A 141,766-nucleotide genomic window follows, 5' to 3' on the forward strand; every position below is an offset into this window, starting at 1 on the left:
CTGTCTCCCCAGAGAAAGGCCCGGAGCCAGGGCAGAGCCAGGAGGTGTGCGGCAGCCTGAAGCAGGCCGCCCCGGCCATCCAGGCCTGTGTGGAAGCCTGCAACCTGATTGCCCTCGCCCGGCACCAGCAGAATCACTTTGAGAGCGTAAGGGGGACTGAGTGCCCAGGGAGGGACTTGGACCCGAGACGGGGGCAAGATGGGCAGGGTGGCCACGGTAGGGCGATGGGATGGAAAAAAGTGGAACTGGGACATCGGGGCCAGGGCACGACGGCAGAAGCCAGGCTAAGGCCTGGAAGTAGGTGTGAAGGGCCCAAGGCCATGGAGGACAGAGGCCTGCTGGATGGCCACGGATAGCACAGTGATCCAGGGCAGGCTTGGTGTCACTGCTGGTCATCCCACACCCTGCCTCCCACCCCCAGGGGAGTGAGGAGTGGTTCTTGGTGGGCCGCGTGCTGGACCGTGTCTGCTTCTTGGCCATGCTCTCGCTTTTTGTCTGCGGCACTGCTGGCATCTTCCTCATGGCCCACTACAACCAGGTGCCTGCCCTGCCATTCCCCGGAGACCCCCGCTCCTACCTGCCCCCACCTGATTGAGCCAACCACCCACCGACTGCTGCTAGACACGTGGAGTCTTATCGGCTGTGTTCTTCAGTGGCTGAGGTCGTGATGTGCTCTTTGGGAAGTGCCCCTCAGGGCCGTATGAGCCAATGGCCCGGAGAAGAGCATGGGAAATAAAGAGACGGAGCTGGAGTCCCGGAGTGGTTGAGAATGGCTGTGGGCAGGGTGTGCTGTTGGGGTCAGCATCCACGTGGCACTGGCTAGCTAGTTCCAGCAATCCCCTCATTTCAGCAAAGCATTAGCAACTCCCATCATTTCTTTTTTTTTTAAGGTTTTATTTATTCATTTGAGAGACAGAGAGAGAGAGAGCATGAGCGGAGGGGAAAGGAAGAGGGAGAAGCAGAGCAGGGAGCCCGACTCAGGGCTCAATCCCAGGACCCAGCGGAGATCATGACCTGAGCCAAAGGCAGATAGATGCTTAACTGAGCCACCCAGGCACCCCTTACTCCCCTCATTTCTGAAGCCCTAAGGACTCTGTCTTGTATAATGTCCCCAACTAGGCAAGGTCCCATCCCTCCAGGCCTGGGCCTCCTTTCTTTTTTACAAGATCCCCACAGGCTCCTAAAGGAGGGAGGTCAAGAGAGACGTGGAGAGTAGCAGGCAATGTTCTCTCGAAAGAATGGCAGCAGCCCACCCCAGCTGGTATCTCCCTCCCCCGCCTTCTGGGCGCTATAGGCACCCAACACTCATGGGCACCAGTGACCTTTGCATTCATATGCATTTTTTGTCATTGATCATAAAAGATTCCATGAGTTAAGAGCTCCTCACGTCATCATGGACAAGCAAGAGTCACTATTCCCCCACGTTTCAGATGGGCAAATTGGGGCCCAGATTAAGAAGGGCTTCCCAGAACATTGGTGGCTAAATAAAGTTTGGAGTCCAGAATTCCCAACCCAATTTTAGACACTCTAAGAAAGGTTCTATGGCCTGGAAAACAGACCCCTCTTCCTTCTCTTCTCAAAGGCCAGAGCATTTGCGCTGGTCCCAAAGGATGCTTAAGACAAGGAAGAGCTAAGCAGAGAGGCTGGGAGGTAACTGGGAACTGCTGGGCTTTGCCTTCTGAGAGGACACCCTGACCAGCCTCCTTTGGCCCCATTTAGGAAACAAGATGGCCAGCTGAGGTCTTCCTGGGAGAGAGGCAAGGCCCTGCTTTGAGTACAGCTGGGGCCTGAGTTCTGTTGGTGACAAGACAACTTGAGCAAGTCATTTGTGCAACAACCGCCCCCCCCACCCCACCCCCGGCTTCCAGCCTCTGTTTCTTCATCTGTAAATAGGGGTACAGATTTCAGTTCCTATCTACCCTCATCAAAGGATCAAAGGTGCAGGTGAAAGTGATTCAAAAGTGTGAAAGTGCTACATAAGACCCGACAACAGGACATTGTTGGGGGGAGGAGAGAGGACCCCGGAAATAACCCCCTCCCCCAAGTACAGGGTTGCTGGCTTTGAGGCTCAATCACCAGCAGGTTCACTTCATTAACTCCAGTTTATGTGCGCGCTGCCCCGTGTATTTGGAGCAAGACACGTAGATCCGTGAGGCACTTTGATGATTGTGGGCCCATCTGTGGTTCCTGCAAGTTTCTCACTAGCTTTGTCACCCGCGGTGAGTCTCTCAACTTCTCTGCCTCAAAGGGCCGAGATGAGCTCTTTAGCTCCAGGCGCAAGTAAGCAAAAATTTACAATACTAATTTCGGGCGACTGTCTAGCGCCTGACACTGATGATCCCGTTCGATCCACACCGCAACCCGAAGAGGCAGGTACTGTCATATACAGTATGGCCAGTACCCAAGAGGAAACAGCCTCGGGGAGGTTAAAACAGAGTCCAGGATCTTGCAGCCCGCTCTGGGGGTGGAATCGGGACTGGTACCGAGCAGTGTCCAGGGCCCGCACGGTCAGCGACGCGGCTCGGCCTCTTTCTCCGAACCGCCGCGGGAGGGGGTCGGGGCGCCCCCTCCGACACGGGACAGGAACCCGGGCGGCGCGAAGACGGCGACCCGCACGTCCGCCGAGCCCCGCGCCTCCGCGCAGCCGCCCGGAGCGGGCGTCCGGGGATACCCGCCCGACACGGGGGTAGGGCGCAGAAGTTCCGCTGCGCCATGCGCAGCCGGAAGTAGCCGGGCCCTAAGCTGGGGGGAGACCCGGAGGAGCGGAAGTCACTCCGTGAGGCAGTGGCGACGGCGGCGGTGAGAGGATGAACAACAAGTTCGACGCGTGAGTGGCGCGTGGCCGCCCTACGGGGCCCCTTCCCCCAACCGTTCCCCGCGCCCGCCCCCAGCGGGGCTGGCGGCGGCGAAACTCCCCGGCGCCGTCCTCCCTCCCGGGCTTGGGCTGCGGGCCTCGCGGGCCCAGGCGGCCCGCGGGGAAGAAGAGGGGGCTGGGGAGGCGTGATGCAGGGGTCTCGGAGACGCCGGGACGTGCGAAGCGCGGGGTCCCGGGGAGGAGAAGGCCGTGACGCCCGGAAGGAGATTTTTGGACGCCCCGCCCCGGTGGGTGCGGGTGGCCAGCGGCGTGGAGGGGCGGAGACCGCGGCGGTTTGGGTGTTTCCGCAGCCTGGCTGCCCTGCCTCTGAATCCGGCTTTCCACACTCTCTAGCCTGGGCAGGTCACCTCGCCTCTCTGAGTCAGTGTTCCCTTCTGCAGAGTGGGGATGGGAACAGCCCGGGTCGGAGAGTTGGGAAGATGCAGTGAGGTAATGTGGCTCTTGGGCCTAGGGGCTGCTCAGTTACGGAATGCTCCTCGTCTTCCTCAGGCTTCTTCCTACTTCCTTTCTTCTCCCTCTTTTCCCTTCCAACACACTCACCGGGAGCTGCTCTGTTTTCTTGCCCAACGCGCACACTTGACGTTGCCCCCGTCTCCACTTTGTGTCTACACTATCTGGTTCCTAGTTCCAGCATTAGTTGGAAGTGCAGAAAAGAAATGCAGAGTATTTTTGCATGTTTCCCTGTAGCGATTGTATTTTGAGGTAGATTATGTTCTTCTCTCTCTTCTAATAGTCTAGTAAATCTGTCTGATCTTCAGAGAGCTAGATTTCCAGGCCCAGACTCACCAGTTTGCCAGTTATTTGACAGTAGAAGAGTTGCCCAGCCATTGTTATCTAAACCACGTTAGTGGTTAGTGCCCTGCTGCTGCACGGGTGTGTTGTGATAAGGATCAAATCACATGCAACAGTGCTTAAAGGTACTTTGTAAATTGCTCATAGTGAGGAATAAATGTAAAGTGGCATCACTGTTTATTTAGGTTGTGACCCACTGCTGATGGGAAATTGGGGTTTTTCCAATACAGTGAGTGCTGATTGGCAAATTGAGGAGTCCTGGATTCCAGCGCTCTAGGCAGCTCCTCAGGAATGTTTCCTGGTTGCTCAGAAGTCTCCGGGACTTGGATAAAGTCTGGCGGAACGTTTCCCCAGCCTGCTGCTGAGCTGAGCCCATCTCAATACAAACAGCCACTCCCTCCCTCCCCGCCCCATTTGTACTCCTCATCTTAAGTCTCTGCAGCACCAAATTCCAGATCTAAGTCCTCCCTCAGTGGAGCTTTCTGCAAACCCTATACCCCTTCCTCCACTAAATTGAGCAGATCAAAATTTCATCTTAGGAAGACACTTTATGGTTTATCTAGCCCAGTCCTGCCAAAATCATTTGGGGATCTGCAGGAAGCTAATTTAAGAATGGTAGTAATGAAAAAAAAAAAAAGAATGGTAGTAATGGCTTCTGTAGGTATCTTGGCTTGATACTTTTCACATATTATTTCTACTCCTAACAACACTGCAAAGGGGATTATGTTACCTCCTTCCACAGATAGGAAAATGAGGCCCTCTGAGGTTAAGTAACTTGCCCACAAAAACAGGAAGGCCCATGTGGCGGAATTCAAATCCAGGTTTGTTTAACCTTGGTCCAAGTACCTCTTGACAAAAATTAACCTGGATCAATTTTTTTTTGAAGATTTTTTTTATTTGACAGAGACACAGCGAGAGAGGGAACATAAGCAGGGGGAGTGGGAGAGGGAGAAGCAGGCTTCCCGCTGAGCGGGGAGCCCGATGTGGGGCTCGATGTGGGGCTCGATCCCAGGACCCCGGGACCATGACCTGAGCCGAAGGCAGACGCTTAACGACTGAGCCACCCAGGCGCCCCTAACCTGGATCATTTTTAGTTAGTTCTAATTATTAAGTATTCATTATAGTGAGTCAATTTTTAAAGATTTTTTAAAATTTATTTGACAGAGATACAGCGAGAGAGGGAACACAAGCAGGGGGAGTGGGAGAGGGAGAAGCAGGCTTCCTGCTGAGCAGGGAGCTCGACATGGGGCTCGATCCCACATGACCTGAGCCAAAGGCAGACACTTAACAACTGAGCCACCCAGGCGCCCCTGAGTCAGAATTTTTTACCATCTCCTATCAATGCAGGAAAAAAACCAAAGCTTTCCTTTATTTGAAATTAGCAATTAGAGACCACGCTCCTGCCCCTGGTTTTGAAGTTTATTTGTTTAAGTGATCACTACACCCAAATGGGACTCGAACCCACAACCCCGAGACCAAGAGCTCCTCTGACTGAGCCAGCCCGGCGCCCCAAAAATCTGCAGTTTTTAGACTGTTGTTACGTGTTGGCTTGCAATTTCTTCACATCGTTCCTAAGGACTGGTGCCAGTTTGCCAGCATCCTAAAAGTCCAGTTCCTGGAGCTAGGTACTGTAGTCTAGTCTGATAAGCTCAGGTTAAAGAACTCTAACCTCCTCTAGTGTGTGGGCTCAACTTCTGTGAGTGTAACCTAGGACTGTAATTGCACCCCACCCCCCCACATCTGTCAATTCAGTTAGCTACCACTGTCATTGATCCTGTTGATATGTAAAACCCTAAGATGCTTTCACTGTTCTGCAGTCCCAGACTGATTAGTTTTCAGATTTAGATGCCATACTTGATTTTGTCATTCTTCTCTCTTTGCTAGCTTTTGGCCCTTTCTTAAAGTATTGTCTGAGCCACCTGTTTGGCGCTCATCCTATTCTGCCTTGTATGGCTTTGATTTGATTTGATTTTTAAGTTTTTATTTATTTGAGAGAGAGAAAGTGCGCACAAGCGGGGGGGCGGGGGCAGAGGGGAGAGGAAGAAGCCAACTCCCCTCTGAGCAGGGAGCCCAGTGTGGGGCTAGATCCCAGGACCCTGAGATCATGACCTGAGCTGAAGGCAGACACTTAACCGACTGAGCCACCCAGTCACCCCTATTGCTTTGATTTTAGAAGCACATTCATTAAACATGTTTATTGTCTGCCTCTGTCTGATGCTGGACATGTAAAGATGAATTAGACCAAGTTCCTATCCACAAGGAATTGGTCTAGTTAGAGAGTATGAGGACAAACCTGGGCAGAAGTTTGATGAGCTGACTTAGGGCCACTCAGTCTGGATAGCGCTAGAGATGGTAATTGCCCTCCTGATTGTATCATGACTCAAATCCAGCTTCAAGCTGAGAAGAGTAGCCTCTGGATGATAGGATGCAAGTGATTTGCCTTAAGTATAGGCTTAGAGGGCAGGGTAGTTGGCTAGCTCCACTCTCAAGAAATAACACAAGATGAAGGTCCATTAGGATTTCCTTTTACCATCTCTGAGGGGAATCGGGAAGTGTGGTCCAGGGATCTCAGTAGCACTGTTTCTTCTCAGATATAATTACTTCTGCTATTCTTTTTCTGTTTCCTAGTCGTGATTAGCAGCAAAGAAAGGAACTTATGTTTTTCTTGGGGCTAGTAAAATGAGAGATGTGGGGTGACTACCCCTCTTTAAGATTTAAAGGGAAGGGACCCCAGAGGATATAGTGGAGGCTGGGAGGTAAGAAGAAAGGGAAATGGTTTGAGTCCTGAGGTGTGCCCTTAAGACGAGAATTAGGAGCTGTCTTGGGCCTATTCAGTATAAAAAACCATGAGATATTTTTGATTGGGAGCCAGAAAATTAGCCATGACATTACAGCTGAGACAAGTACAAACATTTATATGGTGAGGTTCAGAAGAGGGGAGCCTGATCCAGCCTAGGGAGAGATTAGGAAATTTTTTTTTTTTTTTAAGATTTTATTTATTTAGGGGCGCCTGGGTGGCTCAGTCGTTAAGCGTCTGCCTTCGGCTCAGGTCGTGATCCCAGGGTCCTGGGATCGAGCCCCGCATCGGGCTGGCTCCCTGCTCCGCGGAAGCCTGCTTCTCCCTCTCCCACTCCCCCTGCTTGTGTTCCCTCTCTCGCTGTGTCTCTCTCTGTCATATAAATAAATAAAATCTTTTTTCTTTTTTTAAAGAGAGAGGGAACACAAGCAGGGGGAGTGGGAGAGGGAGAAGCAGGCTTCCGCGGAGCAGGGAGCCAGCCCGATGCGGGGCTCGATCCCAGGACCCTGGGATCACGACCTGAGCCGAAGGCAGACGCTTAACGACTGAGCCACCCAGGCGCCCCAGGAAATATTTCTAAGAGAAAGTGGCCCTCAGCCCGAGTCCTAAAGGTCAAGTTAAGTAGGGGAGGAGGGGCTCTCCAAGAAGAGACCACAGGATGAGCATAACAGAGGGGTGAGATCAGGGAAACTGTAAGTAGGTTGATAACACGAGAGCGGAAGGAGTTTGTTGGGACCAAGCAGGAGGTGATACTGGCCCATACAGAGCAGGACCTTTGTAGCAAACTGAGGCCTGAGTATGTGTACCTCATCCCCTCAATCAGGTCCTTGGGGACAGGCACTCTAGCATCTGATACACACAGTAAGTGGCTTGGTAAATGTGGGACTTGGTGCTCTACAGGCTCCTTTAGAAAAGTAAACCAACTCAAGTTTAATAAAGGGGAAGGATATCCTAAGCACAGATAATGTTCTCCCAGAAGTCTGGGGAGGTCAAACTAAGTCAGTGAGATGGCAGCATCACAAACAAAACCACTTTTCTATCTACTTTCTCTGCTCCGTTCCCTTTCTCCCTACTGGCTTTCTTTGCTCTTGTTCATTGTCTTTCCCTCATGGCTTTTCTCATAGGGGACCCATATGATTGCCCCAGCTCCTCAATCTGTGTGATCTTTCATCTCCTGGATAAAAAGCCAAGGAAGGAATCTACTCATAATTTTGAGCAAGACCATGGGGCATCAGTTATTGCCCAGGCTGGAATGCCCTTTGTTCAGGTACCCTTCATAGTCATGCCTTGACCAGAGTGGGGATGGGGTCATTTATGGCATGGTGCACCTGAATATATCCTACAGCTACGGCTGTGAAATGAGCAGAAGAGGCACCTAAACACATGGTTAGTGCATTCTAATATTTATTGAGTGCTTTTTATGTGCTAGGCACTGAAAATTCACGGGCAAAAGAAAATGCAAACTGCTTTGCAACATGTTTCTGTAGGTATGTAAGGTAATATCTGTGTTATCATTTGAGCATTTCTAGTACCTTTCTTGAGGATTACCTAATTCCATTTGACTAGATAGTCATTAGAGCCAAAGGTGATTTTGGAGAAGATCCATGATAAGCCAATGGTCCAGCTCTAAATTAAATGACATTCTTATTATCTTTGTGAATTCACCTTCTGTTTATCTTTTTGTATGAATCCAGTGAGCTTTAGATGTACCTGAAAGTCTTAGGGTAGTTTCACTGCTTCTAGAAGGATAGTACCTACTGTACATTTGACCAGTCTTACCAGGCAAGAAGACATTCATTCCTTCTTTCAGTCATTTCTTTTCTTTTCATTTAACATTGATTCATCATCTTGTGCAACATGTTCGGGCAACATCTTCTTGTCCTCGGTGCTGGAGATACAAAGATTAATAAGACTGTTCTAAGACATCCCTCCACTTAATAGGGAAAAGCAGACACGGGAAGAATGGCACCTTAGGCTAAGGGGCAGTGTTTGCAGACAGCACAGCTGCGGAACTATAGTTTGCTTTGGGAGATGGGGAGGGAAAGAGGGTATCTGTAGGCAGGAACCAGATTCTAGAGGATCTTAAATTTCATTGTACTTTATCCTGCAGGGTGGGCATCAAAAGGCAAGGGACAGTTGGTGGTTTTAAGAATGGAAGTTAAATGATTAGGTTTGTGTTTATTTTTTTAAGATTTATTTTAGAGAGAAAGAGCGAGCGCACGCACACGACTGCCAAGGGGAGGGGCGGAGGGAGAGACAGTCTCAAGCAGACTCTGCACTAAGCGTGAAGCTGGACGTGGGGCTCAACACAGGGTTCAACCTCACGACCCTGAGATCAGGACCCTGAGATCACTGCCTGAGCTGAAACCAAGAGTCCGATGCTTAACTGCCTGTGCAACCCAGCCGCCCCTCAGATTTTCATTTAGAAAGATGCTGGTGGCTATGTGGAGGATGGATAGAGAGTGGAGATGATTTGTATCAGACCATTTAGGAATTTATTGTGATAACTGAGATGACAGAGAAGTGGGCCTGAGCTAAAGCAGTGGCAGTGGGGAAGGATAGGAGAGATGGTTAGAAGAAGTGTCGAGAAAGATAAGTAAGTTTTTAAACTTCATTTGAAATGCTAAAGCATTTATATAATCCAGAAACTCTTACTATTGATTCATTATTTTTGGCAAAAAAAACCCCCACAATCCCTTAAACTGTTTGCCTCTTGCTTCTTTGCCTGTCAAAAAACTGGAAGACAGTGTTTTTTTGGAATTCCTCCTAACTGCCTTTCTACACTCCCTTGCTCTTCCCTCATCTTTTGTACATCTCTTTGCCTGTATTTTGAGTAGGGTTGGTTATATGGTTGTTCATTTGACCTGGTGGCTTTGTTAGGTAAGCAAGAATCAGCTCAGTCATGGCCTAACATTGTTTTGCCTTCCCATTCAGATTGAAAGACGATGACAGTGGGGACCATGATCAGAATGAAGAAAACAGCACACAGAAAGATGGTGAGAAGGAAAAAACAGAACGAGACAAAAGTCAGGGCAGCAGTAAGAGGAAGGTGAGTTTTGTGCTGTATAGATAGAATTGTCTTTGGACTTGGGACTTGGTTATCTTGTGGATTTTGTTACGTTAAAGATACCGGATTAACTTGATGGCACCCTATTTTGGAATATCTGCTTTTTTTTTTTTTTTTAAGGGTTTACTTACTTATTAGAAAGAGAGAGAATGCATGTGCACATGTGCTGAAGCAGGGGGAGGAGCAGAGGGAGAAGGGCAAACAGGCTCCACGCTGAGCATGGAGCCCGATGTGGGACTCGATCCCAGGACGCTGGGATCATGACCTGAGCCGAAATCAAGTCAGACGCATAACTGACTGAGCCACCCAGGTGCCCCTGGAATATCTGCTTTTGTTCTCAAAAAAAGATTGTTGAGGGCGCCTGGGTGGCTCAGTTGGTTAAGCGACTGCCTTCGGCTCAGGTCATGATCCTGGAGCCCCGGGATCGAGTCCCGCATCGGGCTCCCTGCTCGGCAGGGAGCCTGCTTCTCCCTCTGACCCTGCTCTCTCTCATTCTCTCTCTTTCAAATAAATAAATAAGATCTTTAAAAAAAAAAAAGATTGTTGAATCACTGGCATTCATGTTGGGAGTTAGAAATTTTCCCTTGCCACGGGATCTTGAGATGTTGCCTTGCTTTCCAGCATTCTCCCAGCACGAGAGATGAACCCTGGAGTTTAACAGGGCTATTTTTTGCTTCATAAGCTGCTGCTGAATATTTAATCCTACACATCCCTTGAAATTTTAGACTCTTTAGTCAGTATTAATCTAAGCTGAAAGTTACTTGGAAAGGAGAAAGTTTAGAGAATGAGAGATTGATGGATCAATTTCTTTCTTTCTTTTTTTAAGGTTTTATTTATTTGTCAGGGAGAGAGAGTGCACGCAAGCAGGGGGAATGGCAGGCAGAGGGAGAAGCAGGCTCCCTACTGAGCAAGGAGCCTGATGTGGGACTCAGGCCCAGGACCCTGGGATCATGACTTGAGCCGAAGGCAGATGCTTAACTGACTGAGCCACCCGGGTATCCCGGATCAATTTCTTTTTTGAAATATCAGAACAATTGTTTCTCTCATGAGGTTGAGGACTATCCAGATACAAGCATTGTAGGTGCTAAGAGAACACAAAAGTGAATGAGACTATGGATCAAGGGGCTTACATTTAATAGTAGCAGTAATAATGGTAGCTGACACCGAACACTTACTATGTGCCGGGCACTGTGCTAAGCACTTTTCATCTATTAATTTATTTGATCCTCTCAGCAACCCTATGATATGGTTATTATTATTATTTCCTTCATTTTGCAGATAAGCAACAGAGGCAGAAACTGGTGAGGCAGCTTGCCCAGGTTACTAGCCAGTAAGTGATAAAGTGTCATAGAGGAGGCCAGTACTTGGCCTGGGAGTACTTGGCTGAGATAAGATATAAACATAAATACCTAAGATAGGAAACAGAAAGTTACAAACACCATAAGAACACAGATGAAATGTTACAGGAACTTAGAGTCAGTTAACCACTAAAGAGTTAGTTAACCACTAAGTGGAATCTTGGGCATATTGCAGGTAATTGAAGATGTGTCCTTTTTGTGGAGGTGGTAATGGGTGACACTGTAAAATGTTTTCTGTGTCTCAGATCATGTGAAAAATGCCCCGGATTAACACACCTTGTTTAATTCACAGGCTGTTGTCCCTGGACCAGCAGAGCATCCCCTGCAGTACAACTATACTTTCTGGTACTCCAGAAGGACTCCCGGCCGTCCCACCAGCTCACAGAGCTATGAACAGAATATCAAACAGATTGGCACCTTTGCCTCTGTGAGTACTTACTGGTTTAATGTAGTGAGCCTTGGTAGCACGTTCATGCCTATACTTACCTCATTGTGTTTATTTATTTTCCTGGTGACCTGTTTAGGATTCTGGTTTCTTTATCTGACTGACCTGAGTCCCTGAGGTCAGGTTTGCTCATTCTTAGATTTCTCATTAGACATCCATAAGTAGCATACATAGGTATCACAAAGTATGTGAATTGACAAGTTGACCGTAAGGGGACAATACAAAAATACAGGTTTGTTTAAGTAGATATGTATTGAGTCCTTATTGCGTGCAAAGTGTCATGGAGGATAAAAAATTTTATAATACGTTGTATCTATTTTTATGAAGCTTGACAGTAAAGTCAAGAGTAAAATTCAAAAGTTTCTCTTGTATTAAGAACCTCCTATTAACAGGGCACCTGGCTGGTAGAGCATGGGACTCTTAATCTTGGGGGCATAGAGCTTACTTTAAAAAAAAAGAAAAAAGGGGCGTAGTTAAGCGTCTGCCTTCGGCTCAGGTCATGATCCCAGGGTCCTGGGATCAAGCCCCGCATCGGGTTCCCTGCTCTGTGGGAAGCCTGCTTCTCCCTCTCCCACTCCCCCTGCTTGTGTCCCCTCTCTCGCTGTGTCTCTCTCTGTCAAATAAATAAATAAAATCTTTAAAAAGAAAAGAAAAGAAAAAAGAACCTCCCATTAGGGTTTAGGATATGTTAGTAACTGTGCATAAAGTAGCATCTTCTTCCTGTGTTCAGAAAGAAAATGAAATCCTAATAATTGTTTTTGTAAGTACTGTCAGGGTCAGAAATAGCCACAGCTCTGTCTGTCTCCGTCACAGGTGGCTAGGTTTGTGTACCCTGAAAGCTGTCTGCAACTAACACCAGTCTTGTTCAACAAAAATTTTTATGTACTTCCTACGTGCTGTACATTTGATTTCTGGGCAGAATCAAATGCAGGATTTGTTATTTTCTTGAAATTGCGGAGGTTTTTTTCCCATTTAAAATGCAGACACTGGAAAAGGAAACTGTAACAGACAGTAAACATTACAATAAATTGGTAAAGAAGAAAGACCCAGTAATAGGCACTTGATGTAATTTCCTTTGATCATTATAATAACCCTATGAGATCAGTGATATTATCCGTATTTTACAAACAAGGAAAGTGAGACTTGGGTTAAGTATCTGATCAAAGTGTCAAGTCAGTCATAATCTACTTAAAGTGGAGGAGCCAGGATTGAAACTCAGGTTGGGTAGGCTGTAAAAGCTACATTCCAGAGCCCATACATACATACCCTTTCATTTCCTCTTCCATTACACCAAAGTGCAAGTCGCGTGTCTCTAATATTTTTAATGTTATTTCTAGACAAACTATCCATTTATTACTAATCAGTTATATATTTGTGTGTATATATACATATCTGGTAAGCAGATTATCTGATTACTCTGCTGAGTTGATATAATTTCAGCCCAAAGCAAGGATTTTAGTTAGCCTGTGCTTCTTTCTTTCTTTTTTTAAGTAGGCTCCATGCCCATCATGGGGCTCAACTCATGACCCTGAGATTAAGAGCTGCATGCTCCACCAGCTGAGCCAGCCAGGTGCCTGCCTGTGCTCCCTTGTTACTGGTAGATGTAGGCTTTTTTATAATACTAAAAATAGCTTGTGCACTGTGTGCATATTTGGTTCAAGAAATGTTTGTTGAATGAATTCACTAACAGTTCTAAAATGAATTAAGACCTTGCCCTTAAAGAAGTAAGTCATTCCCAGGGATTTTAATACAGGGAGATAGTGAGAAGTGCTATAGGGAAGGCATGGCTAAAGTGCTCTTGAAGTTCAGAGGAAAGAAGGAATTAATTCCAACTTGGGGAAAGCCTCTTTGGAGGAGATGGGCTTAAAATTAAACTTAACGAGTCCTAGCTGGCTCATTCAGAAGAACATGTGACTCTTGATGTCCTGGTTGTGAGTTCAAGCCCCACATTGGGTGTAGAGATAACCAAAAAAAATAAATAAACTTAAATATATGTGTATAATATAATATATATAATAAACATATAATATATATATAATTGAACTTAAAAATTTGAACAGGAGATACGAAAAGAACGGAATTGTTGGTAAAGGGAATAATAGAAATAAACTTTTGAAAATATCAGTGCGTTCCTAACATTCCTGAATCTATCACAAAAATGTTGATGACCTGCCATGTGAGAAAGTTAGACATTACAGGGAAGGTGGCAGCCCATTGTGTTCTGAACAACTGGATGAGCACCTGGAGGGTCAGAGAAGATTGAACTTAGGGTGGGGATGGGAAGTTTTCATTCAGGATTCTGTTCAGTTATTTGGGGGTAATTGTGAATATTTCTAGCATTTTTTTTTCCTTTTAAGAAAGGCATATATAAATTTACTCAGCTTGTTCACAAAGGGTTTTCTTTTCTTTTTTTAAGATTTTATTTTATTAGCGCACACACAAGTTGGGGGGAGAGGGGTAGAGGGAGAGGCAGATTCCCTACTGAGCAGGGAGCCCAACATGGGGCTCCATATGTGGGGCTCGATCCCAGGACCCCAAGATCACAACCCGAGCCAAAGGTGGACACTTAACAGACTGAGCCACCCCAGCACCTCTCTTTTCTTTTGGCATAAATGTTGAGTTGACTAGAGCAACATCATCAGCATCATCTGGGGTGTCATTCTTCCAGACTCAATGGCTGTGTGACCATGGTGTTTAAAGTTGGCTATCATGTAAGTCAAGGCATTAGGAAGTGTCTCACAATATTAGGTTCCTCACAGAGAAATAATCACACTGTGGAACCTTTTATCAAATCTAAAGCAGTATTTCTCAATGCTCCTTAATCCTAATATTTGACCATATTTAAAAGTTCTTGAAGTCAGGGTGACTAAGAAGGCAGTGTCTTAAAATGGGAGAGCAGTGGACTTGGGGATCACAGGCTCATCTGCTCTGGTGCTGGACTCAGGGCAAGGCCAGTTCTGAAACCATTTTCTCAACTATAAAATGAGGAAGGTAGTTGAGATTATTTCTTTTTTCAAAGATTTTTTTGGAGAGAGAGTGTGTGTGCTAGTGAGGGGAGGGGCAGATGGAGAGGGAGGGAAGAAGCATACTCCCCGCTGAGCACAGAGCCCAATATAGAGCTCGATGTAGGGCTCCAGGACCCCAAGACCATGACCCGAGCCAAAACCAAGAGTCAGATGCTCAACCAACTGAGCCACCCCGGTGCCCCAAGATTATTTCTGAAGTCTTTTTTTGTGCAGCTCACATTCTGAGTCTGAACATTTATTTTTTTGTTTCAGTGAGGAGTTTCAGAAACCAAAATTGCCTAAAGAGAAGGAAGAATAAATCTTTTAAAGCCTAATAGTATTTCTCAAGTTGTTTACTTCATCTCTCTTGTGATTTGGATATAAGATTATGACTATGAGATTCTATAGTCTGGCTATAAAATTGGAAGAGACCAAACTGCTAATAAAGCAATGCTTGATCGGGGAATTGGGGGTGGCTGGTATACTTTCTTCCTAACCACCCCTACCCCCAATTCCTAATTCACAGTGAGCCACAGGTTCTAGTGGGTGTATTTTGTTTCTTCCCGCTGTGTCAGAGTGGGAAAAGATGATTGCTCATTTAATACATATGGCCTCTTACTGCCCCCAGTTGCTGTATACAGTTAAACATAGTGGTTGTTGAGATGAGACACTGCTTCAAAATCCTATGAATGGCATTTGTTCCTGACTTCTTTGTAACATGAGACAGTTCCCGTGTTCCTGTTCTCTAGAGGAACTGGAGGAACAGCCACTTCATAGAGTGTAAGGTCTCTTTCTCCTTAGTTGCTATCCACATCTAGAAGTATGACCTGAATCTCTGTCTACTCAATACCCATTTTCAGCTACACATTATGATGTCTTGCTGGGCGTTTGTTGAGAGCCTCCTCACTGGTGTATTGGCAAATACCAACTGACTTCACACTATTCCACGTTTTTTCTTTCTTCCTAAAGTGTGCCTCTTCACTAGCCAGTACTTTGTGGGTGTCCCCTATGAGTTACAAAGGACGAGGGAAGTAAGGTCTCCTTATCATGGCACTACTGAGAGAAACGGGAACAGCTCAATGAGTAGAAATAAGCATGTATCTGATAGACAAATAATGTCGTTTTCTAACAGGATTATGAAAGAGGGGCAAGGATTATGAAGGAGGGACAAGGAGAAACATAAATTTTCTAGCTAAGAAGAGGGACTTAAAGCCCAAATATGAGACGCTGAGTTCTGTTGGTTTTGGCTATGGTTTAGAGTAGTGCGTGTGGTTGATCCCATCACTTATGCTCAATAACCAAACAGAAGTAAAATGTATTCATTGTAGTTAATGCTGTATCTGCCAATAAACCAGTCTTTGAGAAGTGATCAAACTTCATGGGGATGTGATGTACAGCATGATGACTGTAGTTAATAATAATGTATTTTTTAAAAAGTGATTTGGTTCTAAAAAAAAATACATTCAGGCTGAGGTTATGTGGCACTTCATATACCTCAAGACTAAAAGGATTCCACTCTGTTGGGACACCTGGCTGGCTCAGCTGGTAGAGTGTGACACTGTAAGATTTTATTTGCTCACTTGACAGAGCCGAAGTAGGGGGAGCAGCAGAGGGAGAGGGAGAAGCAGGCCCCCGGCTGAGCAGGGAGCCTGATGCGGGGCTCAATCCCAGGATCCTGGGATCACGACCCGAGCCGAAGGCAGATGCTTAACCGACTGAGCCACCCAGGCGCCCCGAGTATGAGACTCTTAATCTCAGGGTCATGAGTTCAAGCCCCACATTGAGCTTAGAGCCTACTTAAGAAAAAGAAAGAAACTAAAAGGATTCCACTGTGTAGAACAGGGTCCTCTTACAGCATGTGATGCTTATCCTGGGGCTTCCACAACTAGGGCTCCTGGCTGAGGCATTTTCCACCTAAAGAGTTTTTTCTTGTATCAACAATATTGTATCTTTATACTTCCCATGCAACCTGCCTGCCTTCCCACACACTTCCCCAAATGAGAATGTGTCCTCCAAAAAGTAGAGTCTGTAGCAGAGTGTCTTCCGTGTTTATGTTCTTCGCCTAAATCTCATACTCATTTAAAGAAAAAGGAAAGACACATCTTTTGTGCTCTGGGGCCTTCTCTCTCCAGGTGGAGCAGTTCTGGAGGTTTTATAGCCACATGGTACGTCCCGGGGACCTGACAGGCCACAGTGACTTCCATCTCTTCAAAGAAGGAATTAAACCCATGTGGGAGGTAAGCCTGGAGGACCTCAGACCACTGTTCTGAATGTTTGGGTTTTTTTTTTTAGCCTTGCTAAGGTTAAAAGTATTTGAAGTCTCCTCTCAGAGCTGCATCACTATTTGGTACATCCTTGGAGCCAGGACCTCTGGGAAAAGGCACTGACGTCATTGCTTGTCAGTGTGTTCACAAAGATTTTTTTTATCACTAAAATGGTATTATAACAACATTAAAGGACTTTTTTTTTTTAATTACCCTTATTCCCATCAAACTGGTTGTTTGTGTGTGTGTGTGTGTGTGTGTGATATACTACTGTAGTGTATGTGTGATTGAAATGGGTAAAAGGTAAACTTACTGACAGGCAGTAGCTGGAGACCCAGAGCTGAGCTCTGTGATCTCTTTGCTGTAATCCATCGTGTGTTCTGATGCCAGGGCATTTTTTTAGAAGACAAATGTGAACACACACACACACCCAACTATAGGCCCTATGCAGCTCTGCATTGCTCACATGATCTTGCACTCACTCACCCTCCAGGCCTCATCTCCCAGCATGCCTAGGCCTTCCCTTCAGTGCAGGCAGCCTTCCTCTTTGCATATCTCCCTGACACACAGTCCCACTTTGTACAAGGCCATGTTTTTCTCGATGCCTACAGACCCTTCACCTGCTTTACCTGCCTAACTCTGTGTCCCTCAAGACCTAGCTTAATGTTTCCTCTTCTTGAGTGTTTCTGTCTTGTTCTTCTTTAACTTAGTGTATCTCTGTTACAGCAACACTTGTCAGACTCTACTGCTGTGATTAGTTTTCTTGGCTATCTCCTCCACTTTCTTGTATCAACAGTACCAGACTGGATCTGGTAGAGACTGTGGCTTCACGTGTGTATGCTTGAGACGTAGTGACACTTGGTAAATTTTCAGTGAAGTGAGGAATGATCTCTGTTTGAAATCTGACATCACTTTATTTTGGTTCCTAAAGTAGTTCGAGAAAAAGAGGATTATTTTTAAAGGGTCAGCTTAGCCATTCATTGTTATGGCTTGTACCAAGGATTCCCACCTTGTTCTTTTCTTCCCATTTCTTGTCTCCCTAGTCCTAGCACCATTTTTCCTGTAAAGTTGAATAACTGGAAAGTGACAAGACATCTTAAGTGTTCAAGGGATCCCTGGCTTTTTTCCTGCCTTCATACAAAAGTAAAAGACCTGCGAAACCACATTTTAACTTTAATGCTTTCTCTCTTGTACAGGATGATGCAAATAAAAATGGTGGCAAGTGGATTATTCGGCTGCGGAAGGGCTTGGCATCCCGTTGCTGGGAGAATCTTATCCTGGCCATGTTGGGGGAACAGTTCATGGTTGGGGAGGAGATCTGTGGGGCTGTGGTCTCTGTCCGGTTTCAGGTAAGCCACCCCATAGGCAGGTCTGGTTTCTTGTGTTGCCTTTGCTCTCCTCACTGCCTCTGGTTTGCTTTGACGATTCCTTCTGTTCCTCCTATAGGAGGACATTATTTCAATATGGAATAAGACTGCCAGTGACCAAGCAACCACAGCCCGAATCCGAGATACGCTTCGGCGAGTGCTTAACCTACCTCCCAACACCATTATGGAGTACAAAACCCACACCGACAGCATCAAGTACGTGTTGGGGGTGCTTGGGGGGCAGGTCCCTAAGCTTAGGAGAAGTAGGTCCTTAGCTGGGCCCGGAGGAATATGGTCGTACAGGAGCCTGACTTCTGGAGAAGGGACAGACCAGTCTTCCCCTCTAGTGCTTCTGGCCACTTGTAGCAGTTCTTTGCTGGTGAGGCTCCCTGCCCACCTACACTGTGGGGCACTTTGTATCAGAGAGAGCCCTTCTGCAGAATCCCAGTTGCACTGCTTGGGCTTGCTTTATTTACACAGGCTGTCTTGTCTTTTATTCACTAACCACTATCTTAAAATGAAAGACAAAGTGCTCTTCATTTTCTTGCTGTTTTTTAAGATAATTTCACTGAACAATCCAGTCCTCCTCCCTCTCCACCCCTCACCCCACTTTTGCATGTCTTTTTAACCTGTTAGCGTCAGTCTGTTTTCTTTGTCCTGGGAAATTGACTTCTTACTGGGAATGACAACTCTATTTCCTTGTGTGTAGAGCTGAAATTGTAGAGGAAGCAGAATAGTGTGTTTGTGAGAGTAGAATCTAAGGAGGAAGCATGAATGCCAAAGGGGAAGTAAGCTTTGTGATCTGCCTAGTACTCGGGGTACCTAGAGTTGGATGTCCACAAATGAGAATCACTGGTTAGGGTTGCTCCTTCAGTGATCAAAGTCATATTATGAAGAAGTTGTGGGGAGTGGCTGTCAGGTTTTCTCAAAACTGGAGGGAGAGCTTAGCCAACTAGGAGTCGGGACTTTTAGGTTTAACTCTCTCCTTTGACTCCAGTATCAATATGTGCCTTTGGCAAGTCTCTGCCACTCTGCTTCAAGTCTCCCCATCTGTAAAATGGGGGATAATAATACTTTACCTAACAGGGTTGTTGTGAGGCTGATTTAATCTTTGTAATTGAAGGTCCTCAGGTGGAGAATGCTCTTACAGGGTGAAGTATTATTATTGCTATCATCGTCATCATTAGTAATAATATCATCATCATGTTATTCTTATTAAAGACTAGTAATGAGCCCAGTGTTGGTGTTCAGCAGGCAAACTATTTGGGAATCTTTTTCCCATGCATTCACAGAGAATGTTGTGGGTGGAGTTGGCTTAAACCAGCTAAGTGCCAGTTTTTTACTGGGAACACTGCCACAAGAGTTGGTCCATAATGAGATGGCTGGCTGTGACTCATCCATAGCCACCAACAGTTATTAGCCAGCCATGGCCCCAATTGCTTGCCTTAGCAGTCCTGAGTTAGCATTGTTTTTCTCTAGGTAGATTTCCCCATTCTTCGTTCTGGGAGAGAATAGTTTCTGCCCTCCAGCCAGACACAGCCCAGGCTGGAGAGATCCACACCTACTTTTTCTAGGACTCTTACGTTCAAGGTTCCCAAATGCCCTCCACCCCCCTACCCCTCAAAAGCAAGCTTTCACCTGGCTAGGAAAGGGAAAGAGGTATTTTTCAACTCTCCCCTCTCCACTGTTCTCCCTCTCTAATACCCTGAGGCAGTTCTTCCTGACTTTTGTAGAAATATGAACCAAGTCCTTACAGAGTCTAGGAGAGCCCTTGGGCTTTTTGCCTTAGTCTGCTGCTCCGCTGCTTTATCAAGAGATCTGCCTAGCACTCCAGCCCTGCAGCTATAGGGACCAGAAACCCTCCTTGAGTCCCAGATGCTACTTTCCCTCGCGTCTCCCTCTCTTTCCTCTCCCAATGTGCCCACCTTTTGCACTTCCACTAGAATGCCAGGCAGGCTGGGCCCCCAAAGGCTCCTTTTTCAAAACCTCTGGAAGCCGCGGTTGAATGTGCCATGACCCTCTCCCTCTCTGGATGGCACCATCATTGAAGCTGGCATCATCGGAGTCTCTTGTTCTGTTGGCGTGCTACCTGGAAGATCCTTCTGTCCTGGACAAGAGGAATTGGAAGAGCATTTTATGTTTTAAGAACAGGCTGACACGCAGCAGCTACAACAACAGCTGAGATCACTTAATAAATGGTGCTAAACTAGCTTGTCTCATGCTCTCACTCTTTATGGTGCATCAAAGAAGTGGCCTTTCAGACTGACTGTCACCATATTAAGGAATGGCACAGACTTCTCCATGGAGGGCCATCGGGGGAATGCAGCCTCATTTCCATAAGCCCATTGTAGTGTCACATGGTATTTTGTTCCAGTTCTGCTGAGGTCTGACATAATGAGGTGACATCTCGCTCTCAAAATGACACCCCGTTTTCTGGTACTTGAATTTATAGTTCCCATCTGGTCACACTGATGACCAGAGTGATTTCTGATTAGAATTCAGCTTGACAGTCTGTTAAGGTTGGAAAGGGGGATCCTTGGCCTCTGCTTCGCTGACTTTGTTTGCCTTTACCTCAGAGAACTCTCTTGCTTGAAGGGAAAGCCCTGCTTCCGTCTGCGTGTGGCTGTGTGTTTACAGTTGCCTCGCTTTGTGTTAGCAGGGTTTTCTCGCTGCCAGAGCTGCCCAAGCCGCGAGCTCTCTGCCGGCCTTCTCCCTTCTGTTTTCCATTTAGAGCCAAATCCTCTTCCTCTTCGAGGTAGTCCTGCTTGTAAGTTTTCAGGGTTCTAGCCCTTCCCTTTCTCCCGGTCCCCAGGGTTGTTGTGCATCGGGATCTGGGGTGGGGAAATGTCTTCATCCTGTAAGAGTTTGCTCCTTGGGATATCTGACTGTAGCACATACCAGCCCCTCAGATGCTTTGTGGCTTGGCTTGGACATGCTACAACACGGCCTTTAGGCCCCTGACCTGCACGTAGGGTTTCAGCAGGCCTCATACTACTTTTAAGTTTTCTTAGGAGCTCCTACCCAAACCAAAAAGAAACAATTTTTGCAGAACTTTAGGTTAGATTGCCTGATAGCATCTTGAAGGTGGCTGTGGGTGTACTATGGAGTTTTCCAAAGCGGCTCTTCCATTTTGGCAGCAACACCCTGTGCTTCTACCATCCTGATTGACCACCAGGCTGCACGTGGCCTGGGATCTCACAGAACACACAGTGGGACTAGCCTTTAACATTCTGGAGGTGTTTGTGTGATTGGTTCTCTGCTTATTGCATATCCAAAATTGATTGAAGTACCTGGAAAATGGGAGGTTTGTTGGCATATGGAAATGCCTGTTCTCTATGTTTTTAGTATTGTCAAAGAATTACCTTCTATGGCCTTTTCCCTCTTGCCTTCCAATATTATGTTACACATATTGACCTTAATTTCGGCTCTAACTGGTCCAGGAGATGAGCTTGATGTCACCATCCAGAGTAAGAGTTGATCAGAAAGCACCAAACCCACGCGGAGGCCCCTGTGATCCTTGCCAAATGTGAAAGGAAGTCAGAGCTGTTATGCTTTGTTCTAGTCCTTGTGGCTGTCCCACAGGTGTGGCTTTGGTTAAGCCCAGGAGCAGCAGCAAGAACTTGAGAACTCAGAGGAAGTGAAGGAAGAAGGAATGGAACCTTTGTTCTCCCCCAAGTTCTCTGGAGAGTAGGGCTGCTGGAAATAGGGCCATTTTTCTAGGAGTGGCTTCGATTTCTCAGTCACGTTTCTCCACCTTGCTGTGTTTCAGTCCAGTTTTCAATGTCCTTTTTCAACTGTTTGGTTTTTCCAGCCTTTCCCTAGTCACGCTGCTTGTGGCCTCTTCCTGCTGCACTCCTAGGTGAGCTGAGGCCGGCGCTGCTGCATACCGGGCGTGGTGAGCTGCTTTGCTGCCCAGGGGACGCCTGCCTGCTGCCTCCTACCGTTGTTCATTGCCAATAGTTCCACCCGTGAAGGGTGAGCAGGTCCCGTGGACAAATGGGAAACCTGTTAAATTGAGTGTTAGCTCAGGTGCATGGCTCCTCTTAATGAGACCAGTCGTAGTTGAGGTTTCATAGGTTTGGGTCCTTGCAAGCATCAAGTAACTAACTGTATCCTCTCTGAGGAGAAATCTCGTAAGGCAGCCAGACTTGCAACCAGCAGGGATAAAACTTGGCACAGAGCCACATAAAGCAGCAATATCTTTTGTGAGGAAATTCCTCTTTGGAATAGTCTCATTGAGTTCCTTTGTGCATCTGGCCTGGAATGGAAAAGGGGAAGACAGGGCCAGCTTCACTCAGTGGGCCACAGTACTGGGGAGTCTGACCAGACCCCACTGCACAGAAAGTTGAGGGTAGGTGATTTCTCTTTATTACTTTATTCTAGAGGAGAGCTGGGTCAAACATGGGGACTTCGCTTTACCACATCTAGATTTCATTGTATTTAAACATTGAACTTTGTAGGCAAGAACGACCCATCCCTTCTCCTATCTTAGCTAAATTAGAATCATAGCCTGGTGGCACTGAGTCACACCAGCATAATTGCTGGCCTGGCTTTGCATTTATGAAATGTTCCCCATACTGATGTTCAAAGCAAAGAAAGCCCAGACTGGCAGGAGGCTGAGCTCATCCGTGAGTGTATCTCAAGTGCCAGATAAGCGCAAGGCTGTGAAGCAGGCTTTAGGCAGGGTGGGGGCAAATACAGTTACCCAGAAATGAGATCTCTGCTGTCAGAATTTGTTTTCTGGTAAGTGAGCTGGGACAAGAGTGGTCTCTAAAGGACTCTTTGTCACTCTGTCATTTGAATCTGTTCAGAATTCCCTGTAGGCTCTGTTAATCTCAGGGCAATTTTTTTTTTTTTTAACTCCATTCATATGACACTTCTAACATTTAATTTGTTCTTTCTTCACCTTTAAAAGAAGCAAGTTTTAATATTACCTAAAATACCTGGGATGCCAGATGGAGACTAGGTAGAAAATTCATACCTAGCTCTAGGTGGTTGACTTGCCTCTTAACCAAGCATTGGCCTACGAGAGTAAGAATGATTGTTCAATGACTATGACCAACCGTTTGATTTCCACTGAATCCATGTGAGGAAATTTCTTTACCCAGATTCTTCATGTTGAGGTTTAGCATCTGAAGAAGATCCTTCTGAAGAAAATGGGAGGGCAGTTTCATACTGGAATGGATTAGAGGGGAACTCTGAAATATGTATTTCTGCAGGTTCTTGACACAGAACTGCTCTGTTTGGACTAGCGTAGGCCTTTCTGGAAACAAAAGGATAAATGAGATGAAGCTTCAACACAGCCATGTAATTCCTTGTTGACACCTAAATTGCTTAAAATAGAATTGAAATCTCACTGTTAGAAGGAGAGAGGGGTTTTCTAGGCCTCTGCCCAAGCATCGGACTTGCTTTGCCCTTATCTTCGTTTGGAGTGGAGAATGAAATAGCCTTCTGATGTCACTCACGGACTCAGGAAATTCACCGCATCACTGCCTCTCCAGAAAGGGCTGTGGAATGGAACAGATGTCTTGCTGTGGACATTGAGTTTGTGAATTGACAAAGACTGGCACGCTTGTTTGGCGGTCTTACATTTTTCTTCAATTCAGTTAGCATGTATGAGTAGCTTTGGTAATACTCTCTGAAGAAACCATCAACCGCAGATCTACCTCTTGAGGTAGATCATTAACTTATAATTGCTGCCGCTGTTCAAAAGAGGGAAAAACTAATGAAACGTACAAATATTACCCAAAAGAAGGAATTTGTCATACCAGGTCACTGTATTTAATCCCTCCCTATTTAAAAAAAAAAAAAAAGAAAAGCTACCCATAGAAGGCCTAGTAATGAAGTATATTCTTTGGCCATAATATTAAACCTGTAGTGAGTTGTCACCCTGGGTATTGTCATCCCTTTAAACCAAGAATGGAATAATTGCCAATAAGGAATTTTCTATTTAGAAGTACCAGATTACCCATTTTATATATATATAATTTCCCAGGGAACGTACCAGGCACTTTGTCCCCAATGGGGCTAAAAAGTAGGGCAAAAAGGTAGGACATCAGCTCCTCCGAGGAAACTCAAGTTGGTTTAGGGCTCCAGGATGCATGGGGGAATCTGGTTTTCTCCTGCTTTTTGGCCAGCAGTCACCAAGGGCTTGTTCTTCGTGGAGCAGCACCTGGAAAGACTGTGTACCCCTCGATCACAGTTCTTATCCCTTCCTAACCTCAATTACTAAATCGAGTTAATTGGCATGAAAGTTATAAGGAGCACTGATCCCGAGAAATGTTGAACTGTGGCCTACACAGTTTAAGTTAATAGTTACGTGGGTATTTCCAGAAACAGATGGAACCTGATACAGATTTGGGGGTGTGAGTTGAGAGGGGTCAGAAGGTTGGAAATGTGGAAGCAGAGAAAGTGCTAGAGTTGCCTCATTGCACCTTCAGACATCATGATGCCGTTGGTAACTGCCCTTACCCCCAGGGTGGGGCCTGATGAAGAAAAGGAGTTCCTGCCACCCGTCCTCATGCCCCCAAGGCCGGAAGCACCGCTGCCCTTCACCCTAGTGCTGAGAGGGATCGAGGGATCTCTCGGGATGGTCGAACTTAGCTCTGACCTCAGTGCCCCCTCCATCCCCCCCCCCCCCCGGTAGACTTGCAAGCAGCAGGTAGAAGGAGGACTGTGGCAAATGCTTGAGGGAATAGTGAGGGTCAGACTTCACCAGTGGAGCAAGCCGGGAGCAGTGCCAACTGCCCCTGAGGGGGGCTGGCCACCACTGCTGCTGTGAGTGGGAAGTCCAGATGGGAAGCCTTATCGCTGGGCTTCCAGGTACTGGTGGGCGCCACTCGACCTGGAGGTATTGGGAGCGGGATGTGGGGTTATCATGTCTGTGCGCTCTTTGTTAAAAAGCTGTTGACCTGAATGTGCTATTGTGTTTTTTGTCTCTGGTTTGCCAGGGCCTGGGAGGAGTTTCATGGCCTGGTGAACAGCAGCGGCCGCTGATCGGACGCTCCCCTCTGTCTCTCACACTCAGGGTAGGGCCTTGTCTATCTTCTCTGTAACCTTGTGACATACCTCTCAGCCCCAGGCCCCCTCTTCCCAAGGGCATGCGCTCTCCCCACGTACTAGCAGCCATGCCTCTGCCAACGTGGGGCCTGCTCCCACCTCTCCTCTCTGACTGATCGTCACAGTCTCAGAAAAGTCCTGAGTCCAAAGCCACGGAACCATCCTTGCGGGGTCACCTGTCTCCTGGTGAACCTCTGGGAAGATTGTTTAACTTACTATACCCCTATTTTCTCATTTGGAAAAGTGAGGTTCCACGGACTAGAATGTTTCGGATCTCTTGCGATGCCAACATTTCATGTTTATAAATGTGCCACAGATCCTTTGTCTTTTGCCCAGACGTGGCCATTTTTAAGCCATCTGGCAGTGTCCTGTGACTAACAGGCCAATTCCATAGGCTCCGGTGTGAATTAGGTGAGGATGGCTCTTGTTTGCTGGTGGTGTTTGTCAGTTGTGAGCAGACAGTGATAGAACCTGAGGGTTTCACAATGAGAGTGAGCTGGGGTAGACGCAGGCTGTGCTCTCACTAGACCGCCACACGCTTACTGGCAGGGAGAGGCCCTGGGAAATCGAAGGCAGGTTGACTGACACATTCACTTTAAGAACATTTGTATTTCAATTAAGAGAGTGCCAAGTCCATGTCTGTCTCTTTAGCAGAGGGAACTGGGTCAGTTGATTCTGGATGAAAGGACACTATCCGCATGTGCCTGCCCTGAGAGCATATTCCTGGACATTAACTACCCCACCACCACCACCACCCCCATCCCTGTGAGAGAGAGAAGTGCTAAAATTGGAGCAGAACATGTCAGCTATAGTAGCTGCTTCAGAACTCCCCCGTCCCAAGAAGGAAATGAGGCAGTTTCAAGAGAAGGAGACCAGCATCCCTCAGCTGGGCATGAAGAGAGGATGACACTGAGGAACAGAAGCAGGTGGCCCGGGGTCTGAGTACTCTGTGGAGCTGGGATGATCTGTAGATAAACAGTCCCAGAATTACTGCACGCATGGATAATGCCACTCGTCTCTTTTTTAATAGTTTAATTCCTTTATTATAAATTCAATTTTTAGATGATGCTAGATTTTAAAAATTGCCGTTTATTTAAAAGGTTTCTCTATAAAATATAGTCAACAGAACTCTGAGGTGGCTGCTACTATATACCAGGAGGGATGAAAAACATGCATGGGCTGTCATGTTGGCTACACTGATTTGCAGGATGAAAAATAAGTCAGATTTCCAGAGCCCTGGCACTATAGTGGAATTGGGGTTTTTTTAAAGATTTTATTTATTCATTTGAGACACAGAGATACAGAGAGAGGAGAGAGAGAGAGAGCAAGCATGAGCAGGGGGAGAGGCAGAGGGAGAGGGAGAAGCAGGTTCCCCGCTGAGTCAGGAGCCCGATGTGGGGCTTGATCCCAGGACCCTGGGATCATGACCTGAGCCGAAGGCAGAAGCTTAATGACTGAGCCACCCAGGCACCCTGGAATTGTTTTAATAACATTACCATATTTGATTATTTGTAGGGTTACTTTTTTTTTAATATCCCTAAAATCAGGTTGCTCACAGTGAATATGATAAGAAAAATTTTGACGTAGTTTAATTGGCAGTATTTACTTAGAGTACATAAAACAATGGGATCTTTAAAAATCAGTAGCATCTTATGTTCCATGAAGGGGGAGGAAAGGCTTTAAAATGAAATTGGAAGAGTCAGAATGGGAGAAAACTTAAAACTATTCCCTCCCCTTTCGCTAACACTGAATCCCTCGGGAAAGATACCTGAATTGCCTCAAAATCATATGTTTTAATTTATATCATTACCATTTTGCAGTCTCTTTGTTCTTTTTGTTGCCCCTGTATCTTTTTTATCTGGCAGATGAAGAAAGCACTTCAGGAGCACTACATAATTTAGGTGTCCCCCCCCCCCACCTTTTTTTTAAGTAGGCTCCACGCCCAACATGGGGCTTGAACTCACCACCCTGAGATCGGGTCGGATGCTTTATCGACTGAGCCAGTTAGGTGCCCCCTAGGTGTTCTTGAAACACATGGCCTTGGAAGTCTGAGAGGAGTATTAGCATCTAAACGAAAAAAATCACCTCACTTCATTGTCCTAAAGACCTGAAAAGGACTCCAATTTCATTCCTATCGCCTTACCCCTGGACAAGGTGCTCTAAGAGGCTGGGTACCTCCAGCTCATAGCTCCTCATCCTCTCTACCTTTTCTTCTACCCCCTTCCAAGTAGACCATGATCTGGGGAGAAATAAAAACTGCTATTTAAGTAATTCTTTTTTTTTTTTTTAAGTAATTCTTCTTGAACCACAAATACTTCTCCTCAGTTTACCTGATATTTTATGCTATTACATATAGCTGCTAATATTCTAGAACGGTTTCATTTGATCTGCATTACAAATCAGGATTGCACTTTTAACCATGGCTTCAATAGCAGTTCCGGTTAGCTGCTGGGGAGGATTGAGGGTTACTTATGTGTCTGGCCTGGCAAGCGCAGAGCAGTGATCTGTGTTGTTGGGGAATGAAGTTGGCACTCAGTGGGAGATTAGAGGCTGAAACTTGCCCCACTGAACCTAGGAAGGGTTTGCAATTTTATTATCCAGTGAGGGAGAGGGGAGGAAGCCAGAGCTAGCCCGGGGTGGACAGCTGACAGAGAATGTTCCTCGGAAGACCGTGTGTAGGCTGAATTGTGAGTGTACTCTCAGATCCCCCTCCAGAGCAGAGTCAGGTAGGGCTCCTCCTCAGTGTTCCCGTGAGGCCCCAGAACAACTGTGCTGCTCTTGCTGGGCACGAGCTCAGCGATAGCTTCCTACAAGAACAGAGGCGTTCCTGTCAGGAACCGGCCACCGTGCTTCTCTGTTGTCCACCCTCACGAGCCAGCCTCTACCTCAGCTTATTCTTCCCAGAGTTGGAACTTGTCCTTTCTCTAGAAGGATGAAAAAGGTGATTATGGGGAGGCAAAGCAGATTAGAAAGCTATTTCAGAGTATTTGGGCAATAGATTTGCCTAAGATGCCTGGGAACGTGAAGTTGGAAGCCAATTTGGTTAGGCCTCTGGTATTTCTGAGGCCCCACTATCAGGACAAAGAGTCATCCGGTAAAGCACATCTTTCTGACTTCTCTAGCCTTGTGGGTCTTTTGGCTTCTGTGCCCTGATGTGTAAAAATCCTTGGGAATAAATTAAGATACAGTGGAAAAACTGATGTCTGAAAAGCCCCTTTAAATCAGTACACTAGGCCCAGCCCCAGTTGCTTATTTTACATAAATTCACAGATGAGGATGTAAAAATGTTATTTCCTTCTAAAAGATCTGTTGTATCGTTAAAAAAACAAAAACAACAGAAAACCCTTCCTGGTCACCCATGCACCATTACAACATTGCTGGGTGGCTAGAGGGGCTAGCTTTTAGGAGCTCACTCTGGATTTTCTAAATTATAGTTTGCTTTTAAAAGAACAGAAGCCCATCTTTTTAAAAAAAATTAAAAGTTGCCTGTGACCTCTGCCACTTCCTGTCTTCCTCCTTCCTTTCTGTGTCTCCTAATCTCTCTGGCACTGCAGCCCCGGGGTGAGGGACAGAACGGTGGATTAGTTCTCAGCTGGTCTGAGGTGAACGCATTCCTCAGACTAAATCTGGCAGCGAGCTGTTCTCAGCCCATTTTTTTTTTTAGAAAAGCTGGACCAGAGCCACCAGCTGCCACCAGCCTGTCATTGTCAGGAGCCTGTCACCCGTTCTCATTGCTCTTTGTTTTCCTTTATATCAAAGGGACAAGCTCAGCTAGATTTTTCTGGCTCCTTACTCTTCTCCCCTTTTCCACATTACAAATAAACCTTAGAATAATTGTGATTTCTTAGATTTTCTGACCCTGAAGAGATCTGTGATAATAGAAGTACTTAGAATAAATAGTAAATATCTGGATAGGAAAGTATTATAGAGCTCTTCAGTTTACCTGCCACAGAGAGAAAATTTGTCTGTGGCCCAAGCCCAGCACAGTACAGGGACGCTTCCAAAAGATAAAGGTGACCTGCTTACAGTGATGACTTGTCCGGAAAGTTCTTCCCTCTTCGTCACTAAACAGATGAAAGGCGGGTCGAGACGCTTGCCTGCCATCTCTCTTACTCCAAGATAAATCATTTTCCCAGTCAGAAAATCCTGTGATGCTACCGTCCCACACCCCGCCTTTCCATTTACTCATTTTATTTCTCCCTGCTGATTGACTTTTGTGATCCAGTTGCTCTGTGGGGATAGAGGGGGCATCAAAAGGGAAGAAAGGGAACAGAGCAAACCATTCCTTCCTGATCACTTCTTTTGTTAGTAGAGGGCTTCTCGGACACGGTCTCAGTAGTACATCATCCCCAAGGGGACTCAGAAGTCACACGCACACATCAGTTACGCCTGCTTGTCTGTTTTATAATCAGATACAACCTTATTCATCCTTTGCTAGCTACTTGTGGCACCTCAGTGGGATCTGTCCTTTTGAAAGGCCTTTTAAAAAGATGATCACCCCATTAGGTTTTTCTTTGTGTTCAGTCTTTACCTCCTTAGGTGGAAATCTTCAAAATGCTCAGTAGCCATGGATAAATGAGCTACACGGTCATGCATGTCAGTTATAAAAATACTAGTGGTCTGTTGAGATAACATCAGTTTCTTCCCAGCCAGAGTTCACCTACACCGGCTCTGGTTTCCTCTCTCAGTGTATTTGTCCCCAGTCATTCTCCTCGTGTATTGAGGGCTGTTCTTTCCTGTCAGCCTGCTGCCATCATGGGGGAGAATCTGTTATTGCTAACTGGAGACTGCTCTTTGTCTGGGCTGAGTGTATTCTTTCATATGTACTCTGCGCCAATAGCCATACACCCAATAAGTTGTAGCAATTTTAAGATGGGTCAGTTAAAGCTAAGGCTTCTAGAATATCCCACTAAAACTAAAAGGAAGTAATGACTCAAAAATCAGATTAATGAGAATTTCTGTTCTAGAATTTCAGGTACTTTAAAGTCTGAAGCTCTGAGCTATAGCAGCAGATGAGGTGACCTTTAAAGCCCTTTCCAGCCCTAAGATTGTGGGATTCAAATGGCAATGTGAAATGCTGAGATGTTGGATTTCTAGTGTGGAACAGGAAAGGTTTCTGGTGGGTGGCCAAGCCTGTCTACATCCAAGAGAAGGCGACTAAGAGGACATGACTTACCATGTGTTACATACACACATGCTTCTCTTTTAAGAATTATAGCTAAGTGTCTAAAGGCTATGAGTATTTCACCTCGTGGAATATCCTTTTATAAGTAGCTATACGTTTTGAACAGAGAGTTTTTTGGTTGATTGGTAGGTTGATTTTTTTGAATACATGATATAATCACATCGTTTGATTTTTTTTTTTAAGTATGTGTGCATATGGGTGTGTGTGAGAAAAAAGGGGGTTTCCTCCCCACTCTGCACCTGCTCAGTTTCTGCTGTGCCCCCCTTTCCCTCCTCCACTGCCCCATGTAACCATTGTTGTTGGTTTCTTGGGTGGCCTTATAGACTTTATGTCCATACAAGCGATATGAACTATGGCCTTATTTCCCCCACCCCCACTTACACAAAAGGTGGTGTACTATGTACATACACTATTCCGTACCTTCTCAGTTTCTCTTGGAGAGTTTTCCATATTAGTAGTGAGCTTCCTTGGCTTGTTTTTTTTAAGCTGCACAAGTGTCCCAGTGAATGAATGTGCCATAATAGTCGTATTTAACCAGTGCCCTTTTGCTAAGTATGTGCGTTGTTTCTAATCTTTGGCTCTTGAAAATAGTCGAGTTGAAGTGTTCGAAGGGACTTGGGAGGTGGTTTGCTATGTTGGCATTAGATTAGCAAGGAAGGAAATTTCTGGGGTGTGTCATGAGGGCCCTGGAGCTGCTGAGTTCAGGTCTCCGCCCCATCCCTGCCCCGTATGTGTGTTGTTGCCTGTAGAAGATCTGTGTATTGAATGCTCTGTTTTCTCCCATTTTTTTCTTTCAGGGACAATTCAAGCTTCCGAAATACAAAAATCACATTGTGAAAGTACTCAAGCTGGCAATAATCCTTTTCTGTATGTGTGTGTTTGTCCAAAATGGATGGGAGGTCTCCAGCTGGTCCTTCCATCTGCTCACTGAAGGGACGTCCCTGAGCCGTGCGCTCCCCTTTTGCACTCATTCCTGGAGGACGGATTCCGCTAGACACCCTCCAGCATCGCTGACTTTATAAAGCGGAAAAACAGAAAACGTGACTTTGTAATAGACAAACTTTTTTTTAAATGGGATTCTGTCGGGGTGGGGGGAGTTCAGCCTTTCGTTTTGCTGTGTGCTGTCCAGATGCCTGTCGGCGTTTTGTTATGCTCTTCGCTGCTGTACAAAGGGCATCGTGACCACGTGTACAAGCCAGAGCTGTCGACTGAGAGTTATCAGTATTATGAATGTCTGTGCATCCAGGAAAAGCTTTTTGTTGGAGAGTCCCGGAATAGCTATAAATGCTCTCTTCTAGCTCTGCCATTAAATTATTGGGACATTTTGTTTATTTCTCTCCCCTCTTCCCCCAAGCCCACCATTTTCTGAAAATGTGTTACTGATTGTGTATAGTCTCCTGCCTTATGCCCTCCAGTCCTCCCTCCTGTGGGACTCTTTCTTCTTAGGCACTGCTGCACTTAGAATTTTAAGCCAGTGGGCCACACTGGTTTCACTGAGGCGGCTCAGAAGGTTTGCCTTGGTAAATTAAACTGGAGCAGAATCCAGTGTGATTAGGAGCTAAGTTATAATAGCGGTTCCAAGTGCAGGATTTGGAGCTGAGGGCAATGTCTGAAACCAGATGAGCAGGGCCTGTGTGTCCAGCCTGTTCCTGTGGGTTCTTGCGTGACCTTCATTGAGGAAGGGAAGCAAAAGCTTGGTTGTCACCCAGTATTAACACTTCATGTGGTAAATTCTATGATCCTGAAACTGGGGCATCTGACGAAAAGGTGACCGTGATGGGTGGCTTTCTTTGCATGGCTGTGCCTGTCTGCAGTGGTTGAGGAAACCTGCTTTCCGTCCGTATCACCTGGTAGATGCGCTAGTCAGTGTGTGCTGATCCACGATACCCAGACAGAAACCTCTCGTAGGCCACTGCCAAACATGCTTTAAAAATGACCGGTCATGCATCAGAGAAGCCAGGTGACCTCACTCCAGAAGGACTGAAGTCAGGTCAGAAGAGCACCTAGGATGGAAATAAGTACTGAGTATGATTCCTACAGCAACCTCCAAGGAGCACTGTCTTACTTGGCTCTTGTGAGCAGAGATCGCAGTACCTTAAATTAAGGCCTCTCCTAAAACCTATCCTTGAAGGCCAGGCCCTTAGCCACCTGGTCTCAGAGAAATCATATGAGAGTAACAGGCATTTCCTTATTGTATTTATGTTACTCTCTTCCTACTTTCCAACTCCCGAACACCTTCTAATTACCACTGTCTTGGGATGCTTTTTCCCCCGAAAGAGCAGGGAGTACAGGAGCCAAAAGGGAGGTGCTTCCATTACAGGTGAAGTTAGATCTACGGAGAAGAAGATCTAGCAGTGATTTAAACTCCAGGAGTATGAAGAATGAATTGTAGTGCCCGGACAGTTGTGAAGGGCTCAGGCAAATATAGGAGCAACATTGGCTAAAATGGGGAGCAAAGGCTGCTTCCTGAGTATTTGTTTAGACCCCAGGAAGGGCTTCACTTTTGCCTACACTCAGATTTGCCATGAGAATCCCAAAGAGAGCAGACGTTTGGATTTGCCCTCCTTGGGGCATCTGCCTGACTATTATGTGTGTGCGAGCGGGTGTATATGTGTATAATGTGTTCATGAGGGAGGGTTCTGTCAGGCTGAGTGCTTCGGTGTATTGTCCGTATTCATATTTTTGTGCTTTTTTTGGTCTCATTCAGATTTTTTAATCTCTTGTGTTTTCTAGAGCTGCTCATGTTTCCCTTCCTCCTTGTCATTGCAGTATTTGAAAGTTATTTTTTACCATCAAAAGATGCTGACCCTTGTGCTGGTTAGAACAAGAGTTATTTCTCTTAGGCAGTGTCTTCCCCGCCAGAGCTCTCCCAGATATTCCGCCCAGCAGCTTTAAGTGGGAGGTCGAAGAGTCAGTTTAGCCAAACCACCCATTTTCCAAACTAGCTTGAGAGATCCTTTCATTTCTTTTTGACTCCATGGGCCTCTGCTACACCAAGCTGTGGCATGGCAGTGGTGATGGTCTCACCTGTTCTGGGGACAAAGGGGTGAGAGGTGCACCCGGGCCAACCTCACAAACATGTAGGTTGCTTCCAGGAGACGGGGAGTCACCTTCCACTTTGCACAGGCGGGCTGTTTCCCCATGACCCCTCTGCTGGGTTTTCCATTTGAAATTGGCCCCTCCTCCTCTCCAGTGCTCTTCTCATTTTGTCCTTCTTTTCATGTGTGTGGGGTTTTTTCCTGTGACATTGGCAGTGGCAATAATTTTCCACCTCGAGAGAAGCTTGTGGTCCACGATGCTGCAAGAATGAACTTCCCAGAATTTGCCAGTGGAGGAGCAGACGCTGTGGCAAAGTGATTTGGTGTTGCACTTTCAGAGCAGTTGTCTACTGCGGTAATAAATGGAAAATATCCGCAACAACCAGGCTGTGGACTCTTTCATCCGGGGAAGTGGGGAAGCTGGTAGTTGTGGCTGCTCAGTCTGTCCTCCAGTGCACAGGGCTTTTAAATCCATTCCAGAACAAAACCTGTGGGATAGTTCAGACAGTGTGGGGTCATTGACATAAATGTGTTCTAAAGATACTCTCTCATTGGTTATTAATCATTGCCAGAACTCCATTGAAGTGTTTTTGATATAAAGTTTTAATATCAAAATACTGTTCATTTCTATTCTCAACATGGGCTGAGGACTATTGGACCGGAAGGAAATTCGAAATAGAATTTGAAGAAATCACCAAGTGCCCGTGTGAAATACCAAGGGAGAGAGAAACATTGCAGAGCCTCAGCTGATGAAGGATTTAAAACAATGCAGACTTGACACCATTTCTTTCCCATTTCAATACATAGAAACTTCCTGTATCTGTCAGTCATGGTCCAAATAGAAGACACAACACATGAAAGTCATGTTAACAATAGTTTAGAATTTTTGACACAGTAAAAAGGCAAAAAGAAAGGAAGAATCAAGAAAACAGCAGCCCCAGGACCAGCTGCCTCGGGATGGAGGCCACTCCCCTGGTGCTGGGGTGTCTGCGGGCATGACGGGCATGATGGGCATGACGGAGCTGCTTCTGAGTGTGTTGAAGATGGAGAGCCCCTGGATCGAGCTGCAGCTACGGGGACACGCTTGCCGCAGCTGCAAAGAGGTCATGCTGTAGGAACGGGAAGGATCGGGGTCCCTTTTCCTCCTCCAGCACTGAGGCTTCTCTCCCGGGCATCCTGCTGGAGAAATCCCACAGGATACCAGCGAGCAAAGCAGAAATGTTTGCAGAGTGCTGTGGCCAGTTGCACAAAAACAGTTAAAAATGCTGGGTGTGAAGCTGAGAGACAAAGTCTTGTAGTTGGTACAGCCCTGCCCCTTAGCTGCACAGCATCTATACACAGCCTTCTACATGTATTTGAACTTTAATATTATCACAAAAGCTACTCCGTTTCTGTCCAAGATGCAACTCATTGTAAGAAGATGGACTTACTCTCTCCCAAACTGAGGAAACGTAAAGCCCAGCAATTGTGTGGATCTCTGGGCCATGCTGATTGCTCCCATCTAGTCACAGTCTCGTCTGAATAGAATATAGAATCACAGAATGCTACCTAAACACTAAACAGTAAAGTTAGCTTCCAACAGAAATTGCATGAGATACTGAGAAGGAAGTCGTGTGTGTGTGTGTGTGTGTGTGTGTGTGTGCGCGCGCGTGCGCAAGCACGCGCTTGCGCTTCTGGAGTTGATATTTATAACTGCCTTTTCCACTATCTGGTCTACATCTCCTTTGCCCTCAGCCAGGATCTCAGCTGGGTTCGTTTTTGGCATGGTTGATCAAACCTTTATTCCTAAAGGGTCTGAATTAATTGTCCTGCCTTTATTTTTTTAGTTTTTCATTCATCGTTGTAATTTCTAAGAGGGACCTAGAGGGGAGGACTGTGGGCTCCAGCCACAGTCCTCCCCACCCCTGTCATGTAGCAGCACACGTTTCCCCTCGAGAATATTCCCCAGCCAGTAGAATAATCCCCTGACTAGCTTGTTGGTTCAGTGTCCTGATGAGCCCCAAATAGCCAGGTGAGCCTCAGTGTGCAACCCAGCGGAGCCATGGCTGTGTTCCCTGGTGGAAACATTCCTCCTTGGAAAACCAAGACCTCCAAGCCAGCAGAGCCACTTTGAGTGGTGAGAGGAATCACTCCCACTCCTCTCCCTTGATTCCTTGGCCCCACGAATTCTGGTTACAGCAGAGTAGATTCATGCCTAGCATATACCGAAGCCTTTAAGGTAGAACTCTGCCCTTGCAGGATACTGTCTCCCCGCAGCATCACGGCTGAGTCTTCCAGAGGCCATTTCACTCCATCCAGCTGCTTCTGCGTGGTGAGAGATGTGGCAAAACCTGTGAGGTACATGATCACAAGTCCATGGCTTCACTTCATTTGCTGTGAAAGGAGTTTTTTTAACTACAAGTTCTATGTAGAATGCCATGCTGGTAAATAGGGCATTCCATCAGTCCACAGTTGGTTGTGCTGGGAAAAGCATTATGCACAGGGAGTGCAAGTCCACTCCAGAAGACACATCTACTCACACAGTTTGCCAGAGGGCAATGGGACTAATCCAGCCCTTTTTCTCTTCTTTGAGCTCTGTCCCCTGGCAGAGACCTGGGTAGTCTGTGTTTTGGTGTTTCTCATCTTCCCTTGTTCTTGCCCCTGGGCCTTGGGTCTGCTTTCCCTTGGCTACAGTCCTATTTGGTGCCAGTTGAAAGTGTCAGCCCTGACACTTACCCAGGCCTAGTTCCACATGACCCTGACACTGAACTCCCCTCTAAGATTGTTCTGACTCAAGCTCAAATGTCCTGGACAAATAATCCATCTCCATCCCAACAGCTCATAAAAGTACAGCTCTCTGATGTGTCAGCTGCAAAAGAACAGAGTCCACAGCTGGTTTCTGCAGTGCTCAGAATGTTCGTCCAACACTGGCCCCCTGCCTTGTAGAGGTGAGCGGGAAGCCCAAGGCGGTACCCTCCCAGAACTCACAGTCTGAAGGGGGCAAGGTCCAGGACACAGCAAGGGAGATGTGAAGGGAGGTGTGCAGAGGGTAGCGGGAGCACTCGGGTGGGGCTGTAGCATCCCAGGAAGGCCGGGGAGGAAGCAAGACCTCCTGGAGGATTGGAGGTTCAAATGTAATCAGTGGGGGCTCAGGCCAGTGGACGGGTAACCTTCACTCACTCAGACTCTGCAAGTACAGACCTGGGCTCCGTGCTGGAGGTGTCCCTGTGGGTGAGGCTGGCGGTAAATGGTACCAGTTCCCAACAGTCCGTTGTGCTAGGCACTGTGATCATTTCCCATGCACGCTTCGCTTAGCATGCCCTGTATGTAGATTATTATGGTCCCCTTTTAACAGATGAAGAAACAGGTTAGCACCTTGCAGAAAGTCACATGTCCCGTAAGGACAACCTGACATCTCCCTGCACCCCCAGCAACTTCCCCTCCTGTAATCTAAGTGTTCCACCTCCCCCTACCACAGCCTCCACAGCCCCACCCCAGGTAGTAACTCACCCTGGATATGGAGAACAAAAGGTAAAAGAAATGTAGAAGAAAACATAATTAAATTTCCTTCACAGCCCATTGACAATACTTGAGAAAAGCAGAGAGACCTTCCGCCAGGAACTCAACGGCCTCAAAGTGAATACTTGGCTGGAGGCAAAAGACAACCTAGCTTGACATTAGCCTGACCTCCAGGGTCCTGTAAGTCTTCTTTTTTTTTTTTTTTTTAAAGATTTTATTTATTTGACAGAGAGAGACACAGCGAGAGAGGGAACACAAGCAGCGGGAGTGGGAGAGGGAGAAGCAGGCTCCCCACTGAGCAGGGAGCCCGATGCAGGGCTCGATCCCAGGACCCTGGGACCATGACCTGAGCCGAAGGCAGACGCTTAACGACTGAGCCATCCAGGCGCCCCATGTAAGTCTTCTTTAACATGTAAAAATCTCATCCGGAAACGAACGTCCTTTATCTCTACCGCCCCCTCCCCCCCCAAGATATATGTTAGCAATCATCTTCCAAGCTTATGGGCCCTCTGATGTCCATCTGAATGGTCTCCTGACTAAGGTTTTACCAGATGGTACTGAATGAACTTACCCTTACAGCAGCCAGCCCCTGAAGGTCCTGGAACCTCGCTTCCAAATTCCTTAGAGACTCACGCTGTCCCTAACCCCTCCCAACTTGAAAGTATATAATCAGTCACTCCTCACGACCCTATGCAGCTCTTTCAACCCACGGGTCCTCTCCCTGTGCTTTAATAAAACCACCTTTCTTGCACCGAAAACATCTCAAAAATTCTTTCAACTGTTGACTCACAAACCCCAACATTTCACATCAACTGGACTGAGCCTGGCCCTTCTAACTGAAGGACTGCCTGTATTTCCTCAATGAATGCCCTCCCAGGTCATATTTTAGCCAGACTGAATTCCTGGGGTGCCCCAGATCCACCCTTTTCCTTCCTGCTTCCACACAGCTCATCTCCTGCTGTGCAAAATGCCCTCTCCACCCTTTGCCTACCTCTGTCACCCTTCAGATAATTGCTTCCTCCAGGAAGCCCTCCTGGTCCCCTCCTGCCTGAATTACGGGCAGGCCCAGATAGCACTGGGCGCATGTGGGTGCCCTTGTCTGTTCCTCCTGATGGGGCTGTGTTCATGATGACGGGGCCACTCCCTTGTCTCTGAACAGGGCTGGATTGGAGTGGGCACCCACAGACACCAGCTGCCCAGAACACCTCTGCCAAAAGCTGACTTACAAAATGCCAAAGTCATCACCGTGGTGTTCTGCACAGCACGGCTCCTGCTCAAAGACCTCATTTTACAGCAAATGAAGTGCCGCTCTGGGCTCGGGCTCACAGGGTTCCCTGGTTTTACCAGTGGCCCGTCATCCCAGAACAGCGAGCGATGTGAGACTGTTGATTTCTGTGTTTGAATTTTGTTCACTGGGAATTCACAGATTCTTGCTGTTTGTAGTGGTTGTTTCCAATGATTCACTTGGATTTTCCAGGTATGTGGATAATCTTATATTCTAATAGTGGAAGTGTTACTTTCTCCTTTCAGATTTGTATACCTCTGGCTTGTCTTCCCACCTTGCATTGGTTGGCACTTCTAGTACATTCTTAAATCATGCTGCTAACAGTGAGCCATCACTCTTGCTCCTGACTTGGTGGGAATGCTTCTAATGGTCTCCATTAAACGCCGTGCTGAATTTGGAGCCAAGATATATTAACCCTGTTAAAGAAGACAAGGAAAGGCATAAACCTTGTAGGGCAGGGTGTATGGATGTACGATTTTTTTTAGCCAGTCCCCTTAATATAATGCACATTTGGATTACTTCCAATCTTTTGCTAATTGGAAGAAACCTGCAATAACTAACTTGTATAGATCCCCATTATTTTGCACACGTATAAGCATTTCTGTAGGATGAATTCCTAGAAATGGAATTGCTAGGCTAGGTCCCAGAGTAAATGGATTTGATAATTAGGGCCAAATTTCTCACCAGCTTACACGCTCCCCAGCCATGCCTGCCTCCTCATGGCCCCACCGTGATATTGTGACTTGTAAGAAAAATAGAGTGGCGCCTGGGTGGCTCAGTTGGTAAGCGGTAAGCGTCCAACTCTTGGTTTTGGCTCAGATCCTGATCTCAGGGTTGGGCTCCCTGTGGGCATGGAGCGTGCTTGAGATTCTCTCTCTCCCTCTCCCCCTGCACCTGGCTAGCACTCTCTGTCTCTCTAAAAAAAAAAAAAAAAGAAAGAAAGAAATATATGTATTTGGTCATTCAGCTAACCAAAATATATTTTGCATATATATTTGATAGTTTTTGTTCTTTGCTCACAGCTCCCCAAATCCTTGGAATTTGCTGAGCAACAGGAGCGTGGGGGGGGGTGTTGGGGGGGCATCTTTTATTATAACATTTGGTCTCCTGTCCTCAGTTCCTGAAATCTATTCAGAACCACAAAGGTGAATGGGTGTCTTGTTATTCACAATAATCCCTTTTCAGCCACCTCTGGGTTATGTTAATGAGTGGCTTTTGTAAAGCACCTAAGGCTGGGGTGGTCGCCAGGGAAACCAGCGGTGAATAGATGATTTCCAGGGAGGGAAAGAGGCTGGAGGTTGAGCACCAATGACTAATGATTCAGTGAATACCTGTGTAGCGAAGCCTCCATAAACACTCAAAAAGGAGGGGATTTGGAAACCAGCATGCTTCCAAGTGCCACTATGTTGGGCCCCAGACTCCCCAGGGACAGAAGCTCCTTTGGTAGGGACTGTATCTCTTCATCTCTTTTAATTCCCTTGTTATATACTGATAATCTAGTGAGTTAATAGGTTTTCTGAGTTCTGCAAGCCATTCTAGCAAATCCGTAGAACTCAAGGAAGGGTTAGGTAGGGACCTCTGATTAACAGACAGCCGCTCAGGAGAACAGGTGATGTGCTGGGCTGACAGTTGGTGTTTGAAGTGGAGGGCGGTCTTCAGGACTGAACCCTTTACCTGTGGGACCTGATGCCATCCCCAGGTAGACAGTGTGAGAACTGAGCTGAATTGTAGGATGCCCAGCTGGTGTCTGAGCATTGCTTGCTGGTGTGGGGCGCCCCCGCCACACACACACACACTGGAATTGGGAGAAGAAAGCAAATACCTACCAAAAGTGTATCTTATAAAATTTTTTGATTTATGCTAATTCTGATAGGTAAAAAAAATATCTCAGTGTCGTTCTTATAAGTGAGGTTGAGTTTCTTTCGTATATTTAAGAACAATTTGTATTTGCTCTTCTGATCACATATTGACCATTTTTTCTATTGACTTGATAGTCCTTTTTTTTTTTTTTCCCCCAGGCGCCCCTGATAGTCCTTTTCTTAATGACTTCTAGGAGTTCTTTGTGTACAAAGGAGACTATCCCTTTGGGACATGAGCTTGCCCAGTGCAAGAAGCAACACAAGATAGCAAGGAGGCCAGGGTGGCTTAACCGATGTGGTGGGATGTAGCTACTATTCTGTTGGTGGCCAAGGATGGGCAAGAGAGTCCAGGATGAGCTGTATCTTCTTTTTTTTTTTTTAATTTTTTTTTTTTTAAGATTTTATTTATTTCAGAGAGAGAATGAGAGACAGAGAGCATGAGAGGGAGGAGGGTCAGAGGGAGAAGCAGACTCCCCGCTGAGCAGGGAGCCCAATGCGGGGCTCCATCCCAGGACTCCAGGATCATGACCTGAGCCGAAGGCAGTCGCCTAACCAACTGAGCCACCCAGGCACCCCGAGCTGTATCTTCTTAACCAGCAAATCTGTTGTATGCAGGTAAGTTTGGCTCTAAGTGGCTGCCTCTATAACTTATTATGGAATCTCTAGGGTTTAAGAAGACAAGATGCCATGAGGGCAATGTGAACACTTTTTCCCTCTCCTCCCAGTGGGAGGAGCTACCACGTGTCCTGCTTGCCGTGGTTGATGGAAGGTCCAGCTCCACTGTCTCCCGTCCCTCTGGACCGTGTGAGCAAGGATTCTGGCCACGATTTGTTGACATGTTCAGTTCCTTTCTCCGTCCAGGAATCACTGTGTCCTCTGGACAATGCTCTGCTCTGATCTGCTGGGCTGCTGAGTGCTTCCATCTGCTCCCCGTGAAATCACCGACCAGCAGAGGCTGTCGGTGCCCGACGTTTCCACATCCAGAGTCTTGCTGCTATCTCTTCGGACTGGCCAGTCTTCCCTTGTATGACTTCTGGAGTTGGAATCATACCTGAAAGGACTTCTCTGGATCTACTCACAGGGAAAGGCAAAGGTTTGGAAGCGTCACAGAGCCTTGGTGGGGAGATGGAAACCAACTGCACCAGCAGGGAAGGATGTTCAAGGAGGGCCTGGCTCACTGCTCCAAACCAGGAAGGAGCAGGTCCCGTCAGGGTCTCCAAGCTCAGGAACCAGCCGAGCTGGTAAGGTTGAAAATGAAGAGCACAGACCGGAGAAGGGTGATGGCAACTGGTGACTTCATGACTGGCTGAGAGACACACAGCAGGCAGGAAGAAGGGCTCATGGCGGAGAACGGGGTGGGGGGGGCAAAGGAGGCCAAACAGCAGACAGAGGAGGAGTCTCAGAAGACTAGAAGGAAAGGGCCACAGGCACAGGATCCAGGAAAAGTGGCTCCAGGAGATGGCGAAGACCAGAGGGTGGGCTCGGAGTGGGCACGGAGAGGCGGCCAACAGAGGGGAGGCCGAGGAACCAGGAAGGAGGGGAGAGGTGTGTGGGCAGTGATGTCTTCCCGGCCGCCAACACAATGGAAGCTCAAAGGGACACCAAAGTCAGGGTAAAGCTGGACCACACCATCCCTTCCCTGGACCCACCTCAGCCCTGCATGATACTCACCAGTGTCTGGGCCCAGGCATCAGGGATCCTAACAAATCATTGTCCTAGCTGAAGTCCCTGCTCATTTACTCTACCCTGAATGGGGAGGCAGGGGCATGAATTAAGACCGAGAAGACCGAGAGCCCATGTGGTTCATCGGAGCCTACCCTCACAGACCTCCCAACCTTTGCCTGAAGCCTCAGCTAGTGGCCCCAGGGCAGTTATCAACTTAGACTGCTTGCAGCCTCAGGATGGACCTAGGCCCAAGCCTGGGCTCAGAGTGTCATTCTGACAACGCGCCAACTCACGTGGATGAGTCCAATGTCTGCTAGCAAAGTGTCCGCCAGGTAAAGGGCATGTGTAGATGAACGCCAAGGTCTCCGGGAAGAACTGCAGTTCGCTATAGCCTTCCTCCAGCTTGCAGCATCCATTACTACCGTCAAAGAGCCCGTGAAAATCCTATGAGGGGCGCCTACGGGGCTCAGTCGGGGAAGCATCTGCCTTCGACTCAGGTCAGGATCTCGGGGTCCTGGGATCGAGCCCCGTATCGGGCTCCCTGCTCAGAAGGGAGTCTGCCTCGCCCTCTTCCTCTGCTACTCCCCCCTGTTCATGCTCTCTCTCTCTCTCTCTCAAATAAATAAATAAAACCTTAAAAAAAAATTACATGAGATGCTGGAATGAGCCCTGTAGGGCCAGGTTAGAGGAGACGACATCGATATGAGATTACATTTACTTTATTTTTATTTATTATTTAAAGATTTTATTTATTTGAGAGATAGGGAGAGTACAAGGGGGAAGAGGGGCATAGGGAGAAGCAGACTCCCTGCTGAGTGAGGAGCCTGATGCGGGGCTCGATCCCACGACTCCAAGATCATGACCTGAGCCGAAATCAAGAGTCAGATGCTCAACTGACTGAGCCACCCAGGCGCCCCATATGTTTACTTTAATACACACACATACCTATACAGAGAGAGAGATACCACCGTAAATATAGATACGTGCATATGCAGCATCGGTGGGTCTTATTGGTACCATGTACCCTGATAGGATGCGATGAGAACACTTCTCTTCTGACGTCTTCTTCACTCAAATCCATAACCTGTCTGTCTACTCATGAGAAAAGATCAGAAAAGCCCACAATGAGGGATATTCTACAAAATACCAAAATACCTGACCAGGACTATTCAAAAGTATCAGCATCATGAAAGACCAGGAAAGACCTAGAAACTGTAATAGATTAGGAGAAACTAAGTAGACGTGATGACTGAATGTAATGTGGGATCCTGGACCAGAAAAAGGACATCAGTGGACAACCTGGGGAATCTGAGTGAAGTCTGAAGTTTAGCTAGTGGTAGTGTACCAATGCTAATTTCTTGGTTTTGATCAGTGTGCCGTGGTTAGGGAGGATAGTAATATTAGGAGAAACTAGGTGGAAGGTATAGAGGAACTTTGTGTACTATCTTTGCAACTATCGTACAAATCTAAAATTATTTCAGGGGCACCTGGGTGGCTCAGTCATTAACCTTCTGACTCTTGATTTCACCTTGGGTCATGATCTCAAGGTCATAGGATCAAGCCCTGCATAGGGCTCTGGGTTCAGCTCAGAGTCTGCTTGTCCCTCTCCCTCTGGTCCTTGCCCCACTTTCTCTCTCTCTCTCAAATAAATAAATAAAATCTTTGAAAATAAAACAAAATAATTTGAAAATAAAATTCCAAAGCTTTGCATGAGGGGTGATGCTTGATTTAAAATCCTGGATCTTGCTCCAATGCGGGGCCTGGGTTCCTACTCTCCAGAGCAAGTTCCTAAGCCTGACAAGAAATGAATGTGAGCCCCAGTTGGTACAAGGGAAACATTTTTTTGAGCTCAGGTCAATAAAGACCATGCTATGAGGTCAAATGGCCCCTCCGCATCCCACCCTGACCACAGCAGGAGGAAAAGTGCTGGGACCCCAAGTGGCAGGTGGTAAAGAGCCCCAGAGAGGAGGTGTGGCTCCTGAAGGACCAGCAGAAAGGGGACAGGGTGGGCAGCCCCAAGAATAGGAAGCATAGCCCACTTTGCCCATCAAGGAGCCCCTCCTGATCCCCCACCCTGGGTGCGCTCTGGGTCGGCTGCACAAGTCAGGGGGCTGGAGTCTAAAATGTAGGAGGCACCACCACCAGCTGTGGGCCACCGATGGGCCAGGGGTCGGACTGTCCCCTCCCAGGTTAAGACATGCTAAGGTGATCACAGATCAACAAAAATCATGGTAAAAAGTCAGGGAAAGGGCACCATACCAAGACTAAGCTGGATCTCTGAAACAACTATTGGTAAGATGTAAGTCCAGAATGAGCTGAGGCTTGCAAAAACCACCACAGGCAATATAAAAGACCTTTTAATTGATGATCAGAGCATATATAAGGAACAGAGGGGGCAATTGGTGTGAAATTAAGAGAAGAAGAACAAATGGATCATCCCAAGGGTAGACCAGATGGCTGTTTAGGCCCCGCTCAGTCCTAGAATCTGGGAGTCAGAACTGAAGGGGCGATGGGCGCCTGGGTGGCCCAGTCATTAAGCGTCTGCCTTCGGCTCAGGTCATGGTCCCAGGGTCCTGGGATCGAGCCCCGCATCAGGCTCCCTGCTGAGCGGGAGGCCTGCTTCTCCCTCCCCCACTCCCCCTGCTTGTGTTCCCTCTCTCGCTGTGTCTCTCTCTGTCAAATAAATAAATAAAATATTAAAAAAAAAAAAAAAAAGAACTGAAGGGGCGAGGTGGGGGGAGGAGGGGCTGGAATCTGCTGCCCCCTGTAGCTGCCCTAGCAGTGGGTCAGACAGGCTGTTGCTGGCTGGTGAGTTATGCTCTGGCACCAGTGGTAACAGGCAGCCTGCCAGTTTGGCCTCAGAGGTGCTAAATGTCCAGGCCCTGAGGCCCTGGCCTCCTGGGACACGCTCATAGCTTATTTATAAAATGATGGCTTGGTGGTAGCTTTTTCCAGAGTGCAGCTGCCAGGAAGGGGTAGACAGGGGTGCTTTGAAACCCACCACGAGCTACACAGGAAATTCCTCAAGACACAGGTCAACGTGACATAAGATATCAACCGTTCCTGCACCTGTCATGCCTCCGTCTTCTCTCCCAAGACCCAGAGGCCCAGGGCTCACTAAGTACCTCCTGCTGGTGCCCTCCCTTCCACAGCCCCTCTCCCCTTCAGGCAACCCAATGCCTCTCCCCTTGGAGTGCCCTGCTGGGCTCAGCTTCCCTCCTCACCCGAGGACAGCACCATTGTTAGGTGCCTCTCTGCATGCCCTTTTCCTTCTGGTCATCCGCTAGACAGTTATCACAGCCCATGGAATGCACAGTACAAGTGTGAACCCTAGTGTGAACTATGGATGTTAGTTAATAGTGATGTATCAATATTGGCTTGTCAATTGCAACAAATATAACCACACTAAATAAAATGTTAAAATGTTAAAAATAGGAGAAATTGGGGAGAGCCAATTGAGCCTTTTTGCTCAATTTTTCCTGCACACCTAAAACTGGTCCATTACAGAAAGTAGAGATGGGGGGGGGGAAAAGGCTCTCGAACCACCTTCTTTTTTTTTTAAGATTTTATTTTTAAGTAAACTCTACAACCAAAGTGGGGCTCAAACTCATGACCCCGAGATCAAGAGTCACATGCTCTGCTGACTGACCCAGCCAGGCACCCCCGGAAACAATATTTTTACTACCAAAGTGTGTAAACGTGTAGCACATACACACTAGAGATCTCTCATAGATAGGATTATTCTTTAGGTTTTTCTCATTTTCGTGTTTTATTTTTTAATTTTTTTAAGATTTTATTTATTTGTCAGAGAGAGAGAGATCCCAAGAACGGGGAGCAGCAGGCAGAGGGAGAAGCAGCCTCCCCGCTGAGCAGGGAGCCCGACGCGGGGCTCCATCCCAGGACCCTGGGATCATGACCTGAGTCAAAGGCAGACACTTCACCGACTGAGCCACCCAGGCGCCCCTGTTTTCGTGTTTTATGTTGAAATAATCATCAACTCACCAGGAGTTGCAGAAGTGTCCCCAGAGGTTCTGTGTCCCCCCACCAGCTTCTACCCCTGGTAACAGTCCACCCAATCACAGTACAGTATCAAAGCCAGGGAGCCGACCGACCGGGGGACCGACCGGGGCACAAGTGTACATTCTGTCTCGTAAAGGGCTTGGTTTATTTAACAATGTATCATGAACATCTAGATCCGTGATTATAGTCTGTAGTGCTGTGGGCTTTTCGATGGCCATGTTAGAATTTACCCTGTGAACGGCTATAATATACTCAATAGTCTTTATGGACGGATGTTAATTTCTAACTTTTTGTTACCAAGGGCATTACTTTCAATAACAATTAACATCTAAGTGTTTTTACTCTGGGCATCCCTGGTAGAAGCCCTTTGCATATATTCCCAACCAGCCCTTGAGGCAGGCACTGATTGACGCCTCCTTGACAGAGGAGCCCCGTGGAGCACAGAGACATGAAATACTTGCCCCGGGGTGGCCCCACACCCTGGGCTCTTCCCCACAGATGCACTCTGTGCTGAGAAACACCATCCGCTGCTTCCTTGGGATAAGCTGCCATCAGAAGTGCAGGGTCGGGGGCGCCTGGGTGGCTCAGTTGGTTAAGCGACTGCCTTCGGCTCAGGTCATGATCCTGGAGTCCCGGGATCGAGTCCCACATCAGGCTCCCTGCTCAGCAGGGAGTCTGCTTCTCCCTCTGACCCTCCTCCCTCTCATGCTCTCTGTCTCTCATTCTCTCTCGCAAATAAATAAAATCTTAAAAAAAAAAAAAAAAAAAAAGAAGTGCAGGGTCTGAGGGTGTGCACCTTGTATCTGCTTCAGACAGCACCATGACCAGCCTACGCCGCTGTGGCAGCCGCGTTGGTGCCCTGCCTGGAGCCCATGGGCACTCATTCCCCAGACAGCAGGCTGCTCTTGCCCGCTGTGAGCAGGAGTCTCTGCTTCAGGACTTTTTTCTCCTGGCTGTGCAAGCACATTGGCCAGCACGCGGGCAAACTGGAAGCCCCAGCTGGTAAATGCGCCTGGAGGCAGCCTCCATCTAGTGGTGGATAGGGAGCTGCCCTGTAAATCCCTGCTTCTTGGCCTCTTGATTGGGATACCTTGGGAGCCTGTGTTACGCGGTGTCCCGGAGTTCCCTGGTGGGATTGAGCTCCAGTTGCCCCCAGTGGAAGCACTTCCCTCCCCTGCCTCACTTCCACACCCTCCTCCTGGTGTTGCCTGGAATCACTTCTTTTTTTTTTTTTTTATGATTTTATTTATTTATTTATTTGAGAGAGAGAGAGCACGAGTGGGGGGAGGGGCAGAGGGGCAGAGGGAGAGGAAACAGACTCCTCGCTGAGGACCCCGAGATCATGACCTGAGCCGAAGTCAGATGCTTAACCGACTGAGCCACGCAGGCGCCCCTAACTTTGTTCATTTTAAAATCCATGTCCTTGATTTCGGCTCAGGTCATGATCTCCTGGGTCTCAGGATCGAGCCCACATTGGGCCCTGTGCTCAGTGGGGAGTCTGCTTCAGATTCTCTCTCCTTCTCCCTCTGCCCCTCCTGCTCGTTCTCTCTTTCTCAAATAATCTTAAAAAAAATTTTTTTTAAATCTAGGTCCTACAACATTTTTGTTAAATTCATTCCAAGGTACTTCATATTTTTTGTTGTTATTGCAAATATATTTTTTCATTATATTTTAATGGAATTGTGGTAGAGAGAATAGATATTGTGTTTGTATATTTTTCTTATAACCACATTTTACTGCAAACCAGCTTATTCTGTTTTTTGGCTTTGTAGGATGTGTGCGTGTGTGTGTGTACAATGTAGGATTTGATTTAGGAACATCTACACACTTTTTGCACCTGTGGCAAGACTGCTATGAGCGTTTTCCCTCATCTTCAGCATTAATTTACCTTCTTCTGTGCTTGTCTCTCTCTTCCCAGCTAAAAACAACAACTTCCCATGACCCCACCCTTTGTCTCTCTTCTCCTCCCTTCCCAGCCTTTGAAATGAATGCTCTGAGCCAGCAGGCACCCACTCTCTCCTGGACCCCAGAACCCACCCCTGCACCCTCTGCATTCTCCCCGGCCTCGGGTGGCTCATCTCACTCGGCTTTCTGGGTGGGCCTCTCTGCCCCCTGCTCCCTGCCCCGGTGTCTCCGTTCCTCCCAGGGCCAGAAGTCAAATCCTCCCCTTCCTGCTCCTCTCTCTCCCGGCTTCTCCCACCACCAAGAGGATCTCAGATTAGTGCCCAGCTCTCGCTTCCTCTCCCCACCTGCCCACTCGGCACAACATGTCACTGTCACCCCAGATTCTGCAGGTCTGCAAGAGTCCCTCTCACCCCTTGTGGCTTGGACTGGAAACCTTGGCACTCCTCTGTCGCTCCTGCAAGTCCTCTTGGTGTTCTTGGGCATGCTTCTCCTAGCTGCCCTTTCGGGTTCGTGCATGGAACGCTCTCTTATGAGCACTGACACCACCTTGGAGTTGTGTCTTTGATACATACTCTCATTCTGTCCTTCCAAAACCTGAGAGCCAGATAATTGTGATCCCATTTTACAGATAAGGAAGCTGAGGCTCCAAGAAAGGAAACAATTTAGCAGATTGGGCATCCAGTAATTGTGGAGCCTTGGAAGAGGTGGGGATGCCCCAGGCTCCCCTTCCTCAGCAGACCCCTCCCTCCAGGGTCTGTCCCAGCTCCCTGGATGTCTCAGTGTCCCGTTTGTCTCCTCAGCTGGTGATGAAGTCAGACACCCAAACACTAAGCCACAGCCCCCCAATCTTGGAGGGATGTTAGCAAATTAAGGACCAAGTCATCAAAATATGGCCCCCGAAGTCTCAGCCTCCCTTCCCCATGACTTCTCCGTGACTCCCCATTATCTAGAAAAACAATTTCAACACGGAAGTGCAATCCCTGGGGGACTGGGGGGAGCGGTGCAGGGCAGGTGGAGCCGACACAGGCTTTGCGGTCAGCCGGCTTTCCGGGCTTGCTAGCTACGTGGCCTCAGGCAGGTCACACTGGACCGCTCTGAACGGCAGCTCCTCATCTGGGAACGTAATGTTACTGCACCCCTTGAAGCTCTATTGGGATCAAGTGAACTAAAGTCCCGAAGAACCCGGCGCAGTGCCTGGCACGTGGTGGGGATCAATGAAGCGCCTGATTACCAATACTCGGTGCCAAGGGAGTTGATGTTTGCGCGTTTGGCTGAGCCTTTGGGCGGAATGTAATGGGCGCGGCAGCGCCATCTGGCGGTCATTCCGCTTTGCTACATTAAAGCCCACTCCAGGGAAACCATAGAAGGAGAGTCAAGACCAAAGAAGTACCACCTCCCAGGCTTTCCACCTGCAAGTAAAATCCAGACTAAGCACAAAAGGGAAACGCAATCTCGCCGAGCTGAAGAGACACAGACTGAAGTATGGAGAGGCCAAGAATGGGCAGGTCTGAGCTGGGAGGAAGAGAGAGAAGCAGATACAGAGCTCTGGAACTCTGCATAGCGTCCCTTGAGTCTTTGGCCGAATACCAATTTGTACCTGCACATGGAGAAACTCCACAGGGCCTGACAAAAATGCCTTCCAGGAGGGGCGCCGGGGTGGCTCAGTTGTTAAGCGTCTGCCTTCGGCTCAGGTCATGATCCCAGGGTCCTGGGATGGAGTCCCATGTCGGGCTCCCTGCTCAGCGGGAAGCCTGCTTCTCCCTCTCCCACTCCCCCTGCTTGTGTTCCCTCTCTCGCTTGTCTCTCTCTCTGTCAAATAAATAAATAAAATCTTTTTTAAAAATGCCTTCCAGGAAAAGAACAGTTACTGTAGAGTCATAAGCTGAACAATCCCCCCAAACTGGTAAGAACTAGGAATTGTTTGAGCTCCTACCCACCAAAGTAGGTAGGAGACTGCATTAATGCATAGGATGTTCAGTAGAGATCCCAGACAGACCACACCTTAACATGCTCTTTGGGACTGGCCGGATTCAAGTCCAGGTGTGCTTTCAGAAGCCATACTAGGTGCAGGTAAATATTCAGGCTCCTGTCTTTCTCCCTTTTCGTGATTTATTCTTTTTTAAAAAAAGATTTTACTTATGTGTTTGAGAGAGAGAGAGCACGAGCAGGGGGAGGAGCAGGGGGAGAGGGACAAGCCGACTCCATGCTGAGCGTGGAGCCAGACACGGGGCTCGATCTCAAGACCCTGAGATCATGACCTGAGCCAAAAATCAAGAGTCAGAGGCTCAACCAACTGAGCCACCCAGGTGCCCCTTTTCATGATTTGTTCTTAACAGAGGCATTTCTCTAAAGTGTCACTACGTAATCTCTTCAAGTCATGACCTGTAATACTGACAGCATCATCCTTATAGGTGGGAGAGACTGTCCCCAGACATAAGATGGGAGGGTTACCATAGGTGCTCTTTGAAGCCCATTTCAAGGGATGCCTGGGTGGCTCAGTTGGCTAGGCGTCTGCCTTCGGCTCAGGTCATGATCCCAGGCCTGGGATCGAGTCCCACCTTGGGCTCCTTGCTCAGCACAGAGTTGGCTTGGGATTCTCTCCTTCCACCTCTGCCCCTCCACTGGCTCACACTGCTGCACTCTCTCTCTCTCAAATAGATAAACAGGGGTGTCCAGGGGGCTCAGTCGGTTAAACGTCAGACTCCTGATTTTGGATCAGGTCATGATCTCAGGGTCCTGGGATGGAGCCCCAGGCTGGCTCCACGGTGAGCAGGGAATCTGCTTCTCCCTCTCCCTCTCCCTCTGCCCCTACCCCCACTTGTGCTCTCTCTTTCTTTCTTTCAAATAAATAAATAAAATCTTTTAATCTTTTTAAATCTTTTAAATCTTTTTTTTAATGTCAAAAAACATAAAGTAAAATAAAATAAATAAAATCTTTAACATTGGAAAATATTTCGAGGGTACATCATGATGATTTGATGTACATATACATTGTGAAAGAACTCCCCCATCTAGTTAATTAACACATCCATCACCTCACATAAGTATTACTTACTTTGTGTGTGAGAACATTTAAGTTCTATTCTCAGCGAATTTCAATTACAGTATTTAACCATCCAATTTCTGGTCTGGCTGGGTGCCTGGACGCGGTCATTCCTCAGAGATGCCACTAGGTGGCACTGCCAGTTTTAAATTCCCGGCGGGGCGTGAGGTTTGAAATCTCCGGTTTAAACCCGCGCTGGGGTTTATCCTGGTAGAAGAAAGAATTGCTAACTGAAGGCTGTCAGACCCCGCAGCCTCCTGCAGTCGGGGGCCGGGGTGTCGAAGTCCACAGTCGTTCTCACCTGGAAAAGCGGTGGGAGGGGGCACCTCGCTGCCCCCGCTCCTTATCTCTGGGCAGGTGCCGCACCGCACTGCCCCCTCGGGGAGTGCACGGGGCCCACCTCCGCGGTCCACCGCAAGCTGGGGACGCCCCGGAACGGTTTATTTCTAAAACCGAGATTCCGATTCCAGCTAGAGTGAGGTTACCGGGAAGACGAAATAAGACGGATCCTCGCCCGCGGGAGTCTGGGGAACTGAAGCGAGGCCGTCCGTGTAAAGCTGCCCGCACCGCGTGCAGCGCCCACTGGGGGTTCACTGAATGGGAGCTTTCATTACGTTCCCGGTAGCAGCTAGCGGTCCAAGCGCCTGGGACTGTGTCCGCACAGCGCAGACAGCCAGTCCACCGCGGGGAAGCCCGCAAGTTCTTCGAGCAAATATGCAGAGAACCGCAGTGTGCCAGATCTCAGTTATCCAGGTGGGCAGGCAAGGAATGTGTTTTATTCTGCACATTGTCAATCAAGATACAAGTTCAAGGGCGCCTGGCTGGCTCAGTCCGTAGAGCATGTCATATATATATGTGTGTGTGTATATATATGTGTGTATACATATATATTCAGATATTTTTTCTTTCTTTTTAAAAATTTAAGGCAAAAAAATTTTTTTAAGGCAACCACCAATGGAATAACATTGCAGTTGCTAGGGAAAAAGAAAAAACAACAACAACAACAAAAAACTTGACTTTTTTTTTAAAGAAATAGTAAAATGTTTATTCAGGCATGCTCCAAATGAAGGAATATGGTAATTCAGCTGACTGGTTTAGCAGCTGTCAGGCATAACATTTCATTACTTCTTGATAAAGGATGATTTCAAAAAACAATATGGTAGTTGTTAATGTATCTGGAGGTATATTAACCATTCAACATTTGAGATAAAGACCAACGATTGTTAAATACATTGTATGTACGCACCACTTGAGTTTCGTAACAAAAGAGAGGAAGAGAGGAAAGGAAAGACCAGGGGAAAAAACATAAAGTACAATGACAAAGTAACTTCAAATATATTCATTATTATAATGCATTTGGATAGGTTTAACCTCTGTTACACAGACAAAGATTTTTTTTAAGGATTTTATTTATTTATTTGACAGAGTGAGCACAAGCAGGGGGAGTGGGAGAGGGAGAAGCAGACTCCCTGCTGAGCAGGGAGCCTGATGTGGGGCTTGATCCCAGGACCCCGGGGATCATGACCTGAGCTAAAGGCAGACGCTTAACCGACTGAGCCACCCAGGCGCCCCAAAGATTTTTTTTTAAAGCATGAGAAGCATAAAGTCTCTTAAAATGAAACGAAGTTAAACGTATCATAAACATATTCTGATTAAGGAAAGCAAGGTTGAGTGACATATAAAACTCCAGTCCAATTATTCATTAATTCCTTCTTTCCTTCATCATCACTATTATTTTTTTTAATGCCAAGTGTCTCGGGCACTGTTTTGGGGACCAGGGATCCAGAGATGAATTGACTAAGGCCCCCCAAGACCCCCCAGATGTAATCATTACCACAGGGGTTACATCCACCTGGATGGGTGTTCAACCTGTGGGCAGCTGAGGAGGGAGGCTCAGTGCTCCTCATTTGGGTCATGCCTAGCCTCTTCCATGTCCCCTGGGGCCTCCTGCTCCTTCACCTCCCTTGATGTGAGATTCACCTGTCCCTCCTGAGATAGAAACAGTCTATCTCTACCTGTGGTTGTGGGCCCCGGCCCCTGGCCATTTCTGACAGCGGCTGAATGTAACACACGACCAATCTTTTCCTTTTTTGCTATTCCCCTTTAGCTAGAAAGCAAACAACACAAAGATTCTCCAGGTGAGCACCGAAGAAGTGTCTACAGGTACCTGGCCAGGTGAGGGGTGGGCGAGGGCTCTCCAGGCCCACTTTATCTGAGAAGAGAATAAACACCAAGGTTGTTGCAGTCACTTGTCATCCACTCAACTCCCTCTAGAATGCTGAGGGGAAGGGCCCAAGATGACTTACCTCTCCAAACCCTTACATCCCTGAAGGTGGGGGGCAAGGGCTCAGGGCAGAGTGGCCCCATCACATGTCAAGAGGGGATATTCCATCCTGTGGAATACTTCTCCAAAGCCCCTGGGTCAGGGAAATGGGGGCAATTCAGACAGAAGCTTGCTTCTCTCTGCCACTGCTCATTTATGGCCACAGGACAGTCGCTGGGCCAGACTGAGGCTCCAGGGGAGCCTGCCTGCAGCCCATCAGCTCTGGGTGGTGGGTAAGTGCAGAAGTGTGTGTCTGGGGTGGGGGTGGGGGCTGCTAGCAGGAGGAGGATGCCCTACCTCACCTGAAGAGCTGGACCTAGAAATGCAGGGTGCTGCAAATGGATGCAGCCAAAATCCAATCCAATCCTCTGAGGCCGCCCTGAGGCGATCAGCAGAAGGAGGACCAGGGGTCTCTGGATCCACAGGATGAGGGTAGATAGGTCGGGGAGGAGGGCGCCTTCACTGACACTTGGGGAAGGTCATTTGTTTTGGACTCTGCTCACATGGGGTACTGTTTATGGGAAGGCAGGAGGTGAGGGAAGCTGGCCTCTTATCAATCTGGCCTGCCTTGATCCATGGACCCTGAGGTCTGTGCCCTGCCAGGAGACTTCCAAGACAACTCTTGGTCTCGGCTCAGGTCTTGATCTCAGGGTTGTGAGTTTGAGCCCCACATCGGGCGCAGAGCCTACTTTAAAAAATAATAATAACAAAAATATTCTAGAAGAGTCCATAGGTGAACATGCCAGCAGGGTCAGGGCAAGAGGAAGATCAAGTGCCCCCAATTTCCATCTTCTTTTGTTGTTTCTATGTCCCTGAGAATCCACCTGCAGCTTACAGGACCCAGCTGACAAGTCTCAGTCAGACCCAGAGGGAGGAGGCTCCAGACCCCATCTGTAGGGGTGAGAGAACTAGAACGATGACCTGCCCCCCAGGGACCCCCACCCTTGCCCACTGGGTCTCCAGGGTCCCTTGACCCTATAAGCACGCTGGGAGGGGGATCCCTCCTGAGAAGATGACAGCCTTGGTGAGCCTGTCCAAAGCCCTAAACCCGAGAGAGGACACCAGCTCTGCACCCTTGTCCACAGTGGTAAAGGGGGGAGGCTGTCCCCCCCCCCAAAGCCCCACACACTACCTTTGGGATAAGACCTTCCAGAGCTCAAGGGCTCCAGTCGCCTGGGGAATGAGGAGAGCCTTGAGGAGGCGCAGCCCAGGACTGGGCGCTGTGCGGCAGTCGGTCGGGCTAATGGCAGAGAATGTAGGCTGTCCAGCGGTGCTCCCAGCTGCGCAGCGGCCGGGGGTGCCGCGGCGGCGTCCGGCCTCCCTCCCGTGGGCAGAGCAGGGCGGCCTGTCCTCCCACGCGTCAGGGAGTCCAAGAACTAAATCTGGAACCCCTGAGGCAAGAACTGTCCCGGGGATGTGCTGCCAACAGGAAGCCTTTCCCACATCCCGGGGAGAGGGCAGGTAGGAGGCCCCCACGCCCTGGGGGTCCCAGCACCCTCCCTGGGGCCAGCTGACTGGGAGACCCACCCGCCAGGTGGCTCCCGGTAACTTCCAGCAGGGGGCAGCCTTCTGAGACCTCCGGGGCCACGCTCTCCCAACTCGGTGGAGGCGTCTTCAGGCCTGCCAGCGCCCAGGGGGCCAAAGGAGCAAGCGGCCAGCAGGGGGCAGTGTCCGGCATAGACCCGGCCGGCACGGCCCTTTACCGGCCAGACCCAAAGTGTGGAAACCTTACCACCAGACGGGAGTTATGATGTCAGAGCTTCACTTCATCCTCATTTCTGAGCGACGCCCAATCCGCTGGGCTTGGAGCGCCACCTCTGCACTGAATTGCTCCCTCTTTTGGATATTTTATTGACACCAAAACCAGCATGAACTTCAAAACACACCAGTAAGAAAATTAAAAGGTTAAGCCACAGAATGGGAGAAAAATATTCACAATATGTATATCTGGCTAAGCACATGTAACCAGAAAATATAAAGAGCTTTTACAACTCCATAATAAGACAAACAACCCAAAAGAAATGGGCAAAAGGTTTGAACACGTCACCAAAAAAGATACAGGGATGGCCAATAAAGACAAGAAAAACTGGCCACTATCATTAGTCACTAGGGAAATACTACTTGAAACCACAATGAGACACCATTAGTCACCCATTAGAATGGCTACCATTTGAAAGACCAACTGTGCCAAGTATCGAGTATATGGAGGAAACGAAACTCTCATACAACTCTCTCTAGGAATATAAATACTACACCATTTTGGAAAACAGATTGGCAGTTTCCTAAATATTGGAACACAAGATTTAACTTATGCCATCCCATTCCTAGGTAATTAGAAGAAATGAGAGCATATGTCCACATGAAGACTCATATGCCAATTTCCACAGCAGCTTTACCAGTAATAGCCACAAATTGAAAACAACCCCAATACTCATTGTTTTATTCCGTTTGGGTTGCTGTAACAAAATGCCAGAGACTGGGAGACTTATAAACAACAGTTTTAGAAGTCACAGTCCTGGAGGCTGGGAGGTCCATGGTCAAGGTGCTGGCAGGCTCCATGTCTGGTGAGAGCCTGCTTCCTGGTTCATGGACGGACATCTCTTTGCTGTGTCCTCACTTGGCAGAGGTGGGAGGAGATCTCTCTGGGGTCTCTTTTAGAAGGCATTAAGCCCATTCAGGAGGGCTTTATCTTCATGACCTAATCACCTCCGAATGCCTTCACGTGTGAATTTGGGGGTGCCAAGAGCACCCCTCATGAATGATGAGTAGATAAATGGGTGTATCCACACAATGGACAACTATTCAGCCGTAAAGACGAACCGAGACTGCCAGACTGATGCACATAATAACATGAATGAATCTCAAAATCATTTTGAATGGCAAAAGCCAGACTTAAAAAAAGCATATACTATATGCCTCCGTTTATATCAAATTCTAGAATAGGCAAAATGAATGGAAAGTAGCAGAAAAAAGATCCAGATTACCAGGGGTCTGGGGTACCCTCCCACCCCCCATGAGGGCTCCCTTCTCTGCCTTGTGCCCGCTCCCCTTGGTGGGCACATCCTCCTGGCCTGGCCAAGCTACCAGCTCCAGTGTCCTTCCTCCCTCCAGGGGCTTTCCCTGACCCCTCGCTGTCTAGAGGGTCCCAGGGCTCCCTGCATCACAGCACTCTGCCCCATTGTGACCCCGGGGCCTGACACGAAGGGTCCCTCAGATGTTGTTATTGAATTAGTGAATGAAAAACAGAAGATCCGTTCTAGAGATGTGGAAACTGAGGGTAGGCCATTTTCCCAAGTTCACCCAAATTAGCAGCTGACTTGGCCCCCTAGCACTTGGTCCTGGACACTCTCTTTACCGGAGAGGAGGGCTTTTCGGGGCTGGGGGAGGGTGGGGGGTGAGCAGGCCTGCAGGGATGGGCTCAGGGCTGGGGTCAGGATCAGAGGGCAGACACTCTAGGTTTGGCTCCCCCTCCCCTCACTACCAGCTGGGTGCCTCTGGGTCAGGCACTTGCCTTCTGTGAACCTCGGTGAAGGGAGCAAATACCTCACAGACCTCAGGGCGGCGGGGGGTTTGAGGAAGAGCATGAAGGACAGCGCTGAGCACTTTCCAAGGGTCAGGGCAGAGGAATCAATCACTCATTCTTTGTTGCTGTTTTTGCAGTTATTCAAAATGAAACAAACAAAACCCCCTGCAAAGTTCGATAGTAGATACAGTTGATTGCTTTTCTTTCTTTTAAGATTTTTCTTTATTTATTTGTCAGAGAGAGAGAGAGCAAGCATAAGCAAGGACAGTGGCCGGCAGAGGGAGAAGCAGGCCCCCTGCTGAGCAAGGAGCCCGATGCGGGGCTCGATCCCAGGACCCTGGGATCATGACCTGAGCCGAAGGCAGATACTTAACTGACTGAGCCACATAGGTGTCCCTGCTTTTCTGATATTTAGAAGAAGACATTACTCTGTCACAATCCACCCGACTTCGCCCCATCATCCTCATAAAGGTAGAGTCAGGTGGATGGCTATATATAGTCCTACATCTGAAGTTACACCCAGTGATGGTATATATTTTCACATCTGTTTCTTACAAGGTCAAAGTTTATATCATATATACCCACCCAAGGCACCGTGATTCCCTCTTTTCTTTAATCTTTGTATTTAAGTAGATTTGGTACTCTCCCCCCAGGCCTTCTGCTGTAGCTTCTCCACACCCGGTCTTGTTTATTTGGATTTATCCCTGGCTGGTGCCGTCTGGCACAGAAAAGGCTTGTTTTTTCAAGAAGAGGTCATGGTGCTGCATTCCCTGAGCGTCTGTCTTTTGCCTGATCTTTGTAGGAATGCTTTGCTGGGTTAACACTTTTTTTTTAAAGTGTAGTCACTTTTTTTTTTTGCAACGTTGTTGCAGGTGTTTGCTGTGATGTAAGGAACCACCTGGAAACTAGTGACCTGTTCTGTTCACAGCAGCCTTTTTCTCAACAGCCAAAAGGTGGGGGCAACCCAAGTGTCCATCAGCGGGAAGAATGGATCAACAGAACGTGGTATATGCATGTAACAGAGTATTATCCAGTCTTGGTAAGGAAGAGAAATCTGGCACACGCTATCGCCGGGATAAAACTTGAGGACAGGATGCTAAGGGAAATAAGCCAGTCGCAAAGAAAGGACAAATATGTATGATCCTTCTTACATGAGGTTCCTAGAGCAGTCAGATTCATAGACACAGAAAGTACGGGGGCTGCCTCGGGCAGCGGGGAGGGGAAAAGGGGGATTGTTCTTGATAGGTATAACGTTTCCGTTTTTCAAGGTGAGAAAGTTCTGGAATCTGTTGCATAACTATGTGAATATACTTTTTTTAAAGATGTTATTTATTTATTTCAGAGAGAGAGAGAGAGAGAGCACGAGCAGGGGGAGGGGCAGAGGGAGAAGCAGGCTCCCTGCTGAGCGGAGACTCCATCCCAGGAGCCTGGGATCATGACCTGAGCTGAAGGCAGACACTTAACTGACTGAGCCACCCAGGCGCTCCCTATGTGAATATACTTAATTAACACAACTGGGACGTACATTTAACAACGATTAAGATGATAAATTTTATGTTATGTGTTTTTTACCACAATTTTAATAAAGCTTGGTGATGTAAAACAGCTGCCACCATTTTATTATGTTCGTGGGCTCTCCGGTCAGGCGTTTGGGCTCAGGGAAGGTGGCTCTTCTCTGCTCCAGAATGTCTGGGACCTGAGCTGGGGCCACCTCACTGGCAGGGGCTGGAAGAGCAGGGGTTGGCCAGAGAGTACCCATCTGACAGGATTTCTTGACTCGTGTGGCTCCTGGGCTGGACGGCCTCCGCTGGGCCCGGCAACCACAGCCCTGTGGGTGGCACCTCTAGTCTCGCAGCTCACAGTAGCCAGCTGTCTTGCAGGGTGACTTGGGGTGGCAAGAAGGAGTGTTCCCAGCAGGCAAGGAGGGAGCAGCTTGGCCTTTCATGACCTCCTCTCAGAAGTGATGTCACATTACTTCCATCATCTTCTTTAGATCCACCCATCAGAAGAGCACACCCAAGTTCAAGGGGTGGGGACCTGGACCACCTCTCAATGGGAGGAATGTCCAGTCATTTGTGGTCCTGTTTTAAAACCACCACAAACATAAATACAAAAAAGTACACAGAGGGACGCCTGGGTGGCTCAGTCGGTGAAGCGTCTGCCTTCGGCTCAGGTCATGATCCCAGGGTCCTGGGACCAAGTCCCACATCGCATTGGGCTCCCTGCTCAGCGGGGAGTCTGTTTGTCCCTCTGCTTCTTTCCATCCCCACCCCCGCTTCCTCGCTCTCTCTTGCTCTCTCTGACAAATAAATAAATAAAATCTCTAAAAAAATAAAGTACACGGATCATGAACATACTGCTTGATGAAATTTTGCAGAGCAAACCACTTCTAGTGACCAAGCAGATCAAGAAACCGAACACTACCAGGAACCCAGGCACCCTCTTGTGCCTCCTCCCAGTCGCTCCCCCAACCCTCATCCCTGACTTCTAACAGTAAATGTTACTTTTGCTTAATTCGAACTTTATATAAACGTTCAGGATATAGTCCTATGTCAGCTTCTTTCTCCTGACCTTATGTTTATGAGAGTCCCCCGTGTTATGTGTTCAAGCAGTTCGTTTTCACTGGTGTATAGAATTGTATTGCATGAATTTGCTACAATTTATTTATCCATTTTACCATGAATGGACGTTTGGGTTGTTTGCAGTTTGGGACTTTTATTAATAAAGCTGCCATTAGGTGCCTGGCTGGCTCCGTCGGGAGAGCATGTGACTCTTGATCTTGGGGTTGTGAGTTCAAGCCCCACGTTGGGTGTAGATATTACTTAGAAATAGAATCTTTTTAAAAAATTAGAAAATTTGGGCACCTGGGTGGCTCAGTTGGTTAGGCGACTGCCTTCGGCTCAGGTCATGATCCTGGAGTCCCGGGATCGAGTCCCGCATTGGGATCCCTGCTCAGCAGGGAGTCTGCTTCTCCCTCTGACCCTCCCCCCTCTCATGTGCTCTCTCTCTCATTCTCTCTCTCTCAAATAAATAAATAAAATCTTTAAAAAAAATAGAAAATTTAATTAAAAAAATAAAATATTTTTTAAAAACTGCCGTGAACATTATGATATGTGTCTTTCAGTGCACACGTGTGCATTTCTCTTTGGTATATCCATAAGAATATATCTCATCTTTAGCAACTTTTTTATGCAACATATTTTTGTGAGTCATTCAAATTGATGGACATACGTGTGGTTTATTCATTAGGTTGTTTCCATTTTTCGCCTCCTACCACAATGTGGTGTAGGGGAGAAAATATCTTCTAGGTTCTTGGCTGGGTTTCTGTAACAAAAGACAGATTAACAAAAGAAAAGCATATGCATGTACCTACTGTAAGTTTTTTTTTTTATTATGTATGTTAGTCACCATACATTACATCATTAGTTTTTGATGCAGTGTGCCATGATTCATTGTTTGTGTATAACACCCAGTGCTCCATGCAGAACGTGCCCTCCTTAATACCCATCACCAGGCTAACCCATGTGACATGAGAGCCTTCACAAGACAATGTAGACCCAAAGCTACACTTGAACGTTTTGATGCTGGATCTGATGATGATGAAGAGTGAAAAATCATGGAAAAACGGGATAAGACTTAGGGGTGTGAACTCAGGGTAGTGGATTGGGGAAAACAAGGCTGGTTTGTTCAGATTCTTCTTGGTGTCCTGGAGGTAAGGACACTCCTTCCTCTGGGTATCAGGAGGGCACCTCTCACCTGGGGTCTATGACTTGCTTCAGGGGAAGGTCAAAAGTTCCTCCTGCACCTTCCCCCGCTTGAATTCCTTCAGTTTAAAATATTCAAGGGGTGCCTGGTTGGCTCAGTCTGTTAAGCGACCGACTCTTGATTTCGGCTCAGGTCATGGTCTCAGGGTTGTGAGATCGAGTCCCACATGGGGTTCTGCACTCAGTGGGGAGTCGGCTTGAGAGCCTCTCTCTCCCTTTCCCTTTGCGTCTCCCCTCCCCACACGTTCTCTCTCTTTCAAGTAAAAAAAGAATAAATCTTTAAAACATATTCAATATGCCCAGTTGCCATATTTTGGGGTAGTGTTTCTTTTTTTTTTTAAGATTTTATTTATTTATTTGACGAGAGAGAGACACAGCGAGAGAGGGAACACAAGCAGGGGGAGTGGGAGAGGGAGAAGCAGACCTCCCGCTGAGCAGGGACACTGACGTGGGGCTCGATCCCAGGACCCTGGGATCATGACCCGAGCCGAAGGCAGACGTTTAATGACTGAGCCACCCAGGTGTCCCAATAGCTATATATAATTTTAAAGATTTATTTATTTACTTTAAAGAGAGAGAGAGAGCACGAGCTGGGGGGGCGGTGGGAGGGAGAGAAGCAGACTCCCTGCTGAGCGCAGAGCAGATGTGGGGCTCGATCTCATGATCCTGAGACTATGACCTGAGCAGAAATCAAGAGTCGGATACTTAACCGACTGAGCCACCCAGGCGCCCCAATAGCTATAAATATTTTAAACATGTCTCCTTGGATTCTTACCTCTGAATTTGTGTGAATTCCTCTAAGATATATACCTACTAGTAGTAAACTGTGCGAATCTTCAAATGGTTGTGTGAATTTACACTCTCGGCCAGTGGTGTATGAGGGTACTTATTGTCCACATCCAGCCAAGCTAAGTTTTGGCCGATCTTTTTTTGTTGTTAAAGTAGGCTCCATACCCAACGTGGGGCTTGAACTCACGACTCTGAGATCAAGAGTCTCATGCTCCACCGCCTGAGCCACCCAGGCGCCCCTCGTCTGATCTTTTAATGTTTACTAATCCAATGAGCAGGAAATGTTCCTGCATTGTGGTTGGAGTTTGCATCTCGTTTCCCTGATTAGCAGTGAGGCAGAGCATCGGTCCCCATTTATTGACCATTCAGGCTGCCTCTTCGGTGAACTGCCTGTTCATCCCAATGTCTGTACTGTATGTTAACAAATGGTAGCACAGGAGATGGAATGCTATGCGCATGCCCGTTCCTTAAGGCCTCCTTTACTCGGTATTATGAAAGCTCGGTGCGGGGCCCCTGGGTGTCTCAGTCATTAAGTGTCTGCCCTTGGCTCAAGTCATGATCTCAGGGCCCTGGGATCGAGCCCTGCATCGGGTTCCCTGCTCAGCGGGAAGCCTGCTTCTCCCTCTCCTTCTGCCCCCCTGCTTGTGTTCCTGCTCTCGCTTTGTCTCTTTCTGTCAAATATATAAATAAAATCTTCCTGGTGATGGGTATTAAATAGGGCACATACTGAATGGAGCACTGGGTGTTATATGCAAACAATGAATCATGGAACACTACGTCAAAAACGAATGATGTAGTGTATGGTGATTAACATAACATAATAAAAAAGCATTAAAAAATAAAATAAATGAAATCTTAAAAAAAATAAAATATATAAAAAAAAAGAATGCTTGGTGCAAGGATGTGAAGCAATTGGAACCCCCCTACGTTGCTGGGAGGAAGGTTTCTGCCAGTACGGAAAATACTCGAGAAGCTCCTCAAAAACGTTACACAGGATTATCATATGGCCCAGCAGTTCCAATCCTGAGGGGCATGTACGTGTGTGTTCACAGTAGCATTAGCCATGATAACTAGGAAAGGGAAACAACTCAAATGTTCAGCAATAAATGGGCAGAGACGCAAACAGTGGTCCATCCACAAAAAGGAATATTACTCGGCCATAAAATGGAATGAAGCACTGACACGTGTTACAAATTGGATGAGCCTGGAAAACATGATGAAAAGTGAAAGAAGCCGGACACAAAGGGTCCTAATAGTGTATGCTTGCTTTTATGTGAAGTATTCAGAATGGGCAAATCCATGGAGACAGAAAGCAGATTAGTGGTTACCAGGGGCTGGGAGGAGGAGGGTATGGGGAGTGGGTACAAGGTGTTCCTAAATTTTGCCTTAATTTTTAAAAAACCATGCAGTTCAGAGGTAGCAGCCAATATGATATTGAAAGGGTCTCTGTCCAGATGCGGCTAATACAAGTCTTTCTGTTACCCGTATCGTGATCAATAACCAAAGCTTGGCTTAGCAACAACCTCTATCGGCAGGGTGACATTAATTCATTACCTGCTAAGTGCTTTACATGCAGTCAGTCGTCACAACATCCTCGTATGTCTGGTGGGTAGTATTACCTCTGCTGTGTATGAGAAAACAGAATCTCAGAGAGGTTAAGTAACTTACTCAAAGTCACACAGCCTCTGAGTGACAGAGCCAGGGTTTACACCACTGCCCTCCTCCTCCCACCTCTGTCCCCATGACTGAGGGCTCCTGGTTCTGTGTCTAAAGGGAAGAACCAAAAATAGTTTAGGCCATCTTATCCTGTGCTACGTGTAAAGAATGTTGGAGAACTTGGGGGATTAATGAAGTATATTGGGGTATTAATGAAGTATAATGTCCTCAAACTTCTTAAGATTTATTTATTTGGGGAGGGGGAGGGTCATAGGGAGAGGGAGAGAGAATCATTTTTTAAAGATTTATTTATTTATTTATTTATTTATTTATTTTAAAGATTTATTTTTATTTATTTGACAGAGGGAGACACAGCGAGAGAGGGAACACAAGCAGGGGGAGTGGGAGAGGGAGAAGCAGGCTTCCCGCCGAGCAGAGAGCCCGATGCGGGGCTCGATCCCAGGACCCTGGGATCATGACCTGAGCCGAAGGCAGACGCTTAACGACTGAGCCACCCAGGTGCCCCTATTTATTTATTTTTAGAGAGAGAGAGCAAGCATGTGGCAGGGGGCAGAGGGAGAGGGAGAGAATCTCCAGCAGACTCCAAGCAGAGCATGGAACCCGTCGTGGGGCTCGATCCCATGACCCTGAAATCATGACCTGAACTGATGCCCAACCAACTGAGCCACCCAGGTGCCCCAATATCCTCAAACTTCTTAAGAAATGGCCCCATCAGCAGGTTCCTGGCAACGAGGCAAACCTTTGAAGCTCAGGAGTGTCTCCTCTTCATAGGGGAGCACGAGCTTCCTGCAGTCGCTGCTGGGGCCCCAGACTGAGACCAGTAAGGACACCCGGGGAACTGGGACTGGTGGCACACTTTGGTCTTTATTTTCAGATCTTATCCCAGAAAAGGTCCAGCATCCATGGAGCACTGGGTCAGATTTGGGTGGATCCGGGTACCTTGTGTTTTGGGGAACAGTCAAATGGCAGGGGTTCAGACCAGAGGGCTTGGAGGCCAGAGACAAGGCCAGAGAGAAACGTCTCAGCAGCAGAACATTTCCCCAGTTGAGGGTCAGAGCCAGGGAGCAGACGGCTCTGACCTGTCTCTTAGTCCGGAGTTATCCCAGATGGTAGCCAACAGCCACAGCGGTTACTGAGTGTTGGAAACGTGGCTGGACGGATTATAAAATACACCCCAAATTCTGAAGCCATGCTACAAAATCAAAGAACGTAAAATGTCTCATTAATATTTTTTATATTGACTACATGTTAAGAAGATAATATGTGGCATGTATTGGGTTAAATAAAACATTGTGAAAATTAATTTCACCTGTTTTCTTAGACTGTGTTTAAAATGTGGTTACTAGAAAATTTTAAATACAAAACACATTCTAAAATAAAAAGTATGTACTGTTTCTCTTGGGCAGCACTAATTTGGACCAATCCCTCTGGCCTGGGCGAGGCCCCATAAGGGGAGGCCCTGCCACCTATTGCCCTGGGCTGCCCTGGGTTGGCCTGAGGTGGCAGGGAGGGGAGAGAATTGTGAGGTCTCAAGGGGTGGGACCAACAGTTGACTGGGGGAGCTTTGGGAGGAAAAGACTCCCCAGGGTGGCACCAACTCTGAAGGGCTTGGGTGGGGAGAAGATGGGGCAGGGGGTGATTATCTTCTGACAGCCCCTGCCAGGAATCCTTAGGCCAGTGGGAGGGTCCAACCTTGTAGGATTCATTTTCACCCACTCCCAGTTCTTTGTCGCTTCTATCAGGTGAGAAATAGGGAGGCGAATATTTTCTCTGTTAGCAGCTTTCACCATCTGGAGTCTCTTTGTCCTCTGAACAGAATGCTGAGGCCACCCAGGGAACCTGAGTCTGAGCTCATTGCCCCCTGGGGGGGTCTCCCTGATGAGTCCCCAAGGCCACAGACGTGGATGCCTGGAGCCTAAGGGGCCTGGGGACCAGGCATCATGTGGGGTTGGAGCCTCTGGGTCTGACCTGGGGCTTGGAGTCAGATTTAAAAAGCTCCCGAGCTTTTGCTCCCTAGTTCTCTGCTAGGAATTTCTTCTGCCACCGTGCCAGCCTGGGGCCTTCCAGGGCCTGACCAGGGGGTCTTGTGGGGGCAAGGTGTGGTTAGGGATTCTAAGAGAAAGGGGAGAAAACCCATTTAGGTAGTGCCCGTGGGCTTTCCACTGGGGACTATGCAGCCAGCCTGGGGACAGATAGGAGTCACTTTCAGGGTTTCCCAAACAAAAACAAAGACCCGAAACTTGCTCTTGGGGTGACATCCCTGGAGAAAAGGCAGAAGTAATTGAGAGTCTTTGGGAAACCTCTCTAAGGGAAGAAGTTAGAAGAAAGTAGATGGGATGCTGACGTCCAGGGAGGAATTCCTCCAGCCTGGGTTGTTGACATTCTGAGCACTCTGCTCACACTATTTCAATGTACCTCCTACAGGAGACTCCTCCTGGCCATTTTGTAGCTGAGCACAGGGGTGCAAGAGCCCCTGGCTCTGGAGGTCCCAAGCAGACCAGGTTCGGCCACTCGCCTCTGACAAAATCCAAAGGCAGAGGGACAGGCGGTGGTGAAGCAAGAAAGGAATTATTTCAGTGAGACCAGCACCAGCAAGACAGCAGGTTAGCGGCTCAAAGACTGTCTCCGAAGTGCTGAAAATACTTCCAGGTTTACATGAGGAAAATGTGGGCCAGAGGTCGGTGGGTACGTGCAGGCGGGCAGTGAAGGGCAAATCCATCATCGTCTTGGGGTCAGTCCTGAGGGGTCTTCCCGGCTCAGGGCAGTCCTTATCGCCTGAGGGGGTAGTTTTGGTGCCCATCAGGGGACTCTTTGCCCGCAGGGTCTTTTGCCTGAGTCAAGAGAGAAGCTGGAAAGAAGGATTCTCAATTAAGAAAGTTTGAGGTCAAAATGGAGGTAGTTCAAGTCCTCTTTCAACTTTACCTAAAGTTGCAACCTATTTCCCACCCACATCTTATACTTGGCTCTGCTTTGTTTCTGCCTCGGTCCTTATCATCACCTAATATACCATTTGTTTTCATTTATCTTTGTTGACTGTCGTCCCCCCCCACCACCCCCCGCCTGGCCTACAACGTAGGCCCTGAGAGCAGGGACCTTGTTATGTTTTGGGTGTTACAGGATTTCTTTTCCTTTAGTGCCCCCGGTTTTGGTCACGGCTCTTGGAAGAATGAAGAGGTAGACCAGATGAAGAGTGGTGGGCAGCAAAGCAAGGTTTATTGAGAGTTTAGTAAGGTTTACTGAGTGATAGAACAAAGCAACTGAAGAAGGAGGGGACCCAAGAGTGGGTTGCCACTGGAGTTTCTAAGTCTAGGGTTTTTTTTTTTTTTTTTAAGATTTTATTTATTTATTTGAGAGAGAGAGAGAATGAGAGACAGAGAGCATGAGAGGGAGGAGGGTCAGAGGGAGAAGCAGGCTCCCTGCCAAGCAGGGAGCCTGATGTGGGACTCGATCCCGGGACTCCAGGATCACAACCTGAGCCGAAGGCAGTTGCTTAACCAACTGAGCCACCCAGGCGCCCTAAGTCTAGGGGTTTTTATGGGCTTGCTGGCGGGCTGTTTTAATCTGATTAACCCTCCGTGTGCCTGCCACCCAGTCAGGTTTTTGTCATCTACCTATCACATGGGAAAGGGTGGAGGGCTCCTTCCAGGATGGTGTAAAATCCTTTTAAGGGTGATTTCCTTCTAGGACGGGGGCCCTTGTCCCTGCCTGCCTTTCTCCCACTATCCTTCAGCATGGAGAACAGTCCAAAACACCTAGAACGGGACCTGGCCCTGAGTTCAGATTAGTTGAATGAATGAGGTGTTTTGATTTTTAACCCAAATGCTGCAAAGGAGGGGTGTCCACGCGCCACTCACTGAGGTTCTGTGTGGACAGCAGAGGGCAGAATCAGCCCCAGTGCCCACTGATGGGATGAGTTGGATGCTTTCGGCTTACACACACACAACAGAAAACCTGGCCGCCATTAAAAGAAATAAGGTAGATTCATACCTCTTAAAATGTGGTCCACAGACCTCCGAGAACTATTTTGTGATACTAAGACATTATTTACCTTTTCCAGTGTGTTGACATTTGCACCAATGGCGTAAAAGCAGGTTTGGGTAAAGCTGATGTCCTCTTAGCCTACATCGAGGCAGAGGCACTAAACCCTACCGAGAATCCTCGGATTCTTCACCTTCAGGCACTCCTGCTTCTTGTTTTGTTTTCCGTTCTTTTGTTTTGTTAATGTAGTTTTCAAAGAGGACTTGAACTACCTCCCTTTTGACCTCAAACTTTCTAATTGAAAATCCTTCTTTCCAGCTTCTCTCGTAACTCAGGCAAAAGACCTTGCGGGCAAAGGGTCTCACTGAAATAATTCCTTTCTTGCTTCACCACGCCCTGACCCTCTGCCTTTGGATTTTGTCAGTGGCGAGTGGTCAGAACTGGTCTGCTTGGGACGGACCCCCGGAGCCAGGCACTCCTGCACCCCTGCATGTCAGCCTCACTTTCCACATGACACTGTTTTTGACAAAGGACAATTTTTAATTTTATTAGATTCTGATCCTTCAGTACATGTCTCTCTCTCTCTCTTTTTTTTTTATGGAAGTGGAATTAGCATACAGTGTTAGTTTTAGGTGTACAATATAATGATTCAACAGTTGTATACATTTCTCAGGTGCCTGGGTGGCTCAGATATTAAGCGTCTGCATTCAGCTCAGGTCATGATCCCAGGGTCCTTGGATTGAGCCCCGCATCCAGCTCCCTGCTCCGCAGGAAACCTGCTTCTCCCTCTCCTACTCCCCCTGCTTGTGTTCCTGCTCTCGCTATCTCTCTCTCTGTCAAATAAATAAATAAATCTTAAAAAAACAAAACAAGGGGCGCCTGGGTGGCTCAGTTGGTTAGGCGGCTGCCTTCGGCTCAGGTCATGATCCTGGAGTCCCGGGATCGAGCCCCGCATCGGGCTCCCTGCTCGGCCGGAAGCCTGCTTCTCCCTCTCCCACTCCCCCTGCTTGTTTTCCCTGTCACGCTGTCTCTCTCTCTCTCTCTGTCAATTAAATAAATAAATAAAATATTTAAAAACAAAAACACAAAAAAACAAAACAGTTGTATACATTTCTTAGTACTCATCAAGGTAAGTGTACTCTTGGGGTTCCTGGCTGGTTCAGTCAGGGGAACATGAGACTCTTGATCTCAGGGTCGTGAGTTCAAGCCCCATATTGGATGTAGAGATTACTTAAATCTTTTTAACAGATTTTATTTATTTTAGAGAGAGCATGAGCATGCAAGAGCACGCATGAGCAGGGGCGGGGGGGAGAAGAGGGAGAGGGAGAAGCAGACCTCCCCGCTGAGCAGGGACCTGGGGCTTGATCCCAGGACCCCAGGATCTTGACTTGAGCCGACAGCGGCCACTCAACCGAATGAGTCACCCAGGCACCCCAATTAATTAATTTTTTTAAATGGCTGTAAGATAAGTGTACTCTTAATCTGCTTTATCTGTTTCACCCATCCCCTCCACCCACCTCTTCTCTGGCAACCACCAGTTTTTTCTCTGTAGTTAAGAGCCCGATTTTTTGTCTCTTTTTTTCCCTCGTTTGCCCTTTTGTTTCTTAAATTCCACATATGAGTGAAATCACTTTCTTCTGGCTACCTTATTTCACTTAGCTTTGTACCTTCTAGATCCATCTGTGTTATTGCAAATGGCAAGTTTTCATTCTTTTTTATAGCTGAGTAATATTCCGGTGTGTGTGTGTGTGTGTGTGTGTGTGTGTGTGTGTGTGTACACACGCCACATTTATTTATCCATTCTTCTATTGATGGACACTTGGATTGCTTCCATATTTTGGCTATTGCATACGATGCTGCAATAAACATAGGGGTGCAGGGGCGCCCAGCTGGCTCAGTCAGTGGAGCATGCAACTCTTGATCTTGGGGTTGTGAGTTCAAGCCCCAGGTGGAGTGTAGAAATTATTTAAAAATAAAATCATGGGCGCCTGGGTGGATCAGTCGTTAAGCGTCTGCCTTCGGCTCAGGTCATGGTCCCAGGGTCCTGGGATTGAGCCCCGCATCGGGCTCCCTGCTCGGCAAGAAGCCTGCTTCTCCCTCTCCCATTCCCCCTGCTTGTGTTCCTGCTCTCGCTATCTCTCTCTCTGTCAAATAAATAAATAAAATCTTGTTTAAAAAAATTAAAAAATAAAAATAAAATCTTTACAACAAAAACAAAATCAACCAAACAAAAAACATAGGGGTGCTTATATCTTTTTGAATTAGTGTTTTCATTTTCTTTGGGTAAATACTCAGTAGTGAAATTACTGAACCATATGGTATTTCTATTTTTAATTTTTTTTAAGATTTTATTTTTTAGGGGCACCTGGGTGGCGCGCCCCCTGCTTGAGCTCTCTCTCTCTCTGTCAACTAACTAAATAATAAATAAAATATTTTTAAAAATTTTTTATTCTTTAAGTAGTCTCTACCCCCAATGTGGGGCTCGAACCTATAACCCTGAGATCAAGAGTCGCATGTTCTACCAACTGAGCCAGGCATTTTTAATTTTTTGAGGTACCTCCATATTGTTTTCCATAGTGGCTGCACCAATTTACCCCCCACCAACAGTGCACAAGGGTTCCTTTTCCTCCACTACCTTGTTAACATTTGTTATTTCTTATGTTTTTTATTCTGACAGGTGTAAGGTGATATGTCATCGTGGTTTTGATTTACATTTCCCTGCTGATAAATATGGAGCATCTTTTCATGTGTCTGTTGACCTTCTGTATGTCTTCTTTGGAGAAATGTCTATTTATATCCTTTGCCCATTTTTAATTGGATTATTTGGGGGTTTTTTTAGTGTTGAGTTGTATAAATTCTTTATATATTTTAGATGCTAACCCCTTTTCAGATATATCATTTCCAAATGTCTTCTCCCATTCAGTAGGTTGCCTTTTTGTTTTGCTGATGATTTCCTTCCCTGTGTAGAAGCTTTTTATTTTGGTGTAGTTCCAATAGTTTAATTTTGCTTATGTTTCCCTTGTCTGAGGAGACACATCTAGAAAAATGTTTCTTTTTTTAAGATTCTATTTATTTTAGAGGGAGAGTACGTGCATGTGAGCTGAGGGGAGGGGTAAAAGGGGAGGGAGAGGAAGAGGGAAAGAATTTCAAGCAGACTCTGATGAACCCAGAGCTGTTCGGGGCCTTGATCTCAGGACCCTGAGATCATGGTCTGAGCTGGAACCAAGAGTCGGATGCTTAACCGACTGAGCCGACCAGGCGCCCCTGGAAAAATGTTTTTATGACTGCTGTCAAAGAAATTACTGCCTATGTGTTCTTTTAGGGATTGTGTGGTTTCAGGTCTCACATTTAGGTCTTTAATCCATTTTGAGCTTATTTTTGCATATGGTGTAAGAAAGTGGTCCAGTTTCATTATTTTACATGTAGCTGTCCAGTTTTCCCAACACCACTTGCTGGAGACTGTCTTTTCCCCATTGTCAGTGAGCCCCACTTGCTCAACGATGGACCCCAACAGTTATTTCTCATCACACTTTCTTGAGGCTTTGACAATGACTGGAACATTCTAAGGGCCAGGCCAGAAAGCCCTGATAGCAATGGAAATGCCTAGAAGACCACACCCCACAAGCCCACATGAGGGATGGCATGAAGAAACTTGGAAAGAGGACATGGCATCAACAATGACTTAAATTTTTTTTTAAAGATTTTATTTATTTATTTGAGAGAGAGAGAATGAGAGAGGGAGAGCATGAGTGGGGGAGGGTCAGAGGGACAAGCAGGCTCCCTGATGAGCAAGGAGCCCGATGTGGGACTTGATCCCAGGACCCTGGGATCATGACCTGAGCTGAAGACAGAGGCTTAACCAACTGAGCAACCCAGGCGTCCCAACAATGACTTAATTTTTAAAAGATAAATTTTTTTTTTTTTTAAGTAGGCTCAGCCCCGCGTGGAGCCCAATGCAGGGCTCGATCTAATGACCCTGAGATCAAGCCCTGAGCTGAGATCAAGAGTCAGATGCTTACCTGATTGAGCCACCCAGGTACCCCCAAACATTTTCCTCTAAAACAAATCAGAGCCCTGAGATTTTGACTTGTTAAAGAAGTTGGTAATGCAAGCACAAGCAGGAGGCAGAATGCCTCCAGGGATGGAAGTGTCCCCAGCTTTCTGCTCTCTTGGAAAGGTTTTTCTCTTTCTGGAAGTCAGTTCATTCCATCTTCTTTGTGACTCGCAGGACAGCCCTTCCCAGAGGGCCTGGAGACCTATGCCAACCCATCCGGCCTGAAAAACATATCTGTTCTTGTCCAGATGCCACAGAACTGGGATAGGACTCAATCCCGCAGGGATTTGCAGAGCGAGAACAGGCAAATTGTATTTTCTAAAGATGGCCGCAATAGTATGTATTCCATCTCACTGGCTATTCTTAGATCTGATGTTGTCCTTGTCCAGTGAGAGGTGGAGATTTATATTCCCTCACCTTGTGACTGCCTTGACCAACAGAGTTCAGCGGTGTGATTCCTGAGCCTACATCATAAAAGGCAACTCCCTCGGGGCTCCTGGGTGGCTCAGTTGGTTAAGCATCTGACTCTTGATTTCGGCTCAGGTCATGATTTCAGGGTCCTGGGATTGAACCCTGCTTCGGCCTCCGTGCTTAGCAAGGAGTCTGCTTGTCCCTCTCCCTCGGCTCCTCACCCCCTCTCCCCCCATAAATGAATAAAATCTTTAAAAAAGAGAAAAGACAATTCCCTCTTTACAAGCCTGCCCTGGGAACCCAGCCAACATGTTATAAGGAGGCCTAGGCCATATGAATGAAGAGGCCATGTGTAGGTGCTCCAGCCAACAGCCCTAAGGAAGAACCAAGCATTAGCCCCCATCAATTCTGTGTCTGTGAGGGAATGAGTCTTTTTTTTTTAAATATTTTATTTATTTATTTGACAGAGAGAGACACAGTGAGAGAAGGAACACAAGCATAGAGAGTGGGAGAGGGAGAAACAGGCCTCCCGCTGAGCAGGGAGCCTGATGCGGGGCTCGATCCCAGAACCCTGGGATCATGACCTGAGCCGAAGGCAGACGCTTAATGACTGAGCCACCCTGGCGCCCAGGGAATGAGTCTTCAGATTCATTCCTGCCCCCTGCCTTGGAGCTGATCTTCCTTACGTCAAACGGATCAGAAAAGACAGTTTTCCCATGAAGCTCTACCCAAATTGCAGATTTGTGAGCAAAGTAAATGTTTAGAGCCACCAGGTTTAGGGATGGTTTGTTACGCAGCAATCACTGAAAAAGAAGTCTGTGCAAAAGAGTTAAAACACATTTGGTCTCCCTATGAAATGCAGATCACCCTTTGGCCTCCCGGGAGGAAGGTTAACAAGCTCATGGGATGACATAGGGTAAGGCACTTTCCAGCTGCTCTATAGCAAATATCCACCCTCTGGCACCTTGTCATTTTATTTTATTTATTTATTTATTTTTAAAGATGTTATTTATTTATTTGAGAGAGAGAGAATGAGAGAGAGCAGATGAGAGGGGGGAGGGTCAGAGGGAGAAGCAGACTCCCCGCCGAGCAGGGAGCCCGATGCGGGACTCGATCCAGGAACTCCAGGATCATGACCTGAGCCGAAGGCAGTCGCTTAACCAACTGAGCCACCCAGGCACTGGCACCTTGTCATTATAAACAATAACATTTGTTTTCTGATTATAACAGTTTATACACTCACTATAAAAAATTCAGAAAAATGAGAATTAAAAAAGAGAATGGAAATGATCTGACTTCCAGCATTTACAATGTTCACAATTTGGCCCCTTTCCCTTTACTCTTTTTTATATAGAAATTTATTTTACAGGGGTGTCTGTCTGGGTGGCTCAGTCAGTTAAGTGTCTGCCTTCAGCTCAGGTCATGATCTCAGGGTCCTGAGATCGAGCCCCACATCGGGCTCTCTGCTCAGTGGGGAGCCTGCTTCTCCCTCTCCCTCTGCCTCAGGTCCCCCTGCTTGTGCTCTCTCTCTCTCTCTGAGTGTGTCAAATAAATAAATAAAATCTTTAAAAAATTTATTTTACAAAACGTAGGTCATATTTGCACAGTAAATACTGATGTTAACCCATCATTCAGCAATCATGTTTTGAGTGTGTCAGGTACCCAGCTGGACACTGGAAAAGGGGAGATGGGGAGTAGGGCTTTTCCAAGCCATGGCAGTGACGGTGACTCACCTTGGGTCACTAGTGAGATATTGAGACTTCATTCTTAGGCGTGGCTAGGTGTTGCCTGGGGAGCATCATGGGTATCTGCGGCTTTGCTGCCAGGGGTGGGCATGGCCTAGGAGGTGTTCCATCCTCCTCTACTACCTCAGTGGCAAGGAAGCTTGGGGGATGCCTGGTGGGCACAGCCACCAAACTCTGTCCCTTGCAGGTGATAAGCCTTTTAAATGGCACCCAGATGACAGCTCATATTGCATATGCACATCAAGCAAAAAGTATTTCCTTAGAGATCCACTGTCCAACATAGAGCATGTAGTAACAAATGGCCTTTAAAATCTCAGAGGGTAAATCTCATATTCAGTGTTTTTACCAAACCCTCCCCAAAACAAAAACCAGAGGGACACAAGGAAACTTTTGGAGGTGATGGATATGTTTATGACCTCGATCACAGTGATGGTATCACAGGTACTTGCCCATGTCCAAACATGAAATAAAGCTGTAAAAAAGAGTGCTTCCTCCTTTAGAAACACTTAAATGACAAAGTTGAATTGCATTCAAAATCCACTCTCAGGGGTGCCTGGGTGGCTCAGTTGTTAAGCGTCTGCCTTCAGCTCAGGTCATGATCCCGGGGTCCTGGGATCGAGCGCCATATCGAGCCCACATGGAGCCCCATATGGAGCCCTGCATCAGGCTCCCTGCTTGGTGGGAAGCCTGCTTCTCCCTCTCCCACTCCCCCTGCTTGTGTTCCCTCTCTCACTGTGTCTCTCCCTGTCAAATAAATAAATAAAATCTTTAAAAAAAAAAAATCCACTCTCAGTAACATGAGAATCTTCAATATTATGTTCTATTCACAAGTGAAAGAAAAGGCAAAGCTATTAGGTTTTTGGGTTTTTTTTTAAGATTTTATTTTATTTTTAAGTAATCTCTACACCCAACATGGGGTTGGAACTCACAACCCCAAGATCAAGAGTGGAGGCTCTTCCCACTGAGCCACCCAGGTGCCCCTAAATAACTTTTTTTTCTCATGAGGCTTCTATAGATGACCCCAACCCCCCCCCTTCCCCCCGCAGGCCGCAGCTCAGCTGGGGTCACACACAAGCTGGGGTCAGCAGCCCACCAGGTGGCCAGAGCAGAGAGAGTCCAGGCTGGGGCAGACCGGTGTTTACAACGCTTGGCTGATGTAATAGCCATCTGCATCAGCCTTCCTTGGGGAGAATGACGACTATACTTGTTTTACCCGCTTGTTAAAAATGCTGATTTATTTATTTATTCTTGAGCCTCCTTTTCTTTTCTTGTGTGTTTCACAGAAAAAGCTGGAGCCCCTGAAGCCACGCGGGTGTCTCGCCTCTGGGGGAGCCACGAGTTTTGTTACCCCTGTTTGCTCTCTTTCCTGTTTGCTTATTTGTTTTTAGTAATTTTGGTATGTTTTAGCAACATTTCATTTTTTTCTTTTTATTATTTTTTTAATTAACATCTAATGTATTAAGCAACATTTATTTTCAATGAAATGTTAGAAACGCAGCTCCCCACTCCCTGCGGGCGCCTCCCACTCCCAGACCTCGCGACCCGTGGGTGCCAGCCACGGGAGCGCGTGGGTGTCACCCGGGGGCGCTCGGTTTATCCCACCTCCGGCCTGTCCTGGGCCGCGAGCACCTCCAGTCGGGGTACGTCTGTGGAACGAGAGAGGAACCGCCCGAACGGTCGCGAAACTCTCCCGCTGCCGTTTCCCCGGGGACCGCAGGGTCCCTCGGATCCCTCCGAACCGGCGTGCGCGGCAAGGTCGGAGTTGATCGGAGGGTCCACTTCCCGTCCTGAGGGGCGGTCAGCCTCCAGTCCGGAGTCCCGGGGAGCGGGCAGCCGGGTAGGCGTCCCTGGGACGCGAGGACACCTGCGGCCTGTGGCCGGGCGGGCGGCTCCTCCAGCCGCCGCGCCTCCTTAAAGCCGCGGCCCCGCCCCGCCCCGCCCCGCCCTGCCCGCCCCCCTCTCCCGCCCGCGGTTCCACCCAACCGCGGGATTCCGGCCGCGGGGGCAGAGCGTCGCAGAGCCGCGAGCCCTCGAGGAGCGCGCAGTCCGCCAGTCCCCGCGTCGAGTTCCGCGTCTCCTGGTCCCCAGATCCGTCGCCATGGCCAGCCAGGAGCTGGCGCTCAAGCTGCAGCGGCGACTGCAGTGGGAGGAGGCGGAGGAGGGTCGCCCCCAGCCCGCGCCCCGCGCCTTCGCCGCGCGGGAGCCGGAGTCCGAGTCCCCCGCCTGGGCGCCCACCGCCTGCGCGGACGCCGAGCTGAGTGCGCAGCTGACCCGACGGCTGGACATCAACGAGGGCACCGCGCGGCCTCGCCGCTGCAAGGTCTTCAACCCCTACACCGAGTTCCCCGAGTTCAGCCGCCGCCTCATCAAGGACCTGGAGAGCAAGTTCAAACTGTGAGCGCCCGCGCCGCCCTGCGCCGTGCGCCCCGGAGGACCCTGCACCCGGGGACCCGAGAGGGAGGGAGCGGGGAGGTGGCGGTGGGCGGGTCTTTCTGGCCCGGAGTCCCGGTTCTGCTTTGGTGGGACAGGGTGGGATAATTTAGGAGATGCGGGGTGCCCTTAGCATTTAACCCACGCCCCCAGATCCTGCGCGCCCGGAGCCAGTGTCGGCGCGGCGGGGGGCGGGGGGGGAGACCTGGCCCGGCCACCGAGAGCAGTGGCCGCAGCTCTCCTGGACTGAGCTCAGACGTTCCCCTGAGTCCCAGGGCGCGGGTCCCGACGGCCGGTCCCGCCCCCTCCGCCGCTGGTGGCAAGATGTGCCCGCCGCGCAGCTTCTAGGAAACGGAGTCGCACAGCGCCTCACCTGCCAGCTTTAACTTTATCTCCCCAGGGAGAAATTAGCCCCATTGTCCTTTTATCTTTTAGAACAAAAGAGGAAAGTTATCCTTGGCTGCCGCGCGGGGTCTGACGTACCCACAGAGGCTGACAACGGAGAGTTGGTTAAACTCGTTGCAAAAGATCGGGACGTTCCTGGGGCGAGTGTGTCCAGGGAGCGTCCCGGCGGCGTCGCCATATCTGCTCTACCCCTTCTTGCGTTTTGGGCAGGAGGCGCCCGTCGGAACCGGACGTAGCAGCCAGCAGCCGGTCGGACGGGGGCTCGCTCCCGTCCCGCGGTGCAAGCCCCGCCGAGCCCGGGAGCTGCTGGGCGTTGGAGGCAGCGTAGAGAGCCCCCACTATTCGGCCTTGCATTCTGGGAGGTCCCTGGACCTCAGTTTCCTCATCTGGAGGGTGAGGGCAGTAATCGTCCCTGCCTTTTAAGGCCATACAGTGTTTTGCACACCCTAAAGCTCCTAACCAAGCTATTAATATTATTTCCAGAATTGGGCCAAGACCGGAAAAATGCCTGGGGGAGCAGAGGCCTCTGGCCAGGTCATGCTTGGGGCGTTTTTAAAAGCGCTTGGAATGTGTTTGTCCTCCCGCGTGGAGGTTCTATTTAAAGGCTCTGTGGCGGGCACTGTGTGGCCAGAGCGTTGGCCCCTTCCTGAGGCTGGGCTGCCGTCCAGCCTTGGCCTCTGTGGTCAGCAGAGGCTGGCTCGGGGAGCCTCCCTGCCTCCTCTGCCTTCCCGCCTCCGCTGCCTCCCCCACACCCTGATTTCCCTGGCTTCCTGGCACTATTCTCTGGTGTTCACACCTGGTGGGTCTAGTTTGGGTAATTAGGGAAGGCTGAGTTGGGGGGGGTGTGTCTGGGGTGGAGATGGAAGAGCAATGGGTGAATGGTTTGTGGGAGCCCCTTTGATTTATTTCCCGGGAGGACTGCTCTGGCTTCTTTGCTCCCATGTCCCAGCAGTTCCTCCCAGTCCAGCTGGATTGGAGGGCGCTGCATCTCGGGGACCTCCACCTTCAGGTTGCTTTGAGGTATAGACTTGGGCTTCTTTTATTTATTTATGCCATTGCTTTTTTTTCTGCAGAGCAATTTGTGAAAGGATAGGTTGGTTGGTTTGTTGGCTGCCTAAGGGTAATACAGGGAGTCCACACAGGGTCTTCAAGCGAGGCGGCATCCACGAGGAAACAGGGTCAAGCTGAAGGGACGGCAGTGTGTGGTCCGGGGTCCCCACCTGCGCATGGCACTACATGATAGCTCTCCAGAGCTGTGGTGTCAGGCCGAATTCTAGGTTGCGTTTTCTGTCACTTTCAACCAAATTGGCATAAACGAGAAGGAGGTTAATTGGCTCACAGTTGGTGTCAGGAATGGCTGGACCTAGGTGCTCAGATGATGCTATCAGTGCTTAGTTTCTCATTTTCTTAAGCCAGCTTCCTCTCTCTGTTGTCCCCATTCTCAGGTGGCTTATCCCTGATGGTGGCAGGCTGGCCACAGCAGCTCCAGTAAGTCCGGAGGGAGAGTAACCACAGCAAAGGCCTTATTGTCTCTTTCTCTCTTTTTAGCTTTACTATTGTTTCTTACTGGCTCTGAACCAATTGCTGTGGCCAGGGGGACTTGTGGCTCTGATTGGCCAGGACTGAGCCACGTGCCCCACCCCTGCAGTGAGGAGTCCGGCCTCCACCCCTAGCAGCAGGAGCTTGGCGGTGGGGAAGAATGGCTTTCACTGGCAAATCTTGGGGCTCTTACTGAGGAAGGAGGGTCAAGTGCTGGTTTGGCTGTGAATGACCTTCATGGGTCACCCTGGACCCAGATTGTGGGCAGGCTCAGGCCTGCTGCTTTGTTCCCCATCAGCCATGAGTGTGCTCTCGCAGGACTGGCAGCTCCTGTCATCAGGGTGTGGGATCTGAGGCCCAAGCTGGTGCATAGAAGCCTTCCTGGGAATCACCCCCCTGTGTCCAGAAGGCGGGAGAAGCAGAATGGCCCCTCCGGTTAGAGTCAGCTGAGCAGTAGCCGGAGACAGCAGCTCGGCAAGGGGAACAGTGTTCCTCTGGATTCGGACAGACATAGGGCTGACAGGGCCCAGGATCCGTGACCCTGGGCAAGCTGCATAATCCCTCAGAGTCTTGGTTCTCTTACTGGTGAGATGGGCCCAACGGCTACCCTCTCGTGAGGGCCAGGTAGCTGCTATGGCCACCGGGGCAGGGGCCGCTGAAAAGTGCTGCCTTTCTTCCCCCACTGTGTTCGGAAAGGCCCCCCTGAACCTGGTGTCGAGACCCAGTTATGCATCACGCGTGTGGGGAGGGTGGGCACATAGCTCCCTTATTCCGGGGTCATTAGCTGTGACTGTTGACCGTGGACAAGTTGCTTAACCACTTCCGTCCTTTCATCTGTATAATGGGGGCGGTTGTTCCTTTCAACGGGTTTTGGGGAGATGAACGGGTGACCTGCTGAGATGGCATGTGACCTGGAAGGGGGGAGCCCTTTGCTGCACATCGTGCCCCCACTTAGGCTCCAGCCCTGTGTCCCTGTGCCCGGCCCCAGCTTCAGGCTCCCCACACCCCACAGAAACAGGGATTGCATGGCCCCAACCCCCGAGCTTCCACAGACTCAGCACCCACTCTCTGAATTCATTGGTTTTCCCTCTGGATGCGTCTGCCCGTTTCCCACACCTGGGAGGCAGCTGGGACTTGGCTGTCCCTACCCCACCAGGGTCGACGGGCCCTGGGTTGGGAGATTTGTTCCCCGGCTACTTGTGACACAGCTCAGCATGTGACAGTGACACTGGGTGATGGACCAACCTCTCATCTTGTGAAGGGGCCCTGCCGTGCCTGTGGTCACTAGGTCCGGCCAGTCCCCCTGCCAACCACCGCCGGCTCCCTGCCCTCTTGCCACCTCCACCCCTGCTCCAGATAGCCAGCTGGCTCTGGGACCTTCTCTGCCTGAGCCCATCAGCCCAAGGGGCCACCTGCCCCGGCTGCCCTTGCCCAGGCTGGGGCAGGCCCTGGGCCCCCACGCACCCAGAAAGGCTGCTGTGGGGCTTGGCACTCAGGGATTTGCCGCCTGGCCTGAGGCTGGTCCTCTGCTGCCAGCTGAGGAGCTTCTTGGTCCCAGCTTTGCCCACAGCCCAGCCCTGACTCCCTGCTGGCCCTCTTTCATGGGTTCTTCCTGCTGTCCTACATGACTTAAAAAAAAAAATACAACCCAGCAACTTTTAAGCTATGCATAGGTAGGTCCTCTTAACCCGATGGCTCACTCCTCTGCCCCCATGCCCACTCCCGCACTGACCCCTCTCTGCAGCTGCCTCGGCCGCTCCCGGAGGGTGGGGCCCGGAAACCCCTTACTGCCCCCCCTCCTCTGAGCCCTCCCTGACTCTCCTCCTGCCCTGTGAGGACCCGTCCTGCCCGTGCTGGTCGTTACCGTGCTTCTGTCCCCAACCAAAGCATGGCCTCTTTGTCCCTTTTCCTTTTTTTTTTTTTTTTTTTTAAGATTTTATTTTTTTTATTTATTCATGAGAGACACAGAGAGAGACAGGGGCAGAGAGAGAAGCAGGCTCCCCGCGGAGCAGGGAGCCCGATGCGGGACTCGATCCCAGGACCCCGGGATCATGACCTGAGCCGAAGGCAGACGCTTAACCGACTGAGCCACCCAGGCGTCCCTGTCCCTTTTCCTTTTTCCTTTGCTTTTCTACACATAAATAAATAAAAGCCTAAGCGTGTTAAAATCCCAGCTTATTTCCCATCGCCTGGCTTTCCAGACTTAACCCACTGCAGAAGCAATGCCGAGGCGGTGAAGAGCTGGAACGTGGAGCCAGCCTTCCTGGGTTCAGACCCCGACTCTACCGCTTGCTACCTGGAAGGTTACTGAAAAGCTCTGTGCCTCGGTTTCCCCTTCTGTCAAGTGAGGATAGAACAGTACGGTGCTTGTGGGGTTACTGTGGAGATTAAATAAGCTAATGCATGTGAAGCAGTTAGCTCCGTGCTGGGCCCACGGTGAGGGCCCAGGAGGTTTGCGTCACTCAGTTTCAGATGATCACACAGCTGTCATTGGGGTGGATGTGCAAATTTTGTGTTGTCTTTTTTTTTTTTTTTTGCTGACCAGGGCACCTGCGTGGCTCAGTTGGTTAAGCGTCTGCCTGCAACCCAGGTCATGATCTCGGGGTCCTGGGACTGAGCCCCGTGTCGGGTTCCCTGCTCAGTGGGGAGTCTGCTTCTCCCTCTCCCTCTGGGCACCCCCCCCACTGGTGCTCTCTCTCTCTCTCTCTCTCTCTCACACACACACACACACACACACACACATAAATATATAAAATCTTTAAAAAAAAATCCAAAACCACTTTGCAATGTCTGAATTATCCTTCTCCACAAGCTGGAGAGCGGTGCCCTGGCCGCTTGCTGAGTAATTGGTCCCGCTGGGGCTGCGCCCTTCCTTATTGCCCTTCCAGGCTCTGTTGATGGGAGTTGCTCGCTCCATTGCTGGAGGAGGGGAGTGTCCTAGGGCTGCTCTAACAAGATACTGTGATCCAGTGGCTTCAAACAGCATGAATGTATTCTCCGGCCTTCTGGAGGTTGGCACCTGAACTCAAGGTTTCGGCATGGCTCTGTGAGCTACAGAGCTTTAGGGAAGAAAATCCTTCCTCTTGTAGCTTCTGGTGGTCACCAGCAAGCCTTGGCTCGCCTCGGCTTATAGGCCCTACTCCCAACTCCACCTTGCTAATGTCCGGTCAAGTGTTCGTGATGGTGTTCTTGATGATGTGAGGACACTAGTCACTGGATTTAGGGCCCACCCTAATCTAGTATGACTTCATCTTAGTTTAATTTATTATGTCTGTGATGATCCTATTTCCAAATAAGATCACAGTCTGAGGGTCTGGGTGGCTGTGAATGGGCTATTCAACCCGTTACTGCAAGCGAGCAGAGTTGCCTCGTCCATGTGACCCTATAACTGGCTCCTCGTGGCCTTCTGAGTGGAGGGAGTGGGGGGCGGGAAGGGGGAGGCTCCCACATTTGGGGATGTCAGAGCCTTAAACAAAGCCAGCATGATTCCCCTACCCCTAGCAGAAAGGGGATCAGTCTTCCCAAAGCCCCATCGTAATGAAATGGAGTTGCCATTTAACTACAAAACATAAAACCAGTGGAAAACCCCCCACGCATGCCAGGAGTGCATTTACTTTCAGCAAGAATTTCTGTTTAATCAGAGTTTCTAGATCCAGGCTCTGATGTCACCTTAGTTCACTCAGAACCTGACTTGATGGTACAAAGTATGCCCATTCTTTTTGTTCAGGGCTAGAGAGATTCATGCAGATACTGCAGAACACGGGCTTTGATCTTTTACATTTGATTTTCCTATTTGAAAGTGTTTTACTAAAAAAAAAAAAAAGAAAGAAAGAAAAGAAAGTGTTTTGCTTAGGTATTTCTTTCATTGTCAAGGTTTGGGAAAAAACTGAAAAAACTGGATCCTCCCCAGCCCACGAGCATGTAGGGGTCTTGGACTGTGGGTCACTTGTCTTCGTATGCTTAGGACCTCCCGCACATGAGCCTGGCTCCCAAATGGTGTGTTGTAGGAGGAAGAGAATTTTCGAGTGAGTGGGGGAAGCCAGAGACATCATCCGCCTGGCCAGAGAAAGTTTCCTCTTATTTCCAAGTGTGTTACTGGATAGCCCGCGCCAAGAGAACAGTGGCCTGATTTTAAATGAAGAGCGAGAAGGCCCAGAAGAAACTGACTCTGTGTGTGTGTGTCCAGGGCTGTAACACAAGCTGGTGGAGGTTAAGGCTAGACAGGAAATTTTAATTACCCCCCGGGCTTCTCCAGGGGCCTCTCGCAGAGGGAGGTACCGAGGGCAGCCACTTAAGGTCAGGACCCAAATGCAGCCAACTTGAAATGTGCCTGCGATATTTTTGCAGCTATACTCAGAGCTTGTCCTCCAATTCCCCAAAGAGAGGGTGGGAAGAGGAGCATTTGGCTCTGGGAGAGTTGTCTTTTTATGGAGAATCCAAAATGGTGACGTCATGGCCGCCCCTCCAACACCCGCATCACCGCTGAGCCCGGGAAAGGCGAGGATGTTATGGAACTAGGGAGGGAGAAAGGGGTGTAGACTTGGAGGGGAGGCATTTGCTGTAGAGGTGAGGTTGAGGAGGTTTACTGGGAGGAGGAGGAAGAGGGGAGGAGGGGGAGGGGGAGAAGAGACAGCGCACCCACTCTCAGGTGCATCTTTTGAGTGAATTGAGGTGGAAGATGGGAAAGGTGCCTGAAAATAAGTGGAAGCCAGGTGCTTTCCTCCCTGCTTAGAGAAAGGCAAGAGCTTCTGACCCCCGATTGCGGCTTCAGTCCACAGTGACCTGCCTTAGATTTGACATTCCCTCACCTGCACTGGATTTTGCACATTTGACCCTGGCTGACTGAGGGTGAGGCGAGAGAACCCTGGGCTCGTCTGAATTCCTGGCGGGCGTTCAGCCAGAACCCTGGCTGGCTTCTTTGGGGCCTGGACTTCCGGCAGAAAGGCACCTTGACTTGGAACTAGAACTGTTTTTCAGCCCCGTTCAAGCATGGTTGTTTCTATTTGCTCGCTGTGGAGCGGGGCTGGAAGGGCATTCCGCAGTTCCTGGCAGCGAGATCTTTGCAGGGAGTTTCTTCCTCCTTCCCTGTTGCCCACGTCTCTCTCTGGGAAGTCTCCTCCACCCTCCTTACAGAGCCTTCCCATGCTATGAGAATTTGAATGAGGAATTTGAGACTGAGCAATTGAGGTTGAAATTCAGTGAGTTATTAAAATCTTATATTATGCAAAAAAAGTCCTTTTTCCCCTTCTCCCTTGCAAGCTCAGGTCACAAGTGCCTGCTTTCAAAGCTGTGAGGTCTAGGGGACTCTAACTTCATGTATACTCTAGCCCTGTTGTACCCCGAGTCCAGCTAGTAGATAGAGATAACCTTCTTCCGTTGGGTTGGAGGAGGGTCTGATGTCCACTGGGCTACTCGGCGTGTGGTTTCGTGATGCGGCTGAGCCAGTGGGTCTGTAAAAACGAGCTGAGCGAATGGGGTCCTGGGAGGTGTGGCTGCCAGGTCTGTCTGTGAGCCGGGGAAGACATGCTCCGTGGAGGGGCCCCGCACATGCTCCAGATTTGGCACACGTCTGCCTTCGGTTTCCTGCTTCGTGAAGATCTGTGCCTCGTGTGCCCCCTCGCACGCTCACACGTGCTGACACGCATGCTCACGTTCACGCTCACCCTGACACACTCGGGGCTCGTCTCCCCCGCATCATGTAATCCGGCCTCTAGAGCCCCTTTCAGCTCCTGTGTCCCGTCAGTGTTGGTGATCCAAGAGCATTGCTGGTTCTAAATCCTAGGTGCTCCTCGGAGGGCCCATGTGCAGGGGCCTCTGAGTCGTAGGAGCAAGGACCACACCATCCTGCAGGATGAAAGCTGATTTGTGGTCAGCGACCTGCCAAGAAAATGGACCCCAGACATGGACTCGTTGGTTCCGAGGCTGCATGACATTTTGTGACCCCTTCCCCAGTGTTCCTACCTCTGGGTCCCACGGCCAGCAATGTCTGTACATTGGCTCACCATAATCCGCTGGGGTACCGTGATGATGATGATGATGATGATGATGGGCCTCCTTCTTATCTCCTGTGTATGAGCTATTCATCATTCATTCTTTCACTCCTTCAGCGAAGCCCCTGCTGGGGGCTGCTTATGCAGACCGATCCCGAGGAGTCACTACCCTTGAGAAGCTCAAATACACTTGACGGGAGCTGGATTTAAATGATGCTGCTTGACAGGGAGGAATGCAGGCCGTGGAAAAAGCCATCCAGCACACATGTACAAGACACTTCGTGTGGCCTAGCAGCCCCCGTGAAGATGCTGGGGGGCACTGTGACTCCAGGCTGCTGCATTCAGGGTAGGGGGTCCTGGTCTTTCTGGACATAGCCAGGGAAGAGCAGCCAGCCAGGACTGGGAGGGGATCCAGGTCCTTGAGACAGGGAAGCACTGAAGGCCCTGAGACTGAGGGTCCTGGAGGCGGAGGATGGCGGCTGACAGCTTGGAGTGCGGTGGGGACCCACTCGACCATGGCGGGCACGAGGAGAGGAGACTACAGCTTTGGTTCAATGTAGAGAAGAAAGCTTTCTCATGTTTGGAGTTGCTGAGAAATGGAAAGAATTGTCTGGAAGGTGTTAAGCCCTTTTCTCTGGGGGCTTCACTGGGATGCAGGTGGTCTGACTTTGGGAGCCTGGGGGATGGACTGTATGACCTTCTAATTGACCTAGTTTCCTTTGAGGCCACGGGTGGGCAAACTCCTTCAGTAAGGGGTCAGACAGTAAATCTCTTTGGCCTGTGGGTCCTCGGGTCCCTGCTGCAGGGGGACTAACCTCACCTCTGTGAGGCAGAACCAGCCATTTACAGTACCCACCGGCAAGGCTGTGCTCCCATCAGACTTGGGGCGCAGGATTTCACCTGCAGGCTGTAGTTTGCCGGGCCCTGTTCTAGGCAATTAAGTCCCTCTAGAGTCTTCTGAATCCCAAGCCCTGGGAATCGGGGCTGGTCTCTCTCATCCCCTTTCTGGCTTTCACTCCCTGAGGCAGGCCTCAGGGCCTGAGGAGAAAAGAGGCAGAAGCAGAAGGGGACGGAGGAGGGAGCCCAGAGCCCTGGCCACAAATGCATCTGCTTCTTCTGCCAGCAAAGGGGGCCAGCAGTTGGCACCCCGGCCCTGGGGTCCCCGGTGTTTCACTGTCCCCTGAGAAGGGCTGCCTTGGTGTAAATTCCCCTGAGAGGTGGTCCAAGGTGTTTGAGCCAGGCTGTGGACAAGCCCTAGAAAGACTTAAAAAAAACAAAACAAAACAAAACTCCAGACGAAAAGGAAAAGCAAAAGCTAACTTGGTGGCAGAGACCTTGGCCTTGGGCGTCTACCCTCCCTGAGCCCCGTGGCTAGGGCAGGAGCTCTTCGCCTCAGATCTTCGGGGCCTCTGCAATCATGTATCCAGTTGCGGGCACCCACTTGCTGAGGGGATCCAGCTTCTCGACAGGGTTTAAGGCCCGTTTCCCCGAAGCTGAGACCCACTGGTTTGGAGGGAACAGACTAGACTCTCACAACTAAAAGAAAATGATATTTTGTTGTTGTAAAAGTATGATGTCCCTGTTCAAAATCTCTTGTAAAATAATAGAGATACTGTGACTCGGGGGGTGGAAGCCTGATGCTGTTCTCTTCTGAGGGGTCGCCACCATCAGATTAGGGGCCACCACCATCAGATTAGGGGCCAGTTCCTGAACGTGCGTGTTGAGACTACCTATGCTGTTCTCCTCGTGTTAGTCCAGTGATGGAAAACCCTGCGCTGAACTCATCAGTGGAGAATGCTGTCGTATAACAGGGAGTCCAGAGGACAGAGGTGGTCCTTGGGCATGCTTGGCGGCTGTCAGAGACCTGGGTCCCGTCCTCTGTACCCCCAGTCCTGGTGTTGCCTGCATCTGGGGGCTGGTAGCAAGATGGCAGGCTCCCCAAGTCACACACAGCTGTGACAAAATCGGACGCAGGCAAGACCTATGGTTCTTTTTTTTTTTTTAAGATTTTATTTATTTATTTGAGAGAGAGAATGAGATAGAGCGAGCAAGAGAGGGGGGAGGGTCAGAGGGAGAAGCAGACTCCCTGCTGAGCAGGGAGCCCGATGCGGGACTCGATCCCAGGACTCCAGGATCATGACCTGAGCCGAAGGCAGTCGCTTAACCAACTGAGCCACCGAGGCGCCCCCCTATGGTTCTTCTAAACAATGAGGAAGTCTTTCCCAGACGGATCCCGTAAGCCAGCCCCTGGCATCCCCTTGGCTGGCACTGGGTCATGGGCCCACCCAGGCCAGTCAGTGACTGCCCTTCCCTGAGGGGCAGGAACCTGGCCAAAATGGGGGTTCTGGAAGGGAGGAAGGGAGGGGTGGGGCGCAACAGTGCTCCTTCTGGGCCTTTTCCTGACCGTGGCGTCTTTGTTTTTGTATGTACGGGACGGGCTTTCGGAAGCAGGCTTGGATTCTGGGGACCAGGCAGGGAGCAGCCCATTACTGGGAGCTCTTGGATGCCTGAATGTAGAGGTCTTTCCTTTGGGACACTCACTGCCGCCATTTTAATCCAGAGCCCCTTTGATTTCTCTTTTCCTGTGGTTGTAGATCCCTGGCAGCTAAGAGTGTTGTGTATTTGGGGGTGGGGAGGGGGCTGTGTCTGGGTCAGCTGTCCCCTAGGCCAACTTTCCGTAAAGCTCCTACTTTTGCCCCAAGTAACCCTTGCCCCTGACAAAGAGCTTGGATGAACACCGCCACCTCGCCTCTGGCTTTGGAGGGCCCAACTGGCTTCCTTGGGCAGAATCGCCAGTTATATTCCTAGTCTGCTTTTTGTCTTTGACACCTGTTTGCTGATGCCTCCCTTTTCCCAAGCCCCCCTCCCCAAACCTCCTGTATTCTCTTTATCATCATGACTCTTATATCTCTGATTCCTCTCCTTTTCGAAGGGTCTCCCGGGGGAGAGACAGTGAGTGCTTGGGGCCAGCCGCCATCTTGGCTGGGAGTCACTAGGCGCTGATGTCCCTCCTTCCTTTTAGCGGTTCCTAGTATTGTGTTGCTAAGGGCCCCTCTCTTGTGCGAGGGGTGGGTGGACGGGTATGTGAAGGGGTACCCAGGCCTGGTTTTATTGTCTTTCAGTCTTAGCCTGGCTGCCCCACTATGCCGTGGGATGGAGGTAAAATCTTCGGTTTGGAGGTAAAGACTGGGTTGCTAGGGCTATCAGCAGTCTCCTTGTGCCGGTTCCTGGTTCCCGACCAGGCAGAGCCTTAGTGGGGGTGGGCGGGGGGACAGGGTGAGGAGTGGGGGACTCCTTCCAGTCGTACTGGGGTCTGATTCTGAAATGGTGAGTGGCGTGGCTGCCTGGTCTCTCCCCCTGCATGGCTGCCTCTGGGGGGACGATAGGTGCTTAGCCTTCTGCCAGCTTGGATCAGATTTGCAGGAAGTAGGAGGACATCGTCCAGGACCTACAAACTGTGTCCCCAGGGCTGGCCCCGCTGCCCCTTCCTGATGGGAAGGATGGACTGAGGCTGCAGCGGATGCCAGCTCTGGGGTTAAGACACCGCCGAGGGGGCCCCCCAGGCCACCCGGCGCTGCTCAGGGAACACTCTTAAGCCTGGGACAGCAGGCCTGGCATCAACCCTCTACTGACAAGACCGTCCCAGCTCTATGCCCAGGGGGACCTGCTGAGTTCTGCCTCGGACAAGTGCTGGCCCCCGAACCTGCCCAGCGCTGCGCTGCTTGGCCTCAGTGACGGGGTCTCCCTGTCCCTCCGCAAGGGCCTCATGCTTCCCCCACCCCACCCCACAATGGTCAACTTTATTGAGCGCTGGGCTCCCCCCAAAACACCGAACAGCCTCCACTTGTCGAGTACCTACGTGTGCAGGCACTGCTCTTAGCATTTACATACCGGAAGCACTGTGTGTGGGTATTTATCATCGCCCGTTTCACAGATGGGGACACTGAGGCAGAGAGAAGCTAGGGAACTTACCCAGCATCACACATCATGTAAGTGGTGGGACTGGGCTTTGAACCCAGAAGGCCTACACTCTTGCTCCCTGTGCCACTAACCTCCTATTAATGTCATTACTACCCCCGTCTCAGGCTCCAAATCTCAGCCATCCTTGCCTAGTCAGGCCGTAGGCTGCCGGACAACCAGGCCTGGGGCAGCTGGCCTCCCCACATCCGTCTTCCATGTTGTGACCTCTTGCCAGAACCCGAATCTCATTGCCTTGCTTCCCTCTTCAGAGTCCTCTGTGGGTGGGGGACAACATACAACATTCACTAGCTCCCAGTTGCCCATGGGATGAGGTCCAGGCTCCTCGTGATACCCCGTAAGGCCAGCCCAGCTGGCTGGGGCATTCTCCTCTGTTACTGGTTGCCCCCGCTGGCTCTGCTCCTACTGGGCTGTTGCCCATCCCTTCCCCCTGACTCTCCCGTACCCCCCAATTTCCAATCGATTGCACTTAGTCGTGGTCGATTCTTGTGACATTCCTCTCCCTTTCCATAGAGTTTGCTCTGGCAAAGCAGAGACCGGTTCTTCATGCCCGAATGAGGCTAACTTTTCCTCCAGTCCCCACGCCCACCCCAGGGCCAGCCAGGGCCAGGGCCAGGGTAGGGGTGCCTTGAGCTCTGCCTTGAGCTGCCCTGTGGCCCTGACTGCTGCCTCTGGGGTGTGTCGCAGCCCACGGGGCCACCGGGGGCGGGGGGGCCGTTGCCGGGGCTGTGTGCTTCCCTCTAGCAGCGCCGCTGACCACGAGCCACACAGACGCACGCCTGTGAGGTGTGCAAACGGGCAAGCGAGCACAGTCTCAGGTTGTCCCCGAGATCGTGTGAACACTCAGCATGCAGGCAGAGCCTGAATTAGGTCCCTCTGGTTCCAGGCCCATGTTTTTTCCACTGAGGGCCTGCAGGTCCCTCGGCCCGCAAAGGGGCTGCTGGATTGAAGGTGGTGCCAGCCCAGCAGAGGGATGCAGGGAAAGGACTGGCCGGCGGGGATGTAGTGGGGTGGGGATGGGAGACCCACGGCCCAGAGGCTGCCAGCCTGGGTGCTTTTCCTTCCTGTTTGGAGGGACGGTTGAGTCCCCCACGGTCCACTTGGGTTGGGCCTGGGGCCCCTGGCTTCCCCTTCCCTCGGGGCCTCCCCCTGCCATTTGTCTTCTCTGACTCCTGGGTTTGAGGTGGAGGGCGGGGTAGGGCACTGCCGCGGCTGCCCCAGGCCTGACTGGGTTGGTGTGGAACCTCAGGTTGTTTGGGGGCATCGTCCCCAGAGATCCACAAGGCTCTTGGGAATTCCCAGGAGAATTAGGTTTCCCGGGGCACCTCTGGCCCTGTTCCCAGCCCCTCAGGACTTTTATAGGAAGTGTTGGGAGCTGAGGCGAGGCATCCCATGACCGCACCTTCACAGCGAAGAACTGACCCTTGCTCATTTTGACACTCCCGCTCAGAAGAACCCTTTTGGCCTCCCCCCGCCTCCACTGGGGATTGCTCAGGGCAGGCTTCCCACCGGACGCTAAGTGCCAGTGCCCTGCCCTCACCGCCCTGGTCCTCCCTCTCCTCTCTGGATGGATTGCCTGGAACTTTAAATTCCCAGGTCCACTCACTCCACCCCTGTTCCCAAACTGAGTCCCCAGCCGCCTGTACTTACCCAAGCCCAGCAAGGGTGCCCCAGGCTTAGGATCTTTTTCTTAATGAGATAATTTCAGCCAAAACTAAAAAAGTGAGCCCTCCCTGGTAAGTTGAGTGCTTACTGGCCTTCCTTTAATCTTGGCAACAACTGGACAGAGGAGGGATTGGAAGCCCAGAGAGTTAGAGTGACTTGCCCAGGGACACACAGCATACAGTGTCACCAGGCTTTGAGCCAGGGGACTGTGGCCACTGCTGTCCTTCGCCTTCCTTGGGAGGAGCCCCCGAGCTCTAATAGACGAACTGTGCCTGTTACGTTGGTGTTGCTGAGTCAAGCTTTCTGAAGCCGAGCCCTCTCCAGCGGGTCCCTCTTGCTCAGAGGGTTCCTGGCATTGGTGCCCTCAGTGTGGCCAGAGAACCTCGCAATGCTGACCTACCGTCTCGCTGTCACTGGCGTGTTCCCTTGAGGGTGGTCATGGGATTCCGGTCGCTTTGTTTCCACACTGGGTTGCTGGCATCAGTGGCACGATGTGCGTGGAGCTGAAACCTCCCTATTTGCCCCCCACTGGGTGGGGGGACCTGGGTAGGGTGAGCAGCCGCCCTGGGAGGCCATCCCCTGCCCTCTCTTCCTGAACCCCCGGGGCTGGCCCGGGCAGTGCACTCCCCTGCATGCATTGGGGACAAAGCGGATGTCCCGGATTCTCTTGAAGGCACTGCCTCCCCTCTGATGTCTTGTGAGGCGCTGAGCACACAGTGGGGTGGCCCTGCGCCTCTCTGTCCTGCCTCCCCACCTTGCTTTATGAACTGCCGGACACTGAGTGTGAAACGAGGCTGCAGGATGCTGTGGCTGATGGGTGGGAGGGACTCAACCTCCACCGGCCTCCTGCGGCCTGCAAACGTGCTGGCCTCCTACCAGAAAAGGAAGGATATTTGCCAAAAGTGAGCCCCCCCGCCCCGACGTAGGCTGTGCACTACCCCACCCCCCAACCTCACCATCACCCTCCCTACATCCCTCCATAGCTAGGACTAGTGTGTGCTCCCCAGCCCCGGGAAACATCCACCCCACACCCTGAGCTGAGAGGTCGTTCTGAAGAAGCAGCCTTGTGAGGTCACTGCTGTGGTTCGCACTCTTTGGAGGTTGCTCCCATCCCCCAGCCCCACTGCCCCTAGGAAGACACAGCTCTCCCAGAATGCCTCGTGGGAGTTAGCTCCGCTCCCCTCTTCTGGGACATCCTGGCACCTCTGGACTGGACTGGCGACAGTGGCCCCCTCCCTTGGCTCTGCACGTGTGCTCGTGTTAGTTCCTGCCCCTCTGCCCCAGCCACCTCCCTCCACTCCAGCTCTGCCCACGTTCCGGCCGGATCAGTGCTCAACAGCCTCTTTGTACATCTGCCTGCCCGCCGGGACTGCTCTTTGTGCTCTCCTTCTGCTCTGGAGAAGCCCCAGGTAGACGGGAGCCAGGTGGTGAGTGAGTCGATGAATCGGGTTGGGGAGCCAGGAACTGATGGGAAATCAAAGACTCTGGGCTCAGGCTTTTGTACAGACTTAACTCCTCAGAGTCCCCACGTCATCAGAACCGCCCCGCAACCCTTCCTCAGGGCCTGCTTACTCTTACTTTGCATGCAGTTGTAACGCACTTGGAGATCTGGTTTCCGGGCCTGCTCCCAGCCTGTAGCAAATTAGAGGGAAGGACGGAAGGAGGAAGGGAGGGAGGGAAAAAGGGGGGGAAGAAAGAAGATGACTTGACAGCTAGGGAGGACCCTCCAAAGATAGGAAACCAGAACCTCAGAGAACTGGGCAACCAGGGGAATTTGGAGGAGAAACGACAGCCCTGTGACCTTGGGACATCCTGAGACTCATCTGGATAGGCACAGTTTGAGACACCCACAGGGAGAACCAGGGCGCCCCCGGAAAGGCCACTGGCTTTGGGGATAGTCTGACACAGTGCCCTTCTCTGACTTGAAAGTGCCTGGGCACCACAGGGTATTGTGAAAATGTAGGTTCTGATTGAGCCGGCCTGGGCCAGGGCCAAGGTTCTGCATTTCTAACAATCCTGGGTGACCTTGAGGCCCTGGCCTAGGGACCACACCCAGAGTAGCCTGTGCCTGCCTGTTGGAAAAGGCATTACATGATTTCCATTCAAGGCCTTTCTACGTAAAAGAAAAGCTGGGGCGATCCTCTCAACACTAAGACATTTTCTGGGGCACTGCCATCCTCCTGCGAACCACCCGCCCCCCCACCCCCACCCCCACCCCCACCCCGCCGGGATCCCTGGGGAGATTCTGATGGCTGAGCCTCCGCCACACAAAGGCTGACTGGCTTCTTTCTTCCTTAATGGCAGGATTATTCTGGTGAGGGGAAAACCAAGAAAACCCAGGGGCTCTGCACAGTGGAAGCTGAGAGAGCAAGTGATTCACAGAACCAGGAGGGGCTGAGCCCTGGGTGGACACTGGACACCGGCCCCTGTCCCCTTGTCCCCTTCCTAGTGGACCTTTGCTGGGGCCAGGCCAGGCGCTTTCCCAGGGCCTCGGCACCCACAGCGGTGGGCATGCTGGTGAGGGATCTCAGCCTGTCCCCCACCCCAGCCCCCCATCCAGTGACGGCCCCGGTCAGTACATAGCCTTTCTGAGTGAGCCCTGGCAAGAGACCGGATCCCTCACACAGGCTGGGCTGGGCTGTCACTGAGCTTGGGCTTCATGGAGATTCTGCATAAGAGGCCTGGGCAGGCTGTGCATTTGGGTTTCCCCCAGAATGCTAAAGATGTTGATAGCTGTGTGAGGCCCAGTCGAGAGAGGGCAGCTCTTCAGAGCAGGAGCCCTGGAAGCCGTCTTCGTTTTCATGACTGCAGACAGGTAGTCCTTTTAAAAATAGCTCCTCTCCTTGGCTGCTCACTGGGTGCCAGGGCTAAGTGTGGGTGTGTTATCTCCCTGCCCGAGTGTCTCCCAAGCGGGTGGCAGGGCTGGGTGTCAACGCCGGCCCGTGTCTGCAGGGCTGTCCCCAGGGCTGATGGGACTAGAGTCTCTCCTAGCAGATCCTGGAGAGTATAAAGATGACGGGGACTGAGGATCTTTTAAAGCAAAAAACATGGGGAAAGTTCACCAATTCAGAGGAGGGCTGGAAGGACACCCCAGGAAGCAAACAAGGGTGCAGTGCAGGGGCCTGAGTTTCTGGGTGGTTTTTCTTTAACATCCTGGGTTGCCATCAATAAGAAAAATCTGGGTTAAAATTTAAATTAATGAAAAAAACTGGTATTAGGAGCTACAGTGTTGGTAGGGGAGGAGCCAAGGGCTTAAGGGGACTCCAGGGAGCCTGCAAGCATTTGAAAGACAGAAACTGTGGGGAGGGAAAGGGAATATTTTGATGGTTTGAAGTAGGGGGAGGGGAATGCAGGTTTAGGCCAGGCTTGTAGGGAGAAAGCAAGCCCCAGATGGGCCTGGAGTTTCCCCTGAAGCCTGGTCTCACACCCCATTCCGGCAAAGGCTGCAAAGGCTTTCTGTCCCCGGTGGCAGGGGTTGGGGACCTGGGGGGTGTTTTGGTCGGTGAGTCTGACCCAGGCAGGCTGTTGTAGGTGCCGTTCCCTTTCCATGGGGCTGGGTTCCAAATCAAAAGGAAGTTGATAGAATTTTCTTGGGGGTGGGGGAGGAGGCAGAGGAGGTTTCCAGAATGCAGGAAAGGAATCTGACTGCATTCACCTTTCCGACAGGCACTTACCCGAAAGTTGGGTAAGTTAGCCAGTGGGCACATGGCCTTGTCTAATGGGGCCTCCACACTGGGCTGCTTGTGGAGAGGGGCTCTGAGCATGCTCAAGATGACTTTTGCCCCCTGGCCCAGCCTTGAGGGTCTCTGCTTCCTGTCACCTCCAGCTTCCTGCAGCCACACCCACCATGGGATGTGATAATGAAGTCCTACAGCCTTCAGAAAGGCCTTTGTCTTTTTAATACCATACTTCCCCGGGAATCTCTCTGCATTAGCTTTGAGGGGCAACCTTGGCATTCTGTTAGAACTGCCTGAATATCAAGTCTTATTCCCCACCCCCAGATTAACTCTGGTGGCTGGGTTGCTCAGCCCAGGAGTCGGGCTGTTGGCTCCGGCATCAGGCGAGGGGTCTTCCTCCTGGTTAACCTTGGGCTGGTTGACCTCAGTGGGCCCCCGTGTCTTCATAAGCCAGACAGTCGTACACCCCTCAGAGTAGTGCTGGAGGGTTGAATCAGATGAAATTTATTTGAAGGGCTTGCCTGGTGAGACTGTTTCTCCAGGTGTTTGTAAGATGGCAACCCTGGTATTCTTTTGGTCCAAAATGAATGCCTTTGCATATGTGAGCGGCCTGCTGCACCATAAGAAAAATCTGGGTTAAAATTTAAATTAATGAAAAAATTAATTTCTGGTCTCTGAGACCAGAATCAGAATCCACGCACGTTCAGGGCTCAGCAGTGTGGCTCTACCATTTCTGCCAGAGTCTTCAGGTATAAGTTGTAAAAGGTGTAAATCTGACAGTCCCAGTAGTGGTCTGTTTGTTGGGGACATTGAGTGTGCACTCTGCCCCCCACACACACACCGAGTTGTGGGGCATGTAGTAGAGATTCAGTTAATGACCATCCCTGCCTTCCCTGCTCCCCTGCAAAGCCAGGCGTCTGCTGGGAAGTCCCAGGTTCGTTCTCATCCTTAGGAAGTGGCTTCACCGCATACTTCTGCTTTCCCCATCTTTCCAGTGGGGTGACTAATGACCACTTCACAGCACTATCGGATTAAACGAGGTGATTTTGCACAGGGCCCAACGCTTAGTAAGCTCTCGATAAACCAGAAACACAGGCGGCTGCTATTAATTCTTTATAAGGCTGGTGTAAAGATGAAAAGGATGGGCATATGAGGCAATGTGCTGAGAACCGCAGAGCAGACCAATTTGAGCTATTAGGTGCTTTGAGCCCCACGGCGTGCACGGCCCATACGGTCGCTGGGTGCTTTGAGAGGAGCAGATACAACAGAAAAGATGACAAAGGGGATCTGGGAGGTTTTTCCTGCCTGTCTTGCAAAGCCAGGCCCTGAAGGAAGTGACCACGGACCAGCCCTTGTAGAGAGGGTCACTTTGAAGGGGGAAGGATGCACTTCTCGGTTATAAATCCAAGCTCCACAGGGAGGGGTGAGGACACCACTCATGTGTCGCTTTAGGGTCCTGCCAGGGCTTACCACAGCTGGCCCTCGGCCAGTGCTTCGGGGAGGGACAAAGGCAGGCGGCCTTTACTGAGTCCCGGGGAGTGAACCCTGCTCTTCCCGGCCCTGCTCGGCTTTGGAGATGTCCCTCCCCACATCTACACGCCGGCTTTATTTCTGTGCCAGGCGGATGGCCCGCTGCACCGCCCAGACCGGCCCGCCTAGCGGCACCTGGGCCCCTTCCCTCTACCTGGGACTTGCCCGCTGGGGTGCTGGGCTTCTGCTTCCAGGCCCTGACTCACCAAAGTGGTCACGTTGAAAGATTTCTACCCATTTAAAGATTTCTTTAAATTCCTTTAACCTGTTTCCAGACTTTGCTGAGGCTCTTTCTGAAATATTTCTCCTTTTTCTTAGGCCTGGAGAATGTCTCAGGCTTGTGGGCCTAACAGAAAGTTTGCAGAGAGGAGGAACAGAGAGGTGTATTGAAGGGCGGTTTCCAAACCTTTTTCTTTTTTTTTTTTTAGGATTTTATTTATTTCTTGGACAGAGAGAGAGAGAGAGTGAGACAGAGCAGTAGTGGGGGCAGGGTGGAGAGGGAGAAGCAGGCTTCCCGCTGAGCGGGGAGCCCGATGTGGGGCTCGATGTGGGGCTCGATCCCAGGACCCCGGGATCATGACCCGAGCCGAAGGCAGACGCTTAACGACTGAGCCACCCAGGCACCCCTGCTCCCTTTTCTCTTCCTCTTCCTCTGTGTTGAGACCCTACCCCTCTTTGCTTTTGCCCCCAGTGATTCACCTCTTAGATGCACCGCCCTTCAGTACTCCTCTCGGGTCCTCCTCTCTGCAAACTTGGCTGAGACCTGCACTAGTTGCTGAGCGGTGGGCAGAGGACATTTAGTTAAGATCCCAGCATGGTTGGTACCATTGTGGCAATTTAACTGACCTGTCCTCCTAACCCTGAATTGTTCAGAGAGGGGTTTCCCAAAGTGTTTTCCTTGGAACACCAGGTTGCCAAGATGAGCCGTGCCTACTTCTAGTGGAAAGTTCCCGAACACAGAGGATTGTGTGATCAGATGAGTCTGTGTGCTTTGTTCTCCTGCGGTAGGTTTCAGATGACCAATAGGAAGGTTCTGGAAAGTTCCACACTATAGAAGCCTGTTTATTTTGACTAGGACTCCCTGTAACAGACTGTCCCTCCAGCCTCTTTGTAAGAGCTCTTCTTACCTCAGGTCTTATTCTTGTTGGCTCTTTTTGCCAGAAAGCTCTTCCCTGTGTTGGTTCAAGTCCAGCTCTGTCATGTCCACGCATAGAGCCCAGCTCTTACTGCTCTTTGGGAATGTTCATGGAAAGTTTAAGTGCATCATGGGAAGACTGTGCTCTGCTTCCCGGGGCCAGATACTGTTGGTTCCTTCCACTCCCATCCTTGTGTGGGGCCGGCCTGGAGTGGAGAAGACTCACAGGCTGGGGAGGACTGTGATCCCCTTTCAGGGATTGTGGGAACACAGAGCTGCTGTGTTAGGAAATACCCAGCAGGGGGAGGCGGCATCTGCTGAGTACCAGAGGACTGACAATGGGGCTGTTGGCTCTCAGAGAAGGAAGGGGGCAGCTCCCTGAGCTTGGGGGTACAGAAAAGCCACTGAGGACAGTGGGGTGGTGGGAGGTGCATTCTGGGTGGGAGGAATGGCATGAGTCAGCTGCTGTGGCTGAAACAGAGCCCACTGGGGAGTACTGGGCCTCATCTCTGGCCTGACCACGTGGGCCTCAAAATACCACCAGCGCTCAGGATTAGATTTCTGATTGCCCACAGGCTGCATTCCTTGGTGGGTGGTGGTGTGGGTGCCAACAATGGTGGGCTTTTGTTGTTGGGAGGGTGGGGAGAGGGATAGATAGTGAAGGAGCCTGATAAGTTTCTCTATTTTTACTGTGGGGGAAAATACATGTAAAATTTGCCACCTTGACCATGAGGCGTGCCGTTCAGTGTATATTCACTGCCATCTGTCTCCGGACCTTTTCCTCATCCCAGACTGAAACTCTAACCCATGAAACAGTCACTCCCCAGGCCCTGGTAACCACTGTTCTACTTTCTGTCTCTATGATTTGACTCTTCTTGGGCCCTCAGACAAGTGCAGTTATATAGTATTTGTTCTTTTCTGCCTGGCTTGTCTCAGCCCTGCCGTAATGTTGTCTAGGTTCCTCCTCGAGGTAGCATGTGTCAGATTTTCCCTCCTTTTTATTGTGAATAATATCCTATTGTATAAATACACCATGTTCCTTTGTATGGATATACTGCATTTTGTTTATCCATTCATCAGAAATGGACACCTGGGTTGTTTACACCTTTTGGCTGCTGTGAACTGATTTGCTTTGTAAACAAGGTGTTCAGACCTGAACAACAAGGATCCCTGAGGAGCAGAAAATGGAACGGACTTGGAGGGAGAAGAGCTGGGGGGTCAGTAAGAAAACCTTGTCACAGCCCAGGTGTGTGGAGAAGTAGGGGGTGGACAGGTTGGCAGAAAGCAGAGGACAGAAGCTTGAAGAAGGATCCCCCCTCCGTGGTGAGGCTGGGTTTGTTTCCAGGCAGGGAACTGGGGGGCTGGAGGGGCACCAGCAGAGATGCTGGCTCTGTGGTAAAACCCGGCCAACAGGTCAGAGCCAGGTCCTCTCTCAGCAGACACTCACAGAGATGCGACTGTTTGGACCTGGAGGCTAGATGAGCGTGCCAGAGAGCCGGGGCCAGGACAGCTGCATGCAAGGGTGGGAACCAGCTTCCATAGGCAGGAGACCAGAAGGATGAACGGAGAGGGGCGCCTGGGTGGCTCAGTCAGTTGGGTATCTGACTCTTTTTTTTTTTTTTAAGATTTTATTTATTTTTTGACAGAGAGAGAGACAGCGAGAGAGGAAACACAAGCAGAGGGAGTGGGAGAGGGAGAAGCAGGCTTCCCGCGGAGCAGGGAGCCCGACGCGGGGCTCGATCCCAGGACCCTGGGATCATGACCTGAGCCAAAGGCAGACGCTTAACGACTGAGCCACTCAGGCGCCCCGGGTATCTGACTTTTGATTCGGCTCAGGTCATGATCTCGGGGCCCTGGGATGGAGCCCCGAGTTGGGCTCCCTGCTCAGCGGGGAGTCTGCTTCTCCCTCTCCCTCTGCCCCTCCCCCACTCTCTCGCACTCTCTCTCAAATAAGTAAATAAATAAAATCTTTAAAAAAAGAGTAAGAAGGAAGAACGGAGGGGTTTGTGGAAGTGGGGGAGGCAGGGACCCAAACTTATGGCCTTGTTAGGGGGATACAAGACCTGACAACAACCATGTTATACAGGATCCCCTTTGAATCGTGTCGTGCAGTGCCCGAAGGTGTTTCAAGAAGGGGGTCCCTTCTGATCTGGTGACCCAAGTGGGCACTGCAAAGCAGCAGGTGACAATTATTTTCCAGTAAATGAGGCCAAAAGAATTACGTGTTTGGGAGAGTGACAAGTATCCTATGGTCCTGGCCGTGGTGGTCCCTTGTCAGCATCCTTCCTTTGACCCCGCAGGTATGACGCTGGACGGGACGGCTTCATTGACCTGATGGAGCTGAAGCTGATGATGGAGAAGCTGGGGGCCCCCCAGACCCACCTGGGCCTGAAAAACATGATCAAGGAAGTGGATGAGGACTTCGATGGCCAGCTCAGCTTCCGCGAGGTACCTGAGTCCCTGCGTTGGAGGGCCCCTGAGAGGAACCTCACAGTTCCTCTCCCGAGCACTGATTGGACAGTTAACCTAGAGTTCTTTAAAAATATCTTTAAAAAGCTAGTGAACTGCAGTGCTGGCATGGGAAAATGCTCGGTAAGCAGATAGAAAGTCACTGTGGGTAGGACAACCTCATTTGGATGAATGTTTGGGTGTGGAGAAATCTGGAAGGATGTTTACCAAATAGTGGATATGTGTGGGTGCAAAGTTTTGGTAGTTTTATGATTTTATACTTTTTTAGATATCAAAACTTTCAACTTCTATAATAAGCATAGAGTCAAAAAGGAATTAAACAGAGGGTCTTACTCCATGCTCATGGAGCTCCCTGTGTCCCCATAACAATCCAAGAACGGGCTTTTTGGCCTTTGAATCCCTGAAATTGCAGGCAAAATTTTGTATGTACAGATCTCTTTCTGGAAGAGTGCAAGTAGATTCAAAGTCTGATCTCTAAATGTGTGAGAACTTGGTGATAAGGCCGTTTCTATCTTGGGGGGGACATCTCGGGGACACTGGGTTTCTTCCAGGGCAGGGATGCAGCCCCACAAAGAAGGGTTCCATGTCTTATGTGCTTGAGTTTTATTGCAAGGTCTCCAGACGTGTCTGTGTGCCCTGGTGTTAGAACAGGTTTGGGGACACCCGGGCTCAAAGCTCCAAGCATTAGCCCAGCTGCTAAAGTCCCATTCTGTCACATCTCAGCTGGGCCCTTGAGGGCTGGGAATAGAGAGCGCTGTCCTTGCTTCCTGGTGTGTAACCTTGGTTATTCCAGAAACAGTGGAGTTCCAGCATCCTGGTTTCTGATGGTGAGGGCTTTGGCCATGTACGGGTCCTCTCTCCAGGCTAGATAGGGCCCATGGACATTCTTCTGAGGTCCCTGGGGCCGAACCGGCAGCAACAAGTCCTCTCCCCAGCTGTGGTGAAACTGGCCTTGCCTCTCACTGCCCACAAATCAACTCCAGATCCCCCCTTCAATTCCTTTCCTGGACTGGCACATGCAGAGAGAGAAGATCACGGAAAACCTGTGTTGGGCATAACCCTCAGGATATTCTAGGCCAGCCTTCTCATCTCAGAGCTAAGGAGCTAGAGGGCCAAAACGGTCAGCACTTGGCCTGAAATCACGTTCCAGCTCAAGGCTGGACCTGGGTGGCGGGCTCGGTGCCCACGGCCTCCCGTCGTCAGCTGCCACGCTCATCTTCACAGTTGTCCCTCTGGCTCCCTGGCCTCTCGTTTGGCTCCTTTGTATCATTCGTGCTAGGCATTGGCTCTTTCAACCCAGCTATCCCTGGGGTAGAGAAGGTAAAAGCTTTCGTGTGGGTGAAGCTTTGGAGGCAACACCAGGGAAAGAGCTTCTGTGGCAAAGTTGTGACTTGTGGGGAACAGAAATCCAGAGGTTGTTGAGAGGTCTGTGCAAGTCACCAGCCGAGCTAAGACGCAGTCCCAGGAGCCACCCAAACGTGCTCCTCGTTGAATCTAAGAGGCTTGGTTAGCTTTCGCTTAGCTGCAGGTTTGGCCATTTCCCACAGAAATGCCCACAGGTGGACATCAGAGGTTTGGAAATCTCTAAAGTGTTCCTGTTGTAGGTTCTCCCCCCTCCCCGCCCCCCCACAAAGCCTCAGTGACATTCCTGTCAGTCCTTTGTCATTGAGAGCCCCACTGTGGTCCCATCTCTAGCAGGCGCCCCAAGTTATTTTACTCCTGAGCCTCAGTTTTTCTGTCTTTAAGGGGCACCTGGGTGGCTCAGTTGGTTAAGCATCCCACTCTTGATTTTGGCTCAGGTCATGATCTCAGGGTCGTGGGATCGAGCCCCGTGTCCAGCTGAGCACTCGGTGCAGGGTCTGCTTGAGATTCTCCCTCTCCATCTGCCCCTCCCCCTTACTCGCACTCTCTCTCTCTCTCTCTGAATAAATAAATAAACTCTTTAAAAAAAATAGGGTTGTTAATAGCTTTCCCTCAGGACTGTTGTGAGAAGGGAGTTCTCTCTCCATGCCTGAATCAGTTAGAACTCCTGATGGCAAGCGACAGAGAATGCCAGCTCATTTACACAGGAAAACAACAAACAGCTCTCGGCTCCCGTAGCCGGGAGATGAAGAAGTGGAAATGCATCGGGCACAGTAGTGCAGCATCTTTCTCTGGTCATACCTCGACCGTGCTTTCTTCTCTGTCCACCTCACCTTTTCTTTCCACATTGCGTGTTCTCCCTGACGCCTGCCAAGATGGCTACCAGCAGCTCCAGGTTCTATGGTCCCAGGTTAGCAGCCGTGGGGCCTGAACTGTCTCAGCTGGCCTCTGAATGGCGCTGCTAGGCACACGTGCCCACCTCCTGACCAGTCACTGCACTCGGGGGACTAGGATTGGCTGGGTCCAGGTCAGGCACCACAGGGCCCCATGGCCCGTGGTCCCACCATCATCATCACGTGGGGGCCAGGTTGCCAGACAGACAAAATTGCTCACTTCTACTGCTCTTCCCTCACAGCCTGGCATTTAGTAGGTGCTTAGTGAATGTTTCGGTTCCCTTTCCTTCTCTTTGGATTAAATTGACCAAAGCAGGTCACATCCACATAAAAGCTCTTTGATATGGAATGTATGTCTCCTTTAAGTGCTATTATGCTACTTTCCCCCAGTGTACAAAGCAATTGCTCTTTCTTTTAAACCATTTCCTTTCCAATTATGAAAAGAATGCATGTGGGGGCACCTGGCTGGCTCAGTGGGTGGAGCATGTGACTCTTTGTGACTCTTGATCCCAGGGTCGTGAGTTCAAGCCCCACATTGGGCACAGAGCCTACTTTATTATTATTATTTTTTTAAGATTTATTTTATTTATTTGACAGACAGAGAGCACAAGCAGGGGGAGCCGCAGGCAGAGGGAGAAGCAGACTCCCCGCTGAGCAAGGAGCCCGATGTAGGGCTCGATCCTGGTGACCTGAACCAAAGGCAGACACTTAACCGACTGAGCCACCCAGGTGCCCCTCCATTATATCTCTCTTAAAGAAGAATTGTGCTCCGGGCGCCTGGGTGGCTCAGTCGTTAAGCGTCTGACTTCGGCTCAGGTCATGATCCCAGGGTCCTGGGATCGAGTCCCACATCGGGCTCCCTGCTCGGCAGGAAGCCTGCTTCTCGCTCTCCCACTCCCCCTGCTTGTGTTCCTGCTCTCGCTATCTCTCTCTCTGTCAAATAAATAAATAAAATCTTTAAAAAAAAAAAAAAGAAGAAGAATTGCTCTCCAAGGCCAGATGTGTGGTGGTTTTGTATGAAGGTTGAGTGATGGGTTATTGGATACCTGTCAGTACTGGGAATTGTGGGTTCCATTTTCTCCTACTCTACCCTCCTTTGGGTGGGGCCCTGGCTGTGCTGGGTTGCCCATTGGCCTCATCATTGCTGATCGGACCGTGGATGGACCCTCACCAGACTAGGTCCACTAGATTCCCTAAACTAGGAATTTGAAATTGGGGTGAAGTATTGCAAATTGGTTCTGCGGCTGGCTGTTCCTGCAAGATTAAGTCAGTGTTTTTATAGAACAAAAACCTTTTTGCTTAAGTCAACAAGTTTGTTTCTGTCACTTGCAATCTTAGAGTGCTAACTAATTCAGGGCAAGTGTTTGCATTACCAGTCAGAACCATGAAATTAACTTTTTTTTTTTTTTAAATTTAGGGTGCCTGGCTGTCTCAGTTGGTAGAGCATGCGACTCTTGATCTTGGGGTTGTGAGTTCGAGTCCCATGTTAAGGGTAGCATTTACTTAAAAAAGAAATTAAATTAAAAAAATTTTTTTTAAGATTATATATTTATTCATTTGACAGAGAGAGACACAGCAAGAGAGGGAACACAAGCAGGGGGATTGGGAGAGGGAGAAGCAGGCTTCACGCTGAGCAGGGAGCCTGATGTGGGGCTCGATCCCAGGACCCCGGGATCATGACCTGAGCGGAAGGCAGACGCTTAACAACTGAGCCACCCAGGTGTCCCAAATTGAAAAATTCTTTAAATTTATCAGAAGCATTTGATAGCTTGTGTCTGAAATCACTGTTTTAGCTTTGTTAGTTCTCTTTCTGTTTCTTTGTTTTCTGCTGCTTCTCTCCCCCCTCCCGCCTTTGCTCATAGTCACAGCTAGGACACTTTCCAATTCCCCACAACATACCAGTCTTTGTGGACTATAAATAGGAAGACAGACAAGGCTGGGCAGTTGGAGAAATTGTCATTCAGGAGTTGGTGATTATAATAAAATCAAATGGGAATGCCTGGCATGCTTTTCTGGAAGGCTGAACATTTTCAGGTTGAGCTGGATTTTTTTTTTTTTTCTTTAACTGGCTGGGGCCGGGTAACACCTAAGTTATGACAGGGCTGCTGTTGGTCCTCCGTGAGCTGGCAGGGTGAGAGTGAGCACATGTGGGAAAAAAAGATCCATGAGGAGTACTTAAGCCCGCCTGTAAATACCACCTCCACTGTAGATGTGAGAAAAATGAGCCTCAGGGATAAGGAGGCACCCCCCACCACCACCATCACCACCAGGGTCACTTGGATTGTTGCTAGGCTAGGACCATGCTCCATCTTTCTAGAGCTGCCTTCCCAGTGTGGAGGGGCTATCTGTTTTGTATTGGCCTTGTGAAGGGAGGGATAGGGGGTGTTCTGTAAGCTGTGAATATTTTAAGGGTGGGCAGGGTGCTGAGGGACAGGTTTTCACTCCTTCCCTCTGCAGATGGCTCACATTTCCCGTGCTGGCATCTTGGCGGCTGCATTCTCTTCCATGAGAGCCGATTACAACCATCTCCCCCCAGCCCCCCTTGCCCTCCATCCTGTTCTTAGGAGCCTCACCTCCGAAGGGCTTGTTTTCCAAGACTTGGAGCCCTTATTCTGGCTCTCATAGTCTGCAGCAAACTGAGCCTTTGCCGGCCTCTAGTGAGGAAGTTGGAAGCTGCAGGTGGATGAACGTGGCATTTCTGTGGAGTCAAGTGGCCCGCGGCAGCCTCTACAAAGCTACGCGTCTTTGAGCATCTTGCTTCACCCCTTGCTTCTCATGTGGCAGCGTCCACAGTGGAGTTAAGAGATCCGAAGCAAGAATTACAAAGAAAGGCTTATTCGCATGGCAGTTTGGGGTGATGGTGGTAGATGCTGAGCCTTCCACTTAATGAAACACACTTCCCTCTAGGGACTAAGAGTCTTGGCAGGAAAACACAGCCAGGTTGGAATTTGGAAAGCCCGTTGGAGTTGTTTGGCCCCTCAGTCTACTTTAGGTAATGTCCTTTTCCCTTGGGGAAGCCTTTCTTTAGAGGGGATGGTCATGAAGAAAAGAAAAAAAAAACCCTGAAAACACAAGATTGCCCTGTAGACACATGTGTTTTATGTAGCACCTAAAACTGGGGAGAAGTCTTTCAGTGCTAACTTGGAAAAACAAATTATAGAAGCTTGGACAACAGCTGTTTGACAAATTCACCAAAATTCTTTAGAGAAGTAAAAGTCGTAAAATCGCCTAGAAGATGGGAGACCTGCCTTTTCAGCCTGGCTTATTTATTTAAAAATATATTCTGTGGTTGCGGGGGGGACATCTATCCTGTGGAGGCTTTAGTACAAATTGGCTTTAAAGATTAATGCATTCAGGAAAAAAAAAAAAAAGATTAATGCATTCAAGCCACACTTTGGAATCTGGAGGAAGAGGATGGATTATTCCATAAATGGTGTGGGGATTGCTAACTAAGCATTTGGAAGAAAATAAGGTTAATGATCAACCTCGCAGGATAGATCAGAATAAATTTCAAAGATTAAATATTTACACGTTTAACAAAAAAAGGGGTCATAAAAGCAATAGACAAAAACATAGGTGATTGTTTCTGTAACCTTGGTGGCAAGAAAGGTTTTTCTCAGCATAACCCTGGTGCACTGGGGAGAGAGAAGGAAAAGACTGATAATTTATATAAAATTTTTGCAAGTCAAAAATGATCATAAATACGATGAAAAGGTAAGTGATGGCTGAAGTATTTGAAACATACCAGGTTCTATAAAGATCTCTTAGAAAACACCTGGGTGGCTCAGTTGGTTAAGTGTCTGCCTTCGACTCAGGTCATGATCCCAGGGTCCTGGGACTGAGCCCCGCGTCGGGCTCCCTGCTTCTCCCTCTCCCTCTGCTGCTCCCCCTGCTTGGGCTCTCTCTCTTTGTCACAAATAAATAAAATAAAATAAAAAGATTTATTAAAAAGAAAAAAGAAAAAAAAAGAACACTTGAGAGAGGTGCCTGGCTGGCTCAGTCGGTAGAGCATGTGACTCTTGATCTCAGGGTCGTGAGTTCTAACCCAACATTGGATGTAGACATTCCTTAAAAAATGAAATCATTAAAAGAAAGCACTAGCAAAAGTAAACAATCTAATGCAAAAATGGGACACAAACAGAAAATATGGTTGATTAAAAAAACATCGAAATTATTTAATTTTAAGAAAATAGTTCGGGGCGCCTGGGTGGCTCAGTTGGTTAAATGACTGCCTTCGGTTCAGGTCATGATCCTGGAGTCCCGGGATCGAGTCCCACATCGGGCTCCCTGCTCAGCGGGGAGTCTGCTTCTCCCTCTGACCCTCCTCCCTCTCATGCTGTCTCTCATTCTTGCTCTCAAATAAATAAAATCTTTAAAAAAAAAAAAAAGAAAGAAAATAGTTCGTATAGGTCTATTGGATTGTTTTCTTTCGTGGCCAAAAACTAGGACACTGCCAGTTTTTGCTTTTATAGACAATGCTTCTTAAACTATTGTGCAAATGTTTCTGAGGGACAGATGCCCCGGCATTGGAATTAATGGTTGGAAAGGTGAAAGCATTTTATTTTTGGTAAATTTTTCCAGAGTACCCTCCAAAAAATTTGAATCGGTTTACATTCCCTTCCACTGGATATGAAGGTGCCCATTTCCCTATGTTCTTGTGGAAAATGGGCATGTGGTTTATTTTTGACAGTGTGATAAGGGGAAAATAATTGGCCCCGTGCACGTATTTATACCCGTTTTCGTATTCTTGGCAATCACGACTTTCCCCTGGGCTGGCGGGGATCGCTGTAAGTCTCCGTGAGGGTGACCTGGACTCTGATGCACCCTTTCCTGCAGTTCCTGCTCATATTCCACAAGGCCGCCGCTGGGGAGCTGGAAGAGGACAGCGGGCTGATGGCGCTGGCCAAGCTCTCCGAGATCGATGTGGCCCAGGAGGGCGTCAAAGGTGCCAAGGACTTCTTTGAAGCTAAGGTGGGTGCTTCTTGTGCAGGACCGTCCTCCCTCCCTTCACCCTGCCCAGCAGGAGCTCAGTGTCTACCTCATTCACTTGCCCAGGACAAGCAGAACAGCAGTAGCTTAAGTGTGTGTATCGTGTGTGATTGAAGGGGGATGAGTGTGTCTGCATGCAATCTGAAAATGCGAAGCAAAATGGAAAGACGATCAGATGGTAAGTGCCTTCCATCCTGGTTTCTGATCCGAATGGGTTTGCTGGTACGAGGCTCCGGATTGACTCTGGATCCAGACTTCCCAAAAGAACTCCTCTCTGCCCCAAGCCACAGTTGAATTAACTGGAGCAGATGCCTCTACCTTCACATCTTAAGTGAACAAGTGAACAATGGGGCCAGAGGAGGGCGCCCCGGTGGCCTGCCCCTGCCCCAACTGGAACCAGTACGTACCCCACTGACAGTGGTTCGGGGTTGGAAAGCAATCTCCAGTGGGTGGCCCCAGAGCCCTTCTGGGTGCTTCCATTCATTCACATGTTCATCCCATCATCAGACATGTTTGGAGAGCCTCCCCCTGGCTGGGCGCTGTCAGCGCTGTCATATTCATCTCCACAGAGTACCCCTGCAGAAAGAGAAATTAGAGAGCCCTCCAAAGCCCCGGTCAGCCAGAGTAGTAGAGTGCAGTGGGGGAGGGCTGCCTGGGGTCAGATCCTGCCTCCTCCACTGACCCTGTTACCGCTCTGTGCCTCAGTTTTCTCATCTGTACGATGGGGGCGATAATAGGATGGCTATGAGGATTAAAGGAGCTCAGCTATAGAAAGTGTTCAGCAAGTGCCTGGCTCACTGTGAGCGCTCGATACGTGATAGGAGCTGTTGGGACTCCCTCCCGTCCCAGATGGAAGCCAGCCTCTTGGAGAGTGTTCGCTTATTCCAGGAGTGTGCCCAGAGACACAGTGTCCCTGGCAAACATCCTGGCCATGCTGGCCCCTGAGTAGGACTGTCTCCTTACATCCCCATGATGCCACTTAGAGACCGGGTCAGGCATCATTCTGCCAATATGTAGACTGTGAATCATGGCGGACCCCTAACACCTGCATTCCTCCTGCCATCATCTCAGGATTCTCGGGACAGGCCAAACCCCATATGGCGCCTTCAACGCCAGCATCCTGGGTCCAATCCTGAAAGTGGTTTGGCCCTTCCTTCCTGACTTAGCATGGATTCAACACAGCTCTGGCAACGCCAGGCACACCAAGCTCTGGAAATACAACTCCTTCACGGGGAGGTAGTAGACAAAACTTGCCTTCCCCAGGACGCACATAGTCTAGGGAGGAAAACAAACTCTCAGCCTTGAAAGAGAGGGAATAGAGAGGAGGGATGGGTGAATTCTGGAAGGATGGGTCCTCTCCATTCATTGCCCGATGAGCCAACACTTGCGGATCTTTCATGATGCCTTGGGCAGGGGCCTAAGATTGAGACCCAGGTTTAATGTGACGTTTTTTGGGCCACTGCTGCAACTCAGCATTCCATGCTCTTGTTAAAGTCTGCACGAAGTCTCTGGGAACGATGAAGAATCTTGCAACCCGACTCTGATCCTTGCTCTGGTCTCCACCCCGTGTGCATTTCTTCAAATAACTGCCATGCCTTTTCACCACTGGGGCCTAGTGCCTGCTATTTCTCCACCTGGAATACCCAACCCAAAGGCCTCTTCCTGGAAAACTCTACTCCTTCCATGTTTAAAGAGTGGAGGGAGCAGAGTTTGGCTGCTTTTCCTGAGAAAGTCCACCCTCTTCTGTGTGCAGCTACTACCAACAGAAGTGGTGTTATAATGTATCTGTTCAAGGGGCGCCTGGGGGGCTCGGTGGGTTCTTGAGTTTGGCTCAGGTCCTGATAGGCATGGAGCCTGCTTAAGATTCTCTCCCTTTCCCTCTGGCCCTCCCCTATTCTCAGACATTTTTGGTGAGAGAGCAGAAATTGTCCCAGCTCTTCAGAGAGCAGTTTGGGGCTGGCTGTGAATGCTTCGTATCATTTACTTCTGGGATTCTGCCCCTAGGATTTTATCCCTTAGGGGCACTCATGCAAATAAACATAGACGTGTAGACAGGGATTTTATACAGCATTAACAGAAAAATTGGAAACAACCAGAGCTTCCATTGTCAGGGAATTGAGTCCCTGGTGGCACGCCCGCCCATTTGCACATCCTGAAGCTATCGGAGAATGCGGTGCAGCTGCACTCGTGTGTGGACAGATGTCCAAAACAAAGGAAGCAGAACATTATGTTTGAAACCCAATTTTGTTAAATACTAAATACGACCTGGATAATTACATACCCAAGTCTTAGTAATAGCTATGACTGACTGAGGGACTTCTTTTTTATATTTTTGGAATGGAATAGTTTTATAATGTGTGTGCATGATTTTTATAAGGAGGAGAAAAGATTAAAAGAATAACAACGAAATGTTTTGAACTTGTTGTATGTCTGCCTCCTCAACCCAGACTCAAAGGCAGAGAGGTGTGTTATCTTTGTAATTACAGAGCCTGGCTCATAATGGCCCTCACTAAATGTTTGCATGACTGACGAATGGAAGGCATCATCACGCCGATTTGGGAGAGGGCCATCAAGGAGCTGACATTTGCGACAGATGTTCAGAGATGAATGGGGATTCACCTTGTAATCAAGGGAGGGCGTTCCTGCCGTGGGAACAGCAAGCACAAAGGCTCCGAGGCACAGAGGGTAAAGAACGTTGGGAAGCTGGTTCCCGTCCACACCAGATGCAGTTGCACAGGGAGCTCTGGTCTCCCTTGAAGGTCAGGCCTCCCCAGCCTGCTAACCACCAGAATTATCTGCAGACCAGCTTTTCAGGTCCCCCTACCCCCCACCCCAAACCTACTTTGGATTTTCCAGGGTAGGGCCCAGGTACCGTGGAGCTGACTGAGCTCTGCACAGCCTTGCTTGGGAAACAGGGCTGCAGGTGCCGGGGGCCCTCAGAGGGCCTCCACCTGACCAGCGCTGCATACTGGGGATGGACTGGCCTGGGGAGAAGCTGGAGTCAGGAGGCTTCTCCAGATGTCTGGAGAATTTTAGGTCCATCAAAGGTAGTGACAGTGGAGCTGGGGAGGATCCCAAACTAACTAGCACTCTCAATACTTAATGACTGCTTGCTTGGAGGTAGATAGTAAAAAAAAATGCCACTAGGGGCGCCTGGGTGGCTCAGTTGGTTAAACGACTGCCTTCGGCTCGGGTCATGATCCTGGAGTCCCGGGATCGAGTTCCGCATCGGGCTCTCTGCTCAGCGGGGGGTCTGCTTCTCCCTCTGACCCTTCCCCTCTCATGCTCTCTGTCTCTCATTCTCTCTCTCGCAAAAAAAAAAAAAAAAAAAAAATGCCACTAGGACTAGGCTTGTGGAGCTGTGTAGAGAGGGGGTGATGATATTTTAAAAATCAAGACAGGGAAGTGCCCCCCTTCCCCCATGGGAATGGTTTGAGGAAGGGAATGGTATGCCCTTTCATTTGAAGGGCACCATGGGGGTGCCTGGCTGGCTCAGTCAGAAGAGCATGTGACTTTTGATTTCAGGGTCATGGGTTCGAGCCCCACATTGGTGTAGAGATTGCTTAAATAAATTAAAAAAAAAAAATGAAGGGTACAATGTTGGTTGTAAATAGTTTCATTTGTGTTCTGCGGGACAGAACTTGGTCATACCTGCCTGCATGGGAGAATACCAAATGCCTTTCTTCCTCGGGATCTGTGTGCCCAGCTGTTAATTCTGCTGCTAGGGAGGATGGGGACGCTAGATACTGAGGGTCGTGGAATAATCTTCCACACTTGTTCGTTGCTGAACCAAGCACTGGCAAGAGCTGGAATACCATTACCCTGACTGGCTTTCTTCTGGAGCCCAGGGTCGGGTCCGTCTCCCCAGACCCTCGGGCCATGCGCCAGGGGAACGTCTTGGAGGATGAGAGAAGGGAGGAAATGAATAGCCTTCATGGACGCCCGACTACACAGACCATGGGATCCGCCTTCACAAGATACAAGTAGCACCTCGAGAATTAGAGGAGAGTGACTATGGTAGAACACAGCGGTGACTGGACTGTGGGGAAGGATGTAAGCAGAGACACAAGGAAACCCTGGAGAAAAATGCCATTTTGGAGGACAGGAGCACTTTTAAGAAAAGTTGAAGTCAGATGAGGCCAGAGTGGGGGTCTTGGGTCTGGCAAGCGGGTCAGTTGGAGATTTTTGAGAGACCAGGTTCCCTGTGGGGGGCAGATGGCAGTAGGGTAAGAGGTGAGTGGGAACTGGGGAGGAACAGCCTGACTTTTCTGTGTAGACGGCTGGCAGAGGAGTCCTGGACAAAGTGGGGATGGTAGCTTGGGATTAGAGAAGAACTTTTGGTTTGTTGTTGTTGTTTTTAAACCTAGAGTAGACAGATGTTGGTGTGTTTTTAGAGCCCAGGGAAGTGATCCACAGAGAAGAAAACATGAAGACACGGAGTGGGGTGATTGTCGAGACAGGACTCACAGACCATAGAATCAAGGAGAGAGGTAGACTTTTTTTTTTTTTTTAAAGATTTTATTTATTTGCCAGAGAGAGAGAGAGAGAAAACAAGCGGGGGGAGCGGCAGAGGCAGAGGGAGAAGCAGGCTCCCCGCTGAGCAGGGAGCCCTACGTGGGGCTCGAATCCAGGACCCTGCGATCATGACCTGAGCCGAAGGCAGATGCTTAACCAACTGAGCCACCCAGGTGTCCCGGCTTTTTTTTTTTTTTTTTTTAAGATTTTATTTATTTATTTGAGAGAGAGAGAGCGAGAGAGCACAAGCCAGGGGAGGGGCAGAGGCAGAGAGAGAAGCAAACTCCCTGCTGAGCAGGGAGCCCTACGTGGGGCTCGAATCTAGGACCCTGAGGTCATGACCTGAGCTGAAGGCAGACGCTTAACCTACTGAGCCTCCCGGGCGCCCCAAGAGGTAGACTTTTATAGTGGAGAACAAGGACCCCAAGTGAGGGAGTTACAAGGACCTCTCCCCCTCTGACCTGGCCAGCAATAGTGGACAGGTGGGCCTTAGGTCTGTGCCTTATCTAACGCTCACACAGACACTCTGGAGGGAGGTGGTAGCATCCTGCGCTGCAGCTGAGGACTGAGGCTTAGACAGTGGTTTGTTGGTGAATGTTTAGCAACTGGCTCTCTGAACAGAGTACGCATGTACATATATGCCTACGTTTATTATAAATTTTAATGATATAAAGGATAGATAGCACACAATTTACAAATAATAAAGTATATACTACTTTAATTATAAATTCCACATAGTCTATTGATTCTCAAAGAACGACTCCTTGATTTTTGCTGGGCTCTATCTGTTGCCAGCCTATGGTTGCAACTGACAAAAGAATCTAGGTCCAACATGAATGTTGGTTGATATTTTGTTTAAGTTAATTCATAAGAAAAAGTGAAGGGACATATGTCAGAATTTCATTCATTCCTCAATGATGTGAGCAATTTCTTTGCTGAATTTTTTTTTTTAAGATTTTATTTATTTATTTGAGAGAGAGAGCATGGAAGGGGGCAGAGGGAGGTGGAGAAGCAGACTCCCCGCTGAGCAGGGAGCCTGATGTGGGGTTCCCTCCCAGGACCCTGGGATCATGACCTGAACCGAAGGCAGACACTTCACTGACTGAACCATCCAGGTGCCCCCTTGCCGAATTGGTAATAGTTTTCAAGTACTGGAAGAATATTCCCTGAATTTCTTTGGAGCTATTCATAATATAAAGGCTACAGACACTACACATTTTTCAGCTTAATCTGCATTTTTAACATTTCCCTTTCTTAAGAAAACTTTCTTAAGAAAAGATTGTCAATGAAACAATAAATCAAGCCCTACTTTGTAGCATTTTGTTGGGTTCCAAGGTGTAAATACTCCCGCTAGGGTTGCTTGCAAGCTTCCAACAGGATGTTGCTGAAAGTAGATTTGGAGTCACAGTGCATTATTGTGTAGGATTCCCACCTTAGAGATATAACTGAAACAGACAACCTCCAAAACAGAAAGAGTAAAATGTAGCAAGATAATCAAGAAACAATGACTTTGTAATATTTATTTCTTTTGTTTCTAATATAATTTATAGACTTATATAATTTAACTTTTAATATATTTTTTAAAGATTTTATTTATTTGTCAGAGAGATAGAGAACACAAGTAGGGGGAGTGGCAGGCAGGGGGAGAAGCAGGCTTCCTGCTGAGCAAGGAGCCTGATGAGGGACTCGATCCCAGGACCCTGGGATCATGACCTGAGTCGAAGGCAGACGCTTAACCGACTGAGCAACCCAAGAGTCCCTATTTTTTTTTTTAACTTTTAATATTTAAAAGCCAGCTCATAAAATTCCTGAAAACCAAACAAGAAAAAAAATAAATAAAGGTGAGGAGAGGTGTCAAGGCTAGACAAAGGGACCTGGGGTCCAAATTTTCAGCCTGAGTCCGGGGACAGAGGTTGATGAGAGTCAGCATGAGCCGGGCTCTACTCTAGGCAATTAAATCTGTCTTCTAGTGACTCTGATGTAGGGAGCCAGAAGAGAACTGTTTGGGACAGAGCAGGGCCTCAAGTGCCTAAGAAATACCTGGGAAATTTTGAAAACATAATTTCCTAGTCCCTAGCCCTAGGGATTCTGATTCGGAAAGAGTAAAAGCATAAGACTTTGTGGTTAATATTTTCAGAGAGATCCTGTGTTCAAACATGGACCCCTGTGCAGTGCAGGGAGAAGGTAGGAAGGGATGTTACCATTTTTCATTGAGATGTGAGAATCTGCATTGTGCTACCAAGGAGATAATGGATTGAAAACCAGAACGGACAGGATAAAGAGCATTGTCGGAAATGGTAAATCTCAGCTGCATTGGCAGAGAAGTGAATGAGTGAGCCAGAGAATACACAAGGTGACACCCAAACGTGGAAGGTCATGATGGAGAAAAGATGATGGACCCAGGAACATGCTAGTTAAAAATAGTGAGAGGTCAGGGCACCTGGCTGGCTCAGTCGGTAGAACGTGGAACTCTAGATTTCAGGGATCGAGCCCCATGTTGGACTTGGAGCCTACCTAAAATTAAAAAAAAATAGAGGTTAGGACACATTGATGTAAAATCATTAAACACTGAATGAAAGGGAATGCTTTTTTATAAATTTGAGATAATAGGTAGACAATGTGATGAATTGTAAAGACATTTAGGTTAACTCCCCCCACCCCAAAAAACAGTTAAGCCTGGGAATTTAGGGATTCATTCATCAATGTTACACATTTTTTTCAATGTCACAAACTAGTTCAGACATACTGAAAAAGATTATATCACGTTCATTCTCTAAAGCCATCATGATTCTGATAACATCAGATAAAAACACATCAGAAAAAATATTAATGTAATGAATATAGCGGTGAGAATCTTAAAACATTTGAAGTTTGGGGGCGCCTGGGTGGCTCAGTCATTAAGTGTCTGCCTTCGGCTCAGGTCATGATCCCAGGGTCCTGGGATCGAGCCCCACATCGGGCTCCCTGCTCAGCGGGAAGCCTGCTTTTCCCTCTCCCACTCCCCCTGCTTGTGTTCCCTCTCTCGCTGTCTCTCTCCGTCCTATAAATAAATAAATAAAATCTTAAAAAAAAATTTGAAGTTTATGTTAAGACTGCAGGGATAATTTTTAAAAATCTCATAGGTATCAAATATGAAAAATGTGATCATTTCAGTGAGATAATCTCAAAACATTTGGTAAGTTTAATACTCATTCATAGTAAGACATTTAAAAATACGAAAAAAGGGGCGCCTGGATGGAGTCGGTTAAGCATCCGATTCTTGATCTCAGCTCAGGTCTTGATCTCTGGGTCATGAGTTCAAGCCCCATGTTGGGCTCCATCCATGGTGGGCGTAGAGCCTACTTTAAAAAAATAAATAGGGGTGCCTGGGTGGCTCAGTTGACTGAGCATCCTACTCTTGATTTCAGCTGAGGTCATCACCTCGGGGTTGTGGGATGGGCCTGCATTGGGCTCTGTGCTGGGGGCTTGGGGGTGGGGAGTCTGCTTCCCCTCTCCCTCTGCCCCTCCTCCCCACTCACACGCATGCACACTTGCTCTCTCTCTCTCTCTCTCAAATAAATAAATAAATAAATCTTTAAATAAATAAATAAATAAAAATGTGAAAAGAATGTGCTTAGTTGGGGCGCCTGGGTGGCTCAAACGTTAAGCGTCTGCCTTCCGCTCAGGTCATGATCCTAGGGTCCTGGGATCGAGCCCTGCATAGGGCTCCCTGCTCAGTGGGGAGCCTGCTTCTCCCTCTCCCATTCCCCCTGCTTGTATTCCCTCTCTCTGTGCCTGTCAAATAAATAAATAAAATCTTTAAAAAAAAGGGGGGGGGGCGCCTGGGTGGCTCAGTCGTTGAGTGTCTGCCTTCGGCTCGGGTCATGATCCCAGGGTCCTGGGATCGAGCCCCGCATCGGGCTCCCTGCTCCACGGGGAGCCTGCTTCTCCCTCTCCCACTCCCCCTGCTTGTGTTCCCTCTCTTGCTGTCTCTCTCTCTGTCAAATAAATAAATAAAATCTTAAAAAAAAAAAAAAGAATGTGCTTAGTCAACATAATGGGAGAATACTTTCCTCGTTAATATCAAGGCATTCCTTAAGCAGTAATATTAAATAATGTAGTGCAGGTGCAGAAATAAAATTAGTTAGTGGAACAAGATAGAAAATAGTAAAAACAGACCTTCTTCATGTGGGAATTTAGTACATGAAGAAGATAATTTTCAAATCAGTGGGGAAATAATGGGCTATTCAATAAAAGGGTGTTGAGAAAATTGGCTCTCCACTTAGGAAAATGAAGTAAAATCCTTCTATTACATATATTCCTTCACTAACATATAGTGTGGGTGACTTTAAGAGCTGAATGGGAAAATAAAACTAGAAAAATATGAGAGGAAAATGGGTTTAGAGCCCTGGGATATAGAAGACCTTAAACATGACATAAGAGAGAAAAGCCAGGGCGCCTGGGTGGCTCAGTTGGTTAAGCGACTGCCTTCGGCTCAGGTCATGATCCTGGAGTTCCGGGATTGAGTCCCACATTGGGCTCCCTGCTCAGCAGGGGGTCTGCTTCTCCCTCTGCCCTCTTCCCTCTCGTGCTCTCTGTCTTTCATTCTCTCTCTCTCAAATAAATAAATAAAATCTTTAAAAAAAAAAAAAAAAAAGAGAGAAAAGCCATGGGGCACCTGGCTGGCTCAATTGGTAGAACATGTGACTCTTGTTCTCGGGGTCTTGAGTCCTGAGTTCAAGCCCTGCCTTGGGTGTGGAGCCTATTTAGAGAGAGAGAAACCAGAATGGAAGTGGTTGAAGATTCTGATTACATCAAAATTTAAATATTCCCATGGCCTCAGATATTGTGAAGTTAGACAAGCAAAAGACTAAATAACTGAAAAATATGTAACGGGACTAAGTCTAAATTTGTAAAGGATGGCAAAGTGGGAAACCCCAGGGAAATGGGTAATTCAGCAAAAAGGATATAAAAGAAGATGCCAGGTTTGTGGGTTTTTTTCCCTATCAGATTGGCAAACAGGAGAAAGGTTACTGATAAACGTTGGTGAGGCTGTGGGGAAATGAGTACCCACATTCCATGATGGTGGGGGTGTAAATTGGAACAGCTACTTTGGAGAGCAATTTGGCAATCTTTACTAAAATAACGTGCAGACCCAGTGGGTTTGGGAATTTTACCAAATTGATGAGACAGTGAGATGGGAAAAAAATGAATCGGTTCCAGAATAGAGGGTTTTAAGATGGATGTATCTGAAACAGTATAATTACAGATAAACTTGGTTTAAAGAATTGGCACCAAATCCCATTCACAACATCCCCCCCAAACACATAATATTTGGAAGTCAATTCAGAATGATTGATATATTGTAAAGGTATCCGTTTGCCCCCGGCAGAATGGTGCAGTTGCAATCAGAATCCCAGCAGGGAGTTCATTTGGTTTGGGTTTTTGTTTTCTCCCGCTAGAACAAAACAATATTATTGTGAAATTAAAGGTTGACATAGAAGTGGGTAATAGGCAGGATATTAAACAGTGTACCAGAAAAGAAGTGAAGTGGAAAGACCAGCCCTAGCAGGTAGAACCATGTATAACACAGTGGCAAATAAAGCGATGGCATCCTCAGTAATGGATGAAGTAAACTTCTGAAGAGGAGTCTTTGCTCTGGGGGGTGAGCGGGTCCTGCCCCGAAGCAGGACCAGGCTCCCATGTCACATGGCCCCAGCCAACTGAGTTCTGTTAGATGGGCTGCTCCATCTCCAAGTTTTCCTCCCCTCCCTCAGTCTGTTGGTTTGTTTTTGCTGCAGGTCCAAGCTTTGTCCTGTGCCAGTAAGTTTGAAGCTGAGCTAAAAGCGGAGCAAGATGAGCGGAAGCGGGAGGAGGAGAAGAGGAGGCTCCGCCAAGCGGCCTTCCGGGAGCTCAAGGCTGCTTTCAGCACATAGTCGGGCGACCTTGACCTCCATCCACCCAGTGCCTCACAGATGCCCCCGAGAGAGCTGGCTGGGCATCCTCACCCCTGCCACTCCTGCCCCCCAGCCAGCCTTCGCGCCCACCACCCGATGCAAACTCAGCCTCATGGGGCTACAGCCGAGGCTCTCGTCCCTGTGTGGGAGCCCCTCCCAAGGGTCCTGGGATGAGCCAACTGCCCCCCTTGCTTCTCTTTCCTGCCCTCCTCCTGCTGTAGCCAGATCGTGCGTCTACTTGGCAACTTGTACTTTTTCCTTGTCCCTTTGCCGTTCTGCATCGAAGAGTGTTACTTTGTGCAGATATTTGTTTCTTTGCTGGTCCTCAGAGGAGATAGCCCCTGGAGGGCTCTGATGTTAATGTCACCCCATTTTCTTGGGTAATTCTCTGCCCCTCTCCTCTCTGGGTCCCCCTTCCCTTTGTTTCTTATCCACCTTCCCTGTTTTCATTCTGAGCCTGATTCTGCCAGTTGCTTTTGCTGCTTCTGTCTTTTGATGATGGTGAGGTTGAAGGCAAACCAGGCTGGACCACTGCCTGTCCCCTCTTCAACAGGGGGAGTGGCATGCTGCTGAGATGACAGAATAGTAGAAAAATAGAACATTCTGTTCCTTCCTATCACCTTTCTCCTGTCCTTGTAGCATTCCCCATGGACCCACCCTCTTCATTACCCCCTCTATTCATGTCTTCTCATTTCAGCCTTTCCTCCTGCTCTTAAATACTGTCCTACTCACCTGTAAGAGTAAAAGAAAAATCGGAAGTGATACTAATGCGTAGAAGAATCCCTGTTAATTCTGACTATGCAAATTATATTGTAGCAGACGCCTACATTCCCAAGTGACAAATCCAGAGCTTTTCAAAACCCCCAAAGTCATGACCATCCTCATCTGGCCAGTTTCCAGCTTTTGCTCCCAAGACGTTGAGGTGATGCTGTTCTACACCCAGGGCAAATTTTTATATGTTGTGCGTTCTTGGGATTGCTCGCAAATACCAGGGGTTTGCTGTATTTTTAAAAATACTTCCCAGCATCATATTTATTACTTTTCTTTTGTAACTGCTGTCTTTACAACAGGAAAACATCTGCATTTCTACTTTACAGCTGTCTCTTTTTAAATAAACTGTGCAAATGGACTTTGCCATCACATCCATGTGCTTCTAGTCTTCTTTGATCTGGGGGGAGAGAGTGTTCTTTGCAGGGGCCACATCCATCCCAGGCTCCTGTTTGACACCAGCTCCTGGGAGTAGAGTTAGGAGTGGTAACTGGAGGGTCAGCTTTCCTCAGGGGCATTCTGCGTATTGAGGTCTTGTGTCAGCCGCTCACAGCCCTTCCCGTCACTGAGGATTCTCTCAGCCGTAGGTAAAATCTGCGGCTTAAATTCTCTTGCCTCCTAGACCCCTTGAAACTCTGATGAGGGCCAATGACCCCTCCCTCCTTCCCATGTAGATTCTGGGGCATTTGGGGACCTGAGTAAGGACCTCTCTCCTAAGAGAACACCCATAGCTCCCCAGGGAGGATTGTTTCGGTTTTCGCGCAAAATCAAGACCTACGATTCTTGGGCATTGTTTTTCCAGGTAGGGTCACCCTCCAACCTCCCCACCCGAGGAAGTGGACACGAAAAAGGAATGGAGACACTCTGACCATACAATCCAGGAAGCGTGCTTGGCATTTTCTCAAACAAGCTGAGAACCTCTGTCTACAAAAAAAACCCACACATGAATGTTTATAGCAGCTATTTCTTATTTTCCAAAACTTGGGAGCAGCCAAGATGTTTTTCGGTAGGTGAATGGATAAACTGGTACATTTGTACAATGGAATATTAATTCAGCCATGAAAAGAAATATTAGCAATGAAAAAAAAACTGAGCTGTCACAGAACGACAGAGGAAACTTATTGCATATTGCTAAGTGGAAGAAGCCAGTCTGGAAAGGTTACACACGGTATGACAAAACTATGAAAACCATGAAGTAAAAGTCGGGGGTTTTGAGAAGGAAAGAGGGCAGGATGAATAGGTGGAGCACGGGGGATTTTTAGTGGTCCTATAGTGATCCTATAGAGGTCATTATACATTGTCATTGTCAAAACGCACAGAATGCACAACACTAAAAAGCATCCCCTGATGTAAACTGTGGACTTCAGTTAGTAATAAGGTATCAATATGGGCACATCAATTGTAACAAACATACGCTAATGCCAGATGTTAGTAATGGGGGGAGGGGGGGCAGGGAGAGAGGTATATGGGAAGTGTACTTTCTCCCAAGTTTTTCTGCAAATCTGAAACTGTGCTAGGGGCGCCTGGGTGGCAGAAGCTAGTAGCTTAGCTTCTCTGATCCTCAGTCTTCACCTGTAAAACACAGATTATGATCATCGACCTGGCCGATTCCAAGCCTGGCACTTATTAGTGCTCAGGACATAATTGGTTCCCTCTCTATCTTCCCGCTTGCACGACTGCACTCCTGTTTCCTCCTGAGCCCTGGGTCTCCAAAGTCAGGGGCAAAGGATCCCAGGCCAGGGTGGCCCAGTTCTGGCTGCTGCCTTGGCCCCAAGCACAGGTGCCTTCTTTCTCACTTTGTTCTTTTGAGGCTCCTGACCCCACCAGCCCAGGGAGATTCCTGCCGCAGCGCCTGCCCACCTGCCACACCCCCTGCAGCTGCCACTCGCTGAGCCCTCCCGGCTGGATCACTGGATCACGTGACCCGACACCTGTGGCCTTACCCCTGCTCAGATTTCTGCCTGCTCACCCTGCCTGCCCACCAGGCCGGATTCTGGTCACATCTCTGCCCATAGGGCTGACTTATAGGAACAATGGTTCCATAGCTATCCCCAGGGTCCTGTGCTGGTGGGAGGTCCTGGGGTGCAACTTAGGGTTCCACAGCTTAGGGAAGTGCTGAGGCTAGACCTTATCGGGTCAGTTTCCCCTCCCCTGCATCCTTTCTGAAACCAATCACTTTTAGAACTCTGCCACATGGTACTGGAAGTGCACAGCGCTCTTGCCTTTTTGAAGGGCAATTTGGTAGACTGTTAAAATTGAAAATTGTGGGCACCTGGGGGGCTCAGCTGGTTAAACAACTGCCTTCAGCTCAGGTCATGATCCTGGAGTCCCAGGATCGAGTCCCACTCGGGCTCCCTGCTCAACAGGGAGTCTGCTTCTCCCTCTGACCCTCCCCCCTCTCATGTGCTCTCTGTCTCATTCTCTCTCTCTCAAATAAATAAATAAATAAAAGCTTAAAAAAAATTGAAAATTGTAGGGACACCTGGGTGGCTCAGTCAGTGAAGGGTCTGCCTTCAGCTCAGGTCATGATCCCAGGGTCCTGGGATCGAGCTCCACATCAGGCTCTCTGCTCAGTGGGGAGCCTGCTTCTCTCTCTCCCTCTGCCTGATGCTTTGCCTGCTTGTGCGCGCTCTCCTCTGTCAAATAAATAAATAGGGGAGCCTGGGTGGCTCAGTTGTTAAGCGTCTGTCTCTCTCTGTCAAATAAATAAATCTTTAAAAAAAAAAGAAATCACACTTTGTTATTTCCTCAATATCCTCCTGGTTACACAGGTCAGCCTGATTGGAGTCTGGTTGGGACAGAATCAGTCAGGGTTCTTAACTGCAAGTAGCAGGATCTAAGCAGGCCTGATTTCAGCAGAAGAGGAGCTGACTGAAAAGACACTGAGGAGCTCATAAGATCACTACTAGCAGGGTTGGGGGATTAACCTGAGGAAACCAGCAGGAGGCCAGGTGACTGAGACTATAACCTAAAGCACACCATGGGAACCAGCCAGACATGTGCCACTGCCCTGGTTGATCAGAACTTTGGGGTGTCCTGTTTCTTCAGGTTCTTAGATTTTTTTAGATTTTATTATTTAGATTTTATTTTTTAGATTTTATTTATTTAATTACTTTAGAGAGAGAGAGGAGAGAGAGTGAGCAAGGGGGAAGAGTAGAGGGAGAGGGACAAGCAGACTCCATGCCTAGCACAGAGCCTGACATGGGGCTCGATCTCACAACCCTGAGATCATGACCTGGGCCAAAATCAGGCGTCAGATGCCCAACTGACTAAGTCACCCAGGTGTCCCTGTTTCTTCAGGTTCTTCATCCAGGTCCAGAGACTGAGGCTGAATCCAGTCATGTGCCCATGTGTTAGGGGTGGGAACGGTTAGTATCTGGACAGTTTGTCATCTGTAAAGAAAGGCAGGCTCTGCCTCTGGCCAAGATTTTTGTTTCACCCAAACGTGGGAAAGTATTTCAGATGCAGAATAGCTGTGAAAGAGTAGCAGCTGTCCATTGCAGAGATACTCATGAGTTTGATCGAGGTGTTTTACTTCTGAGAATTTATCCTACCAGTAAATATAACCATGAACAAGGGTATATTTAGAGCGATACTCGTTACTGCATTGCTTGTAATAGCAAAACTACTGCAAACAATGAGGATGTCTATCAGCAGGGGATCGATTAAGTATATTATGGTACAGACATGTAAATGAACACCACTAGGCAGTCATTTAAAAAATGTGGAGGATTCCAGGGCATACCATTTCTTGGAAAAAGGTTAGGGGCAGAGCAGCATGCATGGTAATTCTTAGGTGTTTTGTTTTGTTTGTTTTACATGAGAGATACAAAATCATGGCTCTGCCCATGAAGGCTAAGGTGCATGGGTCAGGGATCAAGTGGATTTTGGGCAAACATCATATCCTCAGCACTTGGTGGTGCTGAGAATGGAGAAGCACATCATACTTGTCTATGTGTACAACATTTTTGGGGAAGCCATACCCAGAGCTGTCAACAGTGGGTTACATCAGTGGGGGAGAACCTGAGGGTCCTGCGTAGGTCTTGGGGGGATTTAAATTTTTTCCTTTATATTTTTGTGCATTCTAAAAACTTAAAAACCATAAGCATGTACTGCTTTACTACTATTTTTAACAACAGTTAATAAAAAAGAGAGGAAACCGTCTGACCACCATGAAAGTGAGAAGGGCAGTGGTACATCCATGTAGGAACCCTCTGAGACAGCTGCAATATGAAATCCTAAATATGCAAAAGACTCAGGAGAAAATGAAAAACATTTTGGGACACATCGTGGGACATTTATGTGAAAGGATACGTTTATTGTACTCCGAGATAGTTTTTTATGATTTAATTTTCTTGGTATACGTCTGAAAGGTTAGAAATGAGAATAGAATTTAAAATATGCAAATACTTTCATAATAAAAAATGTTTTCAAACATAAAAATGTATCTGTTTCCATAGTTATCATCTGAGCAGCCTTTCCCTGATGTTTGCTCAGCTCTCTGGCTCTGTTTCTTCCCCCAATCTCTTACTTGTGTTTTCTCTTTGGTTTTCAGTTGTGTGTGCAACACTTTTAATTAGGGGCCCAATCTCAGTGGCCACTGCCCTCTTCACCAACAAATCCATCCTCCCTTTTCATCCACTTCCAAACTTCTGCATCCTCCCTTCCCTATCTCCTACACTTTCCTAACCTTCTGTTCTTCCTGCTCTGTAGACAATTGTAGACACCAAATTCAATGGCTGTTTCCCCAGCCCCAGACTCCTTGACAGTTCTGTAGATTTAGCATTGCCAATCAATTTCTTTCTCCCTCTGTTCTGAGACTGGCTCCTGCCCCTAACCTGGTCCTACCTACAACTTTTCTGTGCCCACCAGCTGTGTGTTTTCCTCCCAAGAGCGTGCCTTAGCTCCATACTGTTCCTTTCTGCAATTGCTTGTTGTGGGTGATTCCCCATGATTTCAAAGATCTCCCCTCTATGGATGACTCTCAGATCTATAGCCCAGACCCCTGAAACTTAAGTTGGGGCTGTTGCTGGAAACAACTACATGGGCCTCTCCTCGTAGTCTAGGTCACAGAACGGTGACCTCAGACCATTTGGATTTATTATCTGGCAGCTCCTTGCTTCGAAAGAGACTGTTTTAGCAAACAAGGTAGAAGCTCTAGCACCTTATAGCATTGGACGTCATCTCCTTTCATTTTTCCCATGTTCTATCAGTTATATATAATGGCCTCAGGGGAGGGGAATTAGACTCTACCTCTAGAAAGGGTAATGGCAAGGTTCTAGAGGAGTATGTTGGATGGACAATATTGGTGTTGCCATTTTTAGAAAAATACAATCTGTGGCAATGGATCAACCAGTATTTGTTACATACTAAACTTGTTTCTGGCTAAACTCCTCACTCCTTCCCCCCCCCCCATGATTTTTATTATTAACTTCTCTGTTTCTATCAATGATACAATAAGGGTGAAACTTTGTTATTATCCCTGACTAGAGTGGGCATCAGTCTACTCTTGTAACTTTTTTTTTTTTTAAAGATTTTATTTATTTATTTGACAGAGAAAGACACAGCGAGAGAGGGAACACAAACGGGGAATGGGAGAGGGAGAAGCAGACTCCCTGCCGACCAGGGAGCCCGATGCGGGACTCGATCCAGGGACTCCAGGATCATGACCTGAGCCGAAGGCAGCCGCTTAACCAACTGAGCCACCCAGGCGCCCTACTCTTGTAACTTTAAAACCATAATCTAGGGGCGCCTGGGTGGCTCAGTCGTTAGGCGTCTGCCTTCAGCTCATCTGCCTTCCGCTCAGGTGGTGATCCCAGCCTCCTGGGCTCGAGCCTTGCGTCGGGCTCCCTGTTCCGTGGAAAGCCTGCTTCTCCCTCTCCCTCTGCCCCTGTTTGTGTTCCCTCTTTGGCTGTGTCTCTCTCTGTCAAATAAATTTTAAAAAACTTTTAAAAAAACAAACAAACCACTATCTAATGAAACACTGGAAAGATAGAGTGAATACCAGAAGGGGAAGGCACCCTTCCTGAGAAGTAGATAATCAAGAATTGCTTTGCTTTCTTTTTTTTTTTTTTAAGATTTTATTTATTTATTTGACAGAGAAAGACACAGCGAGAGAGGGAACACAAACGGGGAGTGGGAGAGGGAGAAGCAGACTCCCCGCCGAGCAGGGAGCCCGATGCGGGACTCGATCCTGGGACTCCAGGATCATGACCTGAGCCGAAGGCAGTCGCTTAACCAACTGAGCCACCCAGGCGCCCTCAAGAATTGCTTTGATTCTGTAGGTATTTGTATGCCAGGACAATGCCAGCTGCTGAGGATGTGAAGTCAAATACTCCTTCCCCCCCTCCTCCTCCTTCTCTTCTTCCCTTAAATTTGGTTCCTGCTCTCTAGAAGCTTTTACTTTGGGGCTAAAAATGTGGCTAAGTCACTCTGAAAAAAACAGTTTCACCGTTTCTGATAAAGTTAAAAACACCACATGACCACCAATCTCATTCTGAGGTATTTATCCAAGTGAAATAAAACCCTAAGTTCATACAAATACCTGCTTGTGAATATTTATAATGGCTTTATTAATAATCTCCCCAAACTGAAAACAACCCAAATGTCCCTCAGCAGGGGAATGGATAAGCAAATACATAGAATGAAATGCTACTCATGAAGAGAAGGAGAAGGAGGAGGAGGAGGAGGAGGAGGAGAAAGTACTTAAACAAGCAACAGTATGGCTGAATCTTAAGTGCATTATGCTAAGGGAAAAGAAGCCAGCCTCAATAGGCTACATACGCTATGTTTTTATTTATATGATATTATAAGGCAAAACTATAAGGACAGAAAACATAACAGTGGTTTAGGGGCCAAGAGTGGGGGTTAGTGCTGACTACAAAGAGTTATTGAGGGGACTCTAGTGGATGGTGGGACTATTTTGTACCTCAGTTTTAGTGGTTATTACACACACCTATATGCACTTGTCAAAAGTTGCAGAATGGCCACGAAAAATGCTGCATTTTACTGTATATAAATTATACCTTAAGTATATATATATTTAAATTATATCTTACATATATAAATTTTATATATAAAATAAAATTTAAATATATATAAAATTACAGGCACAGGTGGCCCAGCATGAGAGAGGTGGACGTTGCATGGCGAGCTGGTTAGGGACATGGGCTCAATAATCAGTCAGCCTGGGCTAGAAAGTCCTGGCTGAGATTTGGAGAAGGTAAGCACTTCTTCCAGGTGCCTGGTTGGCTTTTTTAGTGCTCCAAAGTGCCATCCCCAGGATTACAAGAGAGAATGAAAGTAAAGCCCTTAATGAGGTGGTTAGCACGTAACAAGCATTAGTATTGCTTTTTTTCTTAAAAATAACAGCTCAAGGGGTGAGGTCTGTGGTCTAAGGGAGGGGATTAAAAAAAGCTTCACAGAGGTAATAACATATGATTTAGGCTTTTATTTAAAGATTTTATTTATTTATTTGACACAGAGAGAGCACGAGACACACACACAGTGAGAGAAGGAACACAAGCAGGGGGAGAGGGAGAAGCAGACTCCCCACTGCAGGGCTCCATCCCAGGACCCTGGGATCACGACCTGAGCCAAAGGCAGGTGCTTAACAACTGAGCCACCCAGGCGCCCCTGATTTAGGCTTTTAAAGATGAGCAGGAGTTATGCAGGTTGGCAACAAGTGGGGTAAATGTTGGGAAAGACATTGTAACAAGAGGGAATAGCATGTGCAAAGGCTAAAACAGAATGGCATATTTGAGGACCTTTATTTTTTATTTTTTATTTTTTAAGATTTTATTTATTTATTTGACAGAGAGAGACACAGCGAGAGAGGGAACACAAGCAGGGGGAGTGGGAGAGGGAGAAGCAGGCTTCCCGCTGAGCAGGGAGCCTGATTCGGGGCTTGGTCCCTGGACCCTGGGATCATGACCTGAGCCGAAGGCAGACGCTTAACGACTGAGCCACCCAGGCACCCCTGAGGACCTTTATTTTTGAAAAGATTTTATGTATGTATGTATGTACGTATGTATTTGTTTATTGATTTATTTATTCATTTGAGAGAGCGAGCGAGCTGGGATGGGGGAGGAGCAGAGGGAGAGTGACAAGCCGACTCAATGCTGAGCGTGGAGCCTGATGGGGGCTCAATCCCCCTGATCTGAGCCAAAATCAAGACTGGGATGCCTAGGGTGCCTGGGTGGCTCATTCAGCTAAGTGTCTGCCTTTGGCTCAGGTCATGATCCCAGGGTCCTGGGATTGAGTCCCAAGGCAGGCTCCCTGCTCAGCGGGGAGTCTGCCTCTCCCTTTGTCCCTCCCCCTGCTCGTGCTCTCTCTCTCTCAAATAAATAAATAAATAAAATCTTAAGGAAAAAAAAAAGAGTGGGATGCCTAACCAACTGAGCCCACCAGGCACCTCTGAGGACCTTTAAATATGGGCATATCTGAAGCAATAAGTTCAGGAGAAAAATGAAGGGGAAGGGGATGATATGGGTCTAGAGTTCAGCAGAATGAGATTGTGAAGGGTCCATTTGAGATTCTGCATTTCTAACAAGCTTCCAAGTGATGCTAATGCTACTGGTTCATTGGTCAATTTTAAGCAGCAAGGACATAAAGATCAAGGGAATCAAGTGTTGCAGATAATAGGGAGTGGTCAATCACACTGAAGATAGGAAAGCCCTAAGTCAAGATCAGGACTGAAAAACTCCAGTTATCAGTTTGTAGGTTGAGGTATCTAAGAGCAAGCATTAGAATAGAAGCCACATTGGAGTAGTTGATGATTGCTTGCGGGGTATGGAAATTGGATGAGTATAAATAAATCTTTTGTGTAGTTTGGCTTTGAAAGGGAACAGAGAGGTAGGGAGGCGGTTGCAGGGGGAATTGTAGTTTTTACCATTAACTTTTAAGATGGAAGACCTTTGAGTATTTTATTTATTTTATTATTATGTTATGTTAATCACCATACATTACCTCATTAGTTTTTGATGCAGTGTTCCATGATTCATTGTTTGTGTATAACACCCAGTGCTCCATGTAGAACTTGCCCTCCTTAATACCCATCACCAGGCTAACCCATCCCCCCCAACCCCCTTGAGTATTTTATTTTTTACTTTTTAAAGTAAGCTCTATATCCAACATGGAGCTTGAATTCACAACCCTGAGATCACAAGTTGCATGCTCTACCAATTGAGCCAGCCAGCTCAACTTTTGAGTATTTTAAAAAACTGTTGAGGTGCGCCTGGGTGGCTCAGTCAGTTAAGCGAGGGACTAGATCTTAGCTCAGGTCTTGATCTCAGGGTCATGAGTTCAAGCCCCTCCTTGGGCTCCATGCTGGGTATGGAGCCTACTTAAAAAAAAAAAAAACTGTTGAGAAGGATCCTATAAAAAAGGGAGAGGTTGGATACACGAGGAAGAATGGGATGACCTGAGAAGGGTTGAGTTGTCAGATATAAAAATATAGGATACCCAGTTAAATCCGAATTTCAGAAAAACGAGTAACTTTTCAGTGTAAATATGTCCCCAATATTTCTGGGCGTCCTGTATCTTATCTGCCAACCCCCAGAAGGGAGATTTTTAGGCAAAAGGGTTATAGCCCCTGATATGGTACCAGGAGGGGGTCGGAGTTGTGTAGTCCTCAGCTGTCACATTTCAAGACTCTAGAATGAGTTTCCAGTTCTACCAGAACCGTTAACAAGTAGAGACACTGCTTTAAATTTCAGCTTTTGTCGTTTCACCATTTTCTCTAGAATGGCAAACTGGCAGGAAAATGCTGGGTGAAAAGCTGTGGAAAAGTTCTACTGTTGAAAATCAGCTCGTAAATGATAAAGAGCTTTTTGAACTGCGAACGGGCTCTGGATTGGGTGCATAGGACGGTGAGTCACAGGGTGTCTGGCCGGGGTCCAGCTTTGGACACCAACTCTACTCAACTCAAGGGCAGGCAGGGAGCCCCATCCCAGGGACCCGCAGGCGCCTGCGCCCTGCCCCAGCCCCGCCCCCTTCTAGCCCGGCATCCGGGGCTCAGGCAGGGGCGTGTCCGGGGGAGAGGGGCGGGGGGCAGCGGAAAGGAAGGATGTCGTGGGAGGCTGGATAAGCGGGTAGGGAGGCGAGGCGGGGCGGGGGCGGAGCAAGGGGCGTGACGGAACGAGCGCGCTGTCACGTGATGTGCGTGGCGACGTGTCGGCCATCTTGTGTTGTTGAGGCTGAGGACTGACTTGGGTTCTGAGAGACTCCCTGTCCCGGACCGCAGGTAACCAGCGACTCCGTCTCTCTCCCCTGCCCGGCTCCGCTTCGCGCCCCGACTCCGCCGTCTCCCGCCACCCACACGGAGCCGCCGGGGCCTCCCGCCCCCTCTCGCGTCCTCGCCGCTCCTGCCCGACCCGGCCCAGCCGCATGGACACCCACAGGCCGCCCCGGCAGCGGCTGCGGCCGGCTCGGGCGTCAGGCGAGGGGACAGGTCAGGTGCGGGGCCGGAGGGAGCCTCCTCCCCGGCGGGGGGCACGCCGGTCCCGGGCGCGTCTCGGCCGCCGAGCCGGGAAGCCCCCTCCTCCAGGGCCCGTTGACATCGCGGGGGGGGTCGAGGAAGGGAAGAGGGTGGTGGGGTGGGCAGTGTCAGGCCGATTTGCTCAGGGCCAGAGGGTTTCCCTTCTGCTACCTGCTCCCCGGGCCGGCCACCCGCCCAGCAAGGGGGTGCCCGGGATAACAGCTGCTTCGGCCAGACAGCTGCTCCTGCCGGTCCTCCTTCCCACACCTGGCCTCCGGGAGGTGCGCCTTTGCCTTCCTGACCGAGCATCTGCACTGGGGAGACTCCTTCCGTGGCGAAAGGATTGGGTCTGGACCAGGCCTGAGGCAAGGTGGAGCCATGATCTGAACCTGGGACGAGGTTGGGAAAGTCAAGCCCGAGGCAGCTTTGGGACCCGAACATTCACGTCAGGTTGAAATGGGCATTAGTCTTTACGTGTCAGCAGTTTCCCACGAAGCACTTTGAATACTTCAGTTTTGTGACTGAAACATAAATCAGATTTATGTTTTCGACCACAGAAGGGTGTATGAAAGCAGCAGCTTGTATGATCGTGTTTGGGAAGCAATAACGTTGATTTGCATTTATGTAGCACTGTGTTTTGTTTTTTTCCTTTCCGTGAAAGAGCACTTAAGCACACCTAGTTTCTCTGTAAGGAAGGTAAGTATTCCAGTTAAACTTACAAGAAATTGAGGATTGGGCCGGAAGCTGTGAACAGTTTCTTATCCAGTGTTACATATCTTGAATTATAGGCAGTTTGGATTCCCAGTGTTGTGTGCAGGGAAGATGTTCTCTCCTGTAGTATTTCCTTTTTAGAATCTAATGACTTCTTAGATTTCAAACAATTTCCTCTTGTCAGTCGTTTCTGTACATTAACTTTCATCCATCTAATATTTGCAGTTCTAGCCTTACAGAGTTTGTTCATTTTGGTTAGAGCACAAATGTGTTCCCTCATTTATTGATGATTTTATGTGTTTTAGCAGTTAGTGTACCAGATTTTGGAGTGCTCAAACTGGATGGAATATGTGCTTTTCTTGTTACATCAGATGTTGACATCAGTAGAGGACACCAGGAAAAAAATTTAGAAGTTGCATGTATCTGGAAAAATGTCACACAGTTCTTCCTTTACATCACCATTGAGTACACTGGTAATGGTAGTGATTTATTGGGAAAGGGCTTTACACCTTTTCTATACTTGACAGCATTTTAGGATTTTGAGACTGAGGAGGAAGAAGGGACTATGTACTTCCATTTATTCATTCATTCATTCATGCATTCATTTATTTGACAACTATTGAGACTCTACTACACTGTTGGGTGCTGGGAGCAAAACAGACCAAAAATTCCTTTCTCAGTGGAGCTCATTTCTACACAGATAAATAAAAGCTCAGATAAAATACATAGTGTTGTGGTGAATGATGTGGAAAAAAAAAATGAGACAGGGGAAATAGGATGATAGGGATTTGGGGGTTAATTTGTGGGGGGGGGTGTTAATTTTAAGTAGAGTGCCCTGGGAAGGCTGCATAGAGAAGCTTATGTTTGAGGAAGGACCTGACACCGGTAAAGGAGCAATTCCTGTAAGTATATGGAGAAGGAATGCTCCAGACTAGGGAAGCTAGGACAAAGATAACTGAGGCAAAAACTGAAGTGGGAGCAGGTCAGGTGCTGGGAAAAATATGGAGGCTAGCTTAGCCAGAGAGGCACAAGCGAGAGGGAGGCCAGTAGAACCTGTGTACCTTACTCATTGGTACTAAGATGAGAGGGGTTATTCAGTGACTTAGAAATTTTTTCCACACCTCTTGTGACTATTAAAAGGGAGATCAGATTCTGGAGATTTGGGCCAGTATGCCCAAATCGCCTTCCCTCCATATGACACGCTCCACCCCAGTTTGGAAAAATTCAGCCTGCTCATATAACATATCTCAGGAAATTGTCATGAAATACCTTCTTAAACTTTAATTTTTTAATTTTTTAAAGATTTTATTTATTCATGAGAGAGAGGCAGAGGGAGAAGCAGGCTCGCCAAGGAGCAGGGAGCCCGATGCGGGACTTGATCCCAGGACCCCAGGATCATGACCTGAGCTGAAGGCAGACGCTTAACCGTCTGAGCCACCCAGGCGCCCTGTTTCTTAAACGTTTATTTTTATTTTTATTTTTTTAAAGATTTTATTTATTTATTTGACAGAGAGACAGAAGAGCACAAGCAGAGGGAGTGGCAGAGGGAGAGGGAGAAGCAGGCTCTGCACCGAGCAGGGAACCCGATGCGGGACTCGATCCCAGGACCCTGAGATCATGACCTGAGCCGAAGGCAGACGCTTAACCATCTGAGCCACCCAGGCGCCCCTCTTAAACGTTTTTAAATGAGATGGGTGATAAACTGCCTAAGGGATTTCTCAAAAGGAATTGCTTTCAAAGAAGGGGATCTTTGGAATATTTCTGAATATTTGAAAATGTAGGGAAATTAATTTGCTTTGAAGTTTAGACACATCTTAAGACATATAACCTGAAAGAATGATTGAATCAGCATATTAACTTACATTGTTCTTTTTTAAAATTTTTTTTTAAAGATTTTATTTATTTGACAGGGATACAGCGAGAAAGGGAACAAAAGCAGGGGGAGTGGGAGAGGGAGAAGCAGGCTTCCCACTGAGCAGGGAGCTTGATGCAGGGCTCGATCCCAGGACCCTGGGATCATGACCTGAGCCGAAGGCAGAGGCTTAACGACGGAGCCATCCAGGCGTCCCTTAATTACGTTGTTCTTAATCTGATTAGTAAGAATTAAGAATTTCTCTTAATTCTGTTCTGTCCAGCCTAGTTTTAAATGTCTCAGGGTTTCTTCCACTAATTTATTTGTCTTTTATAAATTTTACATGTACAGAACTTTTTGTGCTGAGTTTTTTATTTCTCCACTTTTACTTTTCAGACTAATTCTCCAGTTCTTTGGTACTTATAAGCTTTTTTCTTTGGAATTTTTTTTTTTTCCCGATTCCCATCCAGCTTATCTCCATATGCTTATTACTAAGCTTTCAAAAATGTTTTCTTTCATTTTAATTCACCTGAGGAATTTAATATCTTGGTTTTGAAATGCTCTTGCTGGTGAGTCAAGTTGCATATATGAAAAATAATTTGTCATAGCTTGCTTGAAGCTCATGAGAAGAGAGGAATTACAACTTCAGGGTGTGAGTGGAGCTCCTTGTCTAAAAAGAGACATGGCAGTGATAGGGATGAAATGGTATTTTAACGAATTGCCTTTTTCCCTCTCGTTCCTTTGTTGAATTTTTGAAATGACATTTCCATATTCTGTCTTTGATGTCATATCAGCTCATTTGTTCTCATGACTCTGCATTTTAATACTCCGTATGTTTTGTGTGTGTGTGTGTGTGTGTGTGTGGACTTTCACACTGGAAGATGACACTACTGATAGTGATTGTTGTCTGGGAGGACCTTTTGGGTGAAAAGATTATTCCTGTCCCTTTTACCCTTGCCATTCTAGAAGATATTTGATTTGTGGCATTTTCAAAGACTGACTTCATTTGTAGTTCTCTATTATTCCCTGCTGATTAAATTTTCAGTACTTTCTGTTTTATTCTATTTCTTATAGATTGTAGTGGGACCAGTCTCATTAGGTTGAATCTACAGCCTATGTTGGTGTTAATCCGGGTATCTTAGAGGCAAGTTAAATGTCCATTTTCCTTCAGCAGTTTGAATTGCCTTAACATTATTTGGTCATCATTGTAAAACTCTGAACCCAAACCTATTTTTCCCCTTTAACCCTCCTCTAGGATTTTATGGTGATAAAGTTCTAGGATTTCCATTCATTTTTAATGTCCTGAAAAGTCACATATTTTTAAATATATAAGTAGATTTTCACTCCATAGGCAAGCTTACTTATAGTTAGAGTCCCAATATTTTTTGACCTGATTAGCATTTTTTCATTTTTTATGCTCTCAGGTGACTGAGAAATATAGTAGATTAATTAATTATACAGGAATGCAGAATGATACTTTTGTTGAATTGCATATATATATATATATATATTTTTTTTTTTTTAAAGTAAGCTCTATGCCCAGCTTGAGGCTTGAACTCACGACCCCAAGATCAAGAGTCGTGTGCTGTACCGACTGAGCCAGCCAGGCACCCTGAATTGCTCATAATTTTTTGTATGAGGTTGAGGGAGAAGATGGGCGAGGTTTGAAAAACAAAAGAATATTCCCTTAAGTGGCCACAATTTAAGTTTATAAAAATATTTTCAACCTATTATATACCTACCTACTTCAAGTTATTAAAGTACACAATACTGTATTTTCTTGTTAACCACAGAGTTTCATTAATTACAAAGAACTTTAATTTATACTTGTAATAGGAGATACTCTAGAGCTTGTTCTCTTGAGTTAGGCCCAGAGAAGACTTTATTACCTTGTTCTCCCTTCTTTTTCTTCTGCATGCCCTTACAAAAGTAGACTTAAGTGCATAAAGTTGATTGACCTTTAGGACATTATAATTACATGGCTACTTTTTTTGCAAAAATAAATCACAAGGCAGAAGTGGCTTACGTTGCTTTTTTGCTGTTAATAAAATTATCAACTTTAATTTGTAATGTTTTTTGACTCATAGCAGCATTCAAAGCATTATTTGATTTTAGCTGAGAAACCGCTTGAAGTTACTGTGTTTCAGTCCACTCCTTGTCATTTGAAATATCACCATCTGTGGATTTTTTTTTTTTTTAAGATTTTATTTATTTATTTGACAGAGAGAGACCAAGTAGGCAGAGAGGCAGCCAGAGGGAGAGGGAGAAGCAGGCTCCCCGCTGAGCAGGGAGCCCAATGCGGGGCTCGATCCCAGGACCCTGGTTTCATGACCTGAGCTGAAGGCAGCCGCTTAACCGGCTGAGCCACCCAGGCGCCCCATTCTGTGGATTTTTAAGATGCTGTCTCAGTAGAGTCTTAAAAGAAGTTTGTGATTTTGCATCTGAAAGTACGCCTGGAGATTTGCTCCTTGGGCATTTTGGCAGTGGTTCTATTTCTTGGGGTCACTAATTATTTGCATAGGATATATCCTGTATTATTGTGTTGCTGGCTGTCATTTTTCTATGAGGTATGCTTAAAAATTAATACTAAATCCCCGTAATGTGGTTTTGAATGAAAACCCCAAGTAATCACTTTCCTAAACTTTTTATTTCCTAAACCCTCATTTGTTAGCTTCGTCCGAATCACTTAGAACTTTTGTTAAAAACATGTATTTTTTAGTCCCACTCCAGAGCTACTGAGAGTGACTCTTTAAATGTTAGGAAAGTGGAAGTTGGTTTATAAGCACACAATGTGATTCTAATATTTTAACCAGGTTAGGAACCATTTCCTGTTAAAACTATTCATGATAAGAAATTATATTTTTAAAGTTGCCTAAGAGATTGATTATTGGGTCAATTATTTTAATACTTTTGTTATTTACAGTGTTAAAAGGACCTGAACAAAGTCTGCTCACACCTCCTGCTGTGAACCAGCAGAACTTTTGAACAGGTGAGTGTTGAAGGGAAGCACAGAGCTGAGGGCTTATGCAAACATAATTTTTGCATTTAAGGTTTCAGGGGTTTTTGTCCTGTTTTTTTCCTGAGGTTATAGATACTTCTCGGGTACTGCTCAGATTTCTTATGAACCATAAGAATAATCATGCCCTTTCTGCATTGATCCTGGTGTGGAATTTGTGTCTTAAACTGTTGTAATGATTTTCTGATGGCGTGAAACAGGAAGAGGAATGCTTTGAGGGCAGGAGTAAGGAGGTATCTTAAAGAACCCGAGGGCTGTTGGCGTTCATGAAGGACATGAACCAGAAACTGGGAAACATTCAGGAGCCAGGACAGTCCAGATAGCACTTACCTCCGTGCTGGCTAGTCAGTGTCCTCTCTTGTCTCTTTTTAGCCTGCTTTAATTGTCTTTTCACAAGCTGTCCTTTTTCTGCTTTAACACATGGGAAGAAAATCACCACTTTATTCCTGGAACCACATATGAACTCAAGCTCTAGTGCCACTAGCCAACTGGTTACTAACTCATTGTCCATGTTTCAAATTCTTGGGAGGGAAGATTTGACTGGTTGAAGTTTGTCCAATTCTCTATCATTGGTCTAGTTAGTATGGCCATAGGGTTGGAGTCTAGAAATACAAACATAATTGAAAGATCCCACTTCCAAGAGTGGATGCAGGTTGAAGAGAAGGTGTAGTGTTGGCTCTTCTAGGCAGAAACCCACAGAACTTTCTGGATGTTTTTCCTTTCCTAGAAAAATTCCCTGTAGATAGGTTGGCAGTTTCAGTTTATATGTCCTGAAGAGTTAAAATATATGCATATCTTTTGGTCAGTGAGGCCCAGTAGGTCTCATAGAGCATCCTTGTTTGAACTTTCTAGTGCAATGTTTTAACAAAAGTTCTTGAGTAAGGGGGTTCAGAGGAGTGTTTGCGAAAAAGGTTTAGCAAATGAACATAAGCAAGTGAGAGGCTTGGTTTGTGGAAAAATTCATTGGTTATTTATTTTTCATTGATTGCTTTTATAAATTTTAATTTCTGGGTACTTTTTATAGTATTAAGCACCCTTGAGTATTAGGACGCCATGGAGAATTTGAAGAGTGGGACTTGCTATATGTGAACATATATTCACCTTATTTGAATGGTAGCAGGGATTTTTCACTGTTGAGAAAGAATCAGTGAGATAGAATATAAACTTTTGTATTGACATGTTTTTGTATTCTAGAATTATTAGGTAATACTGAAGCAAGCTTTTTTTTAATGGAGTGTTTTGAAGCCCTGTTTATTTTTGTTTATAGCTTGTATTTACTTGGTGACATCTAATTACTTCATTTTTTAATGACTTAAATCTTGTTGGTATATTAGTGTATTGAGATTTTTGATGCAAAGCTTAGGGATTACTAATAAAAGTTATGTATTGTAGAGTGATGTATCCAGTGACAGGCCACAGATGAGACTTCCTATGATACTTTTTTTAAGCCAGGGTTTCTTCAGCAGATTGCAGCTGAATTCATTTTTAAGGTAGAATAGCCTTCTCATATTGTATGTTTTCTTTAATCTGGATTTTGAGGTAAGGTGTATTCAGGCTTATTGAGTTAAGGCTTTGTGAGGTTTAAAAAGATTTCCACATAATCTGTATAAAACTTCCACAGGCTTTGGGGATCCCTCTCTGGAAAACATTGGCTTGTGATGAGATTATCAAATGACATGCTAATGTTTATGGCATTGTAATTTTTCCTAGAATAGGTTACTGGCTGCTAATTTTGTTCTTTAACCAAAAGGGAGAAAACTAGAAATGTTTACATACTGTTCGGAAGCTGTGGGGGGAATGACAGTTACAGCTTTTCTTCTTATAGTGATATTGTGGCCAATATGTTCTTTGGGAACAAAGCTCCTTTGCAAGTTGTCCTGGGCCTGGAGGAAGTCTTGGGAACTCTGGTCTCTTCCGTATTGGTTTTTTGGTTGCAGTTAGTGACAAGAATTGGCACCTTCTAATTGGTAAATCATGGCTCAGGCATTGAAGGCATGGTCATATGCAGGGGCTCTCATGATTAGCTCCTTGAGGATTGAGGTGATATCGCCCACACCATGGTCAATTGAGGGACTGGATATGAAACCATCCTGTAAGATCAGTGGGTCAGAGAGCCTTAATTTATCTTTTGCAACCTGACACTCTTCTTTAGTCTTTTAAACTATTTCTACCGTTTTTTTTTTTTTTTTTTTTAAGATTTTATTTATTTATTTGACAGAGAGAGGAGAGAGCCCGCACAAGCAGGGGGAGTGGCAGGCAGAAGGGAAGCTGGCTCCCTGCTGAGCAGGAAGCCTGATGCAGGACTCAATCCCAGGACTCTGGTGGGATCATGACTTGAAGGCGGACACTTAAGCACTGAGCCACCCAGGTGTCCCTCCACTATTGTTAATGAAGTTTTTGGTAGTGTGTTGGGAGAATCTATTCTCTTCCCTACCCAGAGGGCTTACTGTATTGCTTAATTGAGTGATGCAGAGGGGTAGATACAGTTGAAGGATAGTGGAACAGAGTGGGAGATTGGGAAAAGGAGAAAAAGTGACTTCCACAAAATGAATTCCTCTGAAACTTGCAAGGAAATGGAGAAAAAAGAAAAAGGTAATCAAGCAGTATTGAGCACTGTATCGTTATGTAGTGAAAAGTTTGTGACTTTTTAAAGCAGTGAAATGGGGACACCTGGGTGGCTCAGTCGGTTAAGCGTCTGCCTTTGGCTCAGGTCACGATCCCAGGGTCCTGGGATCGAGCCCTGTGTCGGGCTCCCTGCTCAGTGGGAAGCCTGCTTCTCCCTCTCCCACTCCCCCTGCTTGTGTTCCCTCTCTCGCGGTCTCTGTCAAATAAATAAAATCTTAAAAAAAAAAAAAGCAGTGAAATGTAGGTTTTAATTTTCTGTTAATAACCTTAAATAAGTTAACCTCTTGTAGTCTTATTTCCCTTACCTGTAAAGTATATCCCACAGTGGTTGTGGGAATTAAAAATCTAAAATGCCCTGTGTAATGCCTGGCACCCAGTAAATGGGCTCTCAATAGATGGTAGCTTTTATTATTGTTATTGCTATGTAAATAGGTGCATTTTGATTATAAAATTTCATCCTTATAATCTGAATAGAGACATCAGTGAGTTTTCTTTGTCTTTTTTGTTTTGTTCTCAAGCCAGTCAATATTTAAATAGCTGCTTTGTGATGAGTCCTGGGCTAGCCATAGTGGTGAGCAAAAAACACAAGGACCTATCTTCATGGGGCTTATAGCCTAGTGGCAGAGTCAATCAAAAAATGATATAAGTAAATTTCAAAATGTGAAAAGTCTCTCTGTCCTTGGAAAAGATACATTTTTAAGACCTAGATACTTTTTAAGTTAAGTGTTGCATTTTGGATCTTGGTGTTCTTGTTGTCAGTGATATTTTATGCCTCTTGATAATGCTTTTCAGGGTATGTATGTTTGTTCTAAGTTAATTTATGTATTTCTTTTGTTTGTCATTTTTTTCTTTTTCTCTGAGATGGACATTCTCAACTTTTTGATCTTAGGACTCCTTTCTCTTTTTAAAAGTTAAGAGGACCCCAAAGAGCTTTTGATTTTAGTTCCGCGTGTTTGTATTATATTGAAAAATTTAAAATGATTTCTTCATTTAAAAATAACGATAATCTCATTACATGGTTTTGTTTTTTTTTTAAAGATTTTATTTATTTATTTGAGAGAGAGAATGAGATAGAGAAAGCATGAGAGGGGGGAGGGTCAGAGGGAGAAGCTTACTGTAACCCTGCCGAGCAGGGAGCCCGATGCGGGACTCGATCCCGGGACTCCAGGATCATGACCCGAGCCGAAGGCAGCCGCCCAACCAACTGAGCCACCCAGGCGCCCAATAATCTCATTACATGTTAACATAAATATATTTTTAAGAAAAACACCCATTTTCTAAAATATTTTTATTTTATTTTTTCCTAAGATTTTATTTATTCATGAGAGACAGACAGAGGCAGAGGGAGAAGCACGTTCCCCGCGGAGCAGGGAGCCCGATGCGGGACTCGATCCCAGGACCCTGGGATCACGACCCGAGCCAAAGGCAGACGCTTAACCGACTGAGCCACCCAGGCTTCCCAATTTTCTAAAATATTTTTATATTTGGTGAAAAGAGTGGCATCGTTTTACCGTTTCGCAGATTGCTTTTATGTCTTACTTTTTGGAAGGCAGCTGAATTCTCATATCTGCTTCTGCATTCAATCAGTTGCTGTTTATTACTTTGGTTCAGTATGGGAAGGACATTCATCCTTACGGAGATATGTATGTAGTTGGAAAAGGGAGGAATATTTTAAGAGCTTTTCCAAATTGCAGTTATTCTTTGTACACCAAAATTTGACAAATAGTTTTTAAAGGTTAGTTGTAATGTGAAATTTGAATTATGTCAACGCACCTTTTATATTTTGTTACATTAAAATCCATTGGTCTATCTCCCACCTTAAATGAATATTTTATATAACACAGTATCAAAAAATTGCATTCATATAAATCATTACCCATCAGGAAAGCCTTTAATTATTGGGAAGGTCTTAAGTACTGGAAAACTGATCAAACCCATGATGGTGAATAGTTCTCCAAAATTTTTTTTTTAAAGATTTTATTTATTTGACAGAGAGAGACACAGCGAGAGCAGGAACACAAGCAGGGGGAGTGGGAGAGGGAGAAGCAGGCTTCCCGCGGAGCAGGGAGCCCGATGCTGGGCTCCATCCCAGGACCTTGGGATCATGACCTGAGCTGAAGGCAGACACTTAACGACTGAGCCACCCAGGCACCCCATAGTTTTCCAAAATTCTAATTTTGCTTGAAAGCTCAAATTTTATTATTGGAAGCAAGTACTGACAATTGTTTTTGTTTTGTTTTTGAACAAGTGACCGTGTCAGTTCATTCATTTTTGAAAAAATGTCTGCTAAATACCCAGGTCTTTTTGTCACTTACTCTTTCACTGCTTTGCATGATCAATGCAGTGCCAACACTGAAAAGTGCAAATAATATCTTAGTATTGTTATAATAGTAATTTTGACATCGTGAGTACCTTGAAAGAGTTTCAGAAGACATTACTTTGAATTGCTCTTCTGGGGAGTGGAACAGTTTTCAGTGTTCTGTTTACATATGATACATAGGTTTTTTGTTTTGTTTTTGTTTTTTATTTTATTTTTTTAAAGATTTTATTTATTTATTTGACAGAGAAAGACACAGCGAGAGAGGGAACACAAGCAGGAGGAGTGGGAGAGGGAGAAGCAGGCTTCCCGCTGAGCAGGGAGCCCGACGCGGGGCTTGATCCCAGGACCCTAGGATCATGACCTGAGCTGAAGGCAGAAGCTTAATGACTAAGCCACCCAGGCGCCCTATTTTAATCAATTTAAAGAAAGATGATTTAACATAAAAGAAATATAAAATGTTAATCTTGGAATGCATTACTCTTTGAGGGAGGCAGTCTATTTTTAGTAAGCTTAGTCTTTTTAAACTCACCTTTTTTTGAAGTATAATTTACATAGAATAAAATGCCTTCATTTTAAGTGCACTCATATTAAATGTACATTTTGATGAGTTTTGATAAATGTATATACCTGTATAACTGTCACCACAATTAAGATATGTAACATTTTCATCACCTGTAGAAGTTTCCTTCTACTTTTTGCAGTCATTTTCCCTTCCTCACTACTGAATCTATTTTCTGTGACTGTAGATTAATTTTGCTTCTTCTAGGATTTTACATAAATGGAATTATTCAAAATGTATTCTTTTTGGGTCTGGCTTCTTTTGCTCAGCATAATGTCTGATTCATTCATGTTGCTGCATGTATCAGTAATTAGTTTTTTATTGCTGAGAATATTGGGTATGACTGTTACAGTATTTGTTTATCCATTCATCTGTGGGTAAACATTTGGGTTGTTTTTGCTTTGGAGCTGTTAGGAATAAAGCTGACCTTAGTTTCATGGCATGGGTAGTGATTCAGATTGTGCTGGATTACAGTGCTTATCAGAACACTGTAAATTAGGAATTTAAATTTCTTTTATGGTGAGGAGAAAAGCCAGCAGAGCAGCTATAATTTTTTTGAAGATGTGCCATAAAAAGGGTAATTAAGAGAAATAAATAGTATTTTGCAAGGTTTCATATATAATGTATGGTCCAGATAGATGTAGATAATTATTTTGAGTTTTGATGATTTTTCTGGGAAAAAAGTTCTTTGTTCCTTTCCTAGGGTTAAGTGTATAGTAATAAAATGAATAATTGAAGTCTAGTTTTGCTTCATGAAGTTTTGCCATCAGTAAATGTTTAACAGATCATATTTTCAAAATTATTCAAAAATGTTTGCATGTTGGGGCACCTGGGTGGCTCAGTTAAGCATTTGACTTCAGCTCAGGTCATGATCTTGGGGGCCTGGCTCAGTTGGGAGTCTGCTTGTCCCTCTCCCCCTGCTAGTGCTCTCTTGCTCTTTCTCAAATAAATAAATAAAATCTTAAAAAAAAAAAATGTTTACATGTTAGGGCACCTGGCTGGCTCAGTCAGTAGAGCATTTGACTCTTGATCTCAGGGTTATGAGTTCAAACCCATATTGGGCATGGAGCCCACCTTAAAAGAAAAAAAGTTTGCATGTTTAAAAATGAAGATCAGATGGGTGCAAAAGGAAAGAGTGTTTTCTGCTGTAATAGTTGGGAGAAGAGTTTCCTTTTATTTTTGTGCCTTAAAATTTTTTAAGTTTTTTTTTTTTAGTAATCTCTACACCCAATGTGAGGCTTGAATTCACAGCCCTGAGATCAAGAGTTGCATACTTCACTGACTGAGCTAGTCAGGCACCCCCTTAAAATAGTTTTTTAAACTGAGTTAATGTTCAAAAACATACAACTTTTACAACTTTTGGGGTGCCTAGGTGGCTCAGTCGGTTAAGCGTCTGCCCTCGGCTCAGGTCATGATCCCAGGGTCCTGGGGTTGAGCCCCTTGTTGGGCTTTCTGCTCAGCAGGGAGCCTGCTTTTCCCTCTCTCTTCCCCCCCCAAATAAATAAATAAAATCTTAAAGAACTTTTTTTTAAAGTTTTTTTTTTTTTAAGATTTTATTTATTTGATAGAGCGTGCATGCATGAGCACGAATAGTGGGGAGGACACAGAGGGAGAGGGAGAGAGGAGGGCTCCATCCCAGGGCCCTGGGATCATGCATGACCTGAGCCGAAGGCAGATGCTTAACAACTGAGCCACCCAGGTGCCCCGGTATTAACTTCTATGACATTTATGTTGGTGTTGTAAAAGTATTTCATACAAACCAGGCAAATACTTTTTGTGAGAATTAAGATCTGCTTTGTCATAAAAGTAATTGAAGAATATTGTTGCAAATTATGAAAATAGGGATAAAATCATTAATCTCACCTCACTAATATTTCTTCATTTCTCTCTTCTCTTTGTGTTTTAATGACATACGCAGAATTAGACTCTTGTGTGCAAACCTCATTGTACCTGTATTCTGTTGAGTGAACGTGCTGCTTTTATAGGATTGCTTCCTGTCTTTATAAAGACGAGTGATGTGGTATATGTGGTTCTCCTTCATGGTTCCTTTTCATTGTTTTACTTAGCTTTTTTTTTTGAAGTTTGAAAAAAATGCATTTTGAGACCTATGTATTTTAGCCTAGTGACTGAATATTGCTTCATTTTATTTATTAATTTTTTTTATTTTTTTTTATTTTTTTAAAGATTCCATCCATTTATTTGAGACAGAGAGAATGAGAGAGAGAGAGCACATGAGAGGGGGGAGGGTCAGAGGCAGAAGCAGGCTCCCCGCTCAGCAGGGAGCCCGATGCGGGACTCGATCCAGGGACTCCAGGATCATGACCTGAGCCGAAGGCAGTCGCTTAACCAACTGAGCCACCCAGGCGCCCCTATTTATTAATTTTTTAAAGTAATCTCTGCCCCCATTATGGGACTCGAATTTATGACCTCGAGATCAACAGTTGCATGCTCCAGGCACCTTGGTAGCAGAGTTGGTTAAGTGTTCTGACTCCTGATATTGGCTCAGATCTTGATCGCAGGGCTGTGAATTTGGGCCCTGTGTTGGGCTCCGTGCTGGGCATGGAGCCTACTTTAAAAAAAAAAAAGCGGGCGGGGGCACCTGGGTGGATCAGTTGGTTGGGCGGTTGACTCTTGATTTCGCCTTGGGTTTAATCTCAGGGTTGTGAGTTCAAGCCCCATGTTGGTTCCATGGTGGGTGTGGAGCCTACTTAAAAAAAAAAGAGTTGCATGCTCTACTGAGTGAGCCAGCCAGGTGCCCGCTATTTTAACCTTTTTTAAATTGAGGTGTAAGATATAGTAAATAGGTGCACAGATCTGAAGTATGTACTTGGAAAAGTTTTACATATGTATATACTTCTGTAATCACCAATTAGATCAAGATTAGTGAACATCTCCAGCACTCCAGAAGGTTCCTTCTTCTCCTTCTTAGTCACTAGTTCTACTTCCCTGATGAGCATATTTTTGACATGTGTCACTTTTTGATTACTTTATCTATTGAACATCGTATCAAAGGAATCACACGGTCTGTGTTCTTTGGTGGCTGGCTTTTGCTGAACGTGATGTCTGCGGAGATCCATGCAATATTGTTATCAGTAGTTTTTTTTTTATTGCTGAGTTTTTGTTTTATGAACAATTTAACTTTCTTTAAAAATTTTTTTTAAAGATTTTATTTATTTATTTGAGAGAGAGAAATGAGAGAGAGAGAGAACACATGAGAGGGGATAGGGTCAGAGGACGAAGCAGACTCCCTGCTGAGCAGGGAGCCCGATGTGGGACTCGATCCCAGGACTCCAGGATCATGACCTGAGCCGAAGGCAGTCGCTTAACCGACTGAGCCACCCAGGCGCCCCTAACTTTGTATTTTGAAATAGTTTGAAGTTTACAGAAAAGTTGCCAAAAATTACTAAGATTTTTTGTGTGCTCTTCATGTAGTTCAATGGTTTTTACCATTTTCTATATTTATCATTTATTTCTTTCTCTGTGCATATATGTATGTAATTCTTAACATAATTTATAATATATAACATTTTATATAAGTTTTTTCTATTTCATTTGAGAGTATGATGTAGACCTCATGCTTCTTTTCCCTTAAAACATTTCAGTGTTGTTGTTGTTTTTTTTTTTTAATTATTTTTTGGGGGGGGAGGGCTGGAGAGGGGGAGAGAGAGGGAGCCTGATGTGGTACTTGATTCCACGACCTTGAGATCGTGACCTGAGCTGAAATCAAGAGTCAGACGCTTAACTGACTGAGCCACCCAGGCACCCCTATTACAATTTTTTAAGTAAGCTCTCTGCCCAGTGTTGAGCTTGAATTCATGACCCTGACATCAACAGTTCCATGATCTACCAACTGAGCCAGCCAGGCACCCCTTCAAGGTTATTTTCTGTTTTTCCTTTTAAGATTTTATTTATTTATTAGAGAGAGAGAGCACCCGTGTGCAGGCGCACACCCAAGTGGCGGGGAGGGGTAGAGGGAGTGAGAGAAGCGGATTCCCCACTGAGCAGGGAGCCTGACATGGTGCTCGATCCCAGGACCCTGCGATTGCCACCTGAGCCGAAGGTAGACACTTAACCAACTGAGCCACCCAGGTGCCCCTTCAATGTTATTTTCTAGGAATAAGAACATTTTCCTAC

The 141,766-nt window shown here is 47.8% G+C and overlaps 4 protein-coding genes across 6 annotated transcripts in view; all 4 read left to right on the forward strand.

Annotated features, from left to right (window-relative positions):
• Positions 1 to 595, forward strand: part of CHRNG (cholinergic receptor nicotinic gamma subunit) — a 5,354-nt gene extending 4,759 nt beyond the window's left edge. Inside the window, exons 11-12 of the mRNA XM_021690358.1 lie at positions 13 to 146; positions 422 to 595. Of these exons, the coding sequence (XP_021546033.1) occupies positions 13 to 146; positions 422 to 595 (308 nt within the window). The remainder of the gene's footprint in view (positions 1 to 12; positions 147 to 421) is intronic.
• Positions 596 to 2,725: 2,130 nt separating this feature from the next.
• On the forward strand, positions 2,726 to 31,090 carry EIF4E2 (eukaryotic translation initiation factor 4E family member 2). Of its 3 annotated transcripts, XM_021690340.2 has the most exons (8): positions 2,726 to 2,827; positions 9,399 to 9,513; positions 11,182 to 11,316; positions 16,472 to 16,576; positions 17,800 to 17,952; positions 18,050 to 18,186; positions 24,921 to 24,998; positions 31,012 to 31,090. In XM_021690340.2, the coding sequence occupies exons 1-7, from the start codon at positions 2,808 to 2,810 to the stop codon at positions 24,964 to 24,966; spliced, it is 711 nt and encodes a 236-aa protein (XP_021546015.1). In that variant the 5' UTR covers positions 2,726 to 2,807; the 3' UTR covers positions 24,967 to 24,998; positions 31,012 to 31,090. The 3 variants fall into 3 exon arrangements, with proteins under 3 accessions (XP_021546015.1, XP_021546014.1, XP_044769705.1); XM_021690339.1 differs by lacking the exons at positions 24,921 to 24,998; positions 31,012 to 31,090 and adding an exon at positions 19,914 to 20,185 and having other exon boundaries at positions 2,743 to 2,827; XM_044913770.1 differs by lacking the exons at positions 11,182 to 11,316; positions 24,921 to 24,998; positions 31,012 to 31,090 and adding an exon at positions 19,914 to 20,165 and having other exon boundaries at positions 2,743 to 2,827.
• A 43,706-nt stretch (positions 31,091 to 74,796) lies between these two features.
• Positions 74,797 to 116,437, forward strand: EFHD1 (EF-hand domain family member D1). The gene is made up of 4 exons (XM_021690348.1): positions 74,797 to 75,185; positions 97,441 to 97,588; positions 104,701 to 104,835; positions 115,149 to 116,437. Exons 1-4 carry the CDS (start codon positions 74,890 to 74,892, stop codon positions 115,281 to 115,283), a joined length of 714 nt encoding a protein of 237 aa, XP_021546023.1. The 5' UTR covers positions 74,797 to 74,889; the 3' UTR covers positions 115,284 to 116,437.
• A 9,838-nt stretch (positions 116,438 to 126,275) lies between these two features.
• Positions 126,276 to 141,766, forward strand: part of GIGYF2 (GRB10 interacting GYF protein 2) — a 139,007-nt gene continuing 123,516 nt past the window's right edge. The window contains 2 exon segments of the mRNA XM_021690376.2: positions 126,276 to 126,315; positions 132,036 to 132,101. The gene's annotated coding sequence lies outside the window, so the exon portion shown is untranslated.

This window comes from Neomonachus schauinslandi, chromosome 3, assembly GCF_002201575.2.
Source record: "Neomonachus schauinslandi chromosome 3, ASM220157v2, whole genome shotgun sequence".
Lineage (NCBI taxonomy): Eukaryota > Metazoa > Chordata > Mammalia > Carnivora > Phocidae > Neomonachus > Neomonachus schauinslandi.

What these genes read in the sequence shown, in the direction of transcription:
- EFHD1 (XM_021690348.1), top strand. Translation starts at nt 74,890, where the DNA reads ATGGCCAGCCAGGAGCTGGCGCTCAAGCTGCAGCGGCGACTGCAGTGG. An exon ending in GCCAGCTCAGCTTCCGCGAG is followed by an intron (nt 97,589 to 104,700) that starts GTACCTGAGTCC and finishes CCTTTCCTGCAG; the next exon opens with TTCCTGCTCATATTCCACAA. An exon ending in AGGACTTCTTTGAAGCTAAG is followed by an intron (nt 104,836 to 115,148) that starts GTGGGTGCTTCT and finishes TTTTTGCTGCAG; the next exon opens with GTCCAAGCTTTGTCCTGTGC.
- EIF4E2 (XM_021690339.1), top strand. Translation starts at nt 2,808, where the DNA reads ATGAACAACAAGTTCGACGC. An exon ending in ATGAACAACAAGTTCGACGC is followed by an intron (nt 2,828 to 9,398) that starts GTGAGTGGCGCG and finishes CTTCCCATTCAG; the next exon opens with ATTGAAAGACGATGACAGTG. An exon ending in AGATTGGCACCTTTGCCTCT is followed by an intron (nt 11,317 to 16,471) that starts GTGAGTACTTAC and finishes TTCTCTCTCCAG; the next exon opens with GTGGAGCAGTTCTGGAGGTT.